This window comes from Gavia stellata, chromosome 25 (assembly GCF_030936135.1).
Source record: "Gavia stellata isolate bGavSte3 chromosome 25, bGavSte3.hap2, whole genome shotgun sequence".
NCBI classification, from domain to species: Eukaryota; Metazoa; Chordata; class Aves; order Gaviiformes; family Gaviidae; genus Gavia; species Gavia stellata.
Window position 1 is genome coordinate 3,541,493 of NC_082618.1, and position 144,179 is coordinate 3,685,671.

The following is a 144,179-nucleotide window of genomic DNA, read 5'->3' on the forward strand; positions in this document are numbered from 1 at the left end:
GCGTTTTCAAAATGACTCGGCACGGAGCTAACCCTGCTCCTACTGACGTCAACAGCGCAAGGTCCGAATATTTAAGTGGGAGCACCTAGATCTGCATGGAGCAATTGTGAAAACGCAAGCACACATCCCACAGCTCTCCCATGCCTCCAGAACGACAGAGTGTGGGCTGCTCTGAATTCACCTGCTGAATTTCAAGTTGCTCCAAAGGAACAGACACTGTATCCAATTGAATTTAAGGGTTCAACATTTTCCTTGAAGAAACAACAACCTCGCCCACCGGGAGCTGTATTTCTGTCTGAAAGGCATGACTGGAACTTACTTCCTTTGCTGGAATTAATAGCTACGCTACAGCATGTTCTACCTGCCTACAGAATTACTGCTAGAACTGGATTTGTTGTAAAATATGTAAAGGTATACTGCATGGACAGTCACAAAAACCATCAGAACGGTCTTTATTTCTTAATCAGGGAATAAGGTTTACCATTTGTGCATAATGCAGTCATCCCAAACTCATGCCAATAAAAGAGAAACCTTTACAATAATCTGCATCTTCTCTAGAACTTTACATCTCTTACGGTTTGTGAAACTTAAAAAAAGCGTACATGAGTCTCTTACATGATGTGGGGCGTAACCAGGACTATAGGGGACTTAACTTTTGACATAGTAGGAGTTACAGCAGCTTGTAGCATACGTTTCCATAACTAGTTCTAGAGGAACGGAACGGCATTCCCCCACAACCTTCAGGAGAAAAGGTCTCACACAGGTCCATGCGAGTTTTGCCTATGTTAGGACTGCAAGACCAGATTATATATAAACCATGTGAAATTCTGATAAAACATGCACTTACTACTTTGAATTAACGGAACAAACTATAACAGGGTTTAATTTAAATTGGTTCCTAATCCACACACTGAAATACTGACCATTTCACAGTCCATCTCATTAATGCGTACTAACGGTCAAGTGAACCAGTTTATCTTTTATTTATGAAAAACATATGAATTGTGATAGATATCATAGGAAAAATTAGTTCAAATATACAGATACTATTGTCCAATCAGCCATTAAAGGAGTAAGAACCAAAAATTAATGATTTTTTTTTTTTCCCCCAAAGTAAAACTAACAAACTGAACTACTTGCAGGAATTTTTCTTCATTACAAAAGCTGAGATGCATTCAGGTACGGTGAAATTCAGCTTTGTTGGGAAATGTAGACAGCCTCTGTTATGTCCCTGTTGATTTGAATCCCTGTCATCTCCCCAGCACTGCTGCATCAAATTTAGTCCTTATAATATATTCCAAAGTAAAACCAGCCATTCCAAATCTACAGTCATTCTTTGCTTTAAGTCAATTCACAGAACTGCTGAAAAAGTAGACATTTCTATCTAAAAGTACAAAAAGGGTTCGTATAGAAGGTACTTCTCTTATACAGTTATATTACACAACTCAAGACAGTCCCGGCAGGCTCTTCTCAGAACTGGATGCTTCTGACTAGATAAGAAAAATTACAAAAGTGAGTTAGTTTCATTGCAGCTCTGTATCTTATTACAAATACGAGTAGTTTGTGTTGCCTTTTCGAGGTCTTTAGGCCTAGATTCAGAAAGCATGCAGAAGCAGAATATTGCTCTCAGTAAATACGAGATTAAATGTGTGCTTGAGTGGTCTCTTTAAGAATTTAGATCAAATACTTGCTTGAGTATAAATTCAGTGGATGGCCTAAAGCATCCAAAAATCCAAACCGCTGCAGCACCAAATTGTGCAGCCATTGCTGAGCCAAAATTTCCAAGTGAGACGGCTTTTTATACCTCTACCGGGTGAAGTGCTTCCCACAACAACTCAGAAGGTTTTCTTTAGTATATTTTCTCCTGCCATGTTCAGTTTTATGACAAATATTTCCAAAGCAGACTTCACCAATTAGGAAGCCTACTGCTGTACGTACAATTCTCAGGGCACAGACAGCTGGTACGCTGGTATGTCAGTCTCTGCCAGTTTCTACCAAATCGTTTCTGGATTTGTCCCTTCAGTCCCTCATCCCGATGCCGACAGGGGCCCTCCCTGTACCAGGCTGTGTTTATGCTGCATGGACGGAGGGCCATGGCCAAGGCTGTCCTTGTCTCCAAAAAGCCGGATGGTGCCAGGAGTGAAACCCGCAGGCTCCAGGCTCCCTCAGCCGCTGCTTCACGCCAGGGGCAAACCGCATTATCGCTCTCAGCCGCTCAGGCTGGCGGAAATGAAGAAGCAGAGCTTGGTTTTGCTGATTGCCTGTCTGTGCCCTCAGAACTGGAATAGTACACAGACGTTTTCTTCTCCAAGATGAATACCATGTCTTTTTCTTACTAAAGCTAGACAGGTTACAGCTCAAGTAAACTAAACAAAATGCATTCAACTTTTTTATCAATCAAATCAAATTGCCAAAGCATCAAACACTACACAATGAGGAAAATATTTGGAGTATTACCAAAAAACTGAAATGGGAAAAAGTACTACAGAGCTGCGATAGCTTAAATTGCCTTTTTCTCTGAACGAAGCACAGACTCACAACCACGTGGGTCAGCCTTTTACGTTTGGTGACATGATAACATCGCTAGCACTGTTCTCCACCTCCACCAAGACGGCATTTTTAGGAATGAGTGAAATTAAAGACAGTGTAAGATTCGGACATTTTTGCATTGTAAATTAAACTAAGCTTTTCATAAAAGTTAACGGAAAAGAAAAAAAACTTTTAAAGGAAGTTGGTTTGTCATCACAGCTAATAGCTTTACCAAGTGTCCCAAGCTTAGACAATATTGCAATCATGATGAAGAGCTTTCCTGCGCAACTACAGTTTGGAAATATACAGGCTTTTCCAAGAATAATAATGCTCTTTCACACATCCTTGTCAGAGCTCTTCGTAAACGCTAATTCCCTAAGCTTTCATTTACTCTGCCTCTGAGGTACGTAATTACCATCAGCCATTTTTATTTATAGGCCACATTTTCCTAGGACTGCCTGCCTCACAAATTTGAACACAGTGTGCTTTACATTGTATTTGGATAAGGTAGTGAAAACATCCTACATTTTATAGGTGAGAACTGAGACAAATAAAATAATTCACAACTAAAGGACTGGCACCTTCTGGCATTCAGTCCTGTACCTCAGCCCTCTTCTCCCCACCCAAAAATATAAAAGTATTATTCCTTGACAGGTGTTGACTTCAAGAAACACTAAATTCTCTTACCCAGTATTGATGAGGTCTACCACGTTGGGTCTGGTTCTTGTTTTATTTGAGAATTTTCTTCTGTTTCTGTAATATCTGTTGAAAAAGCAGTAATGAATGAAGAAAAAAGGGAACTTCCCAACCAATTTTGTTGTTATTGTTGTACTTAGTAAGTCAAAAATTATCAAAATATGAAAAGCATTAATTTATCCTTTTAAACTATTAATGATAAATAAAAACATATTCACAACAATCTGATTCTGTGGAAATTACCATATTCACTTCAATGTAAAGCAGCCTGGGATCTTAGAACTCCAGTTTTTAAAGAACAGAAATAAAAACTGGTATTAGAAGTGTATGTAACTTAAAAATGCTTTTTATGTAGCTGAAATACTCGCTGGGCCGGAAAGGTACTTAATCCAAAAAAGAAACAACACATAATCGGTGAAAAAATATCAGATATATCACTGTTTCGGTCTGCATCCTGCTCTTCAGTCCTTCTCCCTCTTCTTTGCCAATCCCCTGCGCCATTCCTTCCTTCAACCACCTTATCGGATGCGCGATGCTGGGTGGAGCTTTCCAAACACTCAGAGTAAGTCTGTAGCTCATGACTTCAAATACATCAGGCATGACCACTGTTTCACATTTTTTAAGATGCGGTCTTCCAAAGCTAGCTAACAACATCTGAACCTACTTGTGCTCAAGACATGCCTTCTGGGTCAGTTACTAAATTAACATTCATTGCACAAACTCTTGTTTTTACAGCACTGACCATTTTTCAGATTTTTTTTTTCCATCTGTAGGACTGCTTCTCTTCTCAACTAGATACAGACTTCCGCATTATTGTATTTCAATCTGTCCAAAACAAATTTTGACCCTAACTAATTTTTCTTCTTCAATGCACAGTATCACACAGGAAGGCATTATCATATGCTTAAAAAAAAAGAGAGAAAGAAATTTTATCTAGTTGGCTAAAGCATTCATCATCTTTTGATACAATTTTTTTCATTTCCAGGAGACTTCATTACAAAATCTTTGCTTTTTCTTGTTCACAGGGACGCTTGGAGGTAAATCAAAGAAATCTTGTGCCTGTATAGCACTGCCTATATGACCTGGAGCCTGATTTTGTTCTTTTTATAAACAGAGAATATGATGTTGGAAGGAAATTGGTTTTTCACCGAAGTTGTTTGGAAGGTTCGGGGCTAGGGTAATTCATTACTACAAAGCCAAGCCATTTCACCACATGATCATTTTATACCTTCCAGCCTAGTCTGAAGCGATTTTGAGTTCAATTGCATATCTTTTCTCAAGATCATTCCTCTGGTTACTGGGTCTGAATCCAGTTTTGGATGACAAATTCAAAAACATGTTTGTCTATTTCTTCAAAACCATCACTTTGAAGGCCCATAGCTAGATTTCCTCCACATGAAGGTATTCAGGAACAACTGTCTCTCTCCTTCATCACCTAACAATTTCAGTGATCCCACATAGTTTTGGCATTATAAGGACATCTGATGTTCCAGCTTTCAGTAACTGTGAGCTTAAAATCTGCAGCACAGCTCTTCTGTGACTCTAACACTTGTCTTCTTTTTGTCTTGATTGCTGCAACAGGACTGATCTACACTCCAAGAAAGACCTACTCGTAACACTCGGAGAGAACCTGTAGCTGAGCTTGTAACAGCAGTTCTGGTTGAGCATGTTGGCTTGTCTCAGAGTTCAGTGACATGCCAAGGCAACTGCAGCAATGGAGACCGGAAAGGGTATTTCCATGGAAAAGGATACAGAAGAACGAGAGTGCTGAGATTTGCTGCTTTCTTTTTGGGGGGAACCTAAGCAGGATTAGGGAACGAACTCAAGTTGAGAGTTTTAAGATGACAAGTGCTGATGCACAGCAGCCTCCATCCCAGTGCTGTTGGCTATGTTGCTGCCAAGCTGCTCTTGATGCATCAGAGAGCCCCTTCTCAGGACTACCTGCCACGAAGGCAGCACCCCATCAAGCTGCCACAGCACCTGGGCTCCCCTATGCCAGCCACGCCAGAGGCAGCCACAGCTGGCCCGGGCCATGCTGACAAGCTGGGGCTTTAGCAGAGGCAGCATTTACAGGACCAGGGCAAACAGCAGCCAGCAGCATCCCAATTCTCAGGGCAATTCAGTATTACTAATGCTCCAAGACCACAGGCAAAAGCACAGGGCAGGTAGAAGCTCTACAGCCTCCTCGGTCTCCCATATATCAACATCTGAAAAAGATACAACTCAAGTATATTCTTAGACAATAGGAAAGTTGGATGTTTTTCAGAGCTTAATTTCTGGAAGAACAATACTTCCCCCTCCCCAACACAGTATATTCAGGCCAATATGGCATTCAAATTTCCTGATGATGGCAATCATTCACTTGCATAAATTGTGGAAACTACTGCGCTGAGTAACTAGATGCATCGCTCAGGATATGAGCAATCACTCACAGCCTATATATAGTCATGACTCACCAACCCAGAACAACAATTCATAAAACTCCTTTATAAAATTATTTTAATAATAACTTTTGCTGCGGAGTATTTTTCACATGATGCAGCATGATATTAATACAGATGAAAAAAATGTTCTAGGAACCAATAAAAACCCTTTTTTTGTTTTCATTGACCTGTCTCCTTTAAAAAAAGATGCAACTTTGTTCAAAATTACTTAAAAATATTTGTTGATAATAACCGAAGACAAACACTCACCTCCTACAGATACTTCTATTTGGCTTGGTTCAGCTGGCTCTTAAATGAAAAAAATATAGTCAAATGAATATGAATATAGTTTCAACAATATGAATCAGATAAGTAACTTAGAGAAATTAGGGAAACTAAGTTTTCCCTGAAGAGCAAAAATGAGGTGCGCTTTTTTTATGATCAGAGTCAAATGTCTTTGTCTGAGATGAATTTGTGCAACTTTCTATAGAGTCTGCAGCAAAATATAAAAAACAGCCAAACATTCATTACATTACACTACCTAACACTTTCTCTTCCGAGTGCGGTTCACTGAGGCAGACCTAGCAGAACATAACGTGCACTTGCACAGAATATACCAAGTTTGGAACAGCTTTACTCAAACCACTTAAATATAAAACTGTACATAAAAAAACAAGTCATCACTTCTGGTTAGTACTGTCTTCAATGGCAAGTATGTGTACTTTGGGGGAGAGTGGGGCAGTGCAGAATAGAGAGCAAAAAGTATGTTTGAATTCCATAATGATTTTTCTATTATCTCTGTTGATGGATTATAGACGGACAGGTGCTGGGAAAGCCATTTAACCTTTTCAACACTGTGGGTGAGTTAAGGACAGTCTACAGCAAGTTCACAGACCATCAGCAGCTGTTTTCCTCCCTCCCACCACCTCCAAATGTAAACAGAGGAGCTAGTAGTTTCCTTAATAATTATTTCCACCATACAAGTGTCCCTTACTCTTAAAACATTTATCGAACGTTTTCTCTTCGTTTCCCAGTTTCTTTGAGGAACAGTTTATTCAGACAATTGCAAAAGTCTTTCCTGCCCTACACCACCTTGGGACACACATTTTTAAAAGGTCTGCAAACATGTAGAAACTATATTGGGTCAAAAGGAAGTTGCTCAACTACATTTACTTTAGCTATTCATAGCATAAAGCTAAGTTCTCCATTCAGACTCTTTAGCTATTCATAGCATAAAGCTAAGTTTTCCATTCAGACTAAGACAGGTGATGTGTGTGCAGTCTAGCCACAGTGTAGCAGGGCTTGCAGAGCCGTGCAGTGGGCAGAAATTCCATCAAGACCCCATTCTAGGTTCTCACATGCTACACAGGCAAACTTCACTTGGCTGAACACCTATCTGGCGCAGACACACGCATATCTGAGTTAAGCAGACATCAATAAATGGATGCTGAATTGGCTTTATATATTGCCCCCACTAATCCTTCTTTTCAGCTCACTCATCATCTGCAAAAAACAAATCAAGGAACACACCAATGACACAGCTTGAAGGAAGCAATGGCTCTTTCTAATAATTTATTAATATCTAATAGCTATAAAAGTCACCGTCACACACCGTCTGTCAAAATAAAATGGCTCATCATGAGCAGCGCATACCCAGGACATGACTACTACTATCACCTGCCAATAAGATCGAGAACTCCATACCCCACCCCTTCTGCAAGGACATGCGTCACACTCTGCATCACCTGGTAGCACTGGTGCTGCTGCTGGTGCCGTTGGTGGTGCTTCTGCTTCAGCTTTTTCCATCAGCTCTAAGATTAGACATGATCACTGTTTAACTTCACAATGAAAACGGTTCCACATGTAACACAAGGGCAATCTTACTTCTTGAATCTGCAAATCCTGAAACTTGTCGCATGAACAGGTTACTAACACTTGTGATTGAGCTGCAGTTCAATATTTTTTATTACAGAAAAAACATTCCCTATCTTGCACCAAAAATTTCCTTGCAAGTTCTCACATGTCTTTCAGAACAAGAATAAAGCATCATACCTACATAAGCAGTAGGCTCAGAGCCTTTCAATCATTCCCCTCAGTATCTATCAATATCAGGTAATTTTGATCATCATTAATGGGCATGGATACTGCATAAAATCACGTGTTCAATGACCGATCTGCTCCTCCAGTGATGGAAGATGACTGGGTGTCTATGTTTGTTTTATTCAGCACATCAGCTATCCTCAGTCCCAACACATGCTGAAAGTTATGCTGGATAGACAACAGTTTAATAGATTCTTTCATTTCTAATTCAATTCTCTGGAAGCGCTATCACACATCTGCCTGGAAGGTTCCCTCTTACAAAGGGATCTCTTTCCCACCTAAGAAGGTGTGCCTAGGACTGGTGAGCAGGTCAACTAGAACACCTTCCTGAGAACACTGTTCATAGCTGGAATATAGAATCATAGAATCATTGAGCTTGGAAAAGACCTTTAAGATCATCGAGTATACTCGTGGCTGGATGTGGATGAATGAATGGTGGGTCACTAACGCTCAGGCAGGGTAAGGCCAGACAAACAGCAGTAGGTTATTTGGCCTCTGAATTTCTAATCTGACATTGGCTCAGAAAGAACATGACACAAAGGACACTGTAATGACAGTGTTTTGCAGTTTGTTTTTTCTCTTAAGTAAGATCTAAAAAAACAGGTCACAATTATTTTAGGCAACTGAAAATACTAAGACTTCTTTTTTTCTCTCACATTATTTCATTAACATGGCCAAATTGGCCATGACACTTCAGGTAATTACACTCTGCCTCTCTAAACTGTTACAGTTTCAGCAGAATGCAGAATTTTTCACTGGAACACGGCTGTGCAGCTATTGGAACATTCTTGCTTATTAACTGCTACTGTGATGGATCCGAACCTAAAATGCAGACACTCCCATGTAAGTCTTTTGCTCAGTCAGGGTCCTAAATCTCTTTGGGAATCTGCAGCTGGAAAATACAAAAATCAGTATCTTTCGTTTTCATATCACAGTTAATGCTAATCTTGTACTGTTTTGTAAATTTATCACACTGCTCTCAAGTTAACTGCACATGCATTTTTAGTCAGGAAATCTTAATGAGACAGAAACAGACAAGAGAGTTATACAGAGAACTTAACTGTGGAGCCCCTGCTACTAAGCCAAAATGTAGAAAACGAATCTTGCTAAGTTACAAAAATACGTTTGCCATCAGTGTTTCATAAATACTTACGATTGTTAATCACAAGTCCTGGAAATGGTCTGTTAAAAAAAAAAAATAATAAAAAATTACTGTTTCTAAAACATACTGCATAGGGTCTCCCTCCCAAGGCAGCCTCACCTAATGATTCAGAACAGAGGTCATGCTAAAAAATGAACAGAAAGTCAAACAAAACAGAAGGAACCTTCATAGCAGCTCTTGGGCACCGTGGTTTGTTCGCTAGCATTTTGAAAAGTAGCATACACAGAAGGATTTAAATCCTTCCCTCAGTCACAGCTAATTAACAAGGGAGTCACCTCATCTTCAGAGCTCAATTAAATAAAACGTATCAAGCAAAAGTCCTTTCAGTTAGAACTCTTCATGATTAAGGGTCGAGAATTCAGACCCCTTAGTAAAATATATTTTAAAAGAAATATATTTTTAAAAGAAATTTATCTCTAGCTACAAGTAAATTGAAGCTTTTAGACTCCTGTGAAGCAGTCTATGATTTGAGAAGTTACATTAACTGGTAAATTTTTATTTTCAATTCCTGAACTCCTGAGTATGATTCCAAAGTTTCGTCTATTCTGCTTCATGCATACAAATACACTTTGTACATACGTGTGTGTGTGTGTGTATACTTCTATGCAAATATACACAATACAAATAAAATTAACTTATATTGTAATTGGACAATACTGTATTTTTAAATATTGTGGATAAACTAATTTTGTAGGAAAAAACCAATTTATCAAAGAGCTTACCTTCACTCAGGAATTTTAACACAACTGAAATACTTAAAAACATTAATACTACCACAGACATACTACTTACTGTCAGGAGCCAACAAGCTCTGAACCTGTCTCAAAGCTTGATCTGATAAATGGGAGAGCAAGGCCCACAACACTTCAGGACCCTGTTATATAATATGAATAGATTTCAACTCAAGAGACAGCTTGCTGTAATATGCAGTATTAATAATATGCCCTTTGTCATACTAAATTGGACAAGTCCTCCAAAGAGTTACCATCTTCATTCATGCTATGAACATCAGGGCTTCACTTGACTTGACATACTGTTTCCAAAAAAAGCCAACGTCTTCCACTATTTGAAGATGCACTGCAACGTCTATCCTTTCGAATCTCAATTTGTTGAAGCTATGGGGCTGTCCTCACAACATCTGTACAATCTAATCAATGGCAACTACATACCGAATGACAGTAAATTTGATAAACTCTGCTGATTCCAGAATCTTCCTCATGGAGCTGATTTCCAGATAACTGGGAGCTTTAAAGGCCACGCCAGGAGGCATCCCATCCACCACCACACAGCCAGGGTTGATAGTGATTTTTCTGTATGGGACTTTCACAGGAAAATTCATACCGATGGCTTCACCTAAGTGAGAGAGGTCATGTTTCTTTTCAAGTCTATACATTTATGATTACATTGAAGATAAAGTCCTCAGATGATTAAGAAACTAAAGGCAAACCCAAGCTTTCTATCAGATCTAAAATGATGAAAATCCACTTGACAATTAAACCTTTTCTGCGTTAGATGTTTTGGAGTACACTCATGAACATTACTACAAGAGTGTTAGTTACAACTCTGACAGCTCACCATATGAAGAACCCAGGCTCTGTTTCACTAAAAAAGGTATAGAACTGAGTATCTAAGGAAATAGCTACATGAAGGAAAAGAAGGCATTTCCTGCAATGCGCACGAAAAGCGATTCAACACAGCACTGGGGAAGGACTTTCAGGTAAAGAAACTCATTATTGCTGTACAATGTAATTACAAAGTAAAAATAAGGAAAATGATGCACAGCAAAAAGGTTAAGTTGCATTTTAAAAATTACTCTTGTCCCAAGTATTAACAGGTCAGGACTATGAAGCCCTAAGAAGAATCATGGTTTGCCAGCAAAATATATGTTTTATCCATGTTTACACAGAAAGAAACAGGAAGTGGGGGGAACATAAAGCAATCTAGACCCTTGGGACTTTTTTGTTTAAAACGCCAAACAACCTACATCACTTATGAAAGATTCTTTTTGAAGTCAAAGCACAACATTCATACACAATTCTCAAACTTCTTCGTTTTAATGATCATACATATCATTCACTGTGATGATTCAGTGACTTCAATATGAACAACATTAATTGCATTCACACCTATGTAAAAATGGGGAGTAAGAAGCAATTACCAAATTTCCGGCTAAAAAGATCATTTACTTGCTCTCTCAATTGCCTGGCCTTTTCTACTTTTGACAGTCGCTCACTTTCATCATCTGGAAGAAATTGTTAGAATAGCATCAGAATTAAACTATTTTTTTTTTTTTCCCCCCTGGAGCTTGTTTATCATTGCATGTTTACGCAAAAGTAGGTATACCTGAGTGCTTCCAAATGGCACTGGTTTTTTCCTAGTTTTAGTAGTAACACAGAATTGTACAAACACACAAAAATAGATGGCTGTTAAGAACTCTGTGAGAAGCTTCAAAGTATTTACATGACCAACATTAGATTTACTATCTAGAGATGATTTTGTAAACTTAATCTAAAACCATGCATTATATTTTATTTTCAGTACATGTAATGGTGGGGAAAGGTCAAAGCAAAGTGACGTTCAATAGAGAGCCACAGCACGCGATGCTCCCTGCAGTTTCTAATGAATGTAATAGATGCCCGAGAAAGTAGTGATCAGTGTTGTTTAAGACAAAGCAGTTCAGCCTGCATTGTTATTCCATTCAGTACGAGTCCTGATCTCTTGAAGTTGCCAAGAGAGATGCAAATCAGTATTTAATTTAGTACATGAGAAAAAAGGGAAAAATAGGGCCAAGAATATTCTAGAGATGTCAGAATAGATATTGAATAGATATTCATGAAAGTTAGAAATATTTAACATCTCAGGAAAAACAGAATGCTAAATTATGCTCTTTGTTGACTGTACTTATATTTCAGAGAACCAGCTTGACTGTAGGAAAAAACTTCATCAGATTAAACAAATGTCATGAAGAATATAAGCACAAGTAGTATGAGATGAAACCAGACAGTATACACACCTGGTATAGTTACTTGAATGATGTTAAGATCTTCAACACCTGCAGCTGTGTTCACCACTGTGTTTGTTGTGGTGCTTGCTGTATTGGTTATATTAGATGAATTATTTTTTCCTAGAAGTAAGAGAATTAATTTAAAAAACATTTGTAGAGAGCCCAAAATCTTGAACGTCATATATCAAGAAAATATTGCAAAATAACAAATATTTGCAAAGTTTTCAAAGCAGACCCAGTTCCATTGTCAAAATGGGAGCAGCTTCCAATGAGACATACTTATTGAAGGTACACACTACTCTCTCTTTCCAACTCAAGAGGAGAAAGGGCTAGATTACAGATAATGTTAATCTTTACCTAGCTGGTTGCCTAAAAAGACTATTAAGAAAAGGGAAAAAAAAGACTATGTGGAATGTGTATTTCGGTACTTTTATTAACAGAAAAATCATAGCGTTTGCAGTGAATTCAGTAACATCTACTGATCCAGGTGTTCACTGTGTGCATTCACAAAAGAAATCCCTTAACAGTTATATATTTGTGAGCCACACTGTCCAGTGGCACAAACTAGCATAGTTCAAGTAACTCAGCAGAACTTTGCGAACCCGTAATAACAGATAATAATATGACTCAAACCATTTAATCCATGACCTGCCTGACTCAATTTTCTACTGGTTCTCTGCACTCCTATCTGTGGAGCACTTGTCATTTAGATGACATACATATTAGGAGCAAGTAATTTACTTCTAGACCTAAATTACTTCTGCGAATCACACATTACTTGTTACATTTGATAAAAAGTAGTAAAGAATATATTAGAGGCACGATTATTGTGAATATCTTAAAAAAGTTAATACTCACTTGCTAAAGCTATAGTTAAACTGTAACTGGTAAGTGCTTGTCCCATCTTAAAAACAAACAAGCAAACAAACCAACCAACCACAATGTAGAATGAATCTTTCAGGGATTCACTAACACCATGCAGCTCTCCTATTTGTGTTTAATCCTTGAAAAAGACTGTTATCTAGAATGTTATGCAGTTGCAAAACTCACTTTGGGGGCTTCTAGCAGAATTTTCCTTAACAGCTGCCTCAAACATCTCAGGCCTGCAAAGAGATTGAACATTCCATGTACAAAAATAAAATCACATTCATCAACATTAAAGAAAATGCAATTTTCTAGTATTAATTTATTAAAGACAGGAACTAAGTGGTATCATAAATGCTATATTCCTCTCAGCCAATCAGACAGCCGAGAATACAATGGCTGAGAGGCTCCACAACTCTTGCCACTGTTCCTACACTGGCACATGGATATCTAAACCCATTCTAGACAAGAAAAATACATCCTTACAACCCCCAATATATGAATCTCCACTTCTCAGCTCTTAGTACGCTACCGGCAAGTTTTACGAGTAACCCATAAGCACTCCACGCAGTAGGAACTAAACCAGTGATGTGACAACTGAAATGGGCTAAGAAATCTGGACTTGCTCTTCCTTCCAAAACAGGTTGTGAGTGTCTTTCAGAACAAGAAGAGATTACTGTATCTTGCTCCACCTCTACAAGAGCTTTCTGACCATTTCCTCATTTACTAAAAATATTCCAGTGTGTATTTTATAGAGTAATTTAGCAACTCGGCAACACAACTTCATTTTTTTGGTCTACATTTCAATTCTCATAGAACGGATTATCAAAGACATATGGGAGTCTTACTTTTTAATAATGAATTTTATCTTAGATTTGTTTCTCAGGATCTTCTCCAGTCTTGGAATTCCAAAAGTAGAAGGTCGGCGGAATGGCACCCCCTCGGGTAGGCCTTCCACATAGAAAACCTCCGGGAAGGATTCAAACAATGCAAACGGCACCTTCACAGGTTCGGTCAGCCCCAGCGCTTCCCCTGAAATGCAACAGAGCAAATAGGCTACCAGCGAGGTAACTGAAGTGTCTATAAAAAGAAAAATCTCAGGTATAAACGGTATGTAACAGTTGGCACACACAAACTAGATTAGGTGGAACCAGCAGGTTTTGCCTTTTTTGGTGACAGCTATGAGTAGGCAGGAAGAAAATAAACAGTCTCAAACATAACTCATTCTGTTGCAGTAAATCTGATCATAATTTGCAGTTGAAAATTAGTAATTTGCAGCCAGCTCATGCCACTGGCTTGGTCTGCATACAAGACTATCCCGTTTGTAGTCCCCTTTGTTACAGGCAGTATATTCTGTCCTTGTTTCTGCTAGAGAATAACACCAAGGGCAGGTGACAGTGTTCTTGTCCCAAAAACTGCACTCAGAAGAGTAATGAGAAATCATTACTTCTAAAAGTCATTAGCTTCCAAACAGCCTGCACGAGAAGAAGCGCTGGGATACGATGGAGCACATCTGTCCAGATACCATCCATAACATACCGAGTCACGCAGAAGCTGAAGTCACACAAAGTCCCATTCACAAGCAGTGTGAAGAAAACAAAGGATGTGCCAGGATGCGGAGTCACTATGTCTCTGGGTCATTAAAGAAGCGGTAATCCAACCACAACTTCTGCATTTCCAAACCCAAATAAAATAAATAGTGGAAATGTGACTCAGAATTGCAAGCAACCTACACGAGAATGAACTCAAATGAGAGATTGCCTAGAGCACACGAGGATTGCAGGACCTTTGGAATAAACATGTGAACACATCCATCATATGTTTAACTGCAAGTTCATAAGAAAGACATCTCAGCAAAAAAGAATCAATGAACTTACCACATTTTTCATTAAAAAGATTTTCAACTTTCTGCTTTAAGTCAGTAATTTTGGCATTCCAAGCCTCTGTCAGGAGGAAATTGGAAGAATTAAATTAACACTCACACAACGAATCAGTCCTTGAAGAATACTGTAATAAATGTTTAATAAATTATTATGCTTGATAACTGATTTACTATGACAATAAAATGCACAAAACAACTATCATTCAAATGGCACCGAAACATTCTGCTGCAGTCTAAACCTATATCCACATGAATCCTCATTTTCCTAAAGTTTTGAAAAATACTGCTAACTAAAGCAAGGATGATCAAAACTGAAATGAATCCAAGAGTGATCCAAATTTACAATATCAGGCAACATAAAAATTATTCCTCTGAGCCAGCACTCAAAATAGTTGCAGAAAGTTCTTCACATGTTCAGTGACATAGCCCTGAGACACATACCTCTCTCAAGAGAGAGCTATAAGCTCTATCGTAACTTCAACTTCAGTGAGTAAGATGAAATGTCCATCTAGTTAGGCATTTTGTTTCCAACAGCTATTAGCAGCAATTTCTAAACCGGTTTACTTTTGCCTGCAGTAAGTGGTCTGTAGCTGGTCTACAAAACTAAAAACTCAGTTGAAAGTTTAACAAAAGTTGCAGACTAAAGCTTTAAAAAAAGCCTAGGTCTAACAACAAGCAAGTTCAAGAAAACTGTACACAACTGTGAATATGAATACTGCCCATGCCAAAAGGAGCAGTCATCCCAAATCAGTATCTTATATTCATTCTAAACTGGCTCAGTAGGAGTAAAGAATTCCTTTGTTTCACGTTTGATGACCATAGGGCTAAAAAGAAGCGTGGGGGACAAACACAAAAAAGCAAATAACAACAAACTCCTATATAAATTTAAGCAACAAACTCCTATATAAATTTAAGCAACAAACTCCTGTATAACTTTAAGCAAATAAACGCAGAATGTAAGGATGCTGAAAAAAAGGTTTCATGAGACTTGGGAACTGGTTACAGTTACTCTGAATACAGTCATTCATCTCCCTTGACTATGAGGAATTTATCTGGGTTGCAAATTTGACCCTACTTCCAATGCAAAGATTTCTGTGCTAGAGCACTGCACAGACAGGCCTGGTCCTCCGTGGTTAAAAAGCTCTGGCCCAATGCTCATGAACACAACTACCTGGCTTCCAACCCTGCCTGGCTTTTCCTTTACTGATTTTCCAGAACTGGAGAGGTCTATAATGGCAATCTTGCAAAATCAGCTCCTATAGATCACGGCTTACTAATGTTAGCTCAGATCCTTCCTAGTTCCTACATACCACTTGGGTATCTCTGCACAGTGATGCTCAGTATTTGAAGTTTGGGGAGCACTTATTAAGCTTACACACAATGCCAGATCTCAGCTGGATTTATGCACTCTGGTGGTACTGTGCATCAGACAACAAGTCCTTCAAGGGTCTGCAGCATTGTGAAATAACAGAGCAGCAAAAGTCTAAAGGGATTGATTCTGAAGCCAAGTTAATAAGATCTAATGGAGCTGTGCTGCATTTGTATAGCATTCTCCATACATCATCTAGGTTTCTCCGATGCAGATTATTCTACATGATGAAGAACTGAAGGTAGATGAAAACAAGAACTTCAGTCATTCACTAACTGTAGAATAAAACACGAATGCAAAATATCTCTGATACGTAATCACCAGAATTTTCAATACCAACATTAATAGAACGTATGCGTGCTAATTCCCGCAATAGTTACCGAAAGAAAACTCTCTTCCTCGTGGCTTGAAACTTATATTGGACCCATTGGTTTGAGAATTAGTTCGAACATCTGTTGTTTGTGGTTTATTAGGACCTGCAAAAGGACATTACATATATACATGCAGACAGCAGAAGCAAGCTGTCATACGAAAAGAATGACATATCAAACTCGATTACTAGAGAAAACTTCTGAATCAAGAGTAGAATAAAAAAAAACCCTTAAGAAGTTCTTCTAGGGTTGTATTTAAGCATTTGATAGTATTGCTCACATCTGTCATTTCTCTGCTCAGGACTATATCAGTTCCCACATCTCTACTTGGAATAAAAGGCCCAAGTGAGCTGTCAAACTCCAACATTTTACATAACCATCATCTGCACAAAATCCAGCATCATTCAGAAACAAAAAGTAAAACTGTTTCTATATGAAGTGTATCTGGAGCCCTGAAATGAAACTGAGTTTGGTACATGAGGTGTATGTATAAGTTAATTGTGGGCTATGAAAACTGAGAAGAACAGAAGAAAATATTAGAAGAATAGAATAGAAGAACATTAGAAGAATAATGATATTTCTTCCATACCTTCTTCAACAGTAACTTCAATCTCTGGGACCGTTGAATTGCCTGCAGGACTTCGTGACCTTTTTGAACTCTTTGGACTCATTGCTGGAAGTTAATATAATACAAGCTGTAATGCACAAACCCTCTATAACGTCCATCCTGCACGGCTAATGAAATTCTGAAAATTCCAACAGACTGAATCACTTGTGTCTGTACTAAGTACAGTCTGCTTTGTAAAATCTGAACAATACAGGGATGCTCACAGCCTTAAAAAGTAGGTTTAGTACTGTTGAACCAGGCAGGTATCACACCTAAATTTTCACTCCACTAATTCACAACAGAAGACTTCATTGTTTTTAAGTGTGAGGAACAGCTTTGGTACTTTTTATTAGCTAAATAACAAAATTATTAACTTCTGAATTTTTTATAGCCAACTTAAACTTAAAAGACTTTCTTTTTTACTCTTTTCTTAAGAAACTTCATTGTTACTTATTTCAGCTCACAGCTATAAGTTAAGTATGTTTTAGGCCATTAATAGCAAAATAAAAGTTTTAGTAATTGGGTAAATGCCATTTTCTGCATTGGAATAGTCTCAAGTGAAAAAAAGTATGTAAATTTATGTTTTGAGTAACTTTTTCAAATAATAGCAAATTTAGAGGCTACTATTCCACCTCATCTTAAGTAATGCCCTTTCTTTGCAACACCCTTCTTTTCCAATCACAAAAGATCTCTCAGTCTGCTAAGGGAGCAGAAAGCAAGTACTATGAATTGATGGCAGCAAATAATACTTAATTGTTTACCTTTAGTGTTTATTTTACTAGCCAGTCCTGGAGGCAAATAGGAAGCGACGAGCTCAGGCCTAAAAGTGGAACAGAACACAGTCCAATCAATTACACATGCAAGTAAAATAATACAGCAAAATGTCACAAATTTCTTGGAATTCAGTTGAGTTCAAATTCACATAACATCAGCTCTCTATAATAAAATTCTGCTAGAAGCACAAGTGATTGTCCATCTACTATAACCACAAGAAGTTAGAAAACATAAAGCTACATTTTCTACTCTGTAATTTTCTTCTGGGTTTATTTCAAGCAAAAAAAAATAAAGAAAAAGAAGGAAAAAAAAAGAAGGAAGAAAGCTTCCAGGTACAAGGCCATTTTTTCCCCTAAATCCTTGATGCATGAAACACGTAATTTATACATCTATATAAATTTAATATGGAAGGTATATCCTCTTATGAGACAAAACAAACTGCAAAATGTTCTTTCTGTTTCACGGAAACAGAATTTAGGTAGCATTTAAAACCTAAAGTTGCTGGGAAGAAAATCAAATAACTTCAAAATCAGGAGTAAAAATAACTGAATTACAAACATACTTTTTAACAACAAATTTGATTTTGCCACTCCCACGGACAATTCTTTCAAGGCGTGGAATTCCAAACCATGTGGGACTCCGGAAGGGGATTCCTTCTGGCAAGCCTTCGACGTACAAGTACTCAGGGTTTGATTCAAATACAGGATAGGGAACTTTCACTGCCTCTGAAAGCCCCAGAGCTTGGGCTGAAAATAAAGATTTAATGATAGTTTACACACTCAAATGGGTGGTATTTTATCTCAAGTGATTTTAAGAAGCTTGGCTTACAGAAGCTCTGCTACTCAGAGATAATAAAAAAACCCCAAGAGAAATATTTAACTAGATTTTCTATTATTTTCTGTAGCATAACTGCAAATGGGGACTTTGTCAATCTTGTTACAGATAACATCTAAGTACAGAGCCTAATATTTTCTTCTGAGAACTTTTTTAATCCAAAAGCTTTTTGTGCACATATCATCTCTGTCACACAACTGGAAAAACTATGGCCTAAGATGTTGTTATAAAGTCATTTATGTCAGTTATAGGGAAGAGTCAGTAAAAAGTAGGTAAGAGGAGTCAAGATTTCCATCTGTCCTAGCACATTTCTGATGTTTAAGTACAGTTACATTTAAAACTGTTCTTACAGATGAGTTTTAAAACACAGCGGCATTATAAAACAGTTCATTTAACATGTGACTTACCAAACTTCATATTAAATATCTCTTCTACTTGCTTTCTCAGTTTTGTGATCCTGACGTTCCAATCTTCTTTGACTGAAAACCAGAAATGGATATATGTCAGAGTATTAGCCAGTTCTAGATAAAAGAGGTACGTTCAAACACTTTTTTTTTTTCAACACAAGAACTTGTAAACTATCAACACAATCACATCCGAATAGACAAGGGCATACACTGAGTAACGACTGTTAACGGCAGCTTAAATGATACACGTAATTCCCTCTACATAATGGACAATCTGTTTAAAAGTAGTCACAAATTTCAAAGATTGCCTCAAGTGGGAGAACATGTTCTTCACAGCCTTTAGATGCAAGAAGGAATTATTCTAGTGGCTCTTACAAAGTTGGAATTAATTAATCATAGTGCATAAGGATAACACCCTTTAGAACAGAAGATGAGGATGTAAGAAGTGCTTTGCTGAACATTTTGATTAGCATTAAAAAAAGTCATCTTCAATCTTGTTCTCTATCATAAATAAAAGTCGATTATAGGAGTGCTAGCCAGAGCAGACAATTTGTAGCTTAGGTGGAGAAGAAAGCAAAGGACACTAGCAGCAATAAAAAGCACTTATTTTCTGACAAACAGCATAATTCACTGGTTTTCATCATAACCCACAAAGAACAATTAACTGCTACTGAGCTAATACAACTCACGGTTGTGGAAAGCATGCATGAAGGAAACCAGACAGATTTTTTTGGTTTCCAAATCATATTTTTGACTAACAAATTACCTGACCTTTTTTATTTCTAGCTTCTTACACTGTCGAGGCAAGATGCATTCATACTTTTTGCGATCTGGCCTACTTATTTGATAGATTTCACAGCTGTTTAACACCTGCACATGTGTTTATACTTATTCACAGGTTGTAGTCCCACTGGCATAGGAACTAGACTGACTAATTTACTTTAAAAAATTAAAATGTTATTGAGGGCACTGGATTATTACTTTGCAACAGAATAACATTTTGCTTTAAAAACGTCTAATATTCCTTAGCAACATAAAGTTTGCATCTGCAGTAAGATGATCCTTGGCCTTTGCCTGGGAAAATGGTTTGCACTGGCTCTAAACCCAAGAGAACATTTGCTGCGTTTACCTGTGCGACATGAAACCTTGGGCCCTGGTAAGCTTTGTGGACACTGATAATAGCAGCCTCACCTATAAGTTAGTGAAAAATGTAACTAGTACAAAAAAGAAATGTTATTCTGAACATTCAAACAGTCTGAGTTTTAAGGATCATGGTCCCTGCATGTCACTTCTTTCAGAAAGAGAATTTTATTAGCTGGTTTTTTACTGCTATCACTGGCACCTACTGTTATTGTCAAATTGGCAGTTATATTAAATTTGACAACAATCGCGGTTTTGGCAACAAAACAAACAAATCAACGCTGCCTTTTCCTTCTGCTCCATATTGAATACAGTGTTTTCTACTGAGCCACCCTCTTGCTCAATATGAGCCTTTTCCTAAAATCCAAATAAAATCCACAATACATTGCGATGACATAAGATGACTACTGATTATATGATTATTAAATCATATTCTTTCCTTTTTTTTCCTGCAGAGAGCTCAACACAATTATTTCCTGAAGCTGCAGTTTGCTTATCCAGTGAAACGGGTGTGGGGAAAAAAACCCCAGGAAGCCCTGGGTCTCGGTTTGTGTTATTACTACTAGCAGATTCATACTCTGGATTGTACACTTCTGTAGCAAGAAAGTATCAATACAGCAATTCAGAGCGTTCGATTGTCTCAGGAAATGAAAAACAATCTGGATTCTCTTCCTGCGTTAGAGGCACTTCACACTTAGAAGTCATTACAATTCCTTACCAACAGAGGCCTGAAAAAATCCCAACAAAGTCAGCTGTGAAATGCTAAGGGGCTCCAGAGCTTTGATTCGGGCCAGGATAGTAACTCCAATTCTCCCAGGCTGCGAAGGTGATCCATTCTAGTTATTCAAAGGCAGCTGGACTACATCACGATCCAGAAAGCCATCCATGTTCATAATGATCAATTTATTCTTTTCAAAGCTCATGAAGAGCATGGCAGCACACTCATCACAAAAGGGTTACTTCTTGAAAATGTTGCATTGATCCAAAGTTGTGTCCCCACCAAATCCTTCCATTCCCACTTGGAGACAGCACCTGTCTTACCTGGGGTGTTCGACCTGGGTTGAATAACTTCGGTTGAAGTGAGAGTTAGCAGCTCCGGCCTGCAACCAGAAAACAAATAATCTGCCCATTCTTGACATAAATTAACCACTAGTACTTATAATGACATGAATCGAAACGTTTGGATTTTTCTATTATGTATTTCATGCTTGTGAAAATACTACAAAGATATTTGGGAAGACTTGCCTGGACTGCATTATAAAGTGGGTATTTGCAAAATACTTAATCTGCCTGTTCGGTAACTAGAGACCGAATGCTTCATGATTTAATGAAACCAAGCGCTTGATTACACAAAGGGTGTTTGTTTGACCTCTTTCTTAAAAAAACAAAACAAAACAAAACCCCAACATGTTTAGGCATTAAAACAAACACTTACCTTTTGATCACAAATTTTATTCTGTTGCCCACTTGAATTATTTTTTCAAGGCGAGGGATTCCATACCAGGAGGGACTCCTAAAGGGGATGTTCTCTGGCAGCCCTTCAACGTAGAGGTCAGTAGGGTGGGCCTCAAATTTCTGGTATGGAACAGCTTTCGGCTCAGTGCTCCCCAAGGCCTCAGCTGTTAGAACAAAATACATCCAGTAACTGGACAGTTTGGCCATCAACCTTCATTAATAGCTAGCTAAGCTACCAAATCTTCAGGCTGTGGCAATCCTGATCTTAGAACCTGGGACAATGCAGGATATCTAAACCCAAGAGTCCAAGTCTCAGCACATCAAGAACACAAAAATTCACCATATTATATTGTGTTGATATGGGCAGTCACAATGCTAGACTGAAGATTACTGGGTTCCTCACTGGGGCACAATATACAGTGGTTTTATCCAAAGTTTTTAATCTATTATAGAGCATCATGCAACATTTTATTCTAGCTCTTATAAAGTCTATTTTTTTTTTTTATTGGAGAGAAGAAAAAAATTCACCCAGAAATGTTCTAATACTAATTTTAATGGCACTGCAATGGATATAAATAAGTAAATGGTTGTTTTATTCACCATCAAAGGAAAAAAAACCCACATAGGAAGGAATGGAGAGCAATTAGAAGTATACATATCAGATTTATAATTTTTTTTAAACTATGAATACCTTGTTGTATAAGCAGTAGAGTAATACATTCTTTTTCACTCAACTGCCAGAATTTAAAATATTTTTTAAAAACGATCAAAGGTCTCATTCATGTAGATGTTCAAAAGAAATAATGAAAGCAACCTTCAAGAAATACAAAGCCATAAAAGAAAAGAAAATAATAATACTGTACTCACCAAACTTTTTACAGAAGAGTTGATCTACCATCTTTCTCAGTTTGGTGATTCTGGCATACCACTCCTCTTTCACTGTATTTGAGAGTAACACAGAACAAAGACAACATTCCCTAATTATTTTGGTTATATTTTCAGTCGTTCAGTTTATAGCAGGCATAACCATCTTGCATTTTCAGGGAACCCAGCAAATACTATGTGGAAGAAGTATGGATTATGGATTCAACTGGGAACTAGGAAAATTAATTATAAAAAATGACAGATTATTAAAACTGTACAAAAATCCATTGAACCAGTGACATCGCTCTTGCTACAAAATAGACACAGTCTATTGGCATGAAGAGCTGCAATGCTTTCATCACCCACCTCCAATCTGTAGATCCCATTTGGAGATGGGATTAGTTTTTTGCTGGTTTCATTTTCTAAAAAATTATCTTGATATTCAGTGCAGAATTTGGTACGCATATGGGATGAAAACTTGCTTTCAAGGCATTTTCACTAAGCACTGACAACCCCAAAGGAAGTTTTTACAGTAGGTGCATATAGCAGTTTGCTCCTTGCTGTATATTCATGTTGAACTTCCAGCATCCATTTCTCCCCATAGGGAGTTTTACTGGGGTTTTATTGGATATGTAATGTACCTGCTTTGTCTTCGTAATTAGTATAACCATATTAAATATGACAAAAACAACAGAGAAAAGGGCTAATTTAAAAGCCCACATAAGAGTACAGTTAAGGTTTAAGACTCAGTCATTAGCCTACCTACTATTTTTGTAGTCGAATTTGGTGCTCGAAGGAACAGTAGGTTATTAAGACTCAAGACACTACGTTAACTTATACCGCAGGAAAAGTTTAATTCCTACACACATGTTAAAGTGTCATCCTTAAGAAATAATTTCTTTGCTTAATTTAGATCCTTAATGTTCACTGTAAGTACAGTCTTTGATACACTTTTTACAACAGAAGACTCTGAGTATATAACACAACATAATGGTGCTGCAGTAGGGCAGATACTACCATTCATATGCTTGCGTCCCTGTCTGAACTGAGAATTTCTCCGGTATTACTAAAAATTCACAGTTCAACCAGGCTGAGGTTGCCAGTTAGCATTTTGGGGTTGGAAGCAATTTGTTTGCTACCATTGGTTCAGGCGTACAAGCTTTCAACACTTGGCTTAATTGGACAATTAAAAAAACACCCTGAAGCCCAAGAGACAGTAGAATACAACTGAAGAGCAAAACAAGTCCAGGAAGTAATTTACCAACTAGTGCTGATGCAAAGGTACGATTCTTTCAAAATTTGATTTTTTTTCCATACTGAACTTTCTTCTCCCAACTTGGAGGGAAATGAGTTCATGGGTGCAATTGTAACAAAAGTCTGTCCTTCTAGTCTTGTTTTTACATGGTCATTTTTGTTACCTTTGGGTGTTTAACAGAGACAAAACATTTAAGAGCATGCATCTGCTGAAAAGCGTTCCTGATGGCACAAGTGGTTAGAATGCATTGCCTTTGCACTACTATGTGAAAATGGAGTCCCATAATCCGAGCAAGTCAGATTCTACAATAATAAACGGCACTATAACCAGTATTATATGTTCATTACTGCATTTCAGTTAATCTAATGTTGCCAAATACCATATACAAGCAATTATTCCGTGATACAGACAGTTCCCTACCCAGTAAACTCTATCAACTATGGAAACTACTGCCTTTTCTCTGTATCTCAGACTAACACTTAGCTCATTGTTTTTCCTTCTGGCCAGCTGAATCAAATCAGTTGGTAGAGTGTTAGCAACACTGGCTTGGATAGCCAGTGGAAAATTGCTGTCACTGCAGCTAAAGAAAATTCAAAACGAGAGGAATTATTTGCAATGTGTTATTAGTAAAAGCAAACAGTAGCCACCACTAAGACTGACAAACAGGAAATCATACTATACTTGTACAACTCACATGTTTGAAGACCTACCTCCTGCAACTGGTTTGTCCAATGGTACGTCTTCTCGTGTCGAATTCAAAAGCTCATGCCTAAAAGATTTAAGATACATGCTTCAACAGTGACACACACTTTGATAAACCAGAAGTTACAGCTTACAGATACAGCCCCTAGTTACCGCTGAAGGATCAGAAAAAAAACAACAGGGGACATCATGATCCCCAACATTAAATTCCAATTAACACCAAAGTATTATAAGAGCTGGTTGGAACCCTACTGACAAAAACGTTTTTCATGCCTGATACTCATATCCACCTGAGCCATAACATTTCATGATAACATACAGATTACATTAAAATTATCTCTGAGGTCTAAGACACACGTCATCAGAAACAAAGATCCAAATCAAAAATTTAACCTTTAAAAATGAAAGTCTCAAAGCAGACATTTCTGTTTCCCAAATACATCTAGTTTTATTCATATTAGAACAACAAAAAAATTAAAAATTCTGACATTTCTCACAGAGCTGAACTGGTTTTTGAGTTGCTCTGGTTACCACACATTACAAAACTGATGAACAGCATAAATTAATTACTGTTAACAACTAAGACATTTTGACAAGAGCAGGTGCCAGCATTGCATAAATATTAAAATCTACGCACAGTATCTGATTTTAAGCGAGAAAAAAGGTAGATCTACACTTCTTCCTCTTTTCTGGTTATCTGCAAGCATTAGGATGACAGAAACTGAACATATACCTCTCAAATTTGAGAAACCAGCACCCGTGCTAAAGGGGCATCATGCACAGAGGCATGGGCTGTCACTACCACAAATTCTGAGCCTGACCACTGCGATCAGCAGATTCCTATCCATTTCGAAAACTCTTGGATTAGGCCCTACACCACTGAACAATAGTAAAATGTCAGCTGTTACTCACAGAAGCTTCATTTAAACTGTAAATGCCCATCTGTGGTGTGAAACATCACATCTGTCTAAAGCGAAGCACCAAACTATAAAAGGTAAATATCCACCCACTACCAAAGCTGCATATCAGTCTGCCACAGTCGTACCCGCAGTACTGGATCTCAAAGCGCTCTGCAGCTCCAAGATCCAGCACTCGGCATCCACAGATGCCAGCATCTCTCCCAGCATGTCCTGAATTCAAGCTCGGTCCAGGCTCCCTTCCAATCCCACCTGCCTTTGCAGAAAGTAACATCAGGGTTCTTCTAGGAAAGACACCAAGGCAAGAAAGGAGAAAAAGAGAAAGGAAGGAGCCCAGAACATCTCATGAGTCTCATAACCTCACTTTAAAAGCACATGATACCCTGCCAGGCTAGCTACAGCAGGCAACTGAGCCCTCAAGCATTTTCTACGTACATCTAAGGTGTCCCTTCATGTATGCTATCTGATCTACCTCCAGACACACCAAGGACACGCATCCAACTAAATCACAGGAACCAGTAGCTATTTTGGCCTCAAGCCTGCCCTGGGAGATGCTATATACAGATACGGCCATAGACACCTTGATACAGCATTCCAGCAAGAAAAAAAAAAAAAAACAAAAAAACCAAAAAGAGCACAAGCTGAAATTTAGGCCAGGATCCTCAGATAGCATAAAATATTCCCAAGTCAATGGCTTTCAACACGTATTACAGCTGCAGAGATTAAAATAGTACAAAGAGATCTGCCCATGACAGGGAAGTCCATAATATTAAAGAGATCTGTCCAGATCTCAGCCACCACTGTGGTGCTCTGGTGATCTGATAAGCAGAATTTATCAGAGTGAACATCAACTAAAAATCACTCATCAGTACTGCAGAGGAATATGTCAGTAGAAATCAGTTTGGAAGTTCTTGAAGATAAAATGAAGCAGAGTGGAGCCAGCAGGAAACAATGAGTAATATAGGGACAAAAATGCAAAATCCCTTACTTTTTAATCACAAACCGGATCCGCTCCTTTGCTAGAAGTATCCTCTCAAGACGGGGAATGCCATACGTGGATGGCCGCCTGAAGGGAATTCCTTCTGGCAGCCCTTCCACATATAAGTCTTCCACATGTGACTGGAAGAGTGGGTATGGGATAGACACGGGACCTTTTGCTTTGATAGCTTGAGCTTTAAGAAAGAAGGAGAATAAAAACATTAGACTAGCTTGTGGCTCTACTCAAATTATCTGTTTGATATCACTCTGAAAAACATCAAAATTAGCAGACAGGCATTAACCCCCTTCAGCACATTTAAAGATGCAAGCTTTCATATTTGTGGGGGTTTGGTTTTGTTTTATAGCAAAAATCACTCTAATTCACAGTAAACAAGCTGCAGACCTGCATACATATGCAGATTCTCCTCTTTTCCCTTTACTCTGTAAACATTTAATAACAGAGACTGCACCTGTTACAGCAAAGTTTCACAGTATTTTCGTTTTGTTTAACAGCACATTTTGAAAGATGAAATTAGCTAGACAATTATAAACGAAGCATGTTTCAGTTCATTAGCTCTGATTATTATTATTTGTTACTACTGTTGGGTTACAAGAGTCATTAATGCCTTGGAGGAGGGGCACACATCCCTTCTTCTGAGTCAATTCCTAAAGCTTCGGTGTATTTTAGAAAGCCAAGCAATCACTAACGAAATAAACAATACGTTTCTAACACCATTGAAAGAAGCATGACCCTACTAATGAAATCTTTGAAGCAAGTGAAAAGCAAATAAAAGATTCACCCACAGCTGGAAAATAACCTCAATGTATTTCTTTAAGTTTTGAGGACCGTAATCGTATCAATACACCTATCAGGCTGGCAAATACTGGAGAACGGCATGATGGTTTGCAAATACCAAGAGGGCCAATTTCTTTACACTCACAAGGGTACGTTCATTTTGTAGGCCATGCAACAAGAATTCGCTATTAGCATCTGACTGGTCTGCAAATAGTTTGGCACATTCTGTTGTTTTGCTATGGAAATGAGATGCAAAAAATTGTTTGAGGAGAGAAAGGCCAAGCTAAGGCCAAATTGGAGTACAGGGATGTCGTGGCAGCCAGCGTTCCTGAAAGCAAAACTACTCAGGGCAACTTTTCAAGCAACTTAACATAACGTGAAAGTGGCCAGTGGTTCAGACGTCAGTGTATACAAAATGCTTACATTAACTCACAAATCCTTAAAAGCAATAAAACAATTTAGGTTTTAAAGGCGTTTGGGTAACATACTCTTTCAACCACTTGGAAGTAGAACAGTTCTAGGTATGTTTATCACAAAACAGGGAAGCTTTGAAAATACTGTATGTATCTTAGTCTTATAGTCTGATGAGAACCAAGTATCAAAATTTTAGAAAACTGTGAGAAGAACTGTCCTTCAACTAGACTTGGTTTCAACTGCCAAATATAAGATGGCCAAAACTGGAGACAGAGAATAGATAGGTACAGAGCAGGACATGAACTTGAAGATGACTCTTAGCAAACACACTAAAGAAACCCTATTCAAACCTACGTCAAAGGAGCTGCAGAACAATCACCAAAAGAGCTGTTGTGTATCACACCAGTTCTTCATTAAAGTAGATTTTTATTGCAGTCATATACCTCCTCCAAGAAATTAAAAAAAAAATATTCTCAGCCTGGAGGCTGTTGTGGCAAGTGGTGAAAAGCATAACAAATCCAGCAGACAAACCTCAGATGGAAACCAGTCTTTGTGAACCACAGCTAGCCTCAGGGAAAAAGACCAAGAACATCACTAAAATCTAGATAACTACACAGCATCAACTAAGAACAGCTTCAGAGTAACAAAAGTCCTGTTTGTTTAAATAAGTAACTAACAACAGGGAAGTTTTTACAAGTCAGAGTCTCTATTTCTCTTAAATCAGCAAATGTTTTGGCAAATACTCTGCAGACAGCCTAAGAACACGATCAGCATCGCATTCTGCAAGTGAGGCTTCTTAGATTTGGAACCTTACACATTTTTGCATAGAAATCCTATTGAATATAGGTTTTATTTTTATGAATGAACCTGTATTTGTGAGCCACTATCTTGTATTTACACTATAAAAAGTAATCCCATTTAGTTTACATCAAAACACAAAAATAAATATATTTTCAGACATGTCAATTGACATTGCTAAAACACTTTGGAGCTCTAGAAGCCAAAAAAATCTGAGGAGCATTCTGGGGATTCTGATATCCACAACTCATTTCAGTAAATGGGAAATTGCATGCCCATATGATAGAAAGAATTGGAATCCGATATGGAATTGGTTTGTGAATCAATGAAATGTTGTCATCCACAGGGAAAAAGGGCATAATTTAATACCATCTGGCCTGCTACAGAAAGTCAGGAATAGCTCTGTATTCAACAGACTCCACAGGAGATTTTTAGGCTGGCTATGTGCAAAGACCAAAACCAAAATTAAAGCAATTCACCACGAACGATGCTCCTTTCTAGAGCAATTAAAATACCATGAACCAGATTCTGAACTGTTTTTACTTGGTGTGAGTTGCTTTCAGTGGGCTGTTTAAATGTCAGATGATAGTCACACCCAGAACATGTAGTAACTCCAGCATCACAAGGTCCATTCTGAAAGTGTTCCCACTTTTCACAGCAGAGGAGCACCACCATTTATTTTGAAATTTTTGCTGATGCTATTTTAGTCTGTGGTATGTGGACACAAAATATGTCTAGGTGCAACATCTGGAGACAAATTCCAAAGTCTAACACGTGTACTTCTTTTTCTCTCCATGAACCATTAACATATAATTGTTGCTTCACTGCCAATCAATCATAATCAGAAAGAAACAATCCATCAGTAGTAACCTCTCCCCAGAGCCATTTTAAAGGATTATTTCACTTAAAGAGTCAGTGTAATTACAGAAAAAAGGCCAGCTCTCTCAAATGTGGGTGGCCCCAGACATGAGCACACTGGAGCTCCAGGAAACTGAGCACAACTGAAAAATAAAATCAATTTTCACACTTAGGTGCCAAACACAGGCACCCGATTTTGAAATTACTCTGCTCATGGAAAAAGCTACTTTTCCTCAGTTTTAGGTCTTCTAATAATATTTAACCCTTTGGTGCTGTCAGTACTTCTGTACTCCTGAGCCAACAAGAAGATGCATGCCAAAGAGCTGTGATTTACGGTGTTAAAGGACTGGAGGCAATTGTTTGGAAAGGAGTCTAACACATACCGTATTTTTTTTCAAACAGCTCTTCAACTTGCTTTCTCAAGTCTGTAATTCGTGCATTCCATTTCTCTGCAAAGAAAAGAGGAGGACATGTCAGAGTACAAATGAAACTGATATTTCTTGTAAAACTTATGTTACCACTAACTAAAATATGCAGTGTGCTTTTACTCCTCACTCGCATACAGGTGCCTGTGGAGTATGGTATAGGCTATACCATATAAAATGGATACATTCAGAAAGAAAAAAGGATAGAATAAAATGTTTAAGATTACCTCCAAAACTTGTGCAGATGTTAAATCAAGTTTAAAAAAATAAAAGGACATAAACCAGGCTGAAGTAACTCCAAAAATGGTTTCCCTTTGAAAGCTCGGTCAGCAGCTCTCACTACCATCAGGGGTAAAGTCAGTTTGCAGCCGCTGTTGACAGTTATCTAAATCCAGGCGCTGAAAAGCTTAATTAGTAAAGCTTGATAAAGCTTACAGCGAGTACATGAAGTTGTTTTGGCGCAAATCTGTACGGCTATCTGGGTCAGAAGGCATCATGCCATCCTCTGCCTTAATCCAGTATTTCTCCAAGTCCTGATGATGCAAAACATCCCCAGAAATCCTGTTTCTGACAGAAGATGCAGGCTTGAGACAGAAGTTAGCCAAATCCAATCGTGTGTTCCATGGAGAGCTGGACTAAACGGCAGAATTTTAACATCTAATTTTCTGCCTGTGACAGAATGCACACATTTTCACAGCTTTTTGTACTATCTCAATGCTTTTAGGAAAATGCCACAACTCTTTTGTAGATGGTACCAGATGCTGGCTGGCCTTTATGAATGAGTTAATAAGCAAGTGTACTTACAGCTTATTTCTTGCACCAAAGACTTGAATCTAGTAACTTCAGAGGTCAAAAAATGAGGCCATTCAAGCTATTACGCTGCCAGTTGTCAAAAAACTCTTATCTCAGATGAGGGAGGATTGAATTTTGAGTCCGTATCAAAAGGGTTTTAAATATTCATTCTCAGACCAATGTATACAACTTGGGTGGCCATTTTTAAGCTTCTAGTTTTTCAGTGTAATTTCATGGATATCAAGAGAACAGCATGCTTCAGATGTGGGCAAGAATACGGCCTTGGTTAGAGGGGAGAGGGTGTTTTGGCACACTGCCTCTCATCCAGACATAAACTCTTCACCTAGTGACCTGGCATATCACCTACATCAATTAACCTGTTTATATTTTGAAATAACATCCTTGTGGGTAAATCCATATAATTGCTTCTGCCACCCTTTTTACTGCTATCCTGTAGTACACAACTTCTTAGCTGATAAACACAGCTTGAGTTCAATGTTTTCTACTCCTGTGTCACTTCAACCTTACAGTATTTCCCTCTAACTTCAGATGAATAGCCAGATGAACCTCTTTCTGATTCCAGCACAACCACCAATGGCATTTTTTGTTGACCTACAGAACAATGGATTAACAGCAGCTTTACCAGTACGAGTCAGGAAAATACGAGTCAGAATTTACTGGCTTACAGGGGAAACTCTACTTTACTCAACAGAGCTGGTGAACACACATGGACAGTCCTGGGACAAGGGTTTTGAAAGGCACCTGTGTGACTCCAGATTGTAACCCTGGGGAAAGTGTCAGAGAGTTGAGATCCCTTCAGTTCATCATGCTCTGAGGCAGATCCAGCAAACAACCTCCTCTAAAACTCAGGCTGGTTTTCATCAGAGGGAGAACAGCCAGAAAGAATGTCATGCCATATTACAAAGCAACCATACGAAAGTATACAAATAATACTGTTTTGAATATTGGTTGTTGCTGCAATTTTAGGAGAAGCTTCTCCCACACAGCCCGGTCTCCCTCTGCTTGTTAGCATGCTGACGAGAGTGTTCCTACAGGGGCCATTAAGTTGTCAAGGGTTCATTTTTCTCAGTTACCAAACCCAACAATCACTGGCCAAATATTCCACGTGGATATTTCAAGCAACTCCTTCCATGCCCCTCTCCCTCCAATGGAAACACTACAGGGATTAATAATCAAATGCACCACAAAACAGGCATGTTTATTTGGAATGGTGCATACACAGAGAATAGGCAATTGAAAAAAAAAAAAAAAATCCTAAACTGGGTCACATTTTCATCAGCACACTGTTTTTTAGCTACTTTTGTATTTTATGAGTAAATTGCCAAGTTAGGCTACAGAGACAAAATTCAGAGGGGTTATCAGGTAACTGGCATTATTTTTAGGCAGATGGTCAGCATTATTAACCCCTTGGATTCAGACCAATTACTGTAAAAACATTACTTTGTCACACACTTTGTGCTTGTGTAGCAAAGTTGAAGACGTACCACAAAGCTAAGCTGATATTCTGATTTGGTAATCACTCTGCAAAGCAGTTTCGTTTTCCGGTAGGCACCAAGATAAGTGGTGGTTTCCTTCTACTCCTATATATACACCTTCTGATACACGCGAAACACCATCCCCATTAAAAAACAACCCTGAAAACTTCCCCAGCCCGTCCACAGTCTCTTCAATTCACCCCATTCTCTGCTCCAGATAACATCCACTACAGTACGGGCAACGTGCACAGTGCACACAAAATGATGCTCAGGTACTAAGCATATTCCTACTCCCATCAACATGCCACACAGTGATCTGTGGGGCAATAAAATAGAAAACACACAGCAAGTCTAAGCATACTGCAGGCTGGCAAAACCTGTGTGTTCACCAGCGTGTCAAAATGGGGAAAAACTATACACATTTTCCATCACTGTCATAGCGAGGCAACAGCTAAGGGGATTTTTTTCCCACTAAAATGGCATGACACAACTGCAAGACACAACTTGAAGCTTCTGAGCTTTTGATAAAATCTCTAAGAAAACAAAAAAATGTTGCGGGAAGAGATTTTTACTGACAACATCAGTTCCTTTCAGCAAAGATATTTTTAACCTTAAATACTTGGTTCAGAAATATTTTTTAAATCCAACCTCCCTGCCCAAAGATGATCGGTTTCTATCAAGCATTTTACCAGACACTTTTCATTCCTCCCCATGGTTACAATTACTCTGTTTTCCACTTTGTTTTCCTGTTTGCACGAAACTAAGAGCACAGCATATTATTCACCCTTTTTCTCGGGCCACTTGGGGTACCTGATCTCTGACTCAATCAAGACATACAGGAAGTCTCTCCAACTCACAGCTATCAAACATCTGGATCTCATCAGTGTTATGTAAAATACTGAAAGTCCTTATCAGATGAGACAGATTTCTCTCCGAAGCATCTACACCTCCTTTCCAGTCTTCTGAGTGCACGTGCCTTTGTCATCCTGCAGCTATTCATGATAGAATTAAACACCTCCTTTCTCCTGTCCAGTTATCTAATACTAGACTTCATTAGACAAAAGTGCAAAGTCTTCTGAAATGTCCAAACAGCAGCACTGCAACTACCAACAGTTGCTCTTTTTTAATTACAGCAGATAAAGTCTATTTTTCCAAAGTTTCTCACATTCATTTTGTGTTTTAGCCAGACCTTGCAACATTATAGAAATACTGCTTTCTGTAGGAGAACCCCAGAAGTGAATAAGGGGCAATAACCTCAATACAATTTAGGGAGCCTAGGAATAAAGATCTCTGAATAACCCGTGAGCTGCAAACACTGTAATCTAACTGCACGGCAGGTGGGTAAGAGCAAAGCTTCCTTGAGAACAGCGCAGAGATAATCTACCAAGTCAACTCAGAAGCCACAGCAAGCAGGTAAGCTGTGAGATGTTCTTTAACTAGTGTTTCAACATTGCAAGCTCAACTCAAACTTTTATCATCCTAATATTTTATTACCTTTGCTCTCCACGGCTAATCAATCTCACTGTTTATTCCCTTCAAACACTGCTGGCCTGCCAAGCTTAGATTCTGTTTTCTACTAAGGGAATATTTTCTAGCAAAAGCTTCTGCAGTATTAACTGCTCAATCTTCTCGTCTACTTATGTTGCCATTGTGTTCTCCTGACCCAACCCACATCAACTAATACTACATGTGGAACTGCCTGTTAGTATTAATGAACTTTCAAGAATAGAGCTCTCAGCAATGTTTTATTCATTTTCACTAAAATTAGCATGAAATAACATGTTTCACGCAAAACAGATGTCAGAAGAGGTTCCATAGGGATTTTTCAATTGACCTCAAATCCCAGCATTCCTAATAAACATCTCAAACACCAGGACATATTCCTGATTGCGCAGAACCTTACAGAAGTATACAGATTCAAGGAATATCTGCCCAGAAACCAAACCAAACCAAGAAATAAAGGAGAGGTATGGGGCTGCAACAAATCACATGGGAAGTATCTTAAGCCAGAATAACTACAGTGTGTGGATGCATTTCTGCAGTGAGAACTCTACATAAGGTATCATGAAAGAACACTACCAAAAAGACCCAACTTTTTGTGTGTCCACAGGGATCAAGGCAAGCTATTCAGCGTAACAGTCCTTTGGTTACCTTCCCAAACGTGGCTCCCCTCAGCACATCTTCATTGTTCACAGCACATATCAAGAAAGACCAGCTAGACAGGCTCCTGACCTCTGGTTTGCGATAATTCAGCATACTAGTAAGTTCAGTCTTATCTTCTCGTCCAAGAAATCAGCTGGCAAAAATCTAGATTTATTTTTATTTTATTAAATTACTTGCAGTGTCTATTTAGATGGTCACTTTGAATAATAAGAAACAACAGAGGTAGCCTATGATGATGATTATACTGCTGCAATATATCAACAAAGAGCCCTGGGCTCTTAAATAAATACTTGCACTGGCATGTCTCACTCCTGCAGTGTGAAATTGTCTAATACCTTTTTATAAAACAAAGCAGAGAGACAAAATAATCTTGAATTTTTATCTTACCAAAATTGAACTCTCTCACTTTTCTTCTCCCAGTATTGGCAGCTTCATTAGCTGACTCTGTGTTCTTCGGTCTCTTGTTAGGGGGCAAGTAGTCATCATCATCTTAAAGAAACATAAAAATATCACTGTTTTAATGTCCAGAGAACTTATGTGCAACGTTGGAAGTGCTTTGAATTTCAAAGCTCTAATGCAAGTATTGAACTGTGCTTTATCAGGGCATGAAATTTTGCAACAAATTACTTATCTGAGTAACTTTAGAAGGCTACTGGCCTGTGTAGGAAGAATTTGCGTAAGAGAGCCAGCACAAGGCATAAAATAGCAAAAAGTAAAGCTTCTTCTGCACTTCCTAAGGAAAACAATATTGTGTTCTGAAACATGACTGCACATCTCATGATCATAAAATGACCACGCAACAGCAAAAGAAATCAGGAAATAAATTGTGCAGGTGTAGACTACATTTTTTTATCTAATTGGAAGTATCCTTCCACTAATAAGTCTTCAAACACAGTACCTAAGTTTGATCTCAAAGAGCCTGAAGGTGCTAAAACCAGTTTCAAACCAATGTAAAACTGATGGATGTAACTGTAATCCATTTTAACAGGTCAGCCCTACCTCAAACACACACAAACAGACAGAGGAGGAAAACTGCAAACCCTAGGTGTTTTTCAGTGAGTTGCTACTTAGCCAATCCAAAACATTACTTTGCCTACCAGTTAATGAGTTTTTAAGACTGTCCAATTACCAATACCTGCAACCTTACAGAAAAGAAATGGTTAAAGCAGACAAAGAAAATTAAAGTTAATTTCACATAGGGAATAGCATCTGCCCAGGTCACCAGGGGTACAGTTTACTTTGGAAGAATAATATAACGTATTGACAACTTTTGCACCTATGCAGTTGTTCTATATTCTGTTAGACAAAACCTTTTCAGAGCATTTTTACTATTGTGGTAAAAGCCTTTACATATACACAGAACTTAATGACTATTCTCTTACTACCTTTTCTGTTGAGGTAATGTAAGAATTCTTTTACTGCTGGATTATAAAAAGGTGAAAGTAATGCCAGAAGTGTCAACTTTGTCCTAAAATGCATGGCCTAATTTCTAAATTGCTAATTTGGTGATCTTAATCTTACCCATTCCAGAAGCAAGCATTGCAAAAGCCAATCTCAGAAGTGTTTTAAAGCAGTTACAGGACATGTAATTCACAAATATAAGAAATACAGCTGACTTCCAATCAATATCCTAGCATGAAAACAACATGGATACTGGTTAGTGGCTTTAGTGCCATTTAGATGAGAAAGGGAGGTAGTAAGTATAAAGGTTTTTATCTCATATTTATCAATATTAGGCAAATAAATTGAAGCTTCACTTACACCACCTGTAACACATCATATCTGTTACGGTACAATTCTTCCCAGAAGCTAGTGTTAACTAGAAATTTTATGTAACTACAGCGTATTATAAAACAACACATTCTTCAGAAAGTATGTTGTAAAATCTTCTTAAAATCTAAATTAATGGCTGTTAACTAATGAGATTTCTTCATTACCAATGCTTGAAAAATATGGGAAAGATGCAAATCTCTGTCATGCATCATTTCAAAACCAGCCCAGTAAGTCCAATACATTTCAGTATATTGTGGTTCTTATAAAACTTCTGGACTAGATATGTTTACCAAGCAGTGCATGATCCAAGCTGCAGTCAACAATGGCACATAACCCTATTTATTCAGTGCCAAGTAACACAGGCATTATAAAACATTTTTTGGACATAAAAATGCCCAACAGACTGAAACCAATGAACTGGAGAACTAACCTTCGATGGTGACCTCGACCTCAGGGTCCTCACTTGTTTCTGAAGGAGCATGCTGGGAGGAATCTGAAGGGTAGAAAAACAGGACTGCTGAGTGATGGACACAGGGAAGATTTTTAACCAAACACTCCATGATTTTGTGTTTAAACTAACACTTGCCAAAGAAGCCCCTGGCTCACTGAAACATTCTGCATTCACAGCGTGCAACAAAAACAGAAGCAAAGATATTTTACCATAAGCCTTTAAGCAGTTCTAGACAAGGGTAAAGAAGCAGGGATTATACTTGCTAAATTGCATGTGCAAGCAGTGCAGAGTTGGTGTTAATGACAGTAGGAAATTCCTTCTTCTTGGCTTAACAGGATTAATACAATCATAAATATTTTTCCCTTTGTTATCAAGTATTACTGAAAATATAAACAAAGGCTGTGTGCCCCTACAGATGATACGTTTCTTTACCATTTATACAGACTCGTAGTTGTTGCACTATAATGATTTCTGTAACAGTCTGCAAGGCCAACAGTGAAAAATGAGAGCGAAATTCGTAATCACAGTGCTTTCGTTGGGGAGGTCTGCACCAACATAATAAATAGGATTAGGCCTATCAATACTTGGTGGGAGAAAGAGCAATTGGCATTTAACTGCAGTAAAGTTAAAAAAAGTGAAGCCAATTATATTGGAAAGTCTTTCAAAACTAAGTAGCAGTGTATGAAGGAATATATTTTAATTATTCTGGCAAAGTAATGCTGCGGTTGTGCATTTTGAAGAGTATCTTCTTTCAGATCCTTGTAAGCTGGAAGTATGACATCACTTCGGGAGCAAGTCTGAAGGAATCTCCCCTTTCCACAGCTCTTCATGTGACCGTGTGTATAGTAGAGATTCAGCAGTATCTACTGAAACACCTTAATTAGAATGTATTTGAACTATGTCAAGTATGTCGTCTAGCTCATGGAAAACATAGTATGATGTTTTGATCTAATTCAGAGTGAGTGCTGGGTGAACTAGCAAATGCAAAGCACAACAAAAGGAAAGAATTAGGAGGAAATGGTCTTTTAGTAGATGTGAACATAAAGTATGGTCATAAAAATAACTATCACATCAACTGATCGTTTAGAACCTTTTTTTGAAAGCATCAGAAAAGTTTTAAAAAAATAAGTAAATAAATACAATTTTTGGAAATTTAGGAACAGCCACAAAGACTGGCAAATGGTCCATCCAGTCCAGTACCAAATCCCTACGAAACATGCAAAAAGGTCAAAGCAGATGGTAACAAAGTTCTGGAAGAAAACTCCCAGACGGGACATTTCTTCTTAATTCATATTAAACCAACTAGTTTAAACACTGAAGTGTATCTTTTTTAACAAAGTAGTATCATCACTAGGTATTTTTTGATCTTAGGTAAATTCCCACAGCTCCTAAGCAGCAGCCTTCTTCACAGTTCTAAATGCTGTCATTCACTGGCACTGTCTCCAGTTTCTCAAATATGATTTCATTCAGTTTAAAACAATTTATTTTGATGCACATAACCTTAACTTTCTGATTGCTGAATTTCAACACCACCATGCTCCCCACTCATCCAATCTCACTAAGACCTCAGACACCTTTATCAGCTACAGCTAATCTGGGGGATTCCGGCCACACGTTAATTTTGCCACTTCCTTTTTCACCATCTTGTCAAGTTTACTGGAAGGGAAAAACAGTGAAAACCACCAGTGATATACACCAAAAGATATGTTTGCACATCCCTCTGATGTTTTGCTTTGCATAAAACAATCATTGCTGCAAATCTTCTGCACCACAGGCTGTAGCTTTCAGACAAACTTTCGGATGAACTTTAAATGCCTATTATATGTATTTCTTTAACAACAGTTAAAAGGATATACACCAAAGACTTCATAAAATCCAAACATTATCATCGATTTTTCTTTCACACTCATTTTTGTGAGGATCAGCAATAAATAATTTTATTTTACAGAACCCAGACAAGACTGCCTATGCTGTATGCCTATTTAAACAACAAACGAAATTTAAGACTGTTACCTGCAATTTTTAATCACTGCCTATAGACCTTTTTATAAATACTAACCTTTACAAGCAACAGGTTTATTCTGTTCAGCAAAACCAGGCTGCAACTTGCAGCACATCTCGTATAGAAACTTGCAAAGGAGAACAGCTTTGAGAAAGGGGTGCGTAACAAAACCATATTCTGACACTAAGGGCCACACTCAGCATCTGTAACTATAAAATTCTACATAGTCAGAACCAAAGCAAAGTCAGAGTCTCGGTCTTTTCGTATCATACATCCCTTTCCTCAGGCTCTCTCTTCACAGTCAGGCATAAAGCTCACAGCATTATGCTTAGGAAAACAAACTACCTGGATTATTTCTTCTCAAATAAGTAGAGTTAAAAGTGCAGTCAGCAAGAGCAAAGAACTTTATTCTCCTTTATCAAGAGAAATGCTTTTAAATTTCATGTAATGGTACCCTTAACTATGCTGATATTTATCTTTAAAGCAAAACTAATGTGATTTGCAAGAATGAGTATTGCTGCTAGCATAACTTGGCCTTAAATACTCACAACTCAGGTTTGAGAGTCAGGTGCTTAGAATGAAACTAGCTGCAGAATGATGTACTTTTAACATCATGTTAAAGCATTAAATGTTGGGTGACAAGCACCTTACAAATGCAATTTATGATTTAAAAGAATGATGACTCTCATCACAACTTGCTTGTAGTAAGCCACAGAGTGGCATGATCTGGGAGATTAAAAGCAAAACAAAACAAAAAACCCCAAAAGCCAACCTTGTGGAAATGTGGAAAGAAAATGGTTGGAGAAGATGTACAACTTCAAGGTGCCATCTTTTAAAATATTTCTGTAAAATAATATCCAATGATGTTACTTTATTCTTATGAAAAACATTTCATATCTCTAACCTTCTACTGGTATTTCCACATCTGTTCCTTCACTGCAATCGGAACCCTGGTGGCTTCCTTTAGACGAATATAAAGTAAAAAACATACCATAGTAAAAATACAAAAGTAACTTTTAACATCGACTATTCAATGCAAGGATTTTCATAAGCGAAAAATCCAGAACTATCATGTTCACATGTACAACATTCAGAAGGCTCAATTTTTGCATCTTAAATTCATGACAGCAGAAGAACCCTGACGTTATAAAGAAATTCACGGGTTGAAATGCAGATTAGTATTTTCTAGTGTTTGCAAATGGGCAAACCAGTGTTTTTCATACAGACTGTAAGAAGCTGAAAAAAAATGTAAAATTTTGAGTAAATTTATGTCAGATATTGTTCATATACAGTAAGGAACTCCTTCCACTAAACACAGACTTTCCATATACTTTGTTCTGTATATACCCATTCACCTCACATACAGCTGAAAGAAAGAAATGATCAAGTTGTTCTCATAATACATAAGCAGAAGTTTATTAAACTTTATAACCAATTATGAAACAGACTGAATTTCATGAGAAGCATCAACATGCACAAATTACTAGTGCTTTAGTGATCAACCTGATGTTGCTTTTTGAATTTAGAAAAGAAAGGAGATTCCCTTCTATATGTCTCTCTACTTCGACACCTGAAAATTAAGGCCACTGAAATTGTCATTTCTGTTGAAGTTGCAATACCCTAACTCTTACTTCAAATCACGGAAGCAGAGCCTTGAAACGTAAAACTCACATTCAATTTCCAAAACAGATGTGGGAAAAATACAACTAAAAGATCTACCTGTGTAACTTTTTGCAAGAGCAATTTTTTCATCCATCTCTGACGTTTCGGAGGGGCCTGCTTGGGAACAAAGAGAACGGCTTTTAAATTGTGTCTCACAACAAACACGTCTTCCCAGTCCATAGAGGAATTTGCCAAATAACTCTTAACTTCATCTATCATACGCTCATTTCATACTTTCTGTAATATTGAACTTAGGAAAGACCATGTCAAATATTAAGAATATATACATCCTTATTCATCTAGTTCAACAGAATAAAAATGTTGAGGGGCTAATGGCAGGGGGGTGCACTTCTTGGACTACTGAAGAGTCAGAGACTCAGCAGAACAGCAGGTTTTCAATTTTTTTGGTGTTAATAAACTGATTTTAAAGCATGAAATGTTGATGGTTCTGTCTTTTTTCAATGAATTTTTAATCAGCTAAATCTTTTTCCTGTTTGTTAAAATTTGTATTCCTAGGGAGTCCTTTTTGACTTCAACATTTCTACTTACATTAAACAGACAAATTCAGAGATTAAAATCATTTATGACACTTCAAGGTTGTTTGCTTTTCATCACAACAGCTCTTTTGATGGCTATATACGGACTGCTTTAAAAAGGTTGTTGCAGCACACAAATGACACTTAAAAGATTAAATTAACACGCCTAAAAATCCTACTGCTTAATGCAGTTACACTGAAAAGAGTGAACAGCTTACAGCCCAAATGGCTTCACACTGAGCAAGAGATCATTCTATACCACAAAAATAGCACAGGTATATAAAACTAGCCTATGTGTTGCATATGGGACTGTATAGGACTAACTGGAACCGAAGGACTTGGACTAATTGCTCTGCGTAAATCCAATCATTGCTGTGTTCATTTGCAAAAGCAATCTACAGAAGATCATAGAGCTCCCCAGAAATTAGAGCTGTTTAGAGGTAGGTTTAAGAGTGTACCAACAATGAATGTTAATAGCTTCACAACAGAAACAGCTACTGTTTACTAATAAGGCAGGTGAAGTATTTTAAACTCATTATTTCATACACACAGTAAGTAAGAAAAGAAAGAAAAGACTGTTGTCACAATCAGACTTAATGAGTATTTCAGTCAACTGAAAGTACATATGCAATATCAAATACTATGAGTTATTCAAGAAAATTAATATTTAGGGATTAATTTTTTAAAAGAAAAACATGATTATTTGGTGGTTAAGTAATGTTTGGTTGAGACAGTTCTGCCTAAATTGATTGCTCATATTTTCAAATGGATTTTAATTTAACAGGATTTTAAGAGGGGAACCTATACAAGATTCTTTGTTTTATGTGCATTTCTTTCAGTAAGTGCTGCTTTAACCCACTCCTGCCACTTTTTCTTTGTGGGGGGGTGAGGGTTATTTTTCCTATTTGTCTGTTTAACTCAGATTTGGTTCAAAACACGGCTCCAGAAAGAGTGGTACTGGCACAGCCGAGACCAAAGTCCAAAGACGGGAAAAAGTGGCGGGGAAGAAAAGGAGCAAGGCAGAAGCCAGAGACACTGATGGTGCTCTAGGCCACACGAGAAGAAGTTCTCATCAAAGTAGTGTGATTCGCCACCGGTACGGGCGAGTGGGAACAGAACACAGCCTCCCTGAGTGTGCTGGAAAACGTCTCTGTGGACTACATTTGCTTTTATTTAAATAAGCATATTCCGTGTAAGCAGCCAGGTGGGAGAGTAATTTCCTACGAACTCTTCTGAACATGTAATTATTATAATTCATAACGCCCTGACACACAGAAGCATGCATCCCATTTTAAACAAATACCTTATAAAAGCACATATTTTTGTGTTTATTCCTTAATTCAGAAATCGTGACAGGATTGTTCTACCTACATATTCTGCAACAGTCTCTATATTGCATTATCTTTATGCCAAATATATGTTGTGACACAAATAAAAAAGGAAAAATAGGAGTCTTTGACATGTTGAAACTTGAAGAAAGATTTCTCTAGTTAAAGAGATACACTTGCTAGGCTTACAGCCCCTGGGATTAAGCACAGAGAATTCAATCCCCTCAACTTTAATGTCAATAAAACCTACAGTACATGTAAGAAATCCATCAGATTTTTTAAGTGACCGACACAGATTATTTTATGAAACTGGGAAGCTTTTTTTTTTCTTCACATTATGAAGCTTTGACAGAGGAAAACAACAGTATGAAAAAAATAATTTCAGAAATTAAAAAGCGTAAACCAATACATTCTGCTAGCTTAATTTAGAAAAGACTAGAAAATGAGATTTAAAAGAATTCTGAAAGTTCTACCACCAGGAGATATTAAAAAAAGCAGATACGTTTCCACTTTACTGCATTCATGTACATTACAGGCAGACACATTACTACGAAAAGCAAAAACCAAGCATGGTGGTAAAACCATTTACTTATACTGAATTCAAATCCCTCAGCCTCAGTTTCTAATGGATTATGTCCTAACACTACACAGCCAAACCTCTGCCACTTGGCAGAAAGGATGGATTTATCATCTCATGGATTAGCATCATCAGCAATGCTCATTTTTTTGGTCTTTTTTTTCACTACACAGATGGCAGCAATGTGAACAACATATAATTACCAGGGTAATATCAAAATGCCTTTAGGAAGCACATCATCATGCTTTCTTCTTGTCTCGATACATACTCCGGAATTTCTTGGTTTAAGATAGTATCTACACGCTGAGTTTTACATTATGGAGATTAGAGTACTGCCAGCTTAAGCTTTACAGTTTTAGCCCCATTAAAATAGACATTACTTCTAGTATCTGGGAGATCTCCAAAGGAGGGATATTTTGTTCTTAGAGACACACTAAAAGATGTTAATGACGTTCAACATTCCAGAGAGAGAATAAAAGTACAGTTTACTTTCCCATTTTGGGCTTTTTTTCCCAGCAGAAGATACTTTCAATCTCATTTGGTTTTGGATGAATGTCTTATATTTTAACTGCCTCACTCTACCATTGCCAGTAATTCCAAAACTGAGAGCACTGTTCCATCACATGGTGCTTTAGAGAGTAAAGAAGTTAGGCAGTTGTTTACTCACTCTAAGTGGTTTATAAGCCAAACCAGTCAGTTCATTAGACAGCGGTTTATAAGCTGAACCAGCCAATTCACAGGACACATTGTTTACAGCCTTTTCCTTCTGCTTCCAGTTCTTTGTTTTAACTTTGAGGCGTCAGTGGTAACTGGAGACATCCATAAAATTCATGGGATAACATGCCTGTTTCAGGAAATGCTTGGTCCTTAGTCAGCAAGTTACTCAGTTCTGCATGAGCTATGTCTCCAAAAAGCCTTGTTTTACTCTGTGCTGATGAAGAGGATTGAAGATGGTACATAACCCCGAGGAATTTTCTTAATGTATTCCTGCTTCTTTGTAAATTGAAAAAAAAAAAGTACAGCTCTTAATTCTGTTCTCTTAATTGATTCAGAGCTGCTCTCATTCTGGCACTGATGGTATTTTGACCTAATTTTTTCCATGAAATGTCTTCAAGATAGCCTGGGTCTTGTAGACAGCCTTCTAGTAAGAAGCCAAGATGCGTGTCTGTTACTTTACGTTTATGCACCAGCTGAACAGTCCCCTCAATGCAAGGAAGCTGGTAAAGAAGCTAGGAGGATTTACAGGCACAGAGATGTATTTGCATTAACACAGTAGAGAACACACGCCCTCCTACTTGGCTTTAGGATCAGGCCTTGCACATACCCAGCTGGTCTGGAGCTCGAGCAGAAATGAATGCCGGTCCCTCTGCAACAGCCATGGAAACAGATCTATTCCCACAGCATAGTAATATGCTTAATCTAAGAGTACAAACCACATTTCAAGGACTAAACCACATTTCAACCACTAAACTAAGAAACAGCATTTTAACTAACATTTCATAAGAGCCATAATAAGTGGTACTTACAGATAAGGTATATGCAGGAATATTAACTAGGATAGCTGGAATGCTCCAGTATGCATTATTTAGTCCTGCAGAACTCTGCTCAGTCCTTTTCCTTGTTTAGTCAACAGTCAAAATCTGGACCTTTCTTCCAGAACCGGTTGTCTTTGGTGTCACCCAAAGCATTTAACACTGCTGTGACGACCTTCATATTTGTCCAGGATACTGGAAAAAAACACCCACTGCCATACTGCCGGTGCACACTGATGGTAAACTGCCCCTAATGCTCTGTCAAAACACCCACATGAAGTTTTTGATGGCTAAAGTCCCTATTTCTCAGTCTTCTTGCTGTGCACTGCTAAAACATTTCTAAATTTAGTAATTCAGTATTAACTCATGGTGACATCCAAAGAACGTCCACCTACAGGTATAATTTTCCCCCTGTTTGATTAACGGGAGAATTTCATGTGCAGGGAGGCACACAGCATTTTGGTCAGCATTACAGATTTGTGAGAGGAAGCAAACACTCAGAGAAAAACAATAATGGTGAAATTTCATCATTAAATCATGTTCTCCAGGAAGCCCCAAGCAGATTGCTGTTCTCTAACAGTTAAATTGTTTGTTCTCATAAATCGATAAGCCCGGCTTTTGCTGTAGGGTATTTTTAGTAAGAACTATGACCCTAGCCGTTTTCTTTATTTTATAGCACGTCTCTCCAAAGGCAATGCTTGGGCAGACTTGCGTCATCCCTCAGGAGCACACCTCAGGATAACTGTACTTTTCTAAGATTCACTTCTCTGCCCAGCACCATCATGAACACACAAACCTCTATATGCCTCTTGAATTTATAGCTCTCTGCACTTTGTACGACCTTTGGCTTGAACCTGAGCATCAGCAACTCAAAGAAACAAAGGGGAAGCTGCTTTACTCCGGGGAAGGTGGCATGACATGACATGGTAACACCTCTTTTAGCTCCCAGCATCCCATCCCTCCTACCAGTATATTCAGTTTTGCCTCGTTTTAAATGCAACTTTGGAGGACTACACTGGGAGGGAGGAAAGGGGGAGTTATTAATTGAGCACCATTTTATCTGAAAAAGATACATATTGCTCTCCACCAATCAGAAGATTTCAGTTTAGAGTTCTGTAGAAGACAAGAGAAATACCCTCTCCAAATCTGCAGTGCTTAGACTTTGCTATGGAAGCATGTTATGTAATAAACAGGGTTTTTTAGCTCAAACACGCTGCAGCACAATCGGTTACTATTTTGTACGGAAGCGATTTCAGTACAGTCTCTCTTCAAAAGGCTATTGGCCAAATTCTGACATTGTTTTAATGCATAAAATGGAATGCCACAAGGGGCTGAAAAGCAAAAAGATGACAGGACTTGGCTTTGGAAGGAACAACAACTAGGTTGTCTCCAAAAAGTATCTATTTTTACCACATTATATCGTGCCTGTAAACCCTGCCTCCCCATCTCCTGAGGCTAGGCAACGTACAAATATGAAGAAAAGATAATCCTAACACCAGGGAATTCACCTTTCAAATTCTGAACTTGAGTGGTGACATTTTGCTATGCCATATGGTTAAGATCTCTCTGAACAGCGCTCATACATTACTTGAGACGTACCTGTACGACCATATTGATTCTACAATCCTGTAGTTAGTTATTAAAGCACATTAGAAAATAACCTCAAGAATCTTTGTGTCTAAACACGCGCAAAAATGTTATCTCAATAATATATAACATTACAAAATGAAAGGATGTGCTGTTTTGCGCTTCTTTGTTGAACATGCAGCTATCCTTCAGAGATGCATGGCAGCTTGCCTGTGTTCCTCTGTATTGCTCAATTAACCTAATGACAAACGCAAACAGGCTGAAATAATAAATTTAGGGTTCTAGCTATCTTATATCACCATTTATAACCAGGACTTCTGAATTACTGTTCATTTCAACCTACAGAAGTAATGATTTCTTTTTTTCACTCCTTGTTGAAGTTAACGTGAAGTATTAATCAGATACATAGAGATGAGGCAAAGCAACTTAGAGATACCTTAAAACATACACAGAGCCCACGTCATGGACTTCATGAATGTTGTTATGCTTTGTCTATATAAAACTTTCAATACAATTTTGACACATATTGGTCATTCCATACAAGAAAAGTGATTGATACACTATAAGAGTTACTGAAACTTTAAACTAAAGAAAAGATCCAAGCCGTGCTCTAGACAGTATTGTTATTATGGTTTATTTCCTGTTTAAAGAGGTCACTGGTATGAGAGTCTGCATACTGGACCCTCAGAAAAAAATCAAAGCAGTTCAAGAGACTCCTGGAATTTCTCCTGCAGTCCAAACACACGCATATGGGTATGCTGAAGTTGTACTTTAGCTCTTTTGGTATTCTTCACAGTAATTTAAATTATAGCCAGTATGGAAGCATTGTATCCTAACAGAGCTAAGTAATTTCACGTTTAACGACCAAGAATAAGTAAAAAGAAAGGCACAGAGAGAGCAACACTTAAGCAATCAACCCTTTTATGAGATAAATGCATATGAAAGTTAGTATCATTACCTGGAATATTATACTGATAGTAGTCAGGATCATCTGATTCCTCCTTCACTGTTACTGTTGCCATTTCTAAAGAAATTCCTGTAGAAGAAACAAAGGAATCAAATATGGAAACTAATAATAACCAGATTCTTAAAAAAAACCCAAACAAAACACCCACCAAGATCCTAGGCAGTCTCTATTCAAAAAAAGGAAAAAAAATTATTTTCAGGTGCTGAGACAGTAAACAATTGTTGAGCTAAAAGAACAGTAACAAACCGACCTGCTGGTTTCTTATGTTTCAGTGTGGTCACTGTCAGAAGGGATTCAGGATTAAATGCTTCCCTACAAACTAGGTATCCTTGCAAATGCTGTCTCGGCTCTGAAGAATGAAAAAGAATGGCATCCTGCCTTTCTGCGCACTACCACAGCCCAAAAAAAATGTATTTTAACACTCATTGGGCTGAAAGTACTTCTAGACCTACTCCTGCTCAGTTCAGATTCAGTCTGCATCAAACTGTGCTGCTGATGAAGCAACACCAAAGGTCCTCAACTGCTCATGGCTTCCTTCAAGTGTACTATCCCCTCCATAAGCCTTCACAGCATTCCCTAAACTGTTTTCAAAACATTCCGACAAAAGGAGATTTACTTAAAATGCCTAGAAAGCAGCACTGGAAAGAGTCTGGGACTGACTTGACAAAAAGCTCAAGTCAACTCTTTGCATACGTTAAGCTAGATGTTAACCACGAAGGGTTCCCAAACCACAAGTTTAAAGTTGCGAAGCACAAAGAACTAGAGCAAAAAACTGGACTAAACATAAAAACTTAATTCTTGTACAAAATGCTGAGCAGTGTAGCCCAACCCAACAAAAGGGAAAGTCACCAGCTTATCTCTAGGCACACCTGTCGTCTCATTGGCTTTAATGAGATTATTCATGCCTTTATCTCAAAGCATACACTTCAGCATCACTCTGCTGCAGATCACACTGCCTTGCAGGATCATGTCCTACCTGCAGGGGAACTTAGGAATGCTTAGGCATTTTTTTAACCACAAATAACACATTTTTGCATTTATTATTTATTTCCCTTATAGCTAGAAAATGGACATTGTGTCATTTTCAATATTTTAGTAATAATAACAAATAAACCATTTCTCTCTCCATCAGGGATAAAGGGATCTTGAATTAGAACAAAATAAAAAACCAACAGATTCTCCTCCACTTAAAACTAAGCTATTTACAAAAGATAAATTGTTTTAGCGTACAAAATTTTACAAATCTCTTCTTCCTAGAGATGGAAACATTTGGATAAATACTTGATAAAAACACCAACTGAAAAGTGGGCATTTTTAAGGAAAGAAAAGGTTTTCTTTCTCACAAAGGATGGCTTTTTGCTGCTTTTTTCTTGGAGCTTCCTAGCATTGCTTAAATTCAACCTTCTGAACAGAAACTGACCATTTTTTTTGCAAATAAGGGCAAAATTTTGAACATACCAGAATCCTCATTTGGTTCCGTTTTCACTTGAATAGGAGGACAACTACAAAAATAAACAAATCAAGCCCATTGACATTATAAAAACCAAACATTTCTGCAAATCCCCTCAAACTTTACATGTTCTGAAGTAAAATCAATCTCCCAGTAGTGTTTTCCAACTAGGAACACAAAATTGAAAACCCCTGCATCTTAGCCTATCTGATTTATCTCAAGGGAATTGCCAGGAATCTCCTATCCCTACATTTTAGGGACATACACAATATTCAAAGCATGTTTACCATTTAATGAGAAGCAAACTCAGAAGCACAGAAAACTGATCCCTGTTTTCACATCAACCAATTTTTGATTTATTCCAGATATAATCTCTTCATTTACTACCAAAAAAATTTATTTTCATTTTTTAATTGAGGAGGGGGAAGGAAACAACATTACATCTGTTCCCCATCGCTGCCATATCATAAAACATGACAAACTTATTCCTGACTGACAGACTGTGAATTAAGAACACTCATTGGGCTAATTAAACTGAGGGGAAACTTTGCCATCTGTTTAATTCGTAACAGTTTCCCCACAAATAATGGCCAAAAGAAAATTCAGCTTCATGCGTTTTATAATCCCAGGCAAGCAAAAAGTTATCCAAAGGTCAGCTGGACAGAAAAAGCACATTAAGAGAAAGATAAACTATATGAAAATACATAGTTGATACAAAAAAACTACATTATTTTAAATTCACCTTCCACCTGGAGGTATAATTGAATGTGAAGGATCTGTCATATGAGCTCCTGAAAGTTAAAAGACAATCTTTGAATTTCCTGTACTCCATTTACCACAAATACAAATTGAAAATGTAACATTGATTTCATGAAGCAAAAACCTGTTCACATTTTACAAGCATATGTACATATTTTCCGTATTCACAGATATGAGGGACAGATCTCCTTAAACTGCTTTATTAATCTATAAAGCAACACCAATATAAAATTGCTTCAAATGTGCATTTCACCATGCTTTTCATTGCTCTCTTTCATGATGCTAAGTGAAAATCTTGGGAAACAAAGGTAAACAAATCTTTCGCTTAAACTCTGCTAAAAGAAAACGGATAGTTTTACAGAGATTCAGCTTAGTCCTAAATTACAGCTAGACAGAAATAGATTATGTTTTTAGAATGGCATTTACCACACTGAAAACCTGCTTTGCATTTTCAATAGAAATCTATTATTACCAGAATCTCTGTAATTTCCCACTCTCTAGTCTTCTTACTGGGCACAGGCAACACATTTCTAATTTTACTAATCCAGCATCAACTTCTGACTGTTTCACCTGAGAAAGTGAAACTTTTCTTTTTTGACTACATTCCTATAGAGATTGCTTCATCCTCTTCATAAAAGAAATCCTCACATATACGAATTCTGCAAGTAAAGCAACATGATCCCATGAAAGAAACAGGAGAAGGGATTTCTTCTAAGCTAGAAGTGAGTCTGTGCGGAGTTTTAAAAAACACCTGCTAGCTCCGATTTTTTAATATACAGAGGCTTTCGTAGGAACTACAACACCTAGCCACTTCAGAAGATTAAATCAATTTTAAAAATGAGATATAAATGCTAAAATCAGCTATGTATTGGAACACAGAGCACTGCAAACTCTTGGCATCTTCTAAAAATGCAATGCAGTCCTTCATCAGTTCACTTCTTTCCCTAGGATACTATCCAATTCACATTAAATTTAAATTCGGTAAAAGGATGAAAAATGCAATAGAACAAATTTTATCTCTAATTAGTTGCTCCTGGAAGAATGCATAAAGGAAAAGGTTATAGTTCCATAAGTAAGGCAACTTGCAGTCGAGGAATTTCTGCAGTTTGCCACTTTATCCACATGACCAAATCTTGTATCTATATTGCTATCTAAACTAAAATTCTGATCTGTTTCTGTTTAGTCTGAGTAAGTAGTAACTTACCTAGGTGTTTCTTTGGCTCTAGGAAAGGCCTGTGTGGAAATATGGAAAGAAAAACCCATAGCTTTAGCAAAGACATCATTACTTACTTGGTAGTGTAACATTAGAGAGTGCACTCCTGTTTAAGAGAGACAGGCTGCAACGTATTTAAATAAAAACCAAAGTGGGCAGACCAGCACAAGAGAGATCAAATAACCTTTTGATGATAAATGAGATCCCTGACTTGTTTTCCAAAATCCATTTCAGGGTTGAAACATCGTAATTTGCTGGATGTTTAAATGCAAGTCCTTCGGGCAGGCCCTGCACTACCACAGCAGACTGGTCCCTCTGAATCTTCTCATATGGCACAGGTACCACTGTTGACTTTCCTAAAGCTTTACCTAGAGAGAAAAAAAAAAAGGAGGTCTTGAGGTCAAGAGCGCTCAAGTTAGCAAAAGGACGAGTGCCTCATAAAACTTTTTACTTTGGAGAAGACTGCAGCAAAAGCAAGGTGCAGATGCAAATCTCTACAGGAAACCAAGTACTGTTCGCATTAACATGCGCTGGAACCCACTGAGATACGGAGGCTTTCTTGAAAGAAAACTAAATGGGCTTTGCTGTGCAATAATCTCAAATCACATCCCACAAAGCACATCCAGAAGAAAACTATCCAATATATGTGTATGTCTTAGAATCGGCTACTAAAAGTTAAACTTATCAGCGTAACTGCAGTATAGTTGGAAGGCTAAGATCATGCAGTACTCTCCTCCCAACTGGAATAAAAACTTAGAAATCCAAAACAGCTATTTAGAAGACTTTAAAGCACCCACCATAGCAAAAGCAGAAAAAGTCCTCCACAGACTTTCTGAGAGCTTCCAGTTCCACAATATCCACTGTCAGTCTGTTTACAGGTGGCGTAGTCTTTGTTTTCTGCAGTTCTGCAGTCCTCTCCTCTTCTGTACCACCTGGCAGTTATTTACAAAAATAAGAAAAAAATAAAATACTAAGTTATTAAAATTCCCAGTACCTAGTGCCTCCAGTTTAGACTACAGACACTCAGGAAGGATTCCTGCCAGAAAATCAGAACAACTTATTTGCCTTAGAAGCAAATGCACTTATCTATGTACGTGAGCAATGAATAAATTTAAATTTACACCAAAATTATTATATCCTTCTTACAACCTTTGTAAATATCACCGTCTGAGGTGTAAGAATGATGAATTAAGAGACACATCCAAGCAGGCTTTTTTTTTTGCATGAAGAGGTAGAAAACACTATTAATCTCAGGAGAGGATAATACAGTAGAAATAAAATGCAAAACTGCCAGGAAAAGAAGGACCAAGACAGTCAGCAGGGAAAAGGTAAGATGCCTGTGGGGGGGGTCCCATAGCTCTCGAGTACTTATGCATGATGTCTTATTCAGCAGTTATGTCATATCCTGTTTTGTTCATGCTGTATGTGCTTAGCTCACCTTTTTATAAAATGGATCTGACTTTCGGCACAACAGCTCCTACATCTTTCAAAAGACATTTTAAGTACACATCTCTTATTGCCGAATAGGAGGAGTTGCAAATAAGCCAACATCATGCAGGACAGAGAAGATTGCAGCCCTACACCTTGTTCTAGTCTCTGAGCAGAAATCATTGCAAAAGGAGTGAGGGAATACCACTACTTTCAATATTAAAAAGCAAACAGAAGTGACCGATTTCAGGCGACAGCCTTCCCTTCTTATCGTTCAGTTCTTGTAAAGATTTACTGAGAAACGCCCAGCAAAAAACGGGGAAAACAACAGAGATATTCTGCATATTAAAGGAAAAGCAAGGGAGATCTGTGGTCCCACGTGCAAGAGAATGATCAGTGCTGAAGTTGTGTCATGACTTCACCATGAGCAAGCACAGTGGTAAGTCGGAAACGCTGTGATTTGCGTTACCAGTACTGCTGGCGTCGTAATTCTAGGCTAATATGAGAAAACAAATACCAGTTTGAACAACTGATTACAAATGGGTTGTGAAATGAGCTGAAGAAGCAATACTTTTAGTAAAAATATATTTATCATCTTAAAACCCTCGTATCTTCATTTAAAAGAGAACCTCTTCCTTCCGCTACAGATGACACATCTGCTTTGTGCCCTGGAAACCCACCTCCATGCGACATTTAGCTTTCCAGCTCTTCAGGCCTGAAACTTTTGCTTTCTCTGCAATATGACAGGGCCTACCATAACACAAAAATAATGCAAAAATGGAATATTATTATTTACCCATAACACAGGGGCTTAGTTAATGACAGCTTATAAGGTTTGCCTGCAGATTCGGGGATAAGAGACATCCGTTTCCATTTATAGCTATGTGCAGTGTTGCTTTTTGGGTGTTTTTTTTCCACAAAAGAGACTGATTCACTGAAAATGCCTTTACTGCCAGTAGCTTCTCAAATGCGTACCCACACTGTCTAAAAATAATAAGCAAAACAAAAATAAGATGACAACACTGCTCACTTCCCATTAAAATGAAAAGCAGACAAAAAGACATAGCAATTTTCCTTCTTAACTACAAGGCATACCCTTATTGTTGTTTTTTATTACATGATTTTTATCCATTTTCTTGAGCTCACATTATGCATCTGCCTCCCTAATCTCTCCCACATTTGTTGGCCAATTTCAATCAAGTCTGACAAACAAGATCAAGTCTCAAAGACAGTAAGATTTATACAAGCTCTGCACAACTGATCAAACCTAGCAGCCATTCATCTCCTCCTGGCAGCACTGACGGACACATCTCCACTTGTTGGAGACTACACAACTTACAGGCTCTGTTGAAGCCCTCACCACAATTACTAGAGGATTCAGGCTACGTCTGGGAGAGGGGATGCCTGGGACATGTGCAACAAGACCTGGCAGGGAAGAGGGATGGAGGGCTGTAGTTACAGGGTAAGTGGCTCAGGAAGGGTGAGGAATGTTTATATGGTAAAAGAATTCCATTCTACACAGCTGGGAGTATACCGCATGACTAGTCCAGTTACTCTGCAAAAGCTATTCTACCTTCAGCAGGATTACAGTGAATCAACTACTAACAATCCTTATTTTGCACTGAGAGTCCATATATGGTTAAATGTCTCTTATCTTCTTGTACTATCCAGGTGTTTTGGTTATTCAGAACAACCTTCCCTCTTACCCGCCCTGATCAGCAGCAGACTGGGTTTGACAGTCCAGCCTACCACCTGGCTGGAAAAGGAATCTCCCAGCTGTCACCATCCTTACAAAATGGATATGCTATAAAATGAATAGGCTGCTTTAAAGTAAAAAAAGGCCTCTTACAAAAATTTTTGTGACAGAACAAGAAAAGGAATACTTGAAACGATCAAATTTTAATTTGGCAATTTTTTCTTGTTGCATGGCAGCAATTAGATAGCTACACCCTGACCTCTGTATGGGCAGACTCTCCAGCTTCCTGCCTTAAATAGATGCTGTTATGCTTATGAATTGATGGAGAGAGTTACAGCTCAGCAGTGTTATACAATACTTACTCTGAAGGTCCACTAAAGCATGGGCTGAGTGCAGCAGACTGAAATAGGCCATGAAGTGTGTCGGTCTTCAAAGCACCTGACTGCAAGGTAAGGGGAAAGCTGCTGTTTGGAGGAGGCAGGCTGCATTCCTCCTGTGGAGCAGAGCACTCTCCGCTGGGTCATGCTGCAGACAAGTGACAAAACCAGCACTGACCGCATCTCACCGAAGAGTAAGAAACAAAAATCAAGCTTAGAAAATAAACAACTTAAAGTTTCCCCAAAAATGTAACCTGAAGATGAAGTGCTACACAACAACAGAGAAAAGCTGGTAAGATTCAGCATCTGAAGCTGATGGAGCCCAACACTCCTCTAGCAAAAGAGCCATAAGTCCTGTGGTATGTAAGGCATCTTACGACATCAGAAGGTTTTTAATCAGGTGGTTTTTAATTCCCCCAGGTAGAGAAAGCCAAAGAAGCGATTATAAGAATATGAATGTCACCCCTGCGCAGACACTCCAAGAGGCAACTTAAGGGCAACAATTATTTTGTGACAACACTCACATACATATATTTTATCATTTGTGCTCAAGGAAAATTACACTCTGAAAATAACTATGAGCAATGAAAGAGGGAAAGTAAATGTGTGTGGCTAAAAGTGTTTTGCTTTGTTTTATAATGCATACACCCAGTTCATCTGTGAGCTTTTTAAGGCCATCCAGTTTTACAGTTCAGGAAATTGGACAATAACCTCAAATTACAGATAAATCATTTTATGATTATCAAAGGATCACTTAAACCACAAGAAAAGCAAATCACCTGAGGCAGAATTTAAGGAGCCAGAGAATTTCAAAAAGATCGGCTATCTACAGTAATTGTCTGTTTGTTTGCAACTCTGAGGGAACGAGATGGGTGGTCTCCACTGAAATGTGACTGAACTTTCTTAGCACGTTTTTTAAACTAGCTGTTAGCTTCATACCCCTTCACTGGCTAGGCAGAGACAGAACGTGAAAGGTTTCTGACAATCAAGCCAAGCAACCTAACTCGAATAAGGCTGTAAAAGGGGCCAGTTACCCAAATCTGAAATAAACCCGGAAAAATAGCGTGGAGCTCTGAGCGAGGTAGGGCATGGCTAAAGCTAAAGGTGCTGGAAAGAAAAGGCATCCGGACTGGCACACCACCTGCAAGAGTCTCTGTTCCTCACACATCCACGGAGCCAGACGATGGAAGCAAAGGAAGCACCCCTGAAGAAGGGAGGCAGAAAGTGATCTTATAAAACTCTTTAAAAATAACTTGTGTCTAACTCTGTAACAGAAGTTTTGAAAATGCATTTTTTCTTTTCATTTTGAGAACTTGGGAAAAGGGGTAAACCAACTCGTAAAACAAGGGAAACTGCCAGTAATGTAAAATTGGAGAAAAACAGATTCATTCACCCCTAATACCATGAGAAAGGGCTGCAAAGGAGACCATCAAAAATGCATAGCTAGCCAGGGCCAGCCACCACCTACTTCAGGTAAAGCCCTTTTACCAGCCTGGGAAGTTGGGGGAAAAAAGAAGGGAAGGAGAACAGTAGTAGAAGAGAAAAGGAAGAGTATAGCAGGCCACAAGTTAAAGCTAAAGGATAGGAGAATTAGTTCCATGTCTTTCACGAAGATCTAGCCTATTAATGCGGAGTTTGGTTATTGAACATGTATTAATATGTGAGAAATATGCAGCACAGGACAGCTCAAAAATTACATTATTTGTATTTCAAAAGGTTAAGCAGAGAGGGACTGGAAGCGGAGCCATTTAAGTGAGCTCAAATGGCAACAGCAATGGCAAAAAAGAAAAGCAGCTCAGTAAGAAAGACAGGGCTGATTGCTTTGGATTTTATTGTTATTACTTGTAACTGCAACTGTTTGGTGAGTGCTAGGAATGTTATCTTTAAACTAATTCCTAAGCATGTGATTTATTACAAATAAACTGATCAAGCCTTTAAGGTTTCATGCTTTAACTCATAGCTACATTCTGCAAATACAAATTAGAAATTGATTGAAACTTAAATCTTAAATCAAAAAAGCTCTTAGGGATCCCAAGAATGAACACAGCTTAGTTAATTTATCAAGCAGTTAGAACCACAACAGAAAAACTCCCCCAAAAACTAGGGGTGGGGCAGAAACAGATACAAAATACAAACTAGTGCTTCCAATAAACAGAGTACGATGTAAATACTTTAAGAGACTAGGAAAGCAGAAGCTCAGAGTGCTGGAGGCAGTCACAATGTATGTAGCAAAGTGTCCTAGCTTTACAGCAGGAACATCTGACGCTTTATGCTTTTTATTAAATAAAGATACCCCATAAGCTTTAGCAATCAGGGCACTCCAGACATCTTTGTAGCATCCTAGGGAGATGGGGACCCCCAGAACTAACTCACAGTGCTGAGGTTTTACAGTCATACAGGGCCTGGGCACAAATGCAGAAGATGATCTTGCACAGGGAGCTGCCTAACAAGAAAGGAGATACACAAGAGAAAGGCAGCAGTTACCATGCCCACAACTCTCCCAAGCAAAAAGGATTATGAAACTGTTCCCTAATTAAGCCCAGGCAGAGCCGGCCAGGTTAGCATTAACACATCGCTAAACAGGCATGATGCAACCTGGTTCACGTAATGTAAAATGGACAAGGGAACACTCACGTGATCCCTTCCACTAGCAGAGATGCAAGGTCTTAACTCCCAAGTGACAGGCATGATAGGAGTAAATACATTATGTTTGCCAGCATGATTAGTCTGGGAGATGGTGATGGGCTACAGTCAGTGTGGCCAGGAGCAGCCGTCCATCTCTTCTGGTCTTAGAATAATTTGCACTTCTGTAAATTGTAAGTCACCTGCTGCAAAAAGGGAAGTGAAAACTCAGAAACACAACCAAAAGGCACAGCTGAGTAAGTTGCCATTAAGTGACTGGGAAGAGCCTGTTCCAGCAGACACTCAAACAGAATAAGCATTTAGCAGAGGTTGTTTTAAAGAGGCCACTCCCAAACAGCTAGAAGGAAATCTGGCATGAAAAAAAGAGGTCGAAAGTTACAGAGGTGTAAAACAGAGCTGTAATCTGGCTCGGCAAAAGGAAAGCATCCTGACAGTCAGAGCTTTAAAAAGCAACTATTCCAACATCCTTTTTTCCTGCTACGCATTCTGTAAAGTGTACCCATTTTGAAGTGTGCTGGAAGACCAAAGCTAAAGCAAGAATCACAGACACAGCCCGCCATTTGCATTTAAAATAGGTAACATTTTAGTGACGGCGTGCATGCAACGCTGAGTGTTTTGTCAGGATTAATCCACTGCCTGGCTCTTACTGTTTTTCTTTCATTTACTATTTATGTCTACGATTTAATGACTCCTTTCTCTTCCAAAACATTCTGTAGCTTCAGGAGGAGCAAAAGCCACAGAAGTCTCAGCTGGCCGCAGAACAGTTTAGGGCCAAAGAAAATTACTGTGGGAAACCAGTTTCCACACTGGCACATCATCAGAAAGAACTGGTATTTTTCAACTAGCTGCATTAGTGTCAAGGGATTAGCCTCTGAGCAACATAAAAAGATGTCAGCTAGCTGCAGAATGGTATTTTCACTATAATACCATAGCACATAATCAGAGACAAAGATGATGATGAAGATTGTCCTTTAGATATTATAACGAGGACAAACAAATACAATCAATATCAGTTAAACCCACTAATAGCCTCTGTTATTAGAGTAATACTGAAAAGGTATTAGGCTGCTTCCATACAGGTCAGGGGATTCAGTCTGTACTCAATTTCAAGTCTGAAACATTCCACTTTAGAGCTGAAAAGCTAAACACCGCATTTAGATACTGCTTCTGAATCACAACAGGCATGACAAGTAAGATATACAGAATATAATCGGAGGTAATCACAATAGTAAGGAAGAAGCAAATCAACTGTATTAATACTTTATTTACATCATTACTGGCACATCCAAATAAAGTACCATAAAAGGACTACGTTCAGACTAGCAGTACAGTACACACACTAACTAGCAAGCTGCAGTGTCAGGGGCTATCTCAGCAGATTTAATCCAAGACATTTTTAAAACACAAGTCTAAAATTAACTCAGAGCTACTGAATTAATAAAATATTCACACTACTGTAGCTTGACTCCCACCTAACATCTTCTAATCACAAGATCTGTGCATGGTGCTCTCAGGCCTGCAATATCACAGTCGGTTCAGCATTCCTTATAGTGAAAGTATATAGACAATACACAGAAGGGATCAAACATGTAAACAGCTTCAGCCATTAGAAAAATGAAAGAAAGCAGCAAGACATGCCAATCAGAGCTTCAGCATGTTAAAATTTATATTTATACCAATACACTATACACTTTACTGAGCTTTGGTTAAAAAATACTGAAGTCATGTATTTCTACACCATGCTTTTTGGGTATCGTCACCTACAAAGAGAACACAGTTCAAGACTAAAATACTGGTTTATAAGCTATTTAGATGCCTATAGACAGATGTCATGGAGACTTTCAGAAGCTTTGCTCTAGATTTTTAGGTATCTAAGTTGCTTTGCAGATCCAGCCCTGTTGCTAGCATTGCTTTTATTATTGCCAGCATTGGAACTAATTGCACCTGTGGTGATGCAGTGGAGAATATTAACATTTTTTAAACCCCAATCGCAAACGAAGTATTGACTATTTCATTTCACAGTATACTTCTAGTTTGAAAAGAACTTATTAGTCAGGCAATTTGGAGTGTATCTACCTCTTGTCAGTAAGAAACAACATAAGACAGATAATGACAGGCAAACAAACAACAAAGGAAGCTGCTGCCTTCAAACAGCTGGACTTCAGGGCTGTAGTGTCCATGTGCACTTTTCCATGGGGGATGACTCCAGCCAGTGCCACAAATTCCTTTGTAGGAAAGTCCTCATGCAGACAGCAACCATAGAGCTCATATTCACTGCTGGTGAGATCTCCTGAAGTGAGCAAAGCCATCACTTCTGATGAAAGTGTATCCAGAGAGTTCAGGTTGTCTTCCAGCTGTCCAGGATCTCAGCACTGTGTATGTGATACCACCAAACAGCCCCAAGTCCAGGTGGAGTGCACTGCGTTCGCTGACAGCACTTCTGCTGTGCTGCGGTATCATGGCTAGGGACACAAGACAGCCTCTTGAAACATCCAAGTAGCTTTGTCCCTGTGCAGTCATAGTTTAAACATTAACACTTAATGTAAGGACAAACTATTTCTATCAGAGAACAGCAAGAGTAAGATTTCATGAGGAGAATCCCTAGAAACAGATCAGGAAAGCAAGCAAAGAGGGGAAAGCTGAGACAGAGTCATGACACTTTCCATCTCTGGTGTCCAGCACAGACAACACCCAGCCCAGCAAACTTCTGCCACTGAAGGGAACACAGAAAGCAAAAGACAGAAGAAGTGAGTTGTACCTCTTTGCATAGCTGGGAAGACACTGCCTGGAAAACAAGGTCTAGGCAGTAACAGATTTGCTTTAATCCCACACAGGCATCCTCCAGCCTATGAGGATGAACAGCTAGGGATGAAGATGACTGATGCTCTCCAGTGTAGGTGTGATGTACAGACTGACTGCTCAGAATCCCATTATGTACATCCTTAAAGACCAAAGGATTGCTCTACAGTCATTTTGTGCATTTGAGACCTTCTTAGATATTACGCTAAAAAGCTCATTCTCCACAGAGAAGAGATCCTGCACAGTGAACAGCAGCTTCTGTGGAAGCAAAAACCTGAAGTGAGGACAGTCACTGCATAGCTATTATCACAGCTACAGGGTAGGAAGCCAGCGTCTACCATAGCAAAACCCTAGGCATAGTATAACTTCAGCCAGAGATGCTTAATTCTCTGTAGACTATAGCAACAAGCTAGTACAAGCCCAGAAATGCCAGTTTCAGGTATTCAGATGGAAATTACAGCAGGGCAAAGTAGTCCAACAGTTGCCAATCCAGTTAGAGACTCACCAGTTTGGTTTGGTTTGGTTTTTAAACCTGTAAGATCGAGCCTTTTTGGGTTTCTGGTTTTGTTTGCTTTTTCCATGCCTCTCTAAGCTGCTGAACCATTACATTAGTTACAGAGTCAAAGAGGTAAGGGAGCACAGTGTCAGAAGAAGAATTCCCCAGAAAACCTAATACTTCTATTTGCTCAAAGGCCAGAAGGGTTCAGTGAGACAGAAGCCTAGCTGCAGATCTTCAAGTGGGTTCACAGTAGCCTAGTTTATGGGAAGAGTCATTTTACTTGCCTGCAGATGATGGAGGATATCCAAAAGGGAACAGTAATCCACATAGCAAAGATACTGAGGAGCCAAAGCTGAGCAATCTTTCCCATAAGGTCTTTGGAGCATTGCATGCCATTCATTCATCACGAGCAGGAGGAACAGCTGCGCCCATTAAAAACACTCGGATTCTGAGCATTCTTGAAGCTACAAGGAGCTCTTGCAACCTGTGGCTGGATGGACATGGAGGTACAGGTAAGAAGAGTGAAAGACGCTTGGCCAAAGTCTCTAGCAGGACTTGAAGCCAAACTCTGGTCCATACCAGATGCATTGCTAAGATCAGTGTGGAAACCTGAGGCCATCAGAAGGAAAACAAAGGCTCCTAAAAATAAAGGACCTATCATCCAAGATGAACCATCTACAGATGCAAGATGGCCCCACCTCAGGCAAGTGAGCCCAGTGCCCTGGCACCAAAGAAGGAAAAAGCAGCATGACTGGGAGAGCTGACAGAAAGTTGCAGAACTAGCAGGATTACGCTTCCGTGTGACCTACATACCGATGGTGCAACAGCCGGTACCAGTGGAAATGCTAGCAGAGGCAACCAGGATTCTTGGAGAACAATCAGTTCCTTGGCAGATGGGATGGAACACACAGTGCTGAGTAAATCTCTTTCAAAGTCCAGAGCAGATGACCAAAAAGGTGTTTCTGAGTCAGGAAGCTCTTCTGAAAGTTCACTTCTGACAAGCAAATACAACCTGGGGATGATAAGGCCTCTTCTGAGTTTTTTGTCTGTTTGTTTTATAAACCACCTCCAGCTCCATTCAAATGGGAATGAATTCCACAGAGCTGATACCAAACCTTGGCCCAACCTCAAGGGAAACTGCCAAGATGACAAAGATGAATACGTGAAGGGAACAGCATTTTTAAGACACCCCTGGAATAAGTCTCCTGTTCAAGATGGCTGATAACCCACAACTCCACAGCAACCCAGAGAGTAAGGACGCACTTCATCTTGCTGAGGCCATCCAAGAGGAACTGAGGACCACACAATACACTTCAGCAGGGAACACCAACTAAAACAAAGAGGTACTGGTAGGGCAAGACGTGCATGATCGGGATTGCTTACAGTGCAGGAGTACCCACACTTGTCCATAGTCTGAATATGAGCAGGCACTCGAAGAATATACTCTTTTTATGCACAATACAAACTCAGACAGGCTTAGAATAACTGACACTGCAGGTCACCTAAGTTACATGTTATGCGTACAAGCATATACAGTTCTACCTTGATTGAAACATGCCATTTCACTGTAACACAGGGTTTGCAGCTATCTTAATTAAGCACAGTTCAGAAGAATATATATCTGACCCAATTTTAAATAATTAATGCCTGTTGACTGGTTCTTCAACACTCACTACACAACCCACACTAACATTAAAAAAAAGCATTGCTATAATTTGTTTCTAACCCATTTGCGTAAGGTAACAAGGTACATGAGATATGCGCAGGGCTCCTCCTTCCCCTGCAGCTAGGCGTTAGGGAACCCGTGTGGGTGAAAGTCGTTATGAATGAAAGCCACAGGAAACCAAACTCCAGTGCCGCTTTCACTGAACTGCTGTTATTTTTATCAGTCCTATACTGCTAGAAAGCATACATTCTACTTCCTTCATAAACCTCACATATACATTTCGTCAATTTAGCCCACTAAATTATACTCGTTAATAAAAATAAGCAGTGGGTTTGAAGCCTGAGCCCTTCAAATTCTGAAAACTCTTCATATTTATTCAAACTATACAAAGGAGCGGTGGGAAAAGTGGAAGTGAAGACTGGAGACACATGCTAGCTTGTCACAACAGAGTCAGACATAACCAGAGGAATGCTTAGTAACTACACTGCTGTTTCCATACTTAAGAAAAATGAAGAGACCCACACAAGTGAAGAGCTAATTCTCAATATTGTCAGCACTACGTGTTCCAGAGACTGACATCACAGCTGAATTTTTAAAGGTTTAACTCTAACAGCAATGTAAGAATCTCTTGGAAGTCTTTATTAACCATAAAGGAACAAAAAGGGCCCAACTCCAGCTTATTAAAAAACACGCAGAACTGTAGCCTTCCTGGATTTTTCCAAAACACCTACTAAAATTGCAATTAACCTTATCTATTGCTAGCTTTCATATTTAACCAAAGAAACAAGGTGCGAGGGGAAGGGACTTGTTGCCTCCACAGTTCTAAGTTTTAGACCAAAAGATACTACACTGCAAACTTCATCAAGTCTTCAAAGTGGTCAAAGGCAGTGATGGAATCAGCATTGCTAGGAATATGTAATGCTATTATTCCTAAAAATTGGTGTTCTGAAGTCAAGTTTTCTGGAATTATCAACGTCTTTGTCAGCAACAGGAGAAAACTAACTCCAGCATCAAAACTCCCCAGAAAGTATGGTGGATATGCACTGAGTGAAACCATGAAAGCAATGACTGAGGTTAGTTGGCTTTATTCACACAGATCTACACCACGATGTTCTGCAAGAAGCATAATGAAAACACTGTTTTCAAAGTGGATAGCGTTTAATCTCGTCAGCCTGACAGTACAAAAACACTGCCCAAGAATGAGTATCTTGTAACTGGAATAAAGCAAAGGATGAGGATTATCAGAACTAATGCAAGATTTAAACACATGCACCTATCTATAGAAACCATGTCCGATACAGTCGACTGAACACAAGCATGGATGAGAAGCCAGTGCTTCCCACAGTACAGACCCAGAAATACACATCTAGCCAGGGAGATCAAACAACAAATCCCAGTTATTTCAGACCCCCTACCAATAGATGTGCCCAATATACAAAGTCTCCAGTATATCAGGGCCCATGATACCACCATACTGGCAATAAAACAAAGTATCTAGGACCTCAGGGAAGCTCTTTAAGGAACAACAACAAAAAAAGAAATCGGGTGAAAAACTGAACTCTCCCCCATTATTCAGCTAATGGTTTTCATAAATACCAGTATCAGAAGACTGCCCCTGTAAAAAAATAAAAAAGGAATTGATTCATCTTATACTTGATTCCTCAGTGAGGTCGTAATTCTACAATTTGATATCAGTTACCTGTTACAATGCAACATTGTGGTTACTTCCCTTAGAGTAAATATACTTATGTGCACAGAAAGTCACTGTCCAAGTGAGTAGGACAGTGGCAAATATCCAGAGCCCCACCATGAACAAGTGACCTCGAGACAAAACCTCCAGGAGAATTTTAGCTAGCAGCAAAAGCATTTTTAGGAGCAAACGTTTCTGTTACAGATTAAACACAGTTGCTTTCCAAGCAGTATTTAATTAGTCAAGCCAGAACATTTTACAGCTGTTGCTTTTAAACTGCCCCCCCGCCGCCCCCGACTGATTCTTCTCTTATACCTGTCTCTTGACCTGCATCTTCTCCCTTTCCCTAGGCAGATAAATGTACATTTTGTTATTGATTAAGCAGTGTTCATCAACACTTTCCTAAATGAGCACATCAGTGCTCCCCCAAAGAGTCACTGAATCTTTGAAACCTAACTCCTAAAAATACTGTCCTGTACTCAATGGATCATGTTTTATGAACACAAAAGTTCCATTGTTTTACTATAAAAATGAAGTTAAACGAAAAACACAGCCCAGATGTACTTAAAGGAGTACAAAAATAATGCAGATGTAATTTTACGTCATTATGGTATAGATACATATTTCTGTCTACTAAATAACAGTGATATAAAAAAGCTACATATGATATAAAAAGCTACATAAAAAATAGTATCTTGTAAAAAGTGCATCTGCTTTAATAAGGTGTGAAGTGATCTGAAGAACCAGGGCCATCTGAGCTGACAGAAGTAGTTCACTACCTGTGCAATGTCCCACCCAGCCGTCATGAGTGGGAAAAAAAGACTTACAGGAGGGGATACAAAGAAACATTAACATCCATTAGGAAATGCAGGATGTGTTGTGAGGGTGGACAGTCTAATACTTCTTATTGTACTAGTCTGTCACATTATCTAAGAAAAAAATTAACATTTCCAGCCACCGTTGAAGTAACACTCCAAACAAGACCACTGCCACTGATCATTTTTATGTTCTTAAACAGCTGGTTTTGCCATAGCCAATGTAATTATAGCATGTAGCCATGATATACAGAACTTTGCTCCCCAAAGTTATTAGTGTTATGCAATACACATTAAGCAGCTTGTGAAATACAAAAATACAACATTGAAACTTACAGTATTTAACAAAATCCTTCTGAAAATCTTTCCTAGAATTGACAAAGGCTCTTCCTCTCTCAGTTCCAACTACAAACACATCTGTTTCATATACAGCAATACAGGCAACTTCTGCCTTGGACTTGGCAAGTTCTTTACACTATAAAAAGAAAAACAAAAAGCTTTTATTACCATAGTTAAAAGTACAGTTAATAGAAACGTATGTGGTATCATGTAAAACAGTTACTACTTCTGATGCCAGCATCCACCCTTCGGAAGGTATGGCATGTTACATAACATCAGCCATTAGCAAAGGATAATTTATACAGCTGGAGTGCTTTTCATCAGGAATCTTAAAAGCATTGTAGATGCATTAGTGGAATTAAGAGATTGCACTGGTTTTAATTAAAATGATTTATGACATCAATCCATGTAAAATTATCACTTCCCTGTTAAGGCGTATAGGAGTTTTGTTCATTCACAGCACACTGTTATCACACATCGTGTTCTGTTCAGAAAGGTGCGGCTGCAAGCAGGAAGACTGCCTGCAGTCCGCCTTGTCCTGCCTGCAGTGCTCGGGCTCAGGTGAATTCCTCCTGACCAGAAGGACTGCACCTTCCCCGTGAACACCCACATGTGTTCTGCTGGGAGAAATTTCTGGCAAAGTAGTAAGGCAGGAAGCCTGTGGCGCAAGGAGAGAGCAAAGATCCTAAGAAAATTAGTAGGATAATCAAGAAGTGATCACAAAAAGTCAATTTCTCCGAGGAACTCGGATCAGAGTTTGCTGCAACCTATAAAGACACCAACAACTGCAGCATGAAAGGAAAGAGTGACACAAAGCCTTTAGGAACTGAATACACCCATTGGGAAAAAAGGCTTGCAATCAATTCTCTTATAACCATCCCATTCAAAGTTTCATTGCTAAAAAGAAATTTTTTGTTCTTGCTTACCATTTAAGAAAACAATTTTTAAAAACCAAATCTTTGACAGTGCCTCAACTTTAAGGAAACGGGACAGGCATTTCCACTCACTGCCCTGGCCAACCTTAAACCCCACCACACAATGATTAAATAACTTCTACAAAACAGGTGATATACCAACTTAAAAAAAAAAAGTATTTTCTGAACAAGTTTTCTTGAAGGACAGCTGAGGACAAGGCATTAGCCTCAAGACCATTTATTCCCTCTCTATTACAGATGACAAAGACCAGAACATACTCTTGCCTTTCAACCAGGCTCTACCTGAGCAATCCAGAAGTATTTCCCGTTTGTTTATTTGACAAAATAATTTTTAAAACAACCACACCACAACAAGAAACAAGACGACTGTTAGCATGGTTTTCCACAAGCAAAGAGACAGTTACAGCTGGTTGGACAGCACGCGCCAAGGTAAAGATATAACATTACACCTTTCCTGCTCCCCAGCGGGAAGCAATACATTGGTGCAATCCGACACGTGCCAAGACAGAGTTATGACGCAGCTGCTTAACTTCTCTACTAACCATTGACTCAAGTGCTGACATGAGGAACGTAACCACCATTCTGCTTTCAGAGGAGTCCTCATCATGGATGGATGTTGCTGGTGCAGTAGTTTGGGCCATTTTCCTCCTATAAAATGAAATCAAAAAACCCGTTCAGATACACACAACAGTGCGAGAAAATGAAAACCTCTCTTATGCAAGCAATGAAAAAAAAATCTGGAACACGCCCCACCACACACACAAGCAAACAAATGTACAAGTAAATTAACAGGAGGAAGTGCTCACTCTTCTATTCTTTCATGCTTCCTGCTGTTTCATCCAAAGCTGGAGCTAAACATTCAGAAGTTAATGTTGTGCCATGACTAGACCACAATCCCTTTGTGCCTAGAAGGATGCATATTAATCGATTAGCTAAATTTACATCGATTTTTCTTTCTAAGCATCTTTGCAACTCCAGCAGTCTAGATAAACACAGCAAAAAACACTGGCCTTAAAGTACAGAAAAGAAATGGCAAATCATGAGTATTAGAACAATCCTTCCTGTAATTATTATGGCCTAGCTCAAAACAAACCACCCACGCCCCAAAATCCTGGCCTCAGAGACTACAGTATCAGTAACCAGAATGTGACATCTTTATTCACATATTCTTTAGTTGTAGGATTAACTCCAAAGCTAAGTAGTCTCAACTTAGGTGCTGAAATTAAAAACTGAATTTCAGCAGTGACACAAAAAAAGAGATTTAAACCCATCTCCTATCTGTCATTCAGGAGACTTTTGACTTATTTAAGACATAAGTAATAATCAGGACTTATGCTTCTGCTGGCAGAACTATCTATACAAGAATAGATACATTGAGAATGAAGTTTCAGCAGTTGCTAAGAGCACATTTTTCTATTGGAGTGTTGCAACTTGCTATGCTTACACGTATCTAAAGCAATAACCTGACATGCCTTGAGGAGGAGAGAACTGGTACAGATTTAGCTGTTACAACCCGTGCGCAAGTCTTGAGAAAAATCACCTCAAAAGACAAGATAACTCAGATAAATGAGACATTTCACAACAGCTCGATGAGACAGCTTGCTGCTCCTGTAGAACCTGGACACATGGCGTGGCTCAAGTTTTCAAAGGTGACGTATATCCTATTAGATGTGCAGACAAGTCAGGGCAGCACAAATAACCATTGCATGTGATAATACATGCTTACATTGGGGAAAAAAGGCACTGTGTTGTTCTGTTAGGACTTTGAGCAGTTCAGACTATGAATTGGAGGGGGCGGGGGAGAAGCTAGCAAGACTGCAAGCTCACAACAGACATCCAGCAGCCTTCTGGCTCTCCACACACAGGCCAGCAAGGTTTAAACAGCTTTGAAATGGTGTTATGGATAAATTGGCAGTGGCATAGTCAGCAGCTGTTGGAGGATGCAGGTAGTGAGAGGTTTGAACACCGGCACCCGCCACACTGAGGAGTAGGCAAACAGGTCCTTCGTCAGGTCTGGAAAAGGAGCTAAACTTCAAGAGTGAATATAAAGGAATAACCACCGTTGAACAATGTCGACTGCTTCAGTGACCTGAGAGAGGGCAGCTGGGGATGGGGAGGCAGAGGCTGATGGGGTTATCCTCCAGAGGAAGAAGGGCATCTTACTTATTGCTTGTGGAAAAAGGGAGATTATGATGCGACGTTAATAAATCTTCACTGACCCCTGATTTTTGATACCTAATAGAGTTCTCAAACTCATCTTTCAACTCCTTTAGGGTTGGGATGCTGACAGTAATTTTAAACATCATAGCTTTTAGACTTTTTAAAATGGTATCTTAACAATTCAATACTAAAGATGAAATGGAACTACACATTTCTCCTTTCTCTCATGTCTCAGCTGTCTGACGCAGCTGTTCTCCATCAGTTCAACACCTCCCAAGCTAGCAGTGGCACGACCACACACGCCCACCCCATTCTAGGTGAAAAATCAGGCTGTGTAAAAACAAGAGTAAACTTATTTTCTATTTTGCAGAGGTACCTTGTCCAGAAAAAAGACCAAGGACATTCTAATGATCATTTGAAAGCTGTGGATGTACAAGCACATCAGAGCAGCACCAGCTCAGGCTGTCTCCCCCATGCAGAATTTTTCCCATCCCTGGAAGGTGGTTTCTGATCCAAAGGCACACAGCGCATCAAGTCAGGGAGCTTGTGCTGGGAACGGGAAGGAGAAGCGCTCCACTGGACCGGGTCCCAGTTTGATTCACTGCACAGCCCCACAAACAGCCGTCCTGGCTCAAGGGAGAGGACGGTACATCCTAAGCCACCTTGCTGCTGCACCTGAGGCCATAGCCTCAGTACCTCGGAATCGCATCTAGATCAGGAGTTGGGTTAGGTTATCATTGGACTACTCTTCTAATAACATTTGGAAGAGTCTTTCCAATAGTGCCTTGTATTTTTATGATACCCCTTCTTTAACCAGTTTGCATAGCGCCACTCTGTGTTTAACACAGATTCAAGAGACATCCTGTTTTCCTACCCACCTGACAGCAAGTCACCCATGAAAGATCTCCTCCCCCGCACCCCCCCCCCCCCCCCATTTCACCAGTTTCTCCCTTTCAAACAACAGTTTTCTCCACTATCCTTATCTATACCACCAGGACAGTGTTGATTATTAGAAAGAGTAGGCTATAGTTCAGTAGATCTAATGAACCTGGCTGCCTTTCCAAGATCCAGCCCTTAGAGAGCGTGCAACACCACTGCCCAACGTAAATCCCCACTGCAAAGCCTTGAAATAAGTGTAACATCTTACCCATTACCAATGTGCTACAAAAAAAGGCCAATTTAAAAACTATCCTTTGAACAATTAAGCTGGCTGCCAGAGTACCACTTATGATATATCTATTAATCTTAATCACATACTGCTAAAAAAGAACTTCCAGATCAGTTAGTATTAGTTATAATTACCTATAAATTCTTCAGTTTAGCTGTGCCAAGATGAGCCTTTACCCAAGTAAAGGCTTGTAACAATGAACAAAGCCTTGTGAAACACACTGGTAGAGTACCGAGGACGTAGCATTTAGCCATTCCTGCCTGTGGTGGTTTAACACCGGCCAGCAAATAAGCCCCACACAGCTGCTCACTCACTCCTCCCCGGTGGGATGGGGGTGAGAATCGGAAGGGTAAAAGCAAGAAAACTCATGGGTTAAGACAAAGACAGTTTAATAGGTAAAGCAAAAGCCACGCACGCAAGCAAAGCACAACAAGGAATTCATTCACCACTTCCCATGGGCAGGCAGGTGTTCAGCCATCTCCAGGAAAGCAGGGCCCCATCACGCGTAACGGTGACTTGGGAAGACAAACACCATCACCCCGAACGTCCCCCCTTCCTTCTTCTTCCCCCAGCTTTATATACTGAGCATGATGTCATACGGTACGGAATATCCCTTTGGTCAGTTGGGGTAAGCTGTCCCGGCTGTGTCCCCTCCCAAATTCTTGTGCACCCCCAGCCTGTTCGCTGGTGGGGTGGGAAGCAGAAAAGGCCTTGACTCTGTGTCAGCATTGCTCAGCAGTAACTAAAACATCCCTGTGCATCAACTCTGTTTCCAGCAAAAATCCAAAACAAAGCTCCATAACAGTCACTATGAAGAAAATTAACTCTATCCCAGCCAAAAACCAGCACACTGCCTGATGAGAAGTTCACCACCATACAGAGCTAAAAAACCTCTGGGTTTTCCTTTTACGAGGAAAAAACCAAAGACCAAACCCAGTAGCTTTTCAGGAAGCCAAATCAAACCAACACGTATCTCACTCCACGTGCTTCTTGCTGGCTTCTACTTTTAAGAACCAAAAAATAGAAATACTCAAGGCAAGAGAGAACAAAGCCACAAGACACAGTTACTTTCCATCTTCCCTGTACTCATACAGGGGCAGACATGCCAATCTTGATAAACCCACTGGTAACAGATACTCTCTCTAGTAGTTGCTTGTCAGACACACAAAAAGCAAAAAAAAAAAAAAATTAAGCTTTATGAAGAGAAACTGTTATTTAAACATATAAAGAACACATACAGAAAGTTATGGGGGAAAAAAAAAATAAAGGAATATGCATTTCTTAGTGAAGAGTCTTAATAAGCAATAGCAACACGTTTTTACCCTTCACCAGATGTAATACAAGCGGGTATTCCCAAAATGATACATCTATCCCTTGTCTGCTACTCTCCAGAAAAGTAGCTGTGGATGCCAAAGCATCCTTTTCTCCACTAACCCCTCACCTGGCATCACAAATGCTAAAACAAATCCTGCCACACTGATGGAAAAGAACATAACTCCGAGAACCACAAAATACAGCTGGATGCAAGTTCGTGTGAGCTCATCTTTACACACCACTGAAGATTTGCTATTCCCTGGGGGAAAGAAGTCCAGCTCCTGCTAGATCCCCATGGGTCACTTCTGATATTTAGGGAAAAAAAAGTTATTCTACCAGAGTACAAAAGCACATGTTTCATTACAAAGCTAGAAAAAGAAGGAGCATAAAAAAATAGACCATTGAAAAAAAAAAAAAAAGTCTAAGGAAGCTAGACTGCTTCTTGGCTGTTGCAGCTTTCACCCCGTGGCTTCTCTGCCTTCTGGGCCAAGACACAATTTCAGCATATTTAACTCTGCCCAAATATTGGTCTTCTGACAAAGGACAGAAGTTGGTTCCTTCCAAACTGTACAGATTAATACTCACAAGCTGTAAGTCCAAATGAATCTTTTTAAACAGATCTTGGCTAAAAATCTGTGTTATATTTCCTACAATTTGATTCAGTGATCCCATGTTTCAGAGGAAGTTAAGTCTGGCGGTTCTTAGCTAACCTAGCATAGAAAATCTGCTGGGATGCAAACCTACCACCGCCGTTTTTTCTGATTTTCTGGAACACATCCACCCTAGCCACAGTGTGCACAGGGTGAGGAGATTCTCACCTTCACTCTCCAGCATCTGTTCATAGCTGACCTACACAATCCCATTAGGATGATCTGTTTTCCTTGTTATGACACATCATTGATCATCTTAAAATTATACAAATACTCTATAAGCAACAATTTTCAGCTCCTTCCAACCACAAGACTGCTCACGTATAGCGGAAACAGAACAAGCTTAACAGCAAGGGTGTTCAGACTGTGTGACACCCCTACGTTCAGACACACCTTGAAAGGAAGTATTTTCACCAGCCATAGCCCAAGAAAAATAGAAGCAAAGGATCTGGGAGTTCCTTCACAAAAACATTGCCAGTTCTCACCATCTGCATCTGGTGCATGTGGATTACAAATCCATTCGGAGGAGCAACATCCATGTTACCTCTGTGGAGGAGCAGCCTGTTCTGTAACACAAACACTGCTGGACCACACCAGCAAAAGCAGTTCCAGACATTCAGAGCCAGCTCAATCCAAAGCAAAGACACAGAGGCAGGGCTGGCAGGGTTTAACTCTGCTTACAGCCTACACCAAAAACAAGAGGGTGAAGCTTCCTGACATCAGAACAGAAAGGAGAGACAATATGGAGATACCGGAGGGCATTTTGTCAACTCAAACCCATCTGGGTTTTTATCTCTTCCAGCTTACTGTCAGCTCTTCCAGACAGAAGTTGGCTCCCTTGGAGGTACAAACCTGGACTCATTGGCTAGAGAGCAGTGTCATGTACATATGCTTGGTCAGCTCTTAGCTAAGACTGAATCCAGGCTATTAACTCCCCCTAAAAATGAATAAAAATCACTCTCAAGGACAGCAGAGTAGCCTTGAAGAAGCCTTAACGCACCGGGAGGCTCTGCACCTCTCCCCTCCACACATATTCCCCGAAGTATCTCTGTTGCCTTTTTCTCCAGCCTGTTATCTAGAGCAGCAGAGCAGCTGATTCAGGAAAAGTGCACACCACTATTAAAGTCAACCTTCTTGCTCCTTTGCTCACTAAAAATTAAGTGTGTTTATCTCCCTAACCTTAAGCTATACTGCTTTCTAGTCCGAGACACCAGGAATACAGACATGTGGCACCAGCACGCACTGGTTTCACCCGAGGAGCAGGTTCCCTTGTAAGCATGCTCTTGCCATTCACACCCGACACCATTACAAGCGTAGCAACAGTGACCCATTATTTGCTGTCGCCATTTCAATCCAACTCCCACCGCAGAGATTTAACTCGCAGCAGCAGAATCAACACGACACAGCACCGAGTGTTTTACCTTAGGGCTCACCCCAACAAAACACACCAGCAATGCTACTTATGCCACCACATCCCACTCTAATTAACGAAATGATTTGCAGAATCACACGCCACTCAGAAATAGAATCTCGCTGTAAACCAACATGCTGCCCCAAATCCCTACTGTAGCGCTCACTGATTTAAGCTTTCATTTTTTTTTTTTCTCCGAGGGCAGCCAAGCAGAAGGTCAGCAACCAAAGGCAGTTGGGAAAGAGAACAAGGGCCCCTAACAAACAAAGCTCCGAGGGGAAACACCTGGTGCTCAGCACGCCCGACAGCACCGAGACAGCACAAAGTCACATGAAACCAGCAGCTTTTTGCTGGGGCGGGGGGGACAGGACAGTTCATTACATAGCTGTGAGACCCCTCCTAAACCCAGTAATAATTAATTCCCGTTTTTCTAGGTACTTTCATGATACTCAGCAACATGCGATGACTTTTTAGCCAGCCTAGATGGCAACTACCTCTGCCACTCTCAAGAACCATTAAAAAAGTAAAACGATTCCAGCAACTGTTATTTTAAAAGGACCTCTGATTTCTCTCATTTGTAAGTCTGCATAATGTTTGCAACGAGATAGTTAAATTTGATTTCCACTATTTCTAAAGATTCCAATATAGACCAATGTGTAATCATGACATTTTAGATAAAATGAAAATGCAGTATTTAACTATATACCTTACAAGGCAACTATATAAAAGTGGATGTATTACCCAGTTTGAAGTAGTTAAGAAACCATTAGCATAAAACTCCATTTCTGTATTAAAGCCAGACAGACTCGGGGAACAATTCATTTAGTTTTTTAGTTTTTAAGTACACAGTGTCCTACTGCAGCACCTAAGCATTCGTAAATTACAGTGAAGCCATGTGAACAAAATGAAATATTAATCACAGCAGTCCTGACCATCTGATAATATCTGTCTTTACCAATGTAATTATATTTACTTAGTCAACATGATGATCATGTTAAGTAACAATTACTTTAGTTCTGTGTGTCCATCAACACTTGCACATAATATTTGAGAAGTGAAGTAGTCTAAACTCTATTGGTATTTATTTAATTATAACAAAATTGGTGCTGGTACTTTTTCCAGAGTGCAGAATTGTTTTCCTCGCTGGTGCGAGCTGGTCCTTTGGACTTCTATGTCATACTGCAATGGTGAAACAAAAGGCTCAAACTGATTTAAGAGCAAAGCCTCTTTAATTCTTCTGGGGTTCCCCACAAAGAACTGAACCAACACTAAACACTCATTTGTGTTCTAACACCTTGAAAACAAATCATCCCATCAGTATATAGCCAGTACCTGAAGTACACACCTTTGCTTGGTAGCTTCACACAGTGAACCGCCCTGCGTCCGCACAGGTGTGCTGCTGCTCACCGCTGCACACAGCGGGGCACTCCGCAAAACCTGGGAAACTAATCAGCCCACCACTCTTCAGCAGTAATGAGTCCCCTCTGTTTGGTCACTTAATTCCCTCTGCATCTCCCTCCCTTGTGCCTGTTATTGTTTTTAACCAAATGAACCAGAACACTGATTTCCATGGAATCAATTACATGTGTTCTTCCTTGAATCAAAGCATTTATGTCAATCTTATTAGAAGTCTCTCTCCACCCAAGATCCAAGACCAGAAATAAAAGTCAATTCCATAAGCAAGAGTTTGGGAATGTGTCAGTAACGTTTTGTCAGAAAGTTACAAATTCACAGTCTTTCCAGAGGAACTCTCTGAAAAGGCTCTCATGTCCTGGTGGATAAGACAAAGGACTGCCAGTAGCCTCTTGCCAGGACAAACTTTTATGCCATCTAATTTACCTAATGGATTCACTAGCCTTTCTTTTTTTTGTTTTTTTTTTAGTGTTTTAATATATTTTATAGGGTTTTGTTATTTTAAATGCAGGGTTACATTTAGACAAGCAGAAACAAATATTCGATATTTTTTAAAATATGGTCTGAAAGTTGCTCCTCATTGTGAGATATTAACCCAAAGATTTGTACAACAACTCAGCTACATGATTAGCTTACAAAGGGTGGTTGCACTCACTAAACAGCCACCATGCAGATGTTTCTCTCAAGCAACTTACACACCAAACTTTTGGCAAAAGCAGCCCGCAAATAAAGAACTGGAAACACAACAGGTGATACCCAAAACACTGGGATGATTAAAAACATTGTCATGAATCCAAGAGAGGCGGGTAACGTTACACATCCAGACAGGTCTACGATTTTATGTCGACCTCCCTTAAACATCAGGTTGACAGACTTCTGGAACAATTCTTCGCTGCCAGCTGGGGAAGTTCTTCGCTGCCAGCCGTGCTGCTGCATATAAACCCACCTTTGCCGAATCCCTGCCTCAAGCAGCCCCTCCGCAGCAGCGCAGCCCCGGGTCTCCACTGAGCTCTCCTGCCCTAACGCTCCTCCCCAGGCAGTCTGCTCCCTGACAGCCGACTAGAGCGCGGATTTGCCACCTGCGGGGTGAAACTGAAGCGCTAGACCGAATTCACGGTTAAGTCGCCTGCTATATAGAAGGGATAAAAAAATCTAAACCCTCGAGATTTTAAGAAAATAAATAAATATAAGTCATTCTGCTTACTATCTGTCACGGCAGGCACTCCTCACCTGAGCCGCCTGGGCACTTCCTCCCCAGTGCTCGGGCACTACGGCCCACACGGGTCCGTACTGTGCCAGGGGAGGGGCTCGGCCCTCACCCAGTGCTCGCAACCCCAAACGCACACCCTCCCCCTCGGCCCCGAGGGCTGCCCGGCCCCGCCACGGGAGAAGGAGCCGCTTCCCCCCGGCACGGCCCAGGCCCCGCCGCGCCCCCCCGGGGGGCCCCACCGCAGCTCCTTTGCATACCCCGCCCCGCCCCTTCCCACCCGCGCCCAATCGCCGCCGCCACGCGCAGGGCTCCGGCACGTGCGCGCCGCCCCGCCAGCCAATGGGAGGCGGCGGCACGGTGGCAGCGCCCCCTCCTCCCAGTGGCCGGGGTCCCGGGGGAGGGGGCGGTGAAGGGCGCGGAGCCCCGCCCCCCTGCGCGCGGCGCTGAGGAGGGGGCGCGCGCGGCGCGGGCCCCCCCCCTCCGCCCCCGCCCCACAGGACCGCGCAGGGCGCGGCGGGGACGGCGCGGAGGGGCGCGAACAGCCGCCCCGCGGCCCCTCCCGCAGCCCACCGAGCGGCGGCAGCGCTCCCCCCGGGGCCGGGCGGGACGCGGCCCCCACCGCGCCACAGCCCCCCCCCCGCGCTCCGGGCAGAGGGAGGGGGAGGTCTCCCCTCAGGGAGCCGCGGGATAACGGTCCCGTCCCCCGCCCCGGCTCGTACCGGCGAGGCCCGATCCCGCCCTCCCGCTCACCCGCCGCCGGGCGCGGACAGCCCGGTCCTGCTGGCTGGAGGCGAGGAGGCGCCGCCGGGCTGCGGAGGAAGGCCGGGCGCGGCGGAGCCCCGCTGGCGGGAGGCGGTTTCCCCGCGGCCTCTCAGCGGCTGGCGGGGCGACGGGCCCGGCCGCCACACGGCGCCGCGTTTCCCCTCACGGTCTCGGGCTGAGCCCAGCGCCGCTCCGGGGGAGGGGAGGGGGCAGGTTTTTTTGTTCGAGGAGCCCCGGCCGCGCAGGCGCGCCCCTCGCGGGGGCCGCCGGGAGCTGTAGTCCGCCGGCGGCGGCCGGGCCGGGCCGAGGGGAGGGCGGCGGACTGCGGCTCCCGCCGTGCCCCGCGCGGGGAGGGGCGGCCGGAGCCCTGCGCCGAGCGGGGGAGCGAGGGGAGAGCGGCGCTGGCCGGGCGGGCGGGCGCCGGCGAGGGCGCCTGGGCGGAAGATGGCCGTGCGCGGGGGAGGCCTCCCTCCGCCCCGCTGCCGCAGGCCGCCCCCCTGCCCCGGGAGGGCTTTGCCGCCGCCGGGCCGTTTCCCTCCCTCCTCGCCCGCGGCCTGGCCTGGGGGAGCGAGGAGAGCTGCCGGCTGCCCCGCGGGGCCTCACCGTGTCAGGTCGCCCTTTCATGGCCGAGGGCCCCTCGCACTTGTGGGGTGAGCGGCGGCGCCGAGCCCCAAAAACGTCCCCGCGTGTCGGAATCGGCGGCTGCTTCCCGCCTGCGCCGGTGTGGCTCCGGTGCGCGGCGCTGCCCGGCCGGCCGTGCCCCAGCTGGGCCTTGCAGAGGCCTCGGCGCGGCGGCCCTGCCTCGTTCGTTCCCTTTCTGCGGAACACAAGCCCGGTTTTACCCAGAGCCGCTCCCAGGTTCTCCAGAAGCGACGCTGGAGGCAACAGCCTCCCGCAAGCGGCAAGCGTGCTTTTGGGTCAATAAAGGACTTCGTAGCAAAGTGATTTCCCTGTTGCTGCAAGTTAGGTTATTACTTTTCCCCAGAGGTGCTCAGCATCACGAATACCATCTACGAGATCGATTTCCTTGGGCATAACCAGACAAATGTTTTAGGTGACACCACTTACTTCCCTTTGAGTTCAGGTTCAGTGTGGTAAAAGTGGATCGAAAAATTTACATTCAAAGGGGAATGCTGCATATCAAAATTTGTTCCAAATCAGAAAATGGAGTGCTGTTAAATAAGTTTTTAAACCAAACTTAAACTAAATCAACGTTTTGTTTATAGTGTGTATAGGACTGTTACGATGTATATAAAACTTCTAATGGTATTTTCAAAATACTAACTGTGTTGAGAGTTGGTCAAGAGGAACCACCAAATGCCATGATCACAAGCAAATCTCATTTGTAAAGGAAACGGAAGCGTACTTAGTTGAAAACATTCAGCTTCCTCCTAGCTGCAATAAATGGAGATAAATCAAACCAGGGAACAGAGCTCAGAAGCTGTCTGCTGAGAAAAGACCCGGCAGGCGGCCCTTTGGCCGTTCCCACACCGCCGCTGTTGATGCTATAGACTGCAAAACAGACACTCGTCTGCCAATGCTGACCAGCGTCCCCTGAGCAAACGGTCCGAGTGATTCAAGATGTTGTGGCTCTTGGTGGTTCCCTGCCAGTGTTTAGCTGGTCGTAACTGTTCTCATCATTTACATTGTGGGAAAGGAGACGGAAGCATTCTGCAGTGGCCTAGCAAAAAAAAAAAAAAAACAATAACCAAACCCAAAACCAAACACACACATCCCCCAAAACACTCCAAAAAACCCAAAAGACAAAAAAATGCCGCCACCCGCTTTCATCACCAGCTTAACGTAAAGCAGAAGGTTTTGCCCTGCGGCACTTGGGCAGTTCCTTTCTGCAGATCCTGTGCAGGGAAAGGCGTTACCTCTGGTGAAGGGCTTCAGCACGAGGGACACCAAATCTTTCTAAGCAGCCACAACTCAGTATGTCAGCTCCCTTTGCTGTTTTGATGGCATTTTTAGTGCTGTCATCTCCTGCACACAAAGCCCATACCGGCCATTTCACAGAGATTTAGATGTCCTAAGTACACCCGGTCCAAAAGTTACTCAAGCAAATCTTCCTGGAAGACAGGAGGAGTTTTGCCTGCCTAAGAAATGGAAGCTGATTGCCAGGAGATCATTCAGGGGCTGCGTCCGGACCCTTGTCCTGCAGGCACGGCCTGTTCCTGGTAGCAGAGAAGATGCCTTTTGGTTACACAGCATCATGTCACAATTTATTTTGAGAGTCACACGTGGCAGCTGCTTCCCCGCTGGTAAGACCATCATTGCTACCATGTGGGTCCTTGGAAGAGTGGAAATTTGGTATTGCTCCGGGACAAGATTCTTCCCACTCTTTTGCATCCCTCCCTACCACCGGATCCAGCCACGTGAGCTATGGAGCTGAATAAAGTTGAGGAGTTAACTGAAGTCAGAGAGCTAACTTAAGTCATGCTTTATGTGGACTAATGTTTACCCATTGTGGTTACAAGATGACTAACTGAAAAATTAGTTCCTTAAGGCTTCTAAATCCATCGGAGACATTCACTGGGTGTTGTAAATCAATGCTCAGACTAGAAATAACTTGTATGTTTTTAGTAGCTAGAGTAATTAACAACTGTAACATCTTACCATGGACCGCGAGAATTTCTCCATCAGTTCAGAGCCTGGAAATTCATGCAGCTTCCTTCTAGAAAAAGACTTCCAGCTTAATACACAGCCTCTGTGGATTTTTACCAGCAGATTCCTGAACTGGCTGTTATATGTAACATCTGACCGGTTTAAGTTTAAAATTCAAGGTCAAGTCTTCTGGCAGAAAATACTTTGATCTAAATTCCTTGGTTTAAAGTATTTTGTATTGCTTGCTTTTCCCTCTACTAGTTAACCAGCTGGGCTTCAACTAGAGATTCAAAAAGATTTTCACACGACTACGAGGCGAGCAAAACATTTCTCTTAAACAAGGGAGCCAGACTGTGAAACCAAAAACGCTGGAAGAGAGGAGTTGAATTCAGAGTTATTTTATCATAAAAAAAAAAAAAAGAGAAATTCCATTTCAAGCTCATCGTCGTCTTCTGAAAAGAAATTGAGACCAATACATACAATTTTTTTTTTTTTACTTACTCATTAGTTTGGGGAATTATTCTGTTTCATCCCCAGAAACATGCATTACTCGCTTTAGCACTCACAAGAGCTAAGCTGTCTTTATCAGAAGGTTTTGCTTCAGTACATGCAAGAAGTTACAAATTTAACCTCAAGCAAAGTGTAGCATAGGAGATTTCAGTCAACTCACCCTTGAAGTTTCTATGGGTAAATCTAAATATTCTTGATAACTCCCATCTAACATCAGAGAGTCTGAAAACCTTAGCATACGCCCGTTGAAATAATTGGAGTCCTTAAAAATTTGTGAAGGGGTGAGGACAAGTAGAAACCAACCAGTCTTACCCTGATCACTATAGACCCGCTTTTCCAGGCAGGAAAACTCCAAAACCCCTGCAAAAACTTCACGCGTGGAGGGTTCGGATCCAATCTCCATTCTTCCGCCCCGATACTGCCTTATCTTTGTCCAGCACAGGATACGTGCCTCAGTTTGCCATCCTTTACTTGGTGTCTTGCCATCTCTTTCTCAAAGTGCTTTGGTTCCAGGATTCGCATTTATAACCTTTGAATAGAGGGGAAGTGCAGAGGGAGAGGAGAGAGGAAGCTCCAACCTCTCCAAAAAAACCAACACAGGATTATATTGTCTTGTATATTTTGTGCAGAAGTCAGACTGCGGAGTCTGGAATCTATGAGCAGATCTATCAGACCCTCAGAGCACAGGGTTCATAGTTCCCTGCTGTGCACCATTTCTTTTATGTGTAGATATAATCTCTTTCCTTCTCCCAAATAATTTTTTTTAATTGCAACTCCCAAACTGGTATAGCTCCGCTGCAGCCCAGGAGCAGCAGCGTGCTCTTTGTATCAGAGCACAGTAGTGATGACGGACCAGACGAAGACTGTAGCGATCCACATTTTTCCAGCACACGGCTCCAGATAAGCTTATTTCATGCTCCTTTACCAATTTTCCTTTGCTCCAGTTGTCTAGATTCCTCTGCAGTTTTCTTTCACTAAGCTTTTTCTCTGTTAAATAGTAAATAAGGACATCCTGTATTTTTCCTTTGAACGTGGTGCACATGATAAGGCTGGTGAACACATGGGCAGTATAAATATTTGGCTAGTAAAAGCCCAGGCACTGTTTTCTCCTATCATTTACTCCTCTGCCCTCAGTTAAGGATGTTCTGGGAAGTTTAACAAGGAATGTTTACTAGAATGTCTTGGCTTTCCCCTCCACATCTCCGCAGAGTGATGATCTTAAATCAAGACCCTTCTAGTGCCATCGTTTTTAGCGACAATATAAGGTCTATAGAGCAGGCAGGAATTCTGCACCAGCTTGTGTACTGTAACCTTCAAAAGAAGAAGGAAGCATTTAAAAATAATTCACCTTTTGTGACAGGGTTACAGTGACAGTAAATACGCATTTTTCCAAAGATCAGGAATAAAAAAAACCAACTTGACACGCTATACAAAATTGCAGACGCAGGCAATAGCTCATAGGGGCCCCTAAACGCATCTACTTACAGCACAAAAGAAGTTGCCACTTTGAAAACACCCAGCTTCGATGAGCACAGTAATTAATGGGGACATTAAAAGTAACTGCGGCTGCTGAGTAATTATTCATGTCTCAAAATGGTCACTGCACTCGCAGGCTTGTACAGACATTGCTGCATCAGCTTGTGCTTCCCAAATTTTCCTCCCAGTCACACCAGCCAGGGACCGAGCGTTTCTAAAATGAAAGCCGAGATGGTTGTGCACAAGATGGCAGAGCGGGAGACGTGCCAGCACCCCGCCACGTGCTCCTGGGGCCGCTCCGGCTTAGCGCCAGGCTTGGGCCGGCTCTGCAAAGCGTCCCAGGCAGCAGAGGGGACAAAGTCAGCAAGCGCGAACCGCGGTAGTTCAGATCCAGTGCAGGCGCGCGGCAAGTTAATTCAGCTGGGTAACAAAGATCTCCAAGTCACGCAGTCACGCTTGTGCCTCGTGCCTTCAGCCAATCCCTCAAATAAACTTGAATTATTTTTTTGCTATTAGCAGGAAATTACATCAGGAGTTTGCCAGCAATGCTTTATCATCCAAGAGAGGGTTTGGGGTTTTTTTTTGGTTTAGTTTGGCTTTTTCTCTTGCCCCCCCGACTCCTCACCAAGAGGTCTGTGCCAGCGTAATTACTAGCCTACATCAAGCCGTTGACAAACAGACCAGCAATTTGGGCAGCTATGTATTTGATACGAATACCCACCACACTGAAGGCTGAAAAGGGATTCTTGTGTGCAATTAAAGAAGATGGACCTTTCTACTCAGCCTACATTTCTAGAAGAAAGGAGTTTGGGAGCGTTTTTGCTTTGTATTACCGAACTATTTCGTTGGCAGCTAAACTGTAAAAAATTGGTTTATACAAAAGTCAAAGAAATCCCAACAAAACCAACAAACAATTTAGGGACTCGCCTGTGTTCACTTTATGGTTTCAGTCTGATCTTCCTAGACACTGTCCACCTCTTCACCTTACGTACTCCTGCCTAGACGAGCTGTGCGGGGGGTGGCAGGGACCATGGCAGCGAGGAGGTGGCAGCAGGCTGGCTGTGATGGGCATCATCTTCAGTAGGGCTGCTCTAAACCTGCCTGTCGCCTGGGTCTACTCCCCTCCTCGGGGCACAGCGCAACTTCTCCCAAGGGGCCAAAAGCCACCCGAAAGTGGTGGTGAAGGAGCTTAAAACTGAGCAGCCAGGAGCAGCCCGGCGTTCCTAGCAGGGAGCCCGGGACGTGGGAGCACTCTGCCCTCATCATCTCGGTGGCAAGATGTCAAAGCCAGATGGAGTTTTCCTCAGCTGCAGAGCTGGGTATTTTTTGTGTGAACTAACCATTCAGCATTCCTCACCAAGGGAGAGGGGATTTGTCCCCATCCATCCCCATCCTTCCCAGAGAGGTGATGTTCCCGGGGAGGTGCCTGGCAGCGCCGGCACGAGCAGCACGTCAGCGCTCCGCACAGGAGCTTTCTTGCACATCAGTGCCATCCTCCACAGAGGCTTCCCGAGGCAAACACTGGGACATCTTATTTATTTTTGGCTGAACACAGTCGGCTGTCACTATCACTTATACGCCTGCAGATCTATTAGCACTTCTAAACATAATCAGCCTATTGCATCCTTATCTCCAATTATTCTGCACTCAGGTCTGTCGACATTTGGGCGTGAAGAAGAGGGCCTTTTTTTGTCCTGGTTGCAACAGAAGACAGATTTACTGATGCAGACATCAGCAACATAACCAGCAGCTTAAAATGAGCCATTAATATCAGTAGAGCAACTGTGAGGAAGCCCGCTCCCGTAGACAAGTCAGATGCACCTCTTTCCCAAGGATTTTATAATCCTTTGTAAGACCCTGAGCCTGCAATCAGCTCTCCACAGACTGATACCAGCGCTGCCAGGGTCTGTCGTGAAGCTGGAGGTTTCCAAGCTGGCAAGCCAACGTGGTATCTTTATAACAAAGAAGAAACCCTGTGCCACCACATGGCAAAGCAGCGAAGGTGCTGCATGTGGCGGTGGTGGTTCTTTCGTAGTTCTCCTCATCTGTTTGGAAATCAGTAGTGTTGATTTAGTCAGAGAAATGGGGAAAGTGTTTTGGAGAAAGCTTTGAAGCAGGACAGGAGGAGAGATCGTCATCACAGGCCACTCGACTGCAGCCACTTCTAGGGGCTTTCCCAGGGTGGGCCATGCCCCTGGCACAGCAGCACCTCGCTGGTGGGTGATGCTGGATTGCACCCAGGCTCACCCCTGTGCAGGTGCCAGAAGCAATTTCTTGGTGTTCACACAACGTAAGACCCAAGAGAACAAGTCCGGTGGGTCCAAACCAGCTCAGACATCTCAGCTTGCGTTCAGCAGGACCAACACCAAACCAGAGCTGAGAGGCATGACCAAGAGTCCTCATTGCTTTCCCCAGCACAGGTCACCTGTGACCCTCCCAGCTCTTCCGCACCCCAGGAACAGAATTGCTGAGCAGATCTGCACATACCTTTACAGCCGTGTGTCTGGAGGACCAGGAAGAAGAGCAGGAAGCCTCCATGAAACATGCCTCCCTACCCAGAGCACTACCCCAGCACCAGCCCCGGGTTACGCAGGCACGTCCGTGCTTGCTCAGGCAGCGGGGCTGGGTCACAGCGCAGGTGGTTGTGCACAAGTGGCCCAAGAAGGGAACAGGACAAGCACAGGCAACGCTTTCCCAAGTACTCACCCGGACCCCAGCTATTTTGGGGAGGTTCCCACACACGATGTCGTTTGCCAGCTTGGTAGCCCTCAACAGGTCTTGCTTCCAAGCTCCTTCTCCAACCTCCCCTTGAGCCCACACAAACTTTCCGTGAGATCCTTTGGCAAAGAGTTGCACAGATGCCTCCCTAATCCTTGACGAACCATTCCCAGCACCCTTCCTCTCCTCCCTTTTCCCTTGAAAAGCTCCTGCCCAGGCCCTTCTCAGAGAGGTATTAATGTGTGGGTTAACGAGGAGCCTCATTACCCTCCTGTGACCACAGAGCTGCTACCAGGGGAGATGTCCATCCGTCTTCTCTGCCACCGTTTGCCATTAGCAGAATGGGGCGAAGCAGCAGAGCTGCCTCCTCCCCGAGCCCGCCGACGGCAGCGGATGTGCCGCAGCCCTGTGTCTCCAAACCCCGCAGGCAGTGATGAAATCCCAGCCCCTGCCATGAGGACTGTGAAGCCATTTTAGTAAGATGAATGGTCTTGCTGGGGATTCAGCCTGTCCCTTCTAGGAGTGCCCATTTCATAATCTTATCAGGGAAAAAATTAATAAGTAACTTTAATGATGGCTCACAGAGATTCATTCCACTTAAACATCACCCTTCACAAAACCCCGCGCATGAAAAGACGTTAATCTTCGCATGAGAGCACGCCAATTCAGTTCAGCTACATCAATCTGCCTTTATACCCCACGGACCTGTTAATCCGAGTCTGAGACAGCTGTTTAATACATTCACTTAACAAACGACTTAGACACTCCGCTGGCAGTGTCCTCATGGATTACGGCACCGCAGCTCCATCCCCCCGGCTGACCCCGGAGCCTCCAGCGTCACTGCTGTCCACCAGCTCTCCCATCCAGCGGCACAGGGACATCAGTGGCATTTCTTTCTCTGGATTAGGTAATCCTAACCAATAGGATTACCAGTTTAAACTGAACAGTGTTTGAGCCATTAACTGGAGGAAATAATCCAAGAGATGGCAAAGCACAGGTTATATGTTATAGGCAAGTTACATGGGAGAGAGATATATATATATATATACAAGTTTTATATCTATCTATTTCTGTCTCTATCTATATCTATACAAGTTATATGGGGGGAGGAAAGCCATGGCTGAAGGTCAAACAACTTGCAGACACAAGAAATAAATAAAAGTCACTGCGCTGTCGGGCGGCTGCCACCCCTGGAAAGGCTCCGGCATCCGCTGTGCTGGAGAAAGAGCCCGCACAGAAACCTGTGCCTGCTTCTCACTGGGACCACAGAAGATTTTGGTATGGAAAAGCATCCGCCGGGCTGTCCTCTCCCGTGCACCCTCCTGCACACAGTGGGCCTTAAACCCCGCTATGGCCGGGGGGCACACAGGGTTTGACCTGCAGGGAAGTGCTGAGCCCTGGCCAGAGCCGCCCGGGAGCTCCTGGGGAGTCAAGCCTTGGCACCACTGGGACGGAGCCTTCCACGACACCTCAGCCTCCATTTCATTAGCTTTAGCCTTTGGTACATGCTATCTGCTGTACAGGCTACAAAGGACTCCACGTAATGTATACGCCAGCCACGCTGCTTCGCACGCTGCTGGAAGGGGTGAGTTACTGCGAGGAGGGGTGGGGTGTAACGACTGCTGGAAAACAGCCTGAAATTTGATTGTATTTCAAGTCAAGTCTTTCTTTGGCATCAGTTGAATGCTTCAAAAATAAAAAAAATAAAACAAACACCCAAAGACAGAAGCAAGACCTTGCGCTTGGCTGCATTATTAGTTTCCTAGCCTTGCCGTAGCATCGAGGGAAGGAGGTTTCTGCACACACTTAGCCGGCCGCGCCGGCCCGTCGAGCTGCAGCCCACAACCCATGATTGCTCCGAAAGGGTTTGCAAAGCGTTTCCTTGCAAATGCATTCGGGCTTCTGAATAAAAGCCCAGATGCTGTTTATGCTGTTCTCTAGCATCTCGGTGCACTATATTTTTTAAAAATGATTTGAATCAAAGCTCTCATTCTTTAATTAAACTTCATTTAGCTGCCATCTGCCTGGGATCAAAATGGCTTCATGTTTTGCAACTCTTAATGAGGATTGTTATTGGATTTGTAAACACATAAACAACAAAAAAAAAACCCCCACGAAAGTCTTTGAAAAGTAATAAATGAGAAATGTGGCTCCAGTGTTAAGATCTGCATCTTCACTTGTCTAATTGTAATGGAGCGGATCCCATTCAGCAGATAATCATGTTATACACAAAAACTGGGTATAAAAATACCCTGCAACTGCAGGATCAAGATTAGGGAAGCTGCGAGAATTACAGCTGAGGGAAAACAGTAATAAAGTGATATCTGCCATTTTTCCAAAGTGGGAAGGGTCAGCGCTCCTGGGTCATGAGCAAATGCCGGCACCGAGGGCAGGAGTTTCCCACCCTGGCCATGGAAAATGAAAAGCGGGTGTCGTGGCCCTGAAAATCCCCAAAATCAGAGCGGGAATTACTGCTATTCACTCCCAAAAATATGTGTTAACAGAACCCAGCAGCCTCAAAACCCAACCTGGGGGTACTGGAGGTGCCAGGCAGCCGCGGAGCTTCCCGGCCGAGGAGGTGGGGCAGGGCACGAGCAGCCCTTTGGGCAGTGGGGCTTGGGGGCACCCAGAGCTCCAACTAATGGATCAAGAAACTTAGGGATGAAAACCTGAGCCCAGAGCTTTGGCTGAGCCCGTGCCGTAGCGGCGCAGCCAGCCTTCCTCTGCCCCGTCTCGTTAACCAGCCTCGGAGCCCGGGATGCTGGCTGGGGGAGAGGGAGGAGGCAGAGGGGAAACAGCCCTACGCTGCCTCCTTGCTCAGCTTCCATTTCCCCCCACCATTTACAGCCTTTATGATTGCATTCGGCTTTCTGAACTAAATCATTAGTCCCCAGCGTAGCTCCCGTGCCCTAATTTAACTCCGCTGCCTGCACTCACCCCTGCCTTTCAGCAGCAGTAATTAGGGCCCCGTGCAGGGCGCGCTGCTCCAGACCTACATCCAGCCTCCCCTCCGCCGCTGGCGTGTTCGCAGGGTGCCGGGACCGGCAGCAGACCTGGGGCAGCCTCAAACATCTCCACTCATTACCGAACCACGCCGCTGCCTTCGGCGCTACGGCATCGGACCTTTTCTTTTTTAATAGCAAAAAAAAAGAAAAGTCAAAATATAATGAGTGTGCCCTCTTAGGAGACACCTACTTGGTGGGGTTTGATCTGTGAATAAGCCCCGTTCAGACATTTTGGAAGAGAAAATAGTATTTTTTTACCTCTGAATCACGTTTCTTTGTTTCCTAATTGGAGATGCCACAGGTTTGAGCATCAGGCAGAAACATGAAAGACTTCATGTTTTGATGCCAACCGCTCAGATGTCAAATTGTATTTCTAATTGGGGTCGCTGATACAGATCTTTGCCCTTCTTTCGGCTGCCGCCTTTGTGCTGTCTCCTACACTTGTCTGGGCTTTTATTATCTCATGTGATCATTTGCATCTAACTCCACAGCACAGTCAAGTCCAGAGCCAGGAAATAAAACTGCAGCTGCCTTGAAACACCTCTACCCACCATCAAAACCCTCCGGTGGCCTGAAAAGAAGACCAGGATTCCGGCAGCTTGAAATCCCATAAAACAAATAAAGCAGTGCATTACGCTCAGAAAAGCTGTCACGAACGACTTTGATCCTGCGTCTGCTCCCGTCCACCCTCCAGCAGACCACTGCCGCTGCTTTTGGGGTAGGTTTGCTCCGTGTAAAGGCTGTGACCCGTCCTGCAGCCTGGAGGGACACCCAGCAACGGTCACCCCACAGTGACGCCGCACGTTGCTGCCTGGGACGCGCCAAAGCCACGAGCCCCAGGGTATCTCGCTTCACTGGGGGTTCATGCTGGGCTGCATTTACCCACACACAAGCCCGGATGCTTCTTCTCGTTGGCTCCTTACGCCGCCCTCATGCCAGCACTAGCTCCTGCCGCGTCTCGCCCGTGCACGGCTCTCAGCAGACACAAAGCACAGGTTAAATACGCGCGGCGGTCAGCAATCGTGTTCAGCACCATCAGCTTCTGCTGCCAAACTCTACAAGTGGAATAGAAGTAGAATTGCAGGAATTTCAAATAACATCCCTCAGTTTACTGGGTTGCTTTGTACACGGGGCGAAGCAGCCCAGGGTGCACAGAGGAGCCCAGGGGCTCCCCCGGACGCTCTCAGCAACGACACTCGCAGCTCTCGGTCCAGCGTTGCGGAACCAGCGGGATCAGCCCGTACTTACTGCAGGAGCTTCCCCCCTGCCCGGTAAGGCATCAAAGCCTCTTAGAAAATCATAAATAGTGAAGGACTTCACTGAATGAAAATCTTTTCCTGGTTCAGAAGCCGGCTAAATGCACGCAACCGAAAGTGCTTCTGTGCCTTTCCAAGTCTGGGGCGGCAGGAGGCCAGACACGAGAGGGTTTGGGGGGCGTCTTGCTCCTTGAGGGACCTGAACCCTTCTTCCCGCTTAATCCAAACCCACTTCTGCTCCAGAGCCAACAGGACTCGGGGGCACAGGTCTCCGATGATGGTAAGGGCTGGTTCCCTCGCCTGTCCCAGCGCTGCAGTTTGGTACCGCTCCTCCTGCAGCTCTGTAAGTAAATTTTTACGCCTTTGATCTCAGTTGAAGACATCGGTGGCAAATGAAGCATTAAAATCTGTCAAACCTCTTGGTTTCAAGCACTGGTGACACTAAGGATTTTATTGAGCAGCCCAAGGATGACAAGGTCTGTCGGGGGGTGCCCTCCCGCACTTACTCTTACCCGTAAATGCTATTTATCAATAATATACGTAATAAAATAAGTACTTTTAAGAGCAAGGCAACACTTTTTATTTTTATTTAAAAAGGCCTTGATGGCAGGAATATAGTGTAAAAATCATTGGAAAAACTAAAAGGCATTGATACATATTGGAATATACACTTTTTACATAAATTACATTTATTTATTTATTCTTTCATTTGAGGTTCTTATTCGGTATTGAGGTCTAATAGTTAATAGGTCCTGGGATCTGGACGTTTAGACCACCATAGTCTAACATGTACATGTTCATGGGCCATTGCTGAAAGAGAGGGAGAGAAAAAGAAGGCAAAAGTCTCTGTTAGGACACGACACAAAACCATGCATACATCAAATCTCTGACATGTTCCGGCACGGGCTGTTGCTCCCACTTTCCAAATAAGATAAAAGAATCAACCCCAAACCAAAACACCACTGGCAAACCTAACAAAAAAAAAACCTGCTAAGTTTATATTTCTCTTGCGCCTTTTTTTTATTATTTATTTTTTAAAAGCATTTGGTATCATCCACAACTGAAGCCAAGCCCTGAGGGAGAGCAGTTGGCTGCATCTCCCTGATTTTCTTTCCTATTTTCACAGTTTGGATGCAGGCTGGAGCATTGCTCCCGAGATGGAGCTGGAGCGATGCTCCCGGTGCAGCTCAGACCACGGGGGAACCGCCAGGTCCTGCCGAGAGGTGCCCCGGCACGGAGGCGATGCTGCCAGCACCCATGTGGGTGTCGGGGGATTTGCTCAGGCTGGTCTCACGTGTGGCTCCCGCTAACACCACGCGCTGAGCATCACCCCGAGCACTGATGCGGGAGCGCCCCAAGGGGCAGCGGGTGCTTTGCTCCGCTGACACCCCCCTCCCAGACAAACCCAGCAGGAAAAGGCAGTGGCCACGCTGCGTCCCCTCCTTCGCCAAACCTGCTTGTGCCATTTTACGTCACACTTTACAGTGTTTGTCAGGCAGAGGGAGGTGGTGACGGTTCGAGGAGAGCAGAGAGCAGCATCCTGAAGCGGAAAGATAGGTAGGCAGTAACCCCCCTAATATTTGGAAGGCTTTACCACAAGTGAGATCTGATTTGTTGATGATGTAGACTCCATATTGGAAGAGGAGGAAGAGGAAGATGAGGAAGAGGAAGATACCGAGTTCCCTTCGGAGATCCTCTTCCGCTTCCGTTTGGGAACGCTGGTGTCTTTCTCTGCAGGGAGAGAGGGAAGCCATGAGGTATCGGAGCCCTGCGACTGGCCCCTAAACGCGGGGACCCCTCCCGCCGCTCCGACCTTGCCTCCCGCTGAGCATCCCCTCGCGGCAATCCGCTGTGCCACCGGTGGTGACGCAGGCTTGGCCTCCACGACCTGGCACGGAGCTGCCAGCTTCCCTCAGGCACCGGCGAAGAAAAGCCCCAAAATCAGCAAATCCCAAACTCCAGCACTTACAGAGCCCGATATCACACAGACTTGTGTCCGCGCTGGATGGTTTGGGGCTGTGAAGATGCCAGCTCTGATGACTGTGCCCACATATATCTGCATATACGATATCCCCATATACGATATCCCCATATATATATCTGCATATATAGTTTCTCATACATCTCTTTTTACTTCACATTGCAGGCGTGCTCTTGCTTGCCGGATGTCCCTTCTCTACCTAGCCACCTATTTTCATAAAACTAATAGGATCCTTATCTCTGGGGCTGCTAATTCTGACACATTTGATTAAAACTGCCTGAGATTTATTGGGGAGGATGGGACAGAGAGAGAAACGCATACAGAGCGATCACAGAAACCTTGTTTGCTTAGAAGCTCAACTGCTCAACGATGGCTCAAATTAAGGGCTTTAACCAGTGAATAAATTGCTCATGGTGAGTAAATTGCTAATGGGAAAGGATTATCAAATCCTCCAGAATACGCTGGAAGTTTGAGTCCAGCCTCTCCCCAGCTCACAGAAGTGCAATCGTCTAAGTTGATGGGTTTGCTCCCGAACAGATGCTGAGTCTGACTCTTTCCAGGTAGGATCTTCTCCCCAGCCTCCCCGGGGGATGCAGGAGGTTCAAACGCCTCCCCACGGCCCCCATCCGTTTTGCCCATATATTCTCTCTGCCACATGGCAGGGAAAGCCATGGTTATTTCTTAGCCCTCCCCTTACCTGTTTGTTTGGCCTCAGTGCAGATTTCGGCAAACGGCCTGCGTAAGAGACAAGCAGGGTCAGAGCAGGTTGACCCCGTCGTTTCTCCCCTGCACGCCTGCCCGTGCTGGGACACAGCCCAGACCCCGACCCCCAGCTGCCTCCTCCGACACCCCCCTGCGTGGGGATGGAACATGGAGCTGCCCCACCGCTCCCCAGAGGGAAGCAACGCGACATAACTCAGCTGGGTCTCTGAGCCACCCCCTTATCTGCCCCCGTGCCGTGCCCCTTCCCAGCATCATCATCTCAAACTGCACAAGAAACGGGGTAAACCGGCTCCACTGATGCTTCATGGTGCCCACCCGTGGCCCAGCACGTCCCTGCGGCACAGGACGGCGGATGCTGGGGATGGAGCGGGTCCTCCGTGGGGACGCGGTGGCGTGGCCCCGCTCCGGTGGCCCCGCGGTGACTTACCCTAGTCACGGCTGGAGAAACAATGTCAATGCTTAACAAACAGAAACACTCCCCGGTCGCAGAGCTGGGGGAACTTACTGAAGCTGGTTTATAATCACCATCCGGATGTTCTCCCGTGCCTTCAGGATCTTCTCCAGCCGATGGATGTCATAGGTATTGGGGTTTCTGAAAGGGATATCATCCGGCAGCCCGGTAACCTCCACGGCGTCGGGACTGTCCCTGATGAGTTTATAGGGCACCATGACGGGCCGGTTTAAGCCCAGAGCCTCTCCTGTAACGGCAGAGCAGAGGACAACGCGCCGGCTTTACCCCACAGGGCTCCAGATCCAACCAACTGAAGGACCAAGAGCCCGGGGAGAACTTTGGGAAACCACGGCTGAGAAATAACTGCCCAGCACTTATGCAAGTCATGCGCAAACAGGGACAGCCACGAGCAGCGGCAGCCGGTAGCTGTGGGGCTGAGAGGGTGACGCCGCTCGGGCCGCGCGCCCTGCGGCTGGCTTCTACGCTCCCCCCACCCTGCTGCTGTTCCCACCGCGCCTTTTCCCGGCGAGGGGTGGAAGGTTGGGTTTGCTAGGCAGCACAACGAGCCTGCAAACAGCATTTTCAAATCTTCTTCAGGCTCCTGACCTCCTTTTCCGCCGTGGCTTCAGCGAGCTTTTCCCCAACCGTGCCTCACGTCGGGCTGCGGCTCCAGCCTTGCTCCCAGCCCGGCAGGCAGAGCAGGCAGCGGCTGCCTGCAGCGGGCTGGCGCAGGGCAGGCATGCTCAGCACACACGCCACGGCTCACGCCAGCCCAGGACACGTTAAAAACACATCAAAGGCTGATACCAGACTGAACAAATCCTGCTCCTCGGCTGTGGTTTTTTTTCCATCCTCCCTTCCCTCGCCAAGGAGGAGCTATCACAAGAAGGTCACGGGCCCACCTGCCGGGAGCGAGACACGGAACGTCCCCAGGGACAGGCTGTAACGTGAAGCAATGGGACGAAACCTGTGCTGCAGCAGGCTGCTGGGCGCTCGGCCTATAAATAGAGGCCTTCAGTCGAATTAATTTTAACTATGGCTGCTGTCAGCAAAAACAAACCCGCTTGACGGTGCGTGCAGAAGGGAGACGCACCGTATTTTTCATTGAAAAGCTCTTTCACTTGCTCGCGGAGAATCACCTTCTCTCCGAGCCTGTTGGCATCATCCTCATCTGCAAAGCAAAAAAGGACAGGGAATAAAACACCCCGTTTCTTTCTGAGCCCCTGGAAAACCCGTCCCACTGTCATAAGGCGCAACCGTGTCTCTGTCCCCCTGCCCCGGCGCGGCGTGGGGACACCACGGAGGCAGCTGCTCTGTGCTTGCACTTTGCGTCGCCTTTTAGAGCCATGCAAAGTAGCTATAAAATGCTGCCAAATCTGCATTTGCCACGCGCTGCCACGGCTGAGAGCATTTTACATCCCCTTTGCGGTGCTGTAAATGACTGCAAAATATGCAAAGCAATGGAGACTCAGGCCCTCAGTGCCACGAATGCTCCCACAAGTGATATCAGGGAATGAGATAGCACTTTTATAGCTGGGCTCCTAAGTACAGTATTGTTTTATAATATGCTATATAATCAGCTTGGCTTTACTAGCTTTTTTAATTACCCCCATCGTGCCAAACAGTTTCTCCTCCGTTCTCTCATTTCAAACGACGTGCCTATGTCAGTAGATTTTTCCCCCAGCGATTCAGCATCCTCAGGGGGCTCCAGGAAAAAACGACTGGGGTCACTACCGGCCCCCTTTGATGCTTTTTCACGCCGCAGGTATAAAGCGCCGACTGAATGAACCTTATCTGTCTCTCAGCGGGGTCACTCCTCCAGCCCCGAGCCAGCCGGGGTGCACGGCGCAGGGCCGGCACGGTGGGGTCTCCTCCCGCAGAGGAGACATCACCACCATGAGCCTCGCCGCACCCAGGGCAGGCGTTTTCACCCAGGCTGGCACGCCACGGGGTGGAAATCCAGGGTGGTTATTTACAGCATCAAGGTGAGCCCTCCAAACCTCGGCGTGAGGGACCCGAGCATCCTCTGCCCCCGGTCTGCAGCTATTTGATTTTGAGCAATTGCGTGATTTTGATTCTGATTTTGAGTAATCACATGAGTTTGATTTTAAGCAATCACATGGCTTGCAATTTTCTTTTAAACGCAAGCGGAAAACCTGATGTGAGTCCCTGCCTCCCTGCACGGGGCCCAGAGCCCAGTGCTCAGCACCCCCAGCAGGAATCACCCGCCTCGGCCACCCTGCTGCTGGGGGTCCTGGAGAGAAGCTGGCACCCTTCAATCTCTGCACCCTGCTACTGCAGGGTGCGGCCTCAAAAACCTCTTCTCCACCTGGAAAACAATAGTTTTGTCTGGATATAACCAGGAAAAAAAAAGGGAGAAGTTTCTGCGAAGGAACCTCAGGGCCAAGTCGTGCTTCAAATCTAGAAATGGCAACAAAGCAGCTTGAAAGGGATGGAGCAAAAAAATAAATAAACTAGGAGAAAATCCAAGGAGCTCTGATTTCAAGAACCAAGACCTTGCCTTGCGGTGCCGCTCCCGAGGCGGCGGCAGGCCGGCGGGGGCAAACCCTGCAGGCTCCCTCTGTGACTTCCTTGTCATTGATGCTCAGTTTCTGGGCTGTATATACACACCCGTATGGCTGGGTAGATGGTAGCAGACAAAGAAACACCAAAATTAAGTGTTTTCACTTGTTTAATTCTCTGGGACTAAAAAATGCAGCAGCTCTTTCCTTTCCGCTCATGCCCCGAGCGACCTGAGTGCAAGAAACAAGATCCCAAGGGGGGTTTTTTTCCGCCTTGCGGTGGACAGGACTCCTAAATTCCCAACCAAGGACACAAATGCCATGAAAAACCTGGAACTGAGCATGCATAACAGAGAAGCCAGAGAGGAGGCTCCGGCTGGCGGCACCGCTTCCCGGGGCCCTGCCCCTCCGTCCCCAGGCGGCTACAGGCAACAGGATCTCCATCTACCTTTGAATTTAGACGTTTGGGTTTGGGAAATAATTGAGTCAAGGAAGCCACTGGCACCCCTGGGATGTGCCGAGTCCTTCCCATAAAGCAGGTTTATGCATGCTGCTGGCTTCAGCTCTGTGCTATCAATTTTTTATTTTTTTAATTTAAAAAAAGTAGCCAGTTGATTGACTTCTATTTTTTTCCCAATCCTACTTGCCTGAAGCATGGACCCCTGCACTCTGTAGGCACTTACGTACAAGAGGTGACATTTTTAAAGCACCATTTGCTCTTTTCCAACAGGACTTGTCAGAGCTCAATGTTTCTTTTAGAAACGCCAAGTCATATTTAATAGTTATTAAAAATGGGGTTTAAGTGTCTGCTGTTGGACAGCAGGATCGAAAACACCGCCTATTCTTCTAGTGACTTTAAAAAAAACCCAACAAAACCAAATGCAAAGTATCCCACGGATAAATAATGGTTTTGTCTGGGTTTGTGATGCCACGTGCAGAGCCCCGACCTCGGCGGTGAAGCCGCAGCACGGCCGGACAGGGTACCCGGCAGAGCCTTCCTCTGCCCCGTGCCACCGCCAGCATCCCGGGGTGCAGCTCCAGGTGATGCACGTCCTCCGCCCGGCCACTGCGCTCCAAGTAACAACCTCCCATTATCCAAACCCCCAGCGTGAAGCCTGTTTCATCGGGGAAACAGCCACCGCCCAGCACATCCCACCGGGAAAGCGGCTCAGGTCCCTTCCTCAGGCAATCCCGGTTGCGTCAAAGATACACCCAGCCGGGGTAGGCTGCTTAGAGCGGTCCGGATCTGCCCCTGAATCTTAAGAGGATAAATACACGCCTCTTCCCCGTCCAGCTTCAATGGGTGCAGTTCAGTTACACCCCTGTGAAAACCCGGAATAAACCCGCTGACTTTACTGAGGCTATTCCGCAGTGACTCAGGTTTAAACACAGTTCGAATTAGCTCAACATATGCATGTTTTCAAAGAGGAGCTATAAACTTGTGGGAGCAGGCAATTAACATCTAGACAGGCGGCCAGAATTCCAGCTGATGGGAGTAAGGCTGGATCTGCCGGCAATATGCCGTGCCCTGCCGCAGAATCAGGCAGGCGAGCTCTTCTTTACTCCTGAAAATTAGGATGTATGTTAAATCCCCGGAGCCTACACAACTGCACACCGGCTCTGGCCCAGAGTATGTGTTCAAGCAAATCGAAAAACCCCAACCCAAAATCTGTGCAAGCTTTCCTTGTGAATGGCAAGTGGATTTTTTAACAAATGAATTGCTCGGACACACGGATGATCTGAGGATAATGTGGCAGGTGGGTTTGTCTGGAGCAGAACCGGCACTGATGCCCAGGGACTGCAGCAACGGTGCTTAGCAATGCAGAGAGGATTAATAACAACAATAAAATACTGTTAAACACATCCTGCATCATTCAGTTCTTGGTATCACAGGGAAACAGAGCAGAGAGGAAAAAAAAAAATACCTGAAATTTGGGGGTTTAAGACATTTTCATTCCCATATTAAAACGCAAGTGCATTTCTTGTCTGCTACCATCTACGGTGCATCAACTGAGCTACGTACCATTCAAGGCAGCGTAGGCTTTTTCCAATGATGTTATCCGTCTAGGGGCTACAGCGCAAGTTAAAAGAAGACAAAAAAAAAAAGAGAGAGAAAGAAAAAGAGAGCCATGAGTGCTGCAGCTTGGTTTCTTGGTCACAAACAAAAGCAAAACCCAGGACGACACTGTCCCTAGCAGCTTAAAATTCCTCTGGTCCCGAGGCCCCATGGCACAGAGATGCTTTCGGTAGCTAAATAACTGCCCGGTGAGCTGGGCGGGCGGGCTGGGCTCTCCACCGCGCTCTAGGGACCTGGTTTGGGATGTGCTTGAGCCCACGAGCATCCCCCGAGCTATGCTGCACTCCTGAGCAGCTCGAGGTCCACATGTGCTCAGGGAAACGCAGCCGAATTGCAGCATTTACGGCACGTGCCGAAGCAGCAGCAGTTGCGCTGCGTGGCCGTGCCGGAGGAGAAAAAAAATATCTGAGGTTAAAGCAGATGAAAAGCAAACAGGGAAACTGTGTCAGTTCTGCAGCAACGGGGGGCGGGGGGAGAGGAGAAAAAGGGATCCCTAAGGAGAGGCTGGTGCTCGCCACCGACTCCGAAGTGACGAGCGATATCAAAAATAAATGAATTTCCTAGGGAAAAGCAGCAGGGATGGAGCTAGGGCCAGGATTTGCATGATGGGTGAAAGGAAGAATGAAGTGGCTCATCACGCCAAAGTCGGCAGCTGCGGGGAGAGCTGGTGGGGGGGACGGGGGCTGCGGGTCGCGGCACCGGGGCGAGGAAGGGGCTCAGCGGGGAGGCTCGTGCTGCTAAACTGCAGCACGCGGGCACTGGCAAACCGGAGGGGATGGGGGGAGAGAGCAGGGGTGCGTGTCCGAATTTGCTGACTAGAGATAGGAGCAATCTGAAGTAGCTCAAAATATGCATCAAACATTTCAAGCAGGCTCAGGAAAGCGGCCACTGCAGCACAAAGAGCTCTGCCGATGCCGCCGCAGCCGCCGGCCTGACTGCCTGCGTGGGGAGAGCCCTTCAGCTCAGCAGCACCAAAGGAACAGAAAAACACAGGTTTTTGCAGAGGACGGCTGCAGGCACCGATGTTTCGGAGCAGATCATGGTGAGCCAGGGCGCTGAGCCGGGGTGCTGAGCCAGATCCTACACTGCCTTGGCTGTAGAGAGACAAATCCTGGCTGGCGGCTGCAGCACGGCCACTCGCTGCCACACAGCAGCACCCAGCCGGAAAATAAGCGATGGTGCCTGTCGCCTGGTCCCCTGAATCGCTGGGTGACACCCTCCCCGCGTGGACACCCTGCGGGCAGCACCCACTGCGCAAAATGTTTAGGCAAATATGCAATGGAAAGGGGAAGAGATGCAGATGGGTCACGCGGGCGCTGGGAAAGCCAAGCTAGAGTCCAAGCCAAGAGAGAACAAGGTCCTGGCATAGCTCCCGTCAAGTCAAGGAGGAATGCAGGCAGGAGCATGGGCAGGAGCATAGGCAGGAGCACAGGCAGGAGCGCAGGCAGGCAGCGAGGAAGAGAAGCATACGGCAGCGTCTTTCCAAAGCGAATCAGCAATGGTTTTGGAAGGGCAGCATGGCGTTTCCTTTGGTTGGGAGCCACTCAAAGGCATTGTCAGCGTTTCAGGTGAAGATTTCAAGGTGCTGTTACGAAATCACCCTGATTGAGGAAGATAATTAAAATTTCTTGTCCTGGTAACCCACATGTGCCGCTCAGCCTTAACCACGGGAGGCATCTCACCAGGCTCACGGCCGCTGCGCTGCGTGATACGGAGGGCATCCCTAAGTGCCCAACCACAGCCAGGATGGAGCGGCACCCATCTGGATGAGCACCCCGAAGAAAGTGGGGTTTGGGGTCTCTGAAAGAGACGTCAGGATATGAGGCTGACGGGGAGCAGGAGGGAGGCCAAAGCAAAGCAAACACGAGGGCTGGGATGAGCTGGGTCAGGGCACTGCCTTCCCACTGGCGCGAGGACGCCACACACGCAAGCGAAAGGGAAAAAAAGCCAAAAAATAGGCACAGAAAAAGGTGGTTCGAATGGCGGAGGTGCTTAAAAACAGGCTTTGAAGCTCCACAGCTACTCATACTACCTGCTTGATTTTCCACCTTCAGACTAACAACACTGGCCAGCTGAACACTAAAAAAATCATTCACCCTGGATAACAGGAAGGCGGATCAGAAGGAAAAATAACCCGGCTGCTCCCATGGGGGCTAAATGTTGGGGCTGGGGGGGGTGAAGGGAGAGGGGCATGGACCTCAAAAAGCAACCTGGTGATGGAGCGAGATGCGCCCAGCTCTCATCACCGCTCCATCAAGTGCTTTCCTCTCTTCTTTTTTTCTTGCTAGGAGTTTCCAACGCGAGGCACATCTCATCAAAGTCTTGCGGAGGATTGTGCTCTTGTGATTAAAAAAAAAAATATATAAAAAGGATGCCTGGATGCGTGGTTTTTTTAATTAAAGAACACTGCCTGCCCTACTTTATTAATTGGAGTATGGGAAATAATCTATCAGGGTGGTAGAGAGTTTGGGGAATAGGACAGATGGAGCTGGTGTACATTTTCAATCAAAGCACATAAAAATTAACATACAGAAAGATTTTTTTTTTCTGTGTGTGCTAGATTACTTATGCTTGATATTTTTTTTCAAAGGCTCAAATTAAGCCTGTTTTGTAACTCTGTGCCTCAGGAAAAGAAGAAAAGAAAGGATATGTGCTGTGTTTATAGCGCCGGAGCTTCACCCCTGCTCCCCCACTCTGTTTTAATGCTGAGAGATCGTTCTGCTTTGAAAAAGGGGTTTTGAAGGTCTTTTTTGCAGAGCGGATACCAGCAGTGGGGCAAAAAAAAATTAGAAATCAAAAGGAAAACCTCAGGATGCCAGGAGGGTTGTGCTCCTGGATTAAAGCCCCTGGGAAAAAGTGCTGGCAGAGGCACCGGTGACCTCGGGGCCATCGTCCCACCTTCGAAAGGCTGAAAATCTGCGCTGCAGAAGGGGGTTGCAGCCACCGACCTCCTCCGGGCACTGGGGAGCACCACCGGCTTTATTTTTTCAAAACCCAGCCTCATTCCCCCCCAAAAAACCCCATCTTCTTCTGCAAACAGCATCCCTGCAGGCAACGCACCCCCCCAGATGCCTCTGCACCGGCAGCCTCATCCCCCCCCCCCGCCACCCATTAGGGGGGAGATACCATCTCGACAGAGAAATTACAGATAATATTGAGAAAAAGCATGCTTGGTGCTCAGATTATATTGAAATCCTTTTATCTGCTTCTGTCGCACTTAAAAAATGGGTGTCCCCAAAAGAGAGCGATAAGGAGGCCGGTCCTCCGCGGTCCTGCAGTTATCTGGGATGCTCTTTGCAGTGCAGGAGGTGCACAACTTGTTTAAGGCAAATTAAACCCCGTAATTTAACCTAAAGGCAACTAAAATCATCCCAAAATAATTTTAAAACCCCCGCTTATGTTCTATTTCCCTTTTCCCTTAAAAATGTAGATTTTTCATGTAATTTTTGGCCAAAATGATCCACAAAAAACATAACCTCCCTTATATTTATACAGTCATCTCCTGGGCTTTCCAGCTTTTAGACGCCTTTGCAATGCCATCCTGCTTGGGAGTAACTATTGCTTTCATTTTAATGCTTCTCTGCGAAATAAAAGTGATTTTCATTGATTTTGTTTTAATGCCAAGCATGCACTTCTGCTGCTCTTCATTTTACATGGCAGGGCTTTACATAGACAAGATCGAGGTAAAAAGAACACTCTTAAATTTAAATTTTTTATGATCTATGGCTAGTTGGAAATAATTAATTTTGTTAAGGCAGATGAAAAGCGATCAAAGCCAAGGCAGCGAATGTACCACTGTGTTGCCACCGTCCACTTCGGTGTAATGGGGTGGAAAAGCAGACGAGAGGTTAATTGGTGTCAACGGGGCTTTTTTGGGGGCAAAATACAAATAGCCTTTTTCTCAAGGAGACATGCCGGTGGGAGTCTGATTACTGGAAAATAAATACAAGTTCTGGAATTGCCTCCGAAGATTTAGCAACTATATGAAATAGTCTATAACAAATTAAGATGTCAAGTCAGAAAACCCCCTCACCTGTGACTGCTCTTATTTAAAACCCCCGTGGGAGGAGAGGGTGCGAAGCCCCGAGCCCGGCAGGGATGCCGCCACCTCCTCCCGAGCCCGCTCAGGTACCACAACACACAGAATAAAATATGCCTTTGGCTTTGTGCTAGCATGGGCCAGCCCGTGGTGGGAGCGTTCAGCTGGAGAAGGAGGAAAAAAAAATGTTGTGCATCGAAAAGAAAATCAATTTCCTCTACATCTCTATTTATCAGGCTGCGTTTCCAAGCCAGCTGGCAGGTTGAAGTATTTGCCTTCTGATGTGCTCCTTTGTTAATGGTGTGATTTGTGTCAGATCAGCGTCTCTTAACGTAATTATACCGATTACGGCGGAGGAACGGGAAGACAAGATGCGGCTGGAGGAGCGGATACCTCCTCGGCTCACTCCAGCGTTACAGCCATTTAATTCCGTGGAAAACCAGAGTTCTGCATTTCACCCAGGGCTCGTTTCAGGTCCAGCCGATGCGAGCCGGCACCTTGCTGCTTAGGACTAAAAGATAGGAAGTCTAAACCCAAAATCCACGGAGGTCTCGGGGGACCTCCCCATTGCCATGGCTGGGCCATACGCAGGGATGCAGAGGGTCAACACTCGGACCATGCCCTGGACTGAATTTCTCAGGCAGCTCGCCTTTTGTTAGAGTCTCTCGGGTGTCTAACGCCTTTTTGCTGTTCCCAATAAGGGCTTATAAATGTTTCCCTCTCTGTCATATTTGTCTTCCCTAAATTGTGCCATCCCCATGGAGGCTGGCCAAGGAAATGGGAAGCCATCAATAAAGACGACAACGGTTTTTACACCCATCTGTGCTCTTCCAACAGTTGTAATTACAGACATTTAAAACCGAGACAGGTTTTTACCCGCGTTTCTAACGGCAGCTCTCTTTTCCGGGAAGCCTAGAAGCGAGAGACAGAGCTATCGCAGCGATGCACGGGGAAGGACGCAGCTCCGGGACAGTGATTTCTGCAGCTGGGTACGGAGCGCACCCCGGACACCACATCCTCCCCTCTCCCACACCTCCCCCGGTGTATCCGCATGTGGGATGCCCACGAGCCGGCGAGGGCTTTCACTGCCGTGCTGCTGCAGCCCGATGCGGACCCTGGGGTTAATCACCTCCTTCCCATGACCCCCCCCCCCCACCGAACCTGCCAGCTCATCGCAACACATATTTATTCTAAGAAAACACTTAAGAAAGCGAGTGCTTTCTTAAATACGGAACACAGCTCCCTGCCCTAGATTAGCTCTTGAAAAATGCTGTCATTTCAAGGCAACAGCAGCAGTACCCCTGGGTGATGCTGAGGTCAGCTGCCTTGGTCAGCGGAACTTCAGCAAATGCACTAACCAAAACCAAAACCAAAGTGGGAAGCCCAGGAAAGTGAGGTCAGGAGCAACCTTCCTCCAGCTGATAAAATTATTGCGCGCCATCCACAGCTTACAACTCCCTGACCACCACTAACCACTCGGCCAATGCATTGCTTAGGCAAAAAGGCATCATCTCTTACCGGGTTTGGGGATGAGTCCTTGAAAAGGCCTGTAAAAAATAAGGAGAAAAGGAGATTTAAAATGAAATGCCACTGGGAAGCCAACACGCCTGGCCTGAGCATCCTCCCGTGGCCCAGGGAGGGTTAGGGATCAGCCTGTCCTTCGCACACCGTACCGCGACTTGTGTGGGACCGGCAGCAGCCCTGCGGGGACGGGGTCCTTGCGGTCCCCGGGACACACGCCCTGCTTGGGGCAGCATGCGCGTCAGTAAGAAGACAGGCAGCGTGGCCCAGCAAGAGGGTGATGGAGCCGCACTTAAAACCTCTGGTTTCCTCAGTCTCACCTTACGGTGACACAGTGATACAGTGCCTTTCCCCTCCCGCTTGTGTCCATCCCCAAACCCGCAGGACCCCCCCGCCAACGGCTGGTGCCCGGTGCCTCTCCAAGCGCTGCGGGACCCTCAGCACTGCCTTTCACCAGCAATAAAGCAAGCAATGTTTCTCCTATCTCAAGACTCCTAGAAAAGGGGCTGGGATTTCTCTGCCCGCACAACCATGGCACTGAGCACCTTTTTCTCCCGCCAGCACCTTCCCCACCGCCTCCCCAGGCAGCGGACAGGAGGAAAGAGCAGGAGTCTCTATTTTACGGTCCCCTCCTTTCTGTCAAACCGTTAGCTGCCAACTTCATAGCTGTCTCAGGGGCTGGAGGTATTTACAGTCCTGTCCCGATGGGGCTGGCAGAGCTGGGGGTGCATTTAGGTCGGCTCCCTCCTCTCCCCCTCCTGCTCGGCGGAGCAGCTGACACCTATCGCCATGTACCTTGTCACGGTGAACTTGATTTTATCGGCGACAGCCAATATCCTCTCCAGGTTCTGTGAGCCGAAGGTGCACGGCTTCCTGAAGGGGATCCCGGGGGGCAGCCCCTCTATAATCACCGACCCTGGATTACTCTTGATCCGCTTGTATGGCACTTGCACGGGGTATTTAATCCCCAAGGCCTCACCTGGGAGAGAAGCGAGAGGTAAGCGAGTGGGACACCAGGGATGCGATTTCTACCGTGGCTCCGGCTCCATCCCCGGCCCCGCCAAAGCACGGCGCGGCATGCGCAGGCTGCTCGAGGAACCACATCAAGCGTTAGATCAAGGACCAATATTTTCAGGCTGCCTCCACAATGGGAGCAGAGGGGTCCCAAGGCAGCCACGAGCGTGCAAGCAGGGCTGGTGGGGCCGAGGAGGAGAGGCACCGTCCTGTACGACAATGTCCATGCAGCGCAGTGGGAGGGATGGGAAAGCCGCTGCCCTTTGCTTCAGGACATTATTTGGAGATAATTCCATATCCGTGTTCCCTCTCTGAGGTCTGGCTGCAGGACTGAGGCTACACATTTCCTTGCGAATAATTGCTCTTGCGGTACCTGGGAACCCGCACAAGTCTTACCGCTGCCTAGAAAATGGGGATAACAGCATTTCCCTGCCTTGCTTGATAAAGAAGAGATGCTGGGGCAGGCGGGCCGTGGGAACGCCCTGCAGAGCCCGGGTTGGTGCCCTGGGGACAGGAGGAGCAGCTGCTCCTCGTCCCCCAACGCTCCGGAGAGTGCTCACTACGGCCTCTCCTTATTCCCTTCCCAACCTCCCGCCACTCCCCGCGCTCCCACAGCTCTGCAATTCTCCGCTAATGAATTTACCATCGTTGTTCTTCATGGAGGGAGGGTTAAAAGACAAACCAAAACGTGGCCAGGGAGGGCAGGCAGCAGGAAGGGCTGCAGCACGTTCCCCATCACGGGCTCCCCCGTGCTGCGCGGGAGCCGCCTACGCAGCAAGCGCCTGCAGCAAGGAGCACGTATTCCCATATATAACCGTTCCCTCCGTGGCCCTGTGAGCCCCACAAGGTACCAGCCGCGCTGGGTGGGAAGGAGGAGGCGAGAGAAAGCACCTGGCAAGGAGGAATGGGGAGGAGAGGGGAGGGATAGGGAGCAAAAAATTAAGAGGGGATAAGGGGGGAATAAAACCGACTCCCACCCTGGTTTCTCACCGTATTTCTTATTGAACAGGTCCTGGACTTGTTCCCGCAGCGTGTTAGCGATGTCTATTCTGGAAAGTCTGGCATCATAATTTTCTGTAAAATAAAGAAACAATTATGGACTTCTGCTGGTAAATTAAAAGGCACTCTGTGACTTTTAAGTAATGCCATTTTCTAATTATAGGAAAGTCCTTATCTTGCAATTAGCTAATCTCTGGAGTGGGCCATTCAAAGTCCTTAAAAATAATCTAAACAGAAATATGTTTTTTTTTTCCCCCCGCCTGTTTGCTAAGAATAAAAGCCGCATGAAATCGAAGATTCAGTTGCGATAATTACCAGCGTTAAAATAAAACGCACTCCAAAGCCGCTCTGAAAAACCAAAGCCTTTGAAAAGCCTCCATCCCTCTCTGCAAACCCTTGCAGGCCCCTGTGGCCTGAGGAACGGGGATGCTCAAGCAGGGCAGCACTTGCCCCCCGGCCCACGGGCTTCTCACCATCGCTCCTTCCCCTGACGGAGCCGCCGTGCCGGCTGCCGGCGCGCGCCGGATGGGAGCGGTCTTTATACAAACATCGCCCGGGTGGAAAAAGCCCCAGAAAAGGCAAACTCTGAGGCTTGGAAGACTTAATTATGCATCCCGCAAGGTCAGATGGCGAGATAAGCAAAGACGGTTAATTAGGGCACCATCCAGAGCGCTTCGAGCCTCTTTCTTGGACCTACGGGACTGCCTGCCCTGGCTGCGTGTCTTGTCTTCTGGTTGTCTGTCCTTCCCATCCTCTCACCCCACCTCCTCCTCTCCTCCCTCCCATCCTTGCTCCGCTGCCAACCCACTGAGCCCTGACGCCCCACGGCCGCTCCCTTCCCACATCCGTTTGCTCTAGGCAGCCCCCGCAACGGGCCGGGGTCTCTGCCTCAAACCTCCCCCAGATGCCTCCAGGCCCTCACCTTGAAAGCCCTGTCTCTTCACGGCATCCTCCAGCAGCGCCTCGCTCGAGTCCCTCTCGCCGGCGGCTGAGACAGGGGACATAAGAGGAATTAGGATCCGCGGTGCTGCCGAGGGGGATGCGCAGGAGGGGGTTTCCAGCCAAAAAAACAAGGTGGGGAGGGAAGGCAAGAGCCGCGCTGTAGGAAAACGCTCTCACTCCTCTCCTACCTAGTCCTTAACGGCCCGGCTGCCGGGCGTCTCGCAGCCTACCTTTGGCTGCCGGGCTGTCCGACGCCGGCTCCTTTACGCCCTCCGCCAGCAGCTCCGGTCTGGAAAACAGCGAGAAGCAGAGGGCATGCGATTGAGCTCCCCGGCCAGCGACAGCCCGCTGCTCCAGCATCCCCGAGGACAACGCTCCTACAGCCACGAACCACTAACCGTGCCTGGCTAACACAATTTTAAAGGTCCTGCAATGCAGCAGGGGAACTTTGGAAGTAATTTTCATGCCGACAGACTCTTTAGTGAGACAATGTGACGCTCTTCAGGATGAGATTAAGCTGGTGATGGCTGAGCAGCTTAAATCAGCAGTTACAGACTTTTAGGAGACGCTGTCCTGCGTGTTTCTCGGGGATGGGAGAAGTTGTGCACGGCTCCTTTCAACGTACAATTGGCCCCAAAAATTGCCACTTGGGTATCTTAATGCTAAAACTGCACAGTGAGGTGATAGTAGGGCTCGTTACGAGCTGCGCTGAAGCTGCGCTACAGAGAAGAGGGTCTGGGATGGGGACAGGAGAACCCCCAAAATGCGGTCGGGCTGGCCTGGGAGCTGCTGGTCTGATGCCACAAAATCTCTGCGCTCCCAACATTTCTTTTCTGTTCCAGCCGCCCGCCACGTTGGTTGCATGAGCTCTGTCCTCTGCAAGGGAGACTGAGTCAGCATTTGCGTGAGAAACCCCCCAAAACACCTAAAGACATTTTTAAATCCATCTCTGCTGGATCCGTTTCCTCTTTCAGGGCAATGCTGTTGTGTTACATCGGTCGTGGCTCTCACAGCCCCCCCAGCTCCTGTGACACCCCCTGCTCCCCCGTGCAATGACAGCATCTTCCTTGATGCCCACAGCACCCCGCTGAAGCACAGATGTGCACATCTGGACCTCAGCCGGAGCCACTTGCCATAGGAAAACCCTCCAGGGCTCCCAGCCCCATTCCTTGCCCCATGCCTGAGCACCCTGAAGGTTAAAGGCTCTGGCTCCTCTCACCCAGCCTTGGGTGCACCCTGCTGCTGTGGGCAAACCTTTGCAAAAGTGGGTTAAAACCCCAAAAGACATCAAGGGAGAGGTGACAACACCATCGCTGCCTCTCGGGGATGGTTCCAACAAGGCAACGACCCTTGGTTGCTTCTAATCAAGCAAATTTATTGAAGGTGACCAAGTGATGGATGTTCCCCAGGGCACTGCACAGCAGCAGGAGCTCTGAGCAGGAACACCCTCCCCAAGGGACGGCTGCTCCACCTGCCTTACCTTTTAATGACAAACTGGATGTTGTTACTCGCTTGCAGGATCTTCTTCAGCTTCGCAATCCCGAAGCAGTTGGGGCGCCGCAGCAGGATGCCGTCCGGCAAGCCCACAACGAACAGGTCCTCAGGATACATCAGGAACTTGGAGTAGGGAACTTTGACTGGCTCCGATATTCCTATGGCTTTCGCTGCGTGGGGACCAAATCTTGTTAGTTTGCTGGACCTCCACGTCAGGTCAAAGCAGCAGCGACACGATATGTCGGTGTGGGGCTGGAGAGGTTTTTGGAGAGTTTGTGGTCACTGTGTGCCTGGTGGGGATGTCCCTGATGCTGGCAGACACAAGCCAAGGGATAGAGCCAGGCAGGCGCCGGGAGCTGCCTTTTGCATTTGCTGCATTAACACAGCCTGCCTTTCGGTGGCACACGTCAAAGGGGCTTCCTACAAAGGTTGCAAGCATCTCTCCACAAGGCAATGGACGCCACGTCCAGACCTCCACGGGTGACCCTCTGCCAGGTAAGGGGACAGGGAATGTGCCTGGGGGTGCCCCGCCAGCCTGGGCAACCCAGCATGGTGAGGGCTCCCTTTGCTCCCCTAAATATCGCCAGTAAGGAACCAAACGGCTAGAGCCGAGCAGCGCTGTTTGGCCGGAGGTGAAAGACCAGGACAAAATCCCGTGAGTGAGGGTGAGGACTCCCAGTCCGTTACTAAATCATGGGGCGCATCCAGGGCCATCGCTCCGCCGGCCGTTCCAGCTGCATCCCCAGCGCCTAACCCTGCCCAAGAGCATCCCGGCCCTTCTCCTTTCCCCCAGTCGTGATGGGCTCTGGCAGCCCAGGGGCCGCAGCTCAGCTCTGCCCCCAGCTTCTGGGGACCGCCAGGCAGAGCTGTGTCTCCTGGTCCTGCCAGTGGCAAAAACTTTCTGCCAGCTCTCAAAATGCACGTGTGACCTCACTTGTATTTCTCCCAGGTTAAATAACCTTTCTAAAAAGGGGTGAGCAGAGCATGCCGAGTGCCAGCCCCCGGCGCCAGGGTCCCGCCAGCCCTCCTGGGCCATGCCATGACCACCTCAGGCGGAAAACCCTCTCTGATATTTCAAACAAGTGATGGGAGGGAACACTTTGGTCCTTCCCTCCGCGGGAGGAAGGCTGAAGGTCATGGCAGCAATTCCTGGGCTGCAGCCAGCAAAAAGACATCGAGGAAACCAAGGAGAAGAGCTGCAATAACAAGGCCCGGGGAGATTTCAAATGCATTTGTAAGCCCAGCAGACAGCAAATGAACAAATTAGATTGCACCTTTACTCAGCCGCTGGTTTAGAAATGGTAGGTGACATTTCTAAGCAATTAGGAGCTCCCCACGGCAGACGCCGGCGCTCGGCATGATGAACATGTGTTAATGACCATCTTACCGTATCTTGTGTTGAACAAAATTTCAACTTGTTTCCTCAAATGACTTAAAACGTCCCCTATACCATCTGCGAAAAAAAAAAAAAAGAAAAAGAGAGAAATGCTCTGAGAAATCAGCTGCCTCTGGGGCAAGGCAACGCACAGCGCAGGCGAGCAGCCCCTGACCTCCGGCAGAGCCGGCTGCGCGCTCTTCACGCCTCCCAGATCGGTGCCGGTCCTCCGGCAGCTGCCTCCAAGCTCATCCCCGAGCGAGAAAGGGCAGGGATGCACCTGCCACAGAGCTGTGCTAGCAGCGAGGAGGAAAAAGATAGGCAAAAAAAATAAATCCAGGCGAGAGAGGGGAGGACAGAGCCCGAGAACACGGCGGTGTCCTTCCATGCTGAGCTTTTCAGAGGCTGAATGCTTTGCTGATAAGCTAGGAAGCCCAGGAAACCCAACCCAAAAATACATCTGTGTTCATCCAGCCTTCCAAAAACTTGCAATGATCAGGCAATGCTCGGGGTTCATCGCACACTCACCTGATCCATCCATCTGTTTTTCCTCGTGTCGCGACTCCTCGCTGGACCCCTTCTCTGCCCCTGCTGAGGAAGAGGAGGGCTAGTGGTGGCCAGTGTCAGCAAAACTGGACCAGATACAAGCAGGAGGTGTCCGGGTCCCCTGCAGTCACCCAACAGCCCCCTCCCCTCACTAAGCTCTGAGCACGCGTCCCCAGCGCAGGCTCGGGCAGGCAGCATCACACCAGCAGCTGCATGAGCAGAACGAGCCCATCGCCTACATCCAAGAGGGCTTCCTGGGAGAGGCGAGACCCAGTAGTCGGCATGGGCAAGGGCAGCCGCAGCGCCGACACAAATCCCCCAGGTAAATCCCAGTCATGAGCCGGGCAGAGGAGCCAGGGTTTGCAGTGAGCTGGGGCTGGAGAGACTGGGAAGGAGTGGCGGTGCTGGAAAAGCCACCAGTTTGTCTATCGGAGCTCCCAGCTGGCCTGATTGAGGCCATGACTCTGGAAGCGGGTCCCGACTCCATCACCTTGGCTCATAAATGGTATTTACTCATTTCTGACACACGCGAACTCCCGCGCCCCCCCACAGTCTCCTGGATGCTTCATTTCTGGTACCTGCTACTGCTTCTAGGATGTAGCTCGACTCCTCCGAGGCCATGTGCGTGGGCACGGGGTCGTGCATCTCATCCGAGCCGGGCGATCGGTCTGCGGACAAAACCCCATGGACAGCTTTTGTTTCGATGCCGAGGGGCACCATGCCCAAAACAGGGTTCAGAGGGTCCTGGCCCATCAGCAAGGGCTGAGCGAAGGGCCGCCCGGTCCCCGGAGCCCCGCACACCGCAGCCCCGCACCAGGAGCTGCTCGGGGGTGCATTTGCCTTCTTCCTCCCCGGGACCACCCGGAGCTCGTCCCTGAAACACACCCGACCTCTCAGCCCGAGGGAAAAGAGCAAAACTTTCTTCCTAACATCCGTGGAAGGTGAAGAGCAAAAATAGTTCAAAATTATTTACTTGGCTTAATTCCATGTAGGCACTCAATTTGGGCTTAAAAACTTAATGCTGCTTGACTTAGCTACTCCACTGTGGGAAAACCATTCCACTAATGCTGCCTTCCTCCACAAAATCACACCTCCTTGGGTTTCCCTTATGTAATCTGTGTGCCCTCTTCGTTTAAACTGTCTCCCCTAATGCTGGGCTCTCCAGTGTCCTCAAAGAGCTATCCAAATTTAGCTTTAAATAAACCTTCAGCTAGTTTAAATACTTCAATCAGGTCACTTCTTAATCATCACCTCGCAGGATAAATAATCCAAATTTCATCCGTTTCTTCCTGTAGGTGAACACCTCTTTTCTATTAATCCTCCTCCCTGCCCTAAGCTGTACTCCCTCTGATTGAACTCGATCTTCAAATAAGGTAAGAAAAGGTGGACTCTGGACTTGAAGCGTGATCTACCCGGCACTGGAGGAGTGAGAACACCTCCTCCTCCTCACACGCGCCGCCAGCTCGCCACGTATCGGTTTTATTCTCTTCCATTAGCTGCCAAGTTGAAAATTAAAATGTTTGATCTACCACTATACCTTGTTTTTTCTGCTTCCCCTATATTAACCGTGCATTAAGGCCATTCTACAATAATGCTGGAGTGACTCCCCAAACGGCACTGTATTAAGGGGACTGCTGGGTGCAACAGAGATCACACCGGTGTGGTGGGGCCGGACGTCGCTGCTGTCCCCAGCATCGCTCGCCCTTGGGCACGTTGGGAGTCCTGTTGCTGCCCTCATTCTGGTGAGATTATTAATTCATGTTTGTAAAGCACACTGAAAATGCAAAGTGCTAACTATCCGCTCCTTAAACCCAGAGGATCATCCAGGTCAGGATCATTGTCCAGGTCAGGTAACTGGAAAACGACTCTCCCAGGTGCCCCTCAAGCACCCCACTGCTCATCTCCATCACCACCCATCGCCACTGACCTCTCCAGGCAGAAACATGGGGAAATGCATCAGTGCCACTGATTCCAACACGTTTTCAGTACATCCTTAATATTAAACCTGTTCTTACGAACTCTTCACAACCAGGCTGCTTTTCTAAATTAAGGACCTCATCAAAATCATCCTGCGCTCAATACCTGGGATCCTCCAAGCCTGCGCATGAAGGAAAGCAGCAAAACAGGCTCGCTTTCTCCAGGGGAAAAGCGCCATAGAAAAGCGATGAAGGAGAGAGAGAAACAAGAGCAAGCCCTAAACCACCCTGCACTACCCCCAGGAAACCCACTGATTCCCAATATGACTCTTAAAATGACCTTCAGTGAAGAAAGACCAGTGCACGGGCACAGGGGACTTTCCGTGCTGGGAGATAGCCCACAAACGCCTCTTCTCAAAGCAACATGCCGAGACGCCATGCAGCAGAACCCTGTCTGCGCAGAGGCCGCTGCACACAGCCGGTACCCTAGCGCCTACCTGGCACGGTGATTTGGATGATGTCCAGCTCGTCCGGCTCGATTTTGATCTGCCTGATCCCACCCAGCTCTCCTGAGGTACCTACCAGGGAAAGGCAACAAGAGGCAATGACCAACAGGAACCAGCAATGCCACGTTTGCCCTCCAATGTGGGCAGGGAAACCACGGCCTGCCGCGATTTCAGTGCCAGCTGAGCATCCCACAGCAACAAGGCTTTGGCCAAGTGGCCCAGCAGCATGAAGTCATGGCATGGAGGTACCCAAAGGATGTCCACGGGCATGGCCTCAGCAAACAGCTCAGCTGGCAGGAGCCACCGGTGCCCTTGAACCAGCCGCCGGCCCTCGTTACGTGCTCGTTTTCTGGCTTTCTTCACTTAAAATGAACTGGGTTGCCCACAAGCATAGCGGGGATGCAGGAGGAGCCGTCTGCAATGGACACTCCTGGCATTTTTAATGCTCCCAAACTCACGTTTGGGACAAGCCCCTCTGCAGACCCATGCTCTGGGACGGCCGACCGCAGCCGCAACACACCAAGGCATGACCAGCAGAACCTCGGCAAACTCAGCGTGGTTTGAACCCCCGCCGGGCGGGGAGCCCACGCCGGCCCGGCCATCCCACAGAGGCTGTCCCGGGAGGACGCCGCATGGGGTGCTCAGCCCAGCTGCCTCTTATCTCCAGATAAATTTCCTCATTTAGGGTGGGACTGATTCACTGGAAGGGGCTGAGTCACAGCTTGCAGCTTGGGCAGGCAGGACAGCGGGGCTCGGTGTGGCTTCACCTATTCCGTGGTGATTCAACGGGTGCGAGCCCCTAAACCTGGGCAAAAGTGTTTCCTTCTCATTTGCAGTGCTCAGAGCACCGACACCGCTGATTTCTTGGTGACCCGATCGTGGCGGCTTTTAGGGAGAAGAGAACTCTGAGATTGAAGACTTGCCTTAGCATCGCATTTAAGCACGTGCTTAAGTCTTGTTATTTCAATTTATGCACTTTGGGGACCCAAACTGGAGGGTCGCAGGCTGAGATGCTTCATCTCTGCATCTATTGAATGGGGATAAACTCCTGAGAGAACTGCCCCGTGGGACAACCAGGTAACTGGTGCCACACGTCCAAATTACTTTGCAGGCAGCTTTCCCTAGTGCCCCCACCCCCCAATATAACTATTTTGCAAGAGAAAATGAGTTATTCCTCACCTGGTTCACAGCTTTCAGAAACACTACACTTCTCGGACCTGGAAGGGAAAGGCAGACAAGAGAGGTGGTCACGGCGCAACGAAAGGGAAAGCTTAAAACCCAGCGGTGCGCGTAGGACTGGTCCTGGCAGGAGGGAGAAACCCCGCAGCCCCCTGCGATGCCAGGCAAGGGCCGCGGACGGGTCCCCGGGGACACTGCACCCACGGTCCCAGCAGCGGCACAACATCCGTGGCTGCAAGGGAAAGCCACGGTCTGCGGGTTTCTCTGCAACCAAGCCCTGCTCCCAAACTCTCCCCCAGGATCAGCCCTGACGCTCCTGAAAGCAAGAGGGGTTTTACGCCCGAAATCTGGTCGACTCCATCCCTTTGCAGCAGAGAGCAGTGCATAAAGCATCATTACAATGTGGTTACTCATGGAGCTAATGCAAATAGGGAGAAAGGAAAAAAAGTCAATTGATTTGGTAAATATTTATTCTGCCCAAAGCTTTTCTCTCCTGAAAACTGGGCACTATCCCAAACTTGCGTCTACAGTTAACTTTGCATGCTCAGGAATTTACACAAGGTGTTCAGCATCCAAATGAGATTACTTTGCATTCTCAGGACGCTTTTGCTTTCTGTCTCTCTATTTCTTAAACAAGAACAACCACGGCGCTTTGGCAGTAAATGAACAGCACTGGAAAACGCACTCCTCCACAACGCTGGTCCTTCAGGAGGAAGGAAAACCCTTCTGAGCCAGCACCACATCCCTGTTGGCTCGGGGTGATGTTCAAAAGCACTTCTCGGTCGCCTAAATCCACTCAGCAGCGTCAGCAGAACAAACTACGGGCAATGTGAAGGAAGCCAGGAGTGCTCTTGAAATGTTCTTCCTAAATGTGGTACGGCTAAAAAGGATCTCTGGTCTAGAAAGTACTGTATGTATTACCTAGGAGCCTTGGGAAGGGTTTTCAACTCTCCCACTTCAGGTCAAAGTCAACCATTCCCGAGGGAAATTTGGGAGGGGGCTCCCCTGGGGGGTGCGTTACCCCCCCACGGTATCCGGCCCTTCTCCCTGGAGCATCTGGCGCTGCCCCTTCCCTGGAACCAGACTCTGACCTGGGTGGACCACTGCTATGGAAATGCCCCGCTCCTACCAGGGAACAGAGGTGCCTCATTTGCAGGAAGAGCAAAGTGGGATTTGAACATCCACTTATTTTTTCCCTGCAGATAGGTGTTATCAACGTATTGGGAGATTTTGGGAGATTGAAGTTTATCCCTGCAGCAGGTAAAGCAAGCTGTGCACCACCACCGCAGCTCACGTTCCCTCTGCAACCAGAGGTGCACACGAACCTCGGGGGCCGTGGCCCGATTCAATATGCACACACACAACATAAATTAGGAACAAGGCATATAAGTACGCACAGCTAGGATAAATTTGAAAGGGACCCCAGGATGATCTTCAGGTTGTACCAGGTTCACACCGGTGGAAGGCGGTTGGCTCAGCCCAGCCCAGTGTGGTCCACATCACAGCACCACCACGGGGAGGGTGATCTGAATCCAGCTGGGTACAAACCACCCCTAAAAACCATAGTTTTCCCCCCATAGGGTCTTCTAAAGCAGTTTTACCACACTGTGCAACCCCTATCTGGCCCACAGCTGGAGTGCAGCAGGTGAGATGGGGATGGTGCAGCATCAGCGAGGGCCGTATGGGCACCACGAGCCTCCAGCTGCCCTCAGCTCTGCAGCGGCAAATCTCAGCTCCCACCCTGCCGGCATGCTCCCGCAGACACGTGGGGGCTGGTTTTCTACCTATTCCTTTGCAGAAACTACCTCGGCATCTCTAATATCCTGTGCTTCCACCTCCTTGTTTCCAGTCACACCAATTTAACTGCACAGTGGGATCTTCTGCAGCAAAAATTAAAAGCGTCTTAATTGTCAACGTTAACAGATGAATGGGAAAACGAGAAGCCTCAGGACAGGTTTCAGCCCCGCAGCGAGCTTAGAGGCCAGCGGTATTTGAAGCATCACTGTTTCCCCTGCCATCCAGCACCCAACAGATGCTCTGCCGCTCCCCAAGTCTAAATGCCTCCAGACACAGCGATTCAGCACGGCCCAGAGAGCAACGGAGAGCTGGCTGAGAAATGGTTTTGTGGCTAAGCCCTAGCTGGGGATCCTGGAGATTCACGTTTAATTCCCCATAACACCAGTAAAGAACCTCAGGCCTGGACCCAGCCCAGCCGAGGTCCCACTGCAGATGTCTGCAGACAAGGGTCTCATCCGGAGTCCCTCCATCATCGGGGGGAAGAAACAGGCACCCATGGCGGGGGGGTGATTCCTCCAACCTGTTTTAAATGGTTGGGAAGGGCTGACTCACCCAGCGCACTGAGCTCGCTGCTGCTGAATGGTGCTGGAGTGACTCAGCCAGCCCCGCTCCGGCACGGACACCCCAAGGCAGCCGCCGCCAGCCTCCCTCCGGCAGAGCGGGCAAGCGGCCCTGCTGCCACGGCCCTGCTTCACCAGCACAGCATTTGGGGTTGCTGTCCTTTGGGGGTGATGCCTGCACGCTGAGCACCGACCATTTCAACCCATGTACAATATCAATGCACAGAGCAAACCAACATCACCCACGGAGACCTGGTCCAGGCAAGCCAACCCAACCACCCGCTCATCTTAACCCCCTTCCCATGCCCATCGTTGGCTCTGCCTTGCATGAGACCTCCAGCGTGGCACGGCTTGTATTGCACTTGCAGCCAACGGTACAAGTGGGGCCAGCCTCTGCAAAGTGCAGGAAACGTCATTGTGGCACAGCATGGGGCACGAGTGACACCCATGGGTGCTCCTGGCACCCCGACCCTGGCAGAGGAGAGGACAAGAAGAATTTGGCTTGTTCCATTTAGCGAAACAAAGCCTTAGTGGGGACACAGTGGTGTCCCACAGCGGTGAGGCAGCAAGGTGGTGCAAGAACCATCCCAACCCCGTGGGGTAAAACCACCCCCGAACCCTCCGTTGAAGCTGGAGGTACGCAGAGGGCTGGGGGACGAATGCCAGCCCCGCAGACTGGGCAGCTCGAGAGTTCTCTGCCCTCCCAACCTGCGAGATTTCAGTCTTGGTGCACCGCTGGGCTCGCTCGCTGCCTGCTCTAACGCTGCCGACGTGGCAGGTCCCCCCGCCCAGGGCGAGCACAGCTTTAGAGGCACACGGCAGCCACATCCAACGGGACAAACCTGAAACAGTGCTGGGGAGAACCAGGAGACTCCAACCTGTCGCAGGTTCATGTCAACGAAGAGCCAAGGAGGGAGGGGAACCCAACACAGGCCATGGAGGAGCAGGAACAAGTTACCCCATCTCCCCATCCTGGCTTGCAGAAGTTACCGACCCCATAGCACACTCCGCAGCCCCAGCTGGTGGAGGTGTCGGCACCGGGCAGCGAGACTTTGTGCTGGAGTGGCTGAGGAGCACTTATTCCTACAGCACTGCTCCTGAGCCTCCCTGCAGCCGGCGGCCTCCAGCACGGGCGTGCGGATGGACTTCCCAGCAAAGTTCATTTTGCTGCTTGTAAACACATCCATGACGGAGCCGTCTGTGCGGGGCAAGGCTGGGAAAAGGCTCCTTTCCCTGCGGCACAGCCTCGCGCGTGAGCACCATTTATACTGCCGTGAACTGCTCCCCTGCTTCTCGTATTTAAAGTGATTTTGAAGGTAAATGTTAGGGCTCAATACAACCTTGCTTCTGACCAGCTGAAGCAAAAATGAAGGAAACTGGGGCTACACAGAGGAAAATACCTTCTGCATCTCCCAGCACGGGTTGGAAAGCAGCGCTACACACTCCACAGGCCCTGCCAGCACGTTACAGACCAGTCTGCTCGTGGCGTGGTTGTACCAGAAACAGGTGCTCTCATAAAAAGCACCCTGCCCTGCCAAACCCTATAACCCCACCTTTATTAAAACTCCTGTTAATCCGCTATTAGTCTCCCTGTGAGCTTTATAAACGAGAAACACTTAATTAGCAGGATGTTGGGTTACGGTGCTGGCTGAGGGTGAGTCCTCAAGCCATACTTTAACACCCGAGATTGCTCGTGCAGATAATCCCAGCCTGCCCGGGCACGGCCCCAATGCCATCAGTTTTGTACAAAATCAATGATTCCAAACTTCGCTATTTTGGCTAGCAAAAGGATGGGGGTGCTCCGTCTCCTCCTGTGCCAGCTAGCCGTTCCACCGCAGTGGGTTTTCGGGGAGGCAGGAAAGCAACCCCCTTACAGCAGCACAGCAATAACCTGCTGGGCATGTTAACGGCCCCAGAATAACTCTCCGAGGGATGTCACTTCGCGGTGGCCGGGGAACAGGAGTGCCACTTACCTGCTGTTGGCCTGAGAGGTCCCCGCCAGGTCCAGCACGGCCCCGCGGTGCGGCTCGGGGGAGATCTCCCCGGGGGGGCTGGAGGGCTCCAGCTTGGTTGGATCTTTGGTAAATTTGCTTCCTGGTGCCGGGTGCGCAGGGCGGGTTTGGAAGGAGAAACAAAACCAGAATTAGCAACCAGAGATGCCAATGATGCAGCTTTTCCACCTCCAATTTTTTCCCCGCCTTGTGCCAGAGCTGAGGTCGGGGCCGGGGGTGGGACAGGTTTTCAAGAGTCACCTGCTTGCAAAGAGTAGAGCGCTGATTTCACCGGGTTTACATCTTAAAATAATAGCAAGACGCTTGTTGAAACCTCTGCGTAACTACGCACGTGCTGGGAAGCCCTGCCAGAGATCGAGCACCTCTGGAAGGGACTGGTTGCCAGGACAGGGTGCTGAGAGGTTGGGACCGGGCTTGGGAAACCCCGGCATGGCTGGGACCATGGGCCAGTGCTGCAGGATCAAGCTCCAAAGCGGGGAGAGCCCTGTCCCAAGGGAGCGAACGGGAGCTCCGCAAAGCCTAGAGCAGCAGTGCCACGGGGAGCCCCGTCCCGCAGCTCCGAGCCCCGCACACAATGGGAGAAATCTCTGCTGCAGAGACACAGAGAGGGACAAAAGCATCCTGTCACCATGAAAAACCTCCTCTCTCCCTTCCCTGTTCCTCAGCAACCTGAAAGGAGCTGAAACAAAGCCTCAGCAATGACCTTGGAGATGAAAAGAGTGATCTGAAGGCATGGTAGGAAATGAAAATCGGGCAGGGAAGGTGAGCGAAGAGCTGAAGGATTAGTGCTGGGGGAAGGAGGGAATGAAATTACACCGCGAGGCTGCAGAAACCACGTAGGTGTCTTGTTAAATAGCTGCTGCCAAGGGCCCTTTGCTGGTCTCAAAGTGCCATCGCGACATCCCCACCCTTCCAAAACACATCCCATCCGTGGGAATATGAAGCCTTTTTCCTTTCGGCTCCAGCCTGCAGGGAAGGGCAGGGCTCTGGCAATGGGACCAGCAGCAATATAGAACCTTAAAGACACTATTTATCTACCGACAGTCCAAAAGGCTCCTTTTAATTTGTGCTTTCTATGGACCAAATCTTGTTCTTGCAGCAGCGAAGCCTGCCTGAAGCTGCTACCCAGGGGAGTAGCAAAAATAGGTTTCCTAGCAGTGGTGGGTATTTTAATTAAAGGGTGAGCAAAACTGTACGGGGAAGCTTTGGGATACTTTGCAGTCGGCAACTTAAAATACAGCTCCAGTCAGAAAATAGTGTCTTTGCAGAAATGGCACCTCCTGACTCAGCAGATGCTTTTTCTTTTTTTGCCGTGTCAGATGTGCTGACGCGAATCACAAAAAGCCAGGTTTAATGCGTTTTGCTTCTGGTAGCCCTGCAGGGACCAGGCGGGGAGGGGGAACTGCCGTCCGCCCCAGTCCTGCTGGGTTTGCTTCCTCGTCTCCTAATTTCCACTTGCACCTCCCTGCCACGTATCCCTCGCGCTCGTAGCACGGTGCTTTCCATCAGCAGCTCTTGAGCTGATGTACAGACATACACGGTGCAACCGTGCAATCCATACCGTGCAACCGTGATGGATTTGCAAGGAAAATCCAAGCACCCCAAGACACAGTTCAGTGCTCCATCCCTTAGGGGTGGGTTAGAGCTTAAAAAAATACTTTTCTTGAGAAAAAAAGTCATTAATGGGGCTGGAGACAAAGAAACACCCCCCCCCCCATGGAGGTGGGACCCCCTCCAGGCTCTGCTGGAGGTCCCCTTTGGGTGGCTCCAGTGTCATTATCCCCAGGGAGCACCCTTGGGGCCGGGGCTGTCACGGGGCCACAGGGGTTAATTTGGCCGGCAGAGATGTCGGAGGAGAAGGTGTCTGGAAAGCCGCCAGCGTGTGGGGTTGGCGGCTTGGGGAAAAAAAAACAACCCCAAAGCACGTCTTTACTTGTGAGCCAAGCCCAGGCGATCCGGGAGCGGGGCTGGGCAGTGATAAATTTGGGTGCAGTGCCATATTTCAGGCGGGTATCAGGGTGGTGGGACGGGGGCAGCTGCTGGAGCGAGGGTCGGGTCGGACTGCGCCTATACCTGTCTCCTTTTATTTGCCAAGAAGCACTTAGCCTGGCTTCTCCAGCTCAAACCAAAAGGAGTGAAAACACGAGGCAAAGAAAGCCGAAGAAAGCCCCTCTCAGGGTTTTGTCACTGAAAAAATGGATTTTTGTTGTTTTTCTTTTAAAAACACTCAGCGGCTGGATGATGCTAGCACTTCCCAGCCAAAAAAAAGGGAATAATTTACCAGCGAGGAACCCAGCAGTCGTTTTTCTTCCTCCCGAAAGCACAGAAACACACCGTGTGCTGCCTGGAGCTGCAGCTCAGCCGGCGCGGGGAGCCAGCCCAGCCTCACACACCGGGGATTTCTCACTTAAACCTTCATAACACTATTTAAGGGGCGCACAGTGCTTGCACCGATCCCCGGCAAAGGCAATCTCGGCACGCCCGGGTACAGGGCGCAGACAAGGCTTCTCCTCACTGAGCGTAATTGCACGTGCCCTGAGCTTTTGCTGCTTACAGGTGATATTATTTCAGCTCTTCTTCTCCGGATAATCTTTCAATTTTGTGAGCAATAAATCAAAGGACGTGGAGAACGTACCTGTAAAAATTCTCTCGTCAAACATCCTAGGAGGAAAGGGGAAAAAAAAGGATTAGAAATAGGTGCTTCTAATGACTGAATTTCAGGGTTTATTAACGAACAGCATTAAACCAAGTCAAAATAGTAATTTTGTTCATTCCCTAAAAAAAGGGAATTAATTTTTCAGCTAAAAAAAAAAAAAAAAAGCCTTTTAGCTTGTTGTGCAACCAAGCAATCTTACAGCATATGCTTTTTAACTAAAGCACCTTTAAATCTGCTTCTAAGTCTTTCTCTTCATTTAATTAACTTATTAAATGAGGCTGCTACAGGCTGCCTTTACCAAAAGAGACGACGGGACTGAAAGTAACTGTTGCTGGACCTTCACTTCACGACATTGACCATCGACCAGATAGATATCACCAGCCTCCCGAATATCACATTTTGGTGCCACCCACAGCATTGCTCATGGGAGTAAAGTGTGTTCAGGGGCATGTCCCGGGGCCTGATCCAGCCCAGCACAGCCCAAGCAGTGCAGGACAAAGCAGCTCCTCCACCGGTCAACATCTGGAAAGCTAATTCCTTTTAGGATGCCTGAGTCCTCTTGATGTCAGTGATTTCAGCTCCCTTGGGAGCCTTAGCTGGGGTTTTTCTGCGCCGTAGTTTCACACCTCTAGCAGGGGAACAACGCAAGTGTTGCACAGGCAGGGACCGAACAAATAAATATATTATAAAGCAGATTTTCCCGATGGAGAAGCAAAGAGGGGTCGCACGGTGCAGAGATAAGCGGGAAAGCATCTGCTCTTTCTACCCCAGCGCAAGCGCAGACACCGAGACACAACGCCCTGCCCATAGGCGATGCATCCTCATCATCGGATATACAGGACATCCATAAGTGATCCCCGCAAAACAAGGCGGAGGGGAATCCCCATGCAGCATGAATATGGATGTTCCTCCTCCGACCCGGAGACACCGCTCCCATCCGCCAAATGCCATTGGAGAGAGTCGTGCTGCGATCGGAGGGTGCCATTACCGCCTGAAATGCTTGGGGTGGCACGGGCAATGCCTGCACGGACTTCCAACAGGGCGGTGGGGCTCGGGGGTGACCGTGGTACGGGCAGCCCTGCCACATCCTCGCAAAAAGCGACAGAGTGATGGAAAACAGAACTTTGGGGGGGGGGGGGAAGAGCTGTTTAGCTCTTTTCCATAGAAAAGGGTAAAATGAGTTTTGGCTGTCAAAACAAACCCTGTGAGCATGGAGGGAATGCAGCTTAAATCCCCGAGCCCCCTCAAGGCCATGCAGACCCCCTTGCCCACCTCGCCACCCACCTTTTGATGACAAAATGGATGTTGTGCCTCTCCTCCAGTATCCGCTTGAGTTTGGGGACGCCGTAAGTGCAAGGTCTTTTGAAGGGTATTTTGTCCGGGATGCCGATGATTTCCACCGCCTCAGGGTCACAGGCAATCTTCCGGTACGGGACGGGCACCATGTGGTCTAAGCCCAAGGCTTCGGCTGAAAGGTGAACGCATGGTTTTCACTTAAACATGCGCTTTTCCTTTTACAGATGATAAAATGAACTTGAACTCAAGGCAGGAGTGCCTCCTGCCCTCTTCTCCTTCGCTCCTTCCAGAAGGCAAGCCCTGGGAGCGGCTCGCCGCTGGGACACAGGACAATGGAGAGACAACACAGCAGCAAACACAGCTGATGGCATCCTCCAAAACCCTCAAACGCACCCGGCGTTGCTCAAACCAGGGACGAGCTGGCCCACGTGCCGTCCCCAACCTCCCCGTGACGGCAGCAGGTTGCTGAGCTATAGAACCCACGAGTTGCGTGGCACATACACAGTTTATAAGTTACAGAGCTCATCTATAGCCCATATATAACTCATGAGTTACATAGCACATATTTATAGCCCATCTATAAGTCATGAATTACACAGCCTGATGAGGATGGCAGAGATGACAACCTCCAGCCCGTCAGCCCTCTCCCAAGCAATTTCCTGAGCTTACAGCTGCCCAAACGCCCAGGAACTAACCCAAAAGCACTGCCTATGGCAAGATGAGCACCGAAGATGCCCATTAGCTGTGCAAGTGGAAAAAAAGCCACTGCAATAATGACAACCTTTTTTTCCCTGCCATTTTATTTTAAACCAGCCACGTGCCACTGCTCCCCCTCGCCCGCCAGCGCCGGCGGTGCGCGGTGCTCTGCCCTGGCTGTGCCACGCTTCAAACCGGGGCTGTTTTACAGCCCAGTTATAAATTCCTCGACGGTGGAGGGGGCTCCAAATGGAAATATTGACATAACCTTCAGCAGACACCCAGAGACTGGGAGCTGCTGGGCTAAATGTGTTAGGAAGAGAAGGGAGCTCTAGCATATGGCTTCTGCTGCTGTGTTAGGGAACAAAAATGATTGCTATATAATGATATGCAAACCACAAGCGCTGCAGATGCATAATGGGATATTAACTCCTACTCACCATATCTGCTGTTAAACAGAATTTGCACGCACTCCCTAAGGGTGTTGATATCTTCAGTTTCTTTTATAAAACTGTCCCACTTATCTATCAAAACAAAATATAAGAAATAAGGAACTTCCATATGGTTCATACACAGCAGATGCACTTTTCTCGCACGAAGCACTGGGAAGCAGGAACAAGACTTTGCTGCTTTAAAAAGAATGATTTCCCTCTTCCTGAGCGAATTCTGCCAGGCTGGCAGATAAGGTCTGGGCTTCCCCAGCCCCAGCCCCAAGCAATGTCCTCTGCAGCCGTGCGTGTGCAAAGCAGATTCCTAAGAAATGACCCCGTAAAACTTCTCAACCCTGAAATGAAAGACCCTCCGGGACAGAGCAAACTCAGCCTGAAACGAACCTTTGCAAGGCACGGCCGTTTCACAGAGAAGCTTTTTTATCTCCTTCTCTTGTCCAACTTTACCACCCATATTTTTTTCTTTTTTTTAAACGCACGCAGGCAAGGGTTTTGATGTAAACACGTCAGCATTTTTAGGTTGCATTTCCCTTGGGTGGGGTGGAGGTGGGGAAATGGCAAAGTCTCCTCCCCGTTGCTGATTCCCCCGGGCACTGCTGTAGAATCACGCCGGGGTTAGTGGGTTTCAGTTATTTTGAAATAACGCCAAGCTTTTGGCGGGTATTTGCTGTTTGCAGCTCGGGCAAACGGCCTCACCCAAAGCCGTGCCTCCGCTCCCTGTGCGCGACACGGGGCTGGGATTTCCCAGCTGGCCGGCAGTGCTCGAGGAGCGAGAGTCGGGGAGATGGCAGGGATGGACACAAGCAGGGATTAAGGTCTCGGCTGCGATGCTGAGACGTTGCAGCGAGTAAAGGGAAAAATTCCCCCGCTGCAGCATCTCCAGCGCTGCCGGGTCCCCGCAGAGTGTGGGGATGGCGGGGAGACCACTGGGAAAGGGGAAACCCTTCCCTAAGAGGTGGCTGCCGGCTGCCTCCAACGCCGGAGCGGGACACGGACCTGTCTTGTCATGGACAATGGAGAAGAGGATGCGCTTGGACGAGTGCACGTTCTGGATGAGGGGACCTCCAGAGACGGATGATTTCTGTCCTGGACAAGAGGGGAGACAAGGAGAAAGGGCTGATGAGAGCCTGACCGATGCTGCGGCCACCCGAACAAGCCCCCAGGTGCTGTCCCCGGCCAGTGACGCTGACCCGACCCTGCGGCTCTCCTCCGTGCGCCCTGGCCTGACAACCTGGCGGGGTCCTGGCCACACCAAGTCCCACCGTGTCCCCCCCGGCTGCCCCTCCGGCCTCGCGGCGCAGCAGCCGGCATTTCAGGGCAAAAACGGAGGTGCGTCCCATCGGCGCCTTGGAGGCACCCAGGGAAGGGCCGGGGTGGCGTGGCATGGCGGGGGGTCCGCTCATCTCCAAACGGGCCAAGCTCTGCACTGATTTTCATCCGAGGACCGCCAAAACACCCGGGCCTGTCCCCTGCCAGCGCTGGGGGGGTGGGCTTCGCACCAGGCCCTCGTCTGAGAGCAAACTCCAGGCTATTACCACAGCAGTCGCTGTACTCCTGTGAGGAAGGCACCTTCAGCTCTCCCGCGGGCCTGGGCAGCAGCGCCTCGCCGGCCGCGTTCGGCCCGGGCAGGCCGGAGGACACCTCTTGCTTTAGGTCGACGGCGATCTGGGTTGGCAGCGAGACGCCGTATAAGAAGTTGGTGACGGCGACGGCGGAGGGGGTGTCCTGGCCGGAGGGTTTGGCCATGGGGCCGTTGGCACCAGAGTCTCGGCCGCCCTTGGAGGCAAGGGAGGTACAAGTCAACTCGCTGCTGGGGTTCAGCTCTCGGCTGGGCTCGTCCGCCGGCCTGAGGGGAAGGAAGGGAGAAGAGGAGGAAAAAACAGGTTCCTTTAGGTCCGTGGCACTGCTAAGCTGTGGAGGGGGAAGAAGAGTTGTGCCTGGGAAGGTGGGACACACTGCACTACTGGCTGCCGGGCCCCTTGTTTCAGAAATCACAGCCCCCACCCAACCTCTTCCAGCTTCTTCAGGCACCCGGACCGTTTTTGTTTTCTTTAAGTGGAGCAGGTTGGTCTTAGGGTAGTTCAAAGCGTTTATATTAGCTAGGGCAAAGCTGCCGAGCTCCACAGCCCAGCACGTTTAAGGAGTAAAACAATTTGTGTGACCGTAACCACTTGACTCCGTTGCCTGTCCCAGTCCCCAGGACCCACAGCACGTTCAGCGGGGACCTCAGTCAGCCCAAGGATGAGCTTCAGACCAAGGAAGCCCACGTGCGTCACATGAGACAGACGGCTGCGAGCTCACAGACGACTTGAATTCTGCATGTCCTACTTTTAGCTGTCTCAGCCTGATTTTCCAGAAGCGCCAAGCCTTCAGAGGAGGTATTTGGTAGCGCTCAGCATTTCTCTGAATGGATCCGAGGTGCCGCCAGCCAGGCAAACACAGAGGAAACGCACCCAAAACCTCTGAGACCCTCGCGAAAATGTGGCCAAAATGGGGTGTTCACCCCGCCGCAGTCCCCCGCCTCCCTCCTCGTCTGGTGTTAAAAACCCCATTTCAGCCCGGGAAGAAGCTCGCAGCGTTTACACTGCAAACCCCTCTGGAGACAGAAAAGCACTTAGCTCACCGCAGCGGAAATTTTGGCGGAGACGTGTAAAGCGATGCGGTTAATGTGCACGTTTACACGTGCTTATTATAGGAACGAGTCCGAAACGGTCTCGAGCCACCCGCCACTGATGAACCTCCGTGCAAGGCTGGGTTTGGCACGGCTAGACTCGGGTTTCTGGGTCTGGGGGAGAAGCCAGGACATGGGAGGGACCCTCCTGCCTGCTCCGTGCAAAATCTCTGCCATCCACTGGAGTTATGAGAGCCGCCATCCCGAGGGCTCGCTGCCCTCCCGCCCCTTTGGGGATCCCCAAAATTACCTTTTTAGCCTGAAGCGGATGCTGTGGCTGTGCTCTAAGATGGCCATCAGGGACTTCACATCGTACTCCATGGGTTTCTTAAAGCTGATCCCCTCAGGCAAGCCGGCCACTGCCAGCGAGCCCGGCTCTTTCAGGAATCTCTCGTATGGCAAAGGGACCACGCTGCTCTTCCCCACGGCTTCACCTGGGAAGGGGGCAGAGTTACACACCGACAGACACCCCGCGCCCCCGACCACGGCCGAGCCGGGCTGGAGGAGCAAATGCAAGAGCAAGAGATCCCGATGGAAACATTATGAGAAGAAAACCACTTCCCACCTCTGCACTTAGCGCACAAGGAACTGCAAGCTTTTTCTAAGCGCTAATTAACAAAAAGCTCACAAAAGCCAATAAGCAGATGTCTCATCTTTCGGGTTGCAGAGTAAAATCCTCGGTTGGGGTCACTTGGCACAAGCCCACCCTCCTGGAGCGCCCGGACACGTGCCAGCAAGGGATGTGGCTGCCGGCAAGCCAGGAGGGAGCAGAGAGCTGACAAAGGAGGCTGAAAGGCTCGCGCTGATTTTTATCTCATGTTTAGTGAGATATTCTGGGAACCTTATTTTCAGTCAGTTTTCTTATTTTACCTCCTGGAAGAATGGAAAGTACTTTGATTGCTGGTGCTGTCAGGCAGCCTTGATGCACTTTGAGAGACAAGAAAAAAAAAACCCCAACAGTCTCTCTCCATCCCACCATTTGCAGGCAGCACAACATCGATACATTTGACTGCATGATCGCCTCCAGCAGCCCAGAAATCTCACCCGCTCCCCTTGACGGTGGGCACAGAGTCCCCCCGTGTCCTCACCATGCAGGGCTGGCTCCGTTGTACCTCTGACACCAAAATCTCCCGCAGGATTTGGGAGCAAACTGCTTTCCCTTCCCCGGCAGCAGCAGATGACCAGCGAGCATCGCAGCTATACAGAGATTTTCTAAACCAGCTAAAGAGCCCACGTGCCAGAACCAGGGATGCTTACGGTGCTCTTCAGGCAAGACATCATCCGAGAATCAGCCCCTTCTGAAGGGTTTCAAGGAATGGCCAAAGCCCTGAGCTGCTCTCTGCGGCAAAATTACTTTGGAAACCAACCCAAGTCACTGCGACCAATAAACCGGGTGCTGAAAGCCCAAAGCAGAAGAAACAGCCGTGCAGGAATGCGACCTGTCTGGCAAAGCAGTGTCCAGATGCAGAACATCTGGCCGCATGGCAAGGTGTCTGCGCCTTCGTCTCCAGGCTGAGGGGCAGGCAGAGGGCATTACGGGACCTTTAAATAGCTGTGGGATTTTATATTGTTGCGTTTCTTTAAAATCTTTCCTTTATTCGCTCTTCTTTAAAAAAAAAAAACACCAAAAGATCTTACAGAAACCCTGGAAATCTTGTGGCACTGTCAGCAAGTCCTTACTAAAAGTGATTTCTTCAACATGTTCTTTGAAGCAACGCGTGACAACTAACGACGTGCGACTTGCACAAGCCATCAAGGTTCCTTGTAGGCAGGATGGATAATGTTTTAATTAAGCCAATAACAGAAGTTTCAAAATGAACCTTTGAACCACAACACCATGAGTACATTTTCTGCAAGCCCGGAGGGTACTGATGGTTTCCCTACCCCAATGCACCGGCTCTAGCAGCTTTCCACCTCCCTGCATCACCTCTCTTCGTGATGGGGAGAAGCTCCCAATGCCCACGGAGGCTCCTTATCAACCCAACACTCAACAACTCCCCGAACATATTTTTATGGGGAATGCATTACTGTCAAAGTGACCTTCACCAAGCCTCGCGCTGCCATGCAGAGGCTCATGGTTTAGCTAAAGAGAGACAATAATCATCATTAATGCCTGTTTAATAGAAGCTGGCGGTAATCAGTCATCCTGTTGGTGCAGAGATTACCCGGCTCTGGAGGGAATACGCGATCTTTTTGACTGAGCATTTTCTAAAGATTTTTTGTTTCCAATCCCTGTTGATGGGAGGTGACTGAAAGGATAAAAAAAAAAACCCCAACCTAACATAGGAAAGATAACTGTTAATTTCTGAGAAAGTCCTCTCAGTGTTGGAAACAGAATCACCCTGGGGCACCTACTATCTCCTGCGATATTTCTCTCCACTCAACCAGGGGAGGCTCTTCCCGGTGGGTATGCCGGGAGGGGAGCATCTGCCCGGTGGGTTTCCCCATCCAGCAGCTCAAGGATGGAAACAGCTGATCCTACTGAATCAGCAGCAAAGGCAGAATTACACCCAACGCCAGAATTATGCCCAACACCAGAATTACGCCCAACGCCAGGCCAAAACCACCAGCCCAGGGACGCCCAACCTCCTCCTGCCACTACCACTGGCCATGGTGATGCCGGCCACCCTGGGTTGGGGCCCCGGCCAGCTTATCTACACACGCAACAAGGTAAAGAACATTGCCAAACTCATCCCAACGGATGGGCTCCCTGGTCCGTACGCCCCCATACAGCCACACTCCGGTCAAGCGGTTTTAGGCAGTTATATATTTATGGTATGTCATATATGAATAACTCCCATATTCCCAAGAGGCTTGTAAAGCCTGGCGCTCCCCTGGCAGCGGGATGAGACCTATAGCTCTGAGTGGGGAGCCAACCAGCACCGAAACGCCCTCCCCACCCCGTTCCCTTGGGTCTTCCACGTTGCCCCTTCCTTCCCGCTTGCGCCCAGCCTTTTGAAGGCAGCGAGAGGATTCGATTACCCCTGTTAATGGGAGTATCGCCTTCAAGTCCTTTAAGTGGTTTCAGAAAACCTCGACTGTCCATCCCTGGGGGAAGGGATGCCATCTCCCCTTTCTGCCTGCGAAGCCTAGCAGCAGCAAATCCTGCGCGCAGGGCCAGGGCGGTTGGTGGGAGCACCCATTATCCCCCTCCCGCTGTGGTGGGAGAGCCTGTTCCCAAATCCAGCACATAAACAGGAGCAACGCCTGTGCTTCAGGCTCAGGGAGACCCACACAGCCCCGGCAGCGCTCGGGAGCACACCCCAAATCCTAAATGGTGACGGGGAGCTGCACCCAGGAAAGCAAAACACCCGGTTCTGCAGCTGGTCCAGCCACACGGCCTGAACTCCCCCGAAGCATCGTGCTGGGCTAATGCAACCTGCTGAGCAGCACGGGGGAATGTTGGGGCTTGCCACCCCATTTTCCCAACCCAACTGCGCTTTTCCTACCCGGGCCAGCACGACCCCAGAGGTGCTGCCGGGCCATAAGCCGGGAGCACGGATGCCACCTCCAGCCACTCCGTGGGGGCTCCAGCGGGGACCTCTGGAGCGAGAAGCAGGCGCTGCCGCCGCTCGAGCCTCCGCAGATTGGGCCCGGAGGGAGTTCTGCAACCCACTGGGTTACATATCAACAGCCATATGGTCATCTACATTTTAATTGCAGAAGCTTTATTGCCGGGGATGATGCATGTGCTGGAACGGCACCAGCTCGTCTCTCGGAGCCGGGGCTGCGGGGCCGCCTGCTAGGAAAATCATCTTTTTTCCTTTTAAACAGACTTGCCAGGGAAAGGGGTGAGAGAGTCTCTGCAGAGCCCCGACACAGCGCTTGTGAAAGAGGTGCTGTAAACGCGGCGCCAAGGATAAAGGTGTATTGAAAAAAATCACACTCAGGACATGGTAGAGGCTTCCCCTGGCCGGTGGGACAGGGGATGCTCCCCCCAGCACAGGGATGTTTTTTGCCCAGTTTGGGGCACTGGACAGTGAAGAAGAAGGGGCCGGATCCCATCTCAACTCAATGCTAGCCCTACGCAGGAGCACGTCCCGCCGTGCCGCCCCTGCCAGGCGCCTGCTCCCTCGCCGGGGAGCCGGGCTGGGGCCGAAAGCTGCATCTGGCAGCGGCGCCAGGCAGCTCAGCGAGCCCGGGGGGCAATCCAAATCCCCAAATGGAAGCGTGAAGGTTCTTACTATAAAGCACATCAAACACTTCCTCTACCATCTTCCTGAGGAGGTACACGTCTGATCCCTGGTCCGGGGAGACCCTGAGCACGCTTCGCCCGCACTCCTTTGCCTTCTTCTGCACCTCCGCGTCCTGCTCCTTCCTCTGCTGGACTCCTGCGGGGGGGAGAGGAGAAAACGGGAAAAGCTGTGATGAAAAGAGGGCTCACGGGCGATGCTGCGCGTGCTTTCCAGTGGCTGCGAAGCGATCGAACCCACTGGCCAGGCTACACCAACTTCAGCCAGGACTGAACACATCCCCGCCCATCAAACCCCACGCAAGATGGGGGTCCCGTGGGCACCGGGCCCCTCGCCGCCTCCACAGTGTCTGCAAAGCCCTCTGGCCGGGCAGGTGGGTGCCCCGGGTCTCCCATCCAGCCTAGCCCCCCCCGGCTCAGATGGGGCCACAGCAGCCCCCAACGCGCAGGGGAAGGTGCTGGCACGGGCAGCAGCGCCGCCGGGAGCGGGGTCGGTCATCCTGTGCATGTCCCCCCTTCCCTGGTTTTACCCACTCAGCTGCACTGAAACTGTTGTGATTAATTGGGCAGCGCATTTCTTTTCTCTGCTTTCAATCTGCTTAGCCTTCAATCTCTCAGGAAAAGAAAATCCGCCTTTCTTGGAGGCTTTTTTACCCCTCAGCGTCATGTAGCTTGGTAATACCAGCTATTTCCTGCTAATTTCCCCCATTAAACCTCAAATAAAGCATATCTTCGGCAACGACTTCCTTGCATCTCTGAACGCACAGAAAATTAAACACTACAAGTGCATTATTGCCGTTCTATCCAAAGCAATTCACAAGGGATTTTCGGTAGCGAAGGACTAATTCCTTCATCATCCTCGACAGGCTCCTGCCGACGATCGGCCCTGGATGCTGCCTGGGCGCTCAAGGAGGAGCTCGTGGATCCCTCCCGTGGAAACAGCCTGTGGTTGGGACATCACTGGGACGGGGGCAAGAGCCACCCGGGGTACCTGCACAGGAAAGGGGACAGCCACCCAACACCGCACAACCCCTGGGAAGCTCCGCATCCCTCCCATGGTGCAGGTAAACGGGCTCTGGAAAACTTTTTTGGGTGTTCTACCAAGGTGGTGAAATGCATCCTCATCTGCACCCTCCTACGACTGACTCTCCCTCCCGGCTGGGCGCAAACTCTTCCTCCGTTGACATTAATCCTGATCACTGTCAAGTTCCCCCCGTGCACCAGGCAAGGCTGAGCCAGAGGTTCAGATAAAGGAGCGCGTTCAAGCGAGGTCTGCACACCCAGAGAGATAAGAGGCTTCTTACATCTCCCAGCGATGTCTGCTTTAGATTATTTCAGATCCTTTCTAAGGGGGCAGCTAGACCATAAATCAGAGGCACTTCCAGGGATGCTTTCCACTGCGTGCCAGTTGTAAGAGCTTTATGGAGTGGAGTTGAACCGGGGCCATTTATAATTCAAGACAGAGTTATCACGTTTCACCCTGTCTCCTGCCTCAGCCGCTTCGCCTGAACCCCATCGTCAAGATTTTGTGCTTTCAACCAGACGTGACCATTTCATTTTGATACAGGTGTAAATGAAACCAAAGGCAAGGGGAATCAGGATCTAATGCCGGGCACCTTGGCCCAGCACAGCAGTAGGTTACCAGCCAGGATATATGTGTATATATTTCTAAAAGTGAGATTTGCAGAAGGTCGTCAAATATTGTGAGCTCTAGGGAGATACAGTTGGCATTTAGTATATAAGATGGAGCTCCCTCCCGTTGGCCACCCCACTGCCGTTCACCGCTTGGGGACCTCCCTGCCTCCCATGGGTGGTGGGAAGGGGAGGCAGAGCCGCCCGCGAAGGCAGGAGACATCCCCAAAATGCCTCCCGTCCTGCAAAACACATTGCGCCAAAGCGGAGGATAACTCACGGCGGCTTTCCCGGGTGCGTGGCGGAGGTGGGGGGCAGCTGCCCACGGCAGGCAGGAGGAAGGGGCAGAGCGGCGCCTGGGCAGGGAGCCGAGCTGCTGCAAAGCCGTGCCGGCTCACCCCGCACACGTGCAGCGAATAACCCGAGCAGACAGCAACCCTGGCAGCTTTACAGCGCTAATGTTTTCACTAGGGCGAACCCTTCCTGAGCAATCTCTCCAACGGATTAAGCACCAATATGGTTACCGTCCACACCATGTGTGTGCGCACAAAGCCGGGCCGTTTCTCTCCACTGACATCCCGCCGTGGGCAGCATGTGCGAGCGGATCCGGGTCTGGGGTCACCAACACCACCAAAGCCACATCCCATCCTGGCTCCTGCCCGGAGCCGGGAAAGCAGCGGTTGGTGTGCCGGAGATGATGCCACCCAAGAAATGCAGGTCCCCGCGCACAGCATGGCTCCCAGTTTCCTCTCAGCACCCAGGCTGTTTTGGGAGAGCTGGCAGAGGCAGGGAGCCGGCACCGCGGGCTGGGTGCCAGGCTCACCACACGCATGGCTGCTGCCAGTCACACACGTCCCTGCAATACCTGGTGACCCCAATCTGAGACCGGGTGGACCACGGCTCTTGCTCAAGTCCTCCTCTCGCCACTGCTAGCCCCTCAAAAAAAAAGCAGCTCCACAACCAACACTCCCCAGCTCCTAAATCCAACCCTGTCTTTCCAAAACCAGGAAAAAGGCCTTGGCCCAAGGAAGCCTCTCTGCTCCTGAAGGATCACTAGGACAAACTATTTTGGCTAAGTCCACAGAAGGCACTCCAGCGCACCGGCAGTGGTGCTGCAGGCCGACAGCGCCGGGGGAGCAGAGCTGCCACCCAGCCCCGTGCCACCCCAGGGGTGCTCTTGGAGAGGAGAGCCGGGGTGCGTGATGCCCTCCCTGGGCGGAGCGAGGCTCCAGCCATGGGTCCCACCCGCTGTCTCCATCACTTTAAACACCGCTCAGTCCCACAGTGCCCCCCCAAACCACAACCCCTCCGTGCGCGGTGGGGGTCCTGGCTGCCACAACTGGAGCATGAACCTCAGCACGGGAGAAGACCGCACCGACAGGGATACTCACTGCAAAACTTCTGGAAGTCGGCTTGCAGCTCCTTGCGGGCGCTGAGGAAGACCCGACCCTTCTCGGTGCCCACCACGAAGGCGCTCTCCTCGTGGACGGCGATGCAGGCCACCTCCGCATTCAGCTTGGAGAGCGCCGAGCACTGCGGGGAGGCACCAGGTCAGAGCGGCCGCGGGAGCATCCCCGCTTGGCACCCCCTGCCACTTTCCAGTGGGATTTTTTTCTTCCCATCAAAAGATTTCCCCATCAAAAGCAATGTTCTGGTTTGGGTCAGAACTTCCTGGGGTTTGTGGCATCCCTTAAACAGTTTGGTGATTTTACAGCTCCAGAAAGGTATCCGGCGGAGCTACGCTTTGCTGGCAAACAAGAACTATTTACCCATCATTTCGCTTCACTTTTTCCTATCCTAAAAGTAAACATTTTATAGTATTTCTTTAAAACAAAACATTCCTGTAAAAAAAACCAAAACCAAACCAACAACAATTTGTATTTTTCCACCAGCTCTAATGAAATAAGGAGCACGGGAATCTTATTTCAGCTGCAGAACACTAATATGGTCAAAGTCTGGATTAGTCGAACGATTCTTCTTGTACAGTTATGCAAAACATTAAAGAGATGGAAAAGACTTCCTCCATTAATCCATTTTATGTAACGTGCGCTTCCTGCTCTACATAATACACATGTATGTGCGGGTTTATTATTATTTTTTATACTATAATAGTTATGCAGTGCCGGCAGCCTGAGTCATATTCCCATAGCTACAGCAGCGACGCTATGAAGATGCTATCCCCCCGTCACGATTTAAATGGGTAAAAGAGGGGGGATTTTCCCATCGGCAGCCCCGGTTAGACACGTCACCCGCCCCCGGCACCGCGGAGGGGCAGGAGGGTGCTGGCAGCCGGGGAGGGAGCAGGAAAGCAGCAGCCCATGCACCAAACCCCCCGGAGCTACCTTCAGCTCCCTGCATGCATCTACAGCCAGTTCGATTTGTGTGGGCTTAAACCAGTCTCTCTACGGGGTCATTTTACCTCCTGCTCACCTTCTTCAAGAAGGTATTGAGTCACATCACCAAAAATAGATATTTTTAAGAAACCTCCTTTCAAGAACCCAGGAGCAAATGAAAGTATTTTGCTCAAAAAGCCCAAGACTCAAAAAAATAAATACAAAATCTAGGGGCTGTGAGATTTGGAGGCAGACCAAATCCAAACCCTAAGCCCGCTTGGCAATGTGCACGTGGCCCCGTGGATTATTCATCATGCACGCAGGCAGCCAGGCTTCGGTGGGTGCAGAGCTCGGCCACGGTGAAGCGCTGGGATAAAGGCTGAATTTCAGGAGCAGCCTGGCCTCCTGGCCCTGGTGTCAGCACATAACGAGGGCTGCGGAATAATGTATATTCATTAAGAAGCCAAACTACGATAACGGCGATTTGCTGTACGGGATGGCACGTATATAAATCATCAAAGCTGCGTGGGGTGCATCAGCTCCGGGGAACCTGCTCCTTAGAGGGGCCGTGGTGGTCAAAAGGAAGGAAATCAGAATTAGTGAAAAAAACCAACCCTACCTGCATAGAGAAGAGGACGCATCCAAGATAAATACATTAACTACGACTTGGTTTTAAAAAAGGAAGGCTATTTAGCACATCGCATTGCATTAGACGTTTGTGACTACACACCCGCTTTCCCTTCTTGATCACATTCACAGTTAAAAATAAGATTAGCTCTGGTCCACGAGACTTAATCCAGACAGTTATCTTGTTTATGTAAGCACGGCTGACTTAGGCAAGGTTTCCACCGGGAATTCTACGTCAAAAGATATGAAAGTTATTTTCTTTGTTCTCGGAGATAAAAGCCATTGTTCTCCTGTTGTGTAAAAGCTCACGGTAACATTGGTAAAACATCAAGAAAAAAAACCAAACCCAACCACCCTACATTCAGTTGATACCAACATCAATATTAATGGGAAAACAATACACATCTGAGATTAACTTCGGCTGACTTTATGATCCTTACGGCTGTCAGGGCAGGAGAAGATTTTTATTTCCCAGCTCCGGCAGCTCCCTGGGCTTTCCGGCAGCGGAGGGGAGCGGGACGAGCTCGACAGCCCTCCTGCTTCAGCCCTGCTGCCATCCAGCCCCGGCAAAGGGAGGCGAAACGAGGGAGGGGGATGGGGACACCACTGGCCTCTTACCATGGAGTCTAAGGCAGACACTAAGCTGGTGATGATTTCATCTTTCTGGGGAAAAACCATATTCCACTGGTCAGCTCTGGAGGTGCTGAGAGTCACGTCTAAAGGCTTCCCTGCCAGGGCCATATTCACCTGAAAACAGAAAAAAAAGGGTATATGCATAGCTGTTACTGATGGAGAGCCAGCACTGAGCATCACCAGCACTGCCCAACATCAGTGTGTGCCATGGGCTACGGCGCAACGCTGGCATGGATACACAGGGGAAACTGAGGCACGGAGAGAGGCCGGGGCCAGCCCAAGCCCCGTGTTCCCCACGCCTCCTCTGCTAGGGGCAGATAATTGCGGATGTTGCTGAGCCATAACCAAACCCTGGGACCGATGCTGCGTGTCCCAGCAGTGGCCAGGTCACCTCCGCCCTCGGGACTCACCCCCGGGGAGATGCCACCACCACACGGGGTGTGCCGGAGCGACCGCGCGGTGGGACACACCAGGCTGCGGCTGTGCCAAGATGGAGGATGTGGCGCTGAAGTGGCCACAGAGCGCTCCCGTGCCCGAGCTCTGCGGGCAGCAGCGAGCAGGGGGTGACACAGGCGTCCCTGCAAGGACACCCTGTTGGCCCAGCACCCAAAGGTGTCCCTGAAACGGGCCAAAGCCACGGGGTGCTCTGCTTATGCCAAGGGAGAGAGGCAGCTCGTGGTGAGGGGCTCCGTCATCAAATCATCCCACCGTGCAGCTCCTGGGGGACTGTGCCGGCAGGAGCAGGAGCGGGTGGCATGCCGGGACTGCGCGGCCAAGAAGGGGCTCAGCCCCGGCAGCTCCATTCCATACTGCAAAATGGGATAAAAAAAAAAAAGGGGAAAAGTGCTGGGCCCTGGCCACATGTGCAGCAACTGCGTCGGGTCTCTGCACCCTGATGCACATGTCTCACCATGACCCATGGCGATGCCGATGCTGCAGGGAAAACTGAGGCAGGGGCTCACCCTGCATAAATCGCCCCATTCCCACGCTGGGGCACCCACACCTGGTAGAGCGTCACCCCCCCAGCACCCAGCACGGTCCCTCCCAGCTATTGTCCCTCCATCCGCAGGGCAGCGTCGCGCCACCCGGCTTTAATCCTGCGAATAAAGGGTGGCAAATTAGCCGGCAACACTTGGGAGCCACTGGAACCGGATCGTAAATCATGTGCTTACAGCCGCAAGCGGATAAAAGAGGCCAGAGAATTTCTAACGAGGCGAGACGGGCAGGAGCCGGGGAATATGAATGAAGCTGCCTGCACGTAACTCGATTTGCAGCTCAGCCGTGGCCGCTCGGCCCTGCTAGAAACAAGGGTTAAAAGTCAACGCCAAAACCCCAAATTCACCGTCCTGCCCCCACTCCTCCTGCCCCCATTCGCACCCGCGTCCCAGCAGGAGGAATCTGCATGCAAAGCAGGGCTGTGCTGCCCCGTGCAACCAGGGAAATGGTGGATTTTGGCCCAAAATGACAAGTCCCCCCACGCCGGCATCTCTGCGGGTGCCCGAGCACGCACAGGGCAGGAGGCTGACGAACGCGCGCTCGGCCCTGCGAAACCTCGTTCTTACGTAGGCACGCAACAAGGGAACGAGGGCAGAGACAGTTCCCTGTTAGCAATAAGGACTGAATTTCAGAAATTGCTCTTGATGAGACCTCCAGGCGGCTTCCCCTGCCTCACCAGCGGTTTCGGATGGCAGAGCCATAGCCGCAGCCGTGCCGCACCGCTCTGACAGCCACCCAGCAAAATCCTCTTACACCCAGCTGACAGACGACTCTTCTCCCCCAGGATGATCCTGGGGGGGAAAACCCCCCCAAACTAGGCGCCAGCTTTGGAAAATAAAGCAGGAAACCCAACACGCGGTCCTGCAGCCTGGGTGCTACCGCCCTCCGGCACAGCCCCCCGACGTCCCCACCCTGGGGACAGGGCTCTGCTGGCACCTCCAGCTCTCCCATCGCGAAGGGTTGCAGCAACGCCGGGAAACGGTCCATCTTGCTCCAGCCCTGCAGTTTGTGCATGGACGGACAGACAGACAGACGAACAGACGAGGGACCATTTCACGTACGCGCTCCCGAGCAGCTCCCTGCGCACAGCGCTGCGGGTGCAGGGGACTCAAGATTTTGGCTTTTCATCCATGCTGTGTTAATAAAAGGTGCCTTGTTGCAGCTAGCAGGGAGCAGCGAGGCAACGGCGGGGCCGATGCCGGCCCTGAGCCGCTGTCCCAGCTCGCGGGACACCGGGCAGCCACAACGCTGGGCTGGGGACCAGCCATCGCCATCGGGACAGGACTCAGTCCAGGGAGCATCGCTCCCTTCTTAACCCCCCCACAAGCGCTCGGAAAACAGCCTTATTTTGATGCCCAGAGGTAGTTCTGAGTGCCCTAATTATTATTAAATATGACTGCTACAACATGGATGTTCTTGGTGCCTTCCGGCAGCGTTTTGGAGAGCTGGTCCCTGCCTCGGTGGGGTTGGTCGCGGCCCCTCGGAGAGCTCAAGCTGCACCAACCTGCTTGGCCACGGCCTCCCACGGGAAGCGGTGCTTACGGGGAAGAGATGCTCCTCCCTCAGCTGCAGAAAGCAAAGCCACGAGCTGGATCTGGCCCCAGAGGGGAAACCAAAGGGAAACCCCGGGATAACGTCAGTGGGAAGTGGGGCAGGGTCCCTGCACCCTCTCCCAATCCGCTCACTGCTCTGCAGGAGACCGGGACAAAAATAATCCCTTTCACCTGGCTGATCGTTTAATAAGGAAAATGGAGAATCACTCAACAAGGAAAAAAAATCCTAACAAAAATATGACCCAAGTAATACAACAGGACTTTAAGGGATGGGGGGGGACAATATTCCTGTAAAGCTTTTAATCATTTATGGTCCCGAAGAGCAGCGACAGCAGATTTAGAAAAGTGGGGGAAAAAAGGGAGGAAAAAAACTTCACGGCAAGCGCTAGGCTTATTCAAATCAAATTAAGACGTACGGCTTGAAGTTGTTTGTCTAATCAAAGGGAAAGTAATCTTTCGGAAAACTGGGGTAAACCATTCTTATAGCAGTTAGGGCCGGCAGCAGGGAGCGAGGTGGGTAGGATGGGTGCAAAGCACCCCCCTTCCTGGGGCACCACGCGCCCACCCTGCTGAAATCCCACCCCGGGGCACCTACCAAGGGGTTGATTTCCCCCTCCCGGCCCGCAGCGAGGGCTCAGCTCCAGTCCTAGTCCCATCCCACCTCCGCGCCCCAAGTCCCATCCCTGGGGGCGCAGGGTGACTCAGGGACCGTCACCCCGCTGTCACGGGGCCAAAGCAAACATTTGCAGATTGGTTTTACTTTTTTAATATTAAAAAAGATTTTATTATTTAATTTTATTACTATTTTTCTCCCTCCCCCAAAAAAAAGTCTTGCGGGGACGGGACGAGCAGCATGGGGATGGGGGTGCCGTGCCACAGCTGGCACGGGACATGGGCAGGCAGCCCGCACGGGCCATCGCCCGCTCGGCTCTTACGACACCTTCCTCGCCTCTCTTTATAATCCTGGGAAAGATTATAAATTTGGCCCTGGGGGAGTTTCACTCGTGAATCACCTGGACTGCAGCAAAGGAGAAACCAGGTGCGTGGGGAGGCTCCCCAGCCCCTGCAGAAATGGCAGCGGTTCCCCCAAACCCTGCGCCCGCAGCGGGAGCATCCCCTCTCCATCCCCCCGACCGCTGCTCCGGGGCAGCATCTCTCCCCAGAATAAACATCCTCCAGTCTCGCGCGCTGCGTCACCGTTTCCAAAGTGTTCGGAGCAAACAAAGCAGTAAAAAAAAAAAAAAAAAACCAACAAGGCAACAACAACCCCCCAGAGGAAATTTCCAAGCAGAAAACTGTGTTATTATATCCCTCAAATTATAAACAGGTTCAATTAGGAGAAACTGAGGGGAGTTCATGCGAGCCAGCAGCTCGCGCCGCGCAACACCGGCATCGCCTGCCGGGCTGGGGCTCGGTTCATGGCAAAGATGGGTGCTGTAAGCTCCTGGTGTTGATTTAAGGACAGGAGAGCTTTCATCCCCCTTCTTCTTCCTCATCTTTTCAAGCCTTACAGCAACTTCCAGTCCCGTGCCACAACCAGAAGCAACAGCATCTTACTTGTTAAGCCGAGCTGGTGTTCCCACACTGCCGTGGCGGAGCTTGGGGAAGGATCTCCGCTGCCACCACGTCCTCCGCACCGCTTTCCCCTTGCCGCCTAGGAAAGCATTACTTAGCGTAAACCCCAAAATCCAGTTTCCCAAAGGAAGCCGGGCGCTCGCCTGGAACTCGCAAAACTAGGCTGAACTTCTTGCCGGTTCTCCCCACGCCTTTCACTCCTCAGGGCCAACCTTGCCATCAGGAAAAAAAAGGCAATAACCCCTTTTTTGGGGAATTACCCAAGCGGGAGATGCCATGAGATGGGAACAGCCAAACAGCCAGGAGGGACCAAGGACATCCTGCATCTGCTGCTTCTTCTATTGCTTTTTACCAATACTGTTTTTAAACCGAATTGAGTGATTGATTTCTTTTCTTTTCTGCAGCTCTACCGTATCTTAAAAACGTAACTCTGGCGATTTTCACCGCAGGAAGCACCTCCCGTAACGGGGACGCCAGACCACTCAAAGCCATTGCAGGGCAAAGCATTCGACGGCCGGTGCCCTGACCCAAACCCGCGAGCGCTGGGTGGGTGCAACATCTCCCAGCGCAGCCCTTAACCACCAGCTGCATCCAAGGACAACAAGCCGGAGGACACCGGCTCAGCCGCAGCACCAAGGAAACGCCACCAGCACAGAGCGTGCCGGGGGCTGATGGCAGCGTGGGAGAAGTGCAAAGCAGGGGAGCAGCACGGAGAGCCCCAAACAGACGCTACCACTGCTGCCTTCTTGCCCTACGGACATCCCAGCGTCACCACGGAAATCCCCCCGCGCGCCCGGCGTGTTTATAAAGCCTCCGACCGCGTGGGCTGGCTCCCAGTTCAGGGAGCCAAACAGGAATTTAAATTAATGAGAGCTTTGACCGTTCAGCATCTTGGGGGGAAAAAAGAAGGGGGGGGGGGGAGAAAAAAAATAAGACCATTGTGCCAGTCCTGCCTGCAGCTCCACCTAAGAGTGGCTGGAAATTATCTGCTTATTCATTTTTCTAGGAAAATTCTGCCTGGTGCTTCAGTGGTGCCAGTGAGATCACGGGAAGCCCAAGTGAGCCAGCCCCAGTTCCAGCAAAATAGTAAAAAAAAAATATATATCAATATGTATATGGAATATATATTTTTTATATATATATATGGAATATATATTTTTTTTATATATATATATATTAGAGGTAGGTGTCAAGATGGATTATGGGCCATTTACCCTCCCGGGGAGAGGAGGGACAGCCTGGGGGGACATCAGAGCAGGGGAAAGCACTGCTGGGGGTGGGAGACTTTTGAAGGTGGTATTTGGGCTTCCTGGCCACCTGACACCCTCGACGAGCCACGGGGCGTTGGGTGCCACATTCAGCCGCCTCCATCCCCTCGGGACCAAGGGAGCAGGACGGGCACCCACAGCCCGTCTGGTGGGAGGGCGTCCCCAGCATGGGAATGTAACGATGACCCATACGTACGGACGAGACGACAGTGATTTTATTTGTAATTGCCTTTTACTCCAGGAGGGCATATTTAAAGGGGAATTTTAAAAATTACACCGGCCCTGGAAGACATTTAAGCAATTAGCTCTGACTATCATTAAACACGCTTTAAAATCCATCAGGAGCCATCCTGACAAGAGCCAGAGGGACAAATAATGTCCTTCGTTAGCACCAGGACAGCGTCCCCCCTCCAAGCGAGGGGACCGTCCCCCATGTCCCTGCCGGGGACATCACTTTGGGGCAGGACCCACGCTAAGGGTTATCCCACCGATGAGGAAGGGGCACTGACTCGGAAGGTATTTCTCTGCCCCCTCCATCTCAGAGACTTTGGAGGTCCCGTTTTCGGCAGGCGCCTGTTAGCAGCGAGGTGCCCGGCGAGCTGGAGTCGCTTGAGCAAAAAGCCCTGGAAACCACATAAACCGCAGCGAGGCAAAAGCCCCGGGTAGGGAGCAGGCTTGAATTTCAATCTGTGGTTTTTTTCTAATCACTTAAGCACACATCGGTACCAGCGGAGCCAGTGGACACGACCAAAGCCATCTCGGGTGCGGGAGTACCGCGGCACAGCCCCACGATCACCGAATAACCGGCAGCACCATGGCACGGCCCTGCAATGAGCAGCCCTGGGGTTTTTACCGCAGCAGTGGAGATTTCTGCTCCACACGGGCGACTTGCTCGCGGCACAACGGCTTTAACCCACCCGTGCCACCCGGCTAAACCCTAATCCCTTACACCTAATTCAGCGCCAGCCTCCAGCCCCTGCGGCCGCATCCTCTCCATCCCGAGCCGGTGCAAGGTGAAGCCGTACAACCCATGCCGGAGTGGTTTATTGCTTCGCTAACGATGCTTCGTTAGCAGACGATCGGTGAGCTGCGCGGTCAGCACCGATGCTGGCGGTACAGCAGATAATCGCAGCCCGGGGCATTTGCAAAATGCCCAGAAATACCCTCAAATGTCTGAACACCCCAACCCCCCCCAATTCCTAATCTCTGCCCCATGTGCGGGTGCCCCGGTGGCACAGCCCTCCTGGGGCGGGCGGGGGGCTCTGGGTTTTGGGCAACCCCAGGTGCCACCCTGCCGATGCACCCGCTGCAAAAAAGCACCCGCCAAGGCCACGTCTGCATTCCCCAAAGGTGGGTGCTGGTGCACGCCCCCCAGCCCCACATCCTGGTCCAGCTGCTGCCCCATAACCGCTGCCACATCTCTCCCCGCACCCACAAAATCCCCCTTTTTTTTTTTTTTTTGCTACTTTTCAAGCCAATACCTATTTGCAAAAGCCTGAGAGCAGCAGAGCTGGGGGCAAACAGCCTCCGACACGGTCCGCGGTACCCGACCGCTCGTCCCACATCCCCACTGTGCCATCGACCTTTACCTCGCCGGGTCTGCCGGCTCCCCCAAACCTTGTATTTCCCCCCACCTCCTTCCAGCTGGGTGCTACTGGGCAGAACCGGCTCCCGTCGCCGGACACCTCCTCCCCTGTTTTATTTTCCCAACAAAACCCCGGGCACCTGCTGGAAAAGCTCCTCCTGTACACGCCGGCACAACAGCAACATCCACCAGCATCACCGCCTCAGCTCCGCTTTCCCGGATAATCCAGCGCCTGCCACGGTTTAGTCCCGCTTATAAAAGAAGCAAAGAGCAAACCAGGGGCTCGCGCGGCAGGACGTATCCACAGCAGGAATTTGGCTTTTCCCCCCAAACCAGGGCGTTGCATTCTGCTGCCACCCTGATTTTCCTAAGCCTGGCCTAGGTGCACAGACAAATACAACAAATATAATAGAGTAAAATTATAGTAGGCTTCTGTCTAGTGCAAAAAGAGATGGATCAGGATCAAGTGCCCTTCAGAAGCTGCGTTCTCATCTCCCCCAGGATAAACACTTTCATGTCACGGCGGCTGCTGGGGGGGATCGCTCTGCCCGCGGAGCTCGAGCAGCGCGGCTTTCAGCTCTAGACAAGTTTCCACACCGCAATCTCACGCTGGCAGGCGCAGAAGCTCTCGCTTCGAGCAAGTGCCTCTTCATTTATTAAAGAAAAGAGGAAAAAAAAGGAAAAAAAAAAAAAATCAAAACTATGTGTTACTGAGAGCGTTCCCACCATGGCAGGGGAGGGATCTGGGAGCATTGTGCATGGAAAGCGGCCGCGGCTGAGCCGGATCCTGCCCCGGCGGCCCCGCCTGGGCGGTCGGGTGCGGTGAAGCTGGAGATGAGCTTCGTGGTGCCTGATGGGTGAGCAAAGGCACCCAGTCGTGGGGACCTGGGTGCTCGCATGGCTCCCAGGGTTGAGCCTTCCTCCCCAGGGGGATGCCTGGCCCCAAAACCCGTCCTGCAGCGGGGAGCTCAGCACCCCTTCCCGTACAGCCCGGACAAAACCCGGTGCTTTGCAGTTCCTAGAAGGAGAGGTGGGCAGCGAGGGCACGGATCCGGCGTCCCATGCACCAGGGCTCGGGTTGCAGTTCCCAGAAGCTGGCGACCGGGGGAAGCCAAAATTAGCAGGCGACTAATTCTGCCCCTCGGTACATCCCCTGCACCGCGGTGACTGCTGGTTAGCGCAAGATGCCGGCAATCCCTCGCCTAGAGAAAAAACGAGATGAAATGAGCCCAGAAGCCACAGGATGACCTGCAGGGAAGGTCTTGGGGTGGCACCGACCTCGGTCCCCAGCCCCGTATCCCCTCGCACCCCTCTGCCGGTACCCGGGTCCAACTCTGCACACCCGAACGGGCGCTGGGGTCGGGGGGGGAAGGAAGGCGGATACAGTTTCCAGCCTCTGGTTCGGTGGCGCGTAAGCTAACGCTGGGGTTATTTAAAGCCCGAGTTTTAGCAGCGTTCAGCTACTGGTTGCGTGATCAGGATAAAAAATCGCAATCCTAATTCCTGGCCCCCCGGTGCCTATGGCAACTGGTATCCGTCTCCTTGGAAACTAATCTCGTGGTATTTGAACAATGTACCAAGGGCCTTTAATCTCCCAAACACTGTAAATCTTTATTCTAGCCTGCTCTCCTCCTACCCCAAGAGCCGACATAAAAAGCCTGTTGTTTTCCGCGCAGTCACCGAGAGCCTAACTCAAATTTTGTGTTACACAGGCACATGCTTTTTGCTTCCTCCCCCCTCCCTTTTTTTCCCCCTTCTAAATTAAAGAGAAACCCCACGTGGGCGATGCCCGCAGGTGAATGCATTGCCCGCAGGCCATGGTTTGCTTTCTCCGAACGGCACCCGACGGCCCGTCACAGCTGTCCCCCCAGTTTGCGCGCCCGCCTTGCGTCCGCCTTAACTGGGCACCGCTCCAGTTAATACTAATAATACTAATTCTGAATTATCTAGCAAAAAGTCCCCAAACTGCAAATATACAAAGACACAGACCCCGGGCTGGCGGCAACGAGTTTGCAAGGGCTCAGCAGAGAAGGACCCACCCCAGTCCTCACCGTGGGAGCGGATGCTGGCAGGCGCCTCATCTTGCTCCTCAACCCCAATGCTTTTTTCTTTTGCAAAGCTGCTGTTGATGGCACCAACACCCCCCCGGCTCCCAGGCAGGGCCGGGGTGGCCCTGTCCCCCCCCGTTCCCCCCATGCCGACCCCAGCCCACAGCCACCACTGCTCATCACTCGCTTTCTGCTCTTCCAGGTAATTACCTCTGTGTAAGGAGGTCTCTGATAGAGAGCCGCTACCTAATCTCATTATGTTTTAATTTTATCTCTAATATTTCTCTCTGGTTGCTGGTGTCTCAGTATCGAGTATTCCCCATGTTACAGGAGGGGCTATTTGCTAATCCCAGGCCTGACTCTCCGCCACATAAATAAACTCAATAAAAAAAATAAAATGGCTTTCTAAGGAGATGAGAGGAGGCTGGGAGCATCCCGCATCCCAAGATTCCCCCTCCCGCCTGTTCCCTTCTCCCTTGTTTTATTTCACGGGATGAGTCGGAAAGGCGACAGCAGGTCCCGGGTCACCCCAGCACTTGCCCTCTGCTCCGGCCCCGTGGCGGGGAGCACGCGTGCCGAGAGCCGGCGCTGGCTGCGCCTTGTTGCCTGCGGCCTCGACGCCTGCCCAGAATCAGGCATCCCGCGTGGGCAGGGGAACACGGCGCTGCCCAGGCACCACCGCCGCCACCAACGGAGGCGCCTTCGGCGAAGCCAAGCCTACACCCGCCCTGGTGTGACCCTTCAAGGGAGCCGGGCAGCCTGGCAGTGCCGCAGGGGAGGAGGGATGCTGCCGGCAGCTGTCCGCCCCGGCCAGCCGGGATCCCCATTTCCTTCCCAGGCAGCCTCTGGCCGTGGCAGCAGCCCCGAAACCTGCTGCTTCTCATGCAAACCCCGCCATTACGGCGGCACTATCAGGGCTCGGCATCACCGCCGGCTGCCAGACACAAACAGCCCTGGGTGCCGCACGGCCCCCACCCACCCCGGGCAGACATCACCCTCCGCGGTGAGCTGACACGCCAGCAGCCGCCGGGTCCGGCCGAGGATGGCTCTGGCTTCCCCAGGCCCCGGTATCACGACCGGGGCCACAATGCTAGGTCCTGCCGTGCTGCTCCTGCATCCCAGGAGCAGCAGCTCCACGGCCGGGGGGTCCTCGTGGGTCCCTAGCCCGTGGTCAGGCTCCCCAACGGCTGGCAGAGCTATGCATCTCCAGCCAAGGTGTTCCCCATCGACGTGACCGTCCCTACAGCTCTCGTGGGGAGATTCGCCGGTGTCTAATATAGCTTGGGTGCGCATCACAAAATTTCCCCCCGCCATATTCGCAGGGGCCCAGCTTTTTTTAATGCTGCGCCCTGAGCACCGCGATCCCTCCCGTGCTGGATGGCAGCCAGCCAGCAGGTAAGGGACAGGCAGACAGACGGATGGGGACAAACCCACACCCAGAGACGGTGATTACACACCCGTAGGTCCCAATATGCTGATTCCCCAGCAATGCCTCCGCTCCTCGGGGCTGCAGGGAGCAGCCCACATGCATCGGTGCCTTCAGCCAGGAAGGGCAGCACAGCATCCTGGGGTGACCCCGGTCGTGCCGGGGTCCCGCCTCACCCCCCAAGCGGGATTTGGGGTGGGGACAGTGGCAGGCGTGGGGCGGAGGTGGCAGGCGTGGGGCGGAGGTGGCAGGAGCAGCACTGATAGCTGGCGATTTGAGCCGTGACTCAAAGGTCGCCCCGGCCGGCATTGGGGCTGGCCCCGGGGAGCCCTGCGAGGGCTGCCCAGGATCTGGCCCTAAAATACAGCCGGAGCCTCTCCTGCATACTTCTGCTTGGAGTCACCCGGGGACAAGGTGACCTGGCTGCTGCCACCTCCTCCCTCCCGGGACGCGCCAGTGCTCGGGCTCCAGCGCGGTGGCCTGGGCCAGCAGTTCCCTTCCCCTGACACCTCGACCCCCCGCAGCACACAAGCCCCTTCTTTCCCGGGGAAAACTGGCCCGGGATCAGCCCTGGTCCCTATAACCTTGGGGGGACGCCGGCCCCCTTGCCAGCCTCGCTGGTGGGCCGGTTCAGCTCACTGATCCTGTAGCCAACCGGCCCTGCCCTCTTGTCTCGCTCACCCCATTTCAGGGCAATTTAGCCAGGCACATCGGTTGGCAGAGGTGTCCCCCAACACCAGCGAGAAGGGGCCCCCCAAGGACAGCCCTGAGCCCCCACGGTGCCGGCACCGCCGTGACCAGGACACGGCACATGGGCACAGGGCCGGCGGAGCCCGAGGTCTCGCAGAAACACATGTTCCCCCCTGCTAAATTCCAGCTTAATTCTCATTTCCATTGTGTTATGAAACACATTATCTGTTGAAACTAAGTCAACAGTTGTTTGCATTTACGTGTAAACACAGCGAATATTAGGAACGGGGCCAGCATTATATTTGCATACGAAATGCTGCCTGCACTGCCCTCTCTCCCTGGCTCTTCTCCATCCCTGCAGTTAAAGCCACGGAGATGCGGGGAGATGGTGAAACCCAAGACCAGAGCAGCCCGAGAAGCATAAAGCGTTGTCTTCCCCCTCTCTATTTTTATTTTAGCGCAGCAGGAGCAAAACCATCCCTTTAAACCCACATAACGCACCGACACGCACACCCCTTCATCTTGGGCCCAAACCGAAACCGCTTCAAATTCCCAATGATACGCATATCTTATCAGGCCTGCTTTGCATAGCGCATAAATATTTATTTGCTTTTAATCCTGCAAAGCAAACCTGCCTCGTGGCACATTTCCCTTCATCGGCAGCTCTGACGCCCGACGAAGCGCCAAGAGAAGTGGCGTCGCAAATTCGGAGTCTGCCTTAGATGTGAGGGCAGGGACATAGGCACCCAACGTCCAGCACCCGCCACCTCTTGGGGTGCCCAGGGTGGGTTCGGGGGGTGCCGAGGTGGCTGTAAGGCACCCCAGTTCCTCACCACTGGGGAAAGCAAGAACCCGGCTCAGGTGCCCCATAAATAGCAGAAAATAAATACATGTGCATCGCGGTTTGGGTGCTGGGAGGTGGCTCGGTGCTGATTTAGCTCCGGGATGGTGATGCTTCCAGGAGAGGTGATACCAGGGGTGGGGACCAGCCTCTCAAAAACCAGAGATTTTGGGGGCTGTGCAAAGGGACAGCCCCTTATCATAGGGAAGGCAGAGGGCACGCAGCTTACTTTTGGGGCTCGCAGCTTATTTTTTTTGCACATGCGCTTGTCAGGTTGAAAAATGGAAACCCTCCGATGTCTTCATCCGCGAGATGGGAACAAGGGGCTGCACCGCCAGGGACCAGCTCAGGCTCTCCGTCACCCCAATTCAGGATGCTGCCGAGCACGGACCCATACCCCAAACCCCGCTGAGACCCACACAACCTCATACACCACAAAACTTATAGAAACCCATAAAAAATAAGAATTTTCAAATACCAAATCACCCCAACACCAAAAGTTCCTTAGTTACCTCTTGCTTCTGCCAGAAGGCTGGGAAGCAGCGTGCTCGCCCGCATCCACCCCGCTCTGCCGCTATCAAAGCACTCCGATGGGGACCCACAGAGCCTGAGATTGCGAATTAATTTCTTAATCAGTTCCCCTTAAATGGGCAGCAAGCAATTAGGCAAGGGGCACCCGCCTCCTGGCAGCGCGGGTGCCGAGCCTGGGGGAGCGGGTGAGCTTTCGGCACGGCTCTTCGCGCCGCGCGCAGCCGCAGAGCAGGTAAACATGGAGCTACTTTATAATGGGCAAGTAAATATTTAAATAGGCGGGTTTATTCCGACTGCTCTGCTGCCATGCCTTGTCCTCTGCCAAGTCGCTGACCCGGGCAGAGCCCAAAAACCTGATTAAAAAGCAA

At 46.4% G+C, this 144,179-nt stretch overlaps 2 protein-coding genes across 2 annotated transcripts; both read right to left on the bottom strand.

The window, feature by feature from the left end:
* Positions 1-435: 435 nt before the first annotated feature.
* Positions 436-74,892, bottom strand: GTF2I (general transcription factor IIi). Its single transcript, XM_059829458.1, has 35 exons — positions 74,876-74,892; positions 65,342-65,447; positions 63,862-64,000; positions 50,710-50,844; positions 50,097-50,280; positions 49,904-49,932; positions 48,683-48,731; positions 47,949-47,992; positions 46,482-46,559; positions 40,021-40,080; positions 39,206-39,262; positions 36,279-36,341; positions 34,463-34,564; positions 29,583-29,648; positions 26,344-26,527; positions 24,447-24,505; positions 22,485-22,556; positions 21,598-21,781; positions 21,204-21,262; positions 19,023-19,094; positions 18,344-18,527; positions 17,769-17,827; positions 16,990-17,073; positions 16,410-16,505; positions 14,656-14,721; positions 13,627-13,810; positions 12,965-13,017; positions 11,924-12,034; positions 11,069-11,152; positions 10,080-10,263; positions 8,902-8,930; positions 7,394-7,459; positions 5,919-5,957; positions 3,217-3,291; positions 436-1,490 (listed from the first exon to the last, which is right to left on the bottom strand). Exons 2-34 carry the CDS (start codon positions 65,438-65,440, stop codon positions 3,233-3,235), a joined length of 3,033 nt encoding a protein of 1,010 aa, XP_059685441.1. The 5' UTR covers positions 65,441-65,447; positions 74,876-74,892; the 3' UTR covers positions 436-1,490; positions 3,217-3,232.
* Positions 74,893-87,194: 12,302 nt separating this feature from the next.
* GTF2IRD1 (GTF2I repeat domain containing 1) lies at positions 87,195-131,406 on the bottom strand. The gene is made up of 26 exons (XM_059829244.1): positions 131,284-131,406; positions 129,097-129,238; positions 126,066-126,212; positions 122,132-122,315; positions 120,746-121,056; positions 120,207-120,296; positions 119,202-119,285; positions 118,054-118,237; positions 116,749-116,774; positions 114,075-114,195; positions 109,745-109,782; positions 108,557-108,637; positions 106,722-106,811; positions 106,126-106,179; positions 105,610-105,666; positions 104,209-104,392; positions 102,966-103,017; positions 102,709-102,763; positions 101,778-101,861; positions 100,569-100,752; positions 99,771-99,799; positions 90,708-90,785; positions 89,669-89,861; positions 89,138-89,175; positions 88,054-88,190; positions 87,195-87,269 (listed from the first exon to the last, which is right to left on the bottom strand). The coding sequence occupies exons 1-26, from the start codon at positions 131,404-131,406 to the stop codon at positions 87,195-87,197; spliced, it is 2,841 nt and encodes a 946-aa protein (XP_059685227.1).
* Between the last annotated feature and the right edge of the window lie 12,773 nt (positions 131,407-144,179).

Coding starts and splice junctions, on each gene's coding strand:
- GTF2IRD1 (XM_059829244.1), bottom strand. CDS start 131,406: ATGGCCCTGGCAGGGAAGCCTTTAGACGTGACTCTCAGCACCTCCAGA. Junction 104,393..105,609: donor TTTGTTCAACACAAGATACG/GTAAGATGGTCA, acceptor GTCCCCACGCAG/CGAAAGCCATAGGAATATCG. Junction 100,753..101,777: donor CCTGTTCAATAAGAAATACG/GTGAGAAACCAG, acceptor CTTCTCTCCCAG/GTGAGGCCTTGGGGATTAAA.
- GTF2I (XM_059829458.1), bottom strand. CDS start 65,440: ATGGCCCAAACTACTGCACCAGCAACATCCATCCATGATGAGGACTCC. Junction 40,081..46,481: donor CTATCAGTATAATATTCCAG/GTAATGATACTA, acceptor TTTGTTCCCAAG/CAGGCCCCTCCGAAACGTCA. Junction 13,018..13,626: donor ATAAAATTCATTATTAAAAA/GTAAGACTCCCA, acceptor ATCTCTTTGCAG/GCCTGAGATGTTTGAGGCAG.